The following is a 113380-nucleotide window of genomic DNA, read 5'->3' as shown; positions in this document are numbered from 1 at the left end:
AATGATGTCCCCATAGTGACGTCCCCCCATGGTGGTGTCCCCATCGTGACGTCCCCATGGTGGTGTCCCCATGGGTGGTAGCACCACCGTGGCCCCAGTAGTAGCCTCGTGATGCCCCCGTATTGTTGTCCCCATGGTGGCGTCCCCATGGCGGTGTCCCCCGTGGCGGTGGTCCCCCGTGGCGGCGTCCCCCGTGGTGGCGTCCCCCACGGTGGCGTCCCCCGCGGCGGTGTCCCCGTGGCGGTGGCCCTGGTGGTGGCAGCGGGCACCTTGCAGGGCGACGCGCTCGGCCCAGGCGACGCTGGCAGCCTGGCAGCAGTACCGGCGCGCCTGCGAGCTACGCCTGCGCCTCGACCCCCCGGCACCCGGTGAGAGGAGGGGGACACGGGGTGGGGGACAATTTGGGGGGGGGGGGCCGGGGGACACACAAACACCGGACCCCCCCCCCCCCCCACCTCCAGGTCCCCGTCTGCAACCGCAGCTTCGACATGTACGTGTGCTGGGGGGGACGCGCCCCCCAACAGCACCGCCACCGTCCCCTGCCCCTGGTACCTGCCCTGGCACCACCGAGGTAAGGGGGACACTGTGTTGGGGGGGGTTTGGGGGGACACACGGGGGACACGGCGGCGGCGGTGGCCCCCCCCCGGTGACGCGGTGGTGGTGGCGGCGGTGGGCCAGTGCAGGGCGGGGGTGGTGGGCCCGGCGCTGCGGCCCCGACGGGCAGTGGGGTGACCGGACCGGCACCGGGCGCGGCCCTGGAGGGACCACTCGCAGTGCGAGGACCTGGAGCAGGAGCAGCCGCTGCAGGTGGGGTGGCGACGGCCGGCGCGGCCGCGACATGTCACGACGCGCCGTGCCGTGTCACGACGTGCCGTGCTGTGTCACGCTGCGCCGTGCCGTTTTTATGTCACGCTGTTGCGTGTCGCGCCGTGCCGTTCTGTGTCACGCCGTGCCGTGCCGTGCGGTGACATGCCGTGCTGTGTCACACCGTGCAATGCCATGTCGTGCCATGTCACGCCGTGCCATGCCATTTTATGTCACGCCATTGCGTGTCGCGCCGTGCCGTTCTGTGTCACGCCGTGCCATGCCATGCAGTGACACGCCGGGCCATGTCACAGTGTGCCATGCTATGTCGTGTCCGTGTCATGCCGTGCCGTCCGTGCCATGTCATGCCGTGCCGTTCTGTGTCACGCCGTGCCCGTGCCATGCGGTGACACGCCGTGCTGTGTCACAGTGTGCCACGCCATGTCATGCCATGTCGTTGCCACGTCGTGCTGTGTCATGCCACGTCGTGCCGTGTCACGACGTGCCGTGCCGTGTCACGCCACGCCGTGCCGTTTTATGTCACGCCGTTGTGTCGCACTGTGCCGTGCCGTTCTGTGTCACACCGTGCCGTGCCATGCGGTGACACGCCGTGCTGTGTCACAGTGTGCCACACCATGTCGTGCCATGTCGTGCCCACGTCGTGCTGTGTCATGCCATGTTGTGCTGTGTCCACGACGTGTCGTGCCGTGTCACGCCGTGCCGTGCCATTTTTATGTGGGCGCCGTTGCGTGTCACGCCGTGCCGTGCCGTTCTGTGTCACACCGTGGCGTGCCAAGCGGTGACACGCCGTGCCATGTCCACAGTGTGTCATGCCATGGTCGTGCTGTGTCACGACGCGTCATGCCGTGTCCACACCCGTGCCGTGCCATTTTATGGTCGCGCCGTTGCGTGTCGCGCCATGCCGTGCCGTTCTGTGTCATGCCATGCCATGCCATGCGGTGACACGCCATGCCGTGTCACAGTGTGCCACGCCATGTCGTGCCATGTCATGCCACGTCGTGCTGTGTCATGCCATGGTGTGCCGTGTCACAACGTGCCGTGCCGTGTCACGCCGTGCCGTGCCATTTTATGTCGCGCCGTTGCGTGTCGCGCGCCGTGCCGTTCTGTGTCCACGCCGTGCCGTGCCATGCGGTGACACGCCGGGCCGTGTCACAGTGTGCCATGCCACATCGTGCCGTGTCATGCCACGTCGTGCCGTGTCATGCTGTGGCAATTCCGTGCTGTGCCGGTGTCACGCTGTGACCCCCTGTCCCCCCTCTCATGCCATGCTGTGCCACGTCACGCTGTGCCCATGTCATGCCGTGCCATGCTGTGCCATGCCGTGCTGTGCCACGTCACACTGTCACCACTGTCCCCCTTGTCGTGCCATGCTGTGTCACGTCACACCGTGCCATTCCCGTGCCATGCTGTGCCGTGTCACGCTGTGACCCCACTGTCCCTTGCCGTGCCGTGCTGTGCCGTGCCGTGCTGTGCCATCCTGCGCTGTGCCGTGTCACGCTGTGACCACTGTCCCTTGTCATCCCGCGCTGTGCCATGTCACGCTGTGCCGTTCCGTGCCGTGCCACGCTTCGTGCCCCATCCGGGTGTGCCACCATGTCCCCCAGCACCCCCGCAGCTCCCCGTGACATCCTTGTGGTCCCCACCGTGTCCCCCATGTCCCCCCTGCCGTCCCGGTGTCCCCCACGCTGTCCCCCCAGTGTCCCCATGTTGTCTCCCCATGTCCCCCCTGCTGTCCTGGTGTCTCCAAGCTGTCCCCCATGTCCCCAACGCCAGCCCGGTGTCCCCCACGCTGTCCCCAGTGTCCCTCTGCTGTCCTCATGTCCCCCCACGCTGTCCCCATGTCCCCCACGCCAGCCCGGTGTCCCCCACGCTGTCCCAGTGTCCCCTCTGCTGTCCTCATGTCCCCACGCTGTCCCCATGTCCCCCCACGCCGGCCCAGTGTCCCCACGCTGTCCCGGTGTCCCCCCACGCCATCGCAGTGTCCCCCACGCTGCCTCCCCACATCCCGCTGCTGTCCCCACATCCCCACGCCGTCCCTGGTGTCCCCAACGGCGTCCCGGTGTCCCCCACGCCATCCCCAGTGTCCCCAACGCCACCTCCCCCACATCCCGCCGCTGTCCCCACGTCCCCCACACCGTCCCGGTGTCCCCCACGCTGTCCCAGTGCCCCTCTGCTGTCCCCATGTCCCCACTCTGTCCTGGTGTCCCCATTGCCAACCCCGGTGTCCCCACGCTGTCCCCATGTCCGCACAATGTCCCCCACGTCCCCCACGCCGTCCCCATGTCCCCACACCGTCCTGGTGTCCCCCCGCCGCTGTCCCCCACATCCTGCCGCTGTCCCCATGTCCCCATGCCGTCGCCACGTCCCCCACGCCGTCCCCGGTGTCCCCCACGCCGTCCCTGCTGTCCCCCCCACGCCGTCCCGGTGGTCCCCACACCGTCCCGGTGTCCCCCACGCCCGTCCCCCGCGTCCCCCACAGCAGCACGCCTGGCTGCTGGAGCAGTTCCGCCTGGTCTACACCGTGGGCTACTCCCTGTCCCCTCGTCTCCCCTCCTCCTGGCGCTGCTGCTGCTGCTGCTCTTCAGGTACCGGGGGAGGGGAGGCGCTGCCAGCGGCACCCACGGGTGCTGCTGGGCACCCATGGGTGCTGCCCAGGCCCCCCTCGCCCCCCGCGCAGGCGCCTGCGTTGCACCCGCAACTACATCCACGCCAACCTCTTCCTCTCCTTCGTGCTGCGGGCGGGCGCCATCCTGACGCGGGACGCGCTGCTGCACCGCCACCTGCGCCCCGGCCTCGGCGACCCGCTGCAGCTGCTGAGCCAGCAGGTGGGGGGCACCCATGGGTGGGGGGCACCCGTGGGGGGGGGGCACCCTTGTGGTGGGGGGAGCACCCGCTGGGGGGGAGCAGCCGCTGGGGGGGAACCCGTAAGGGGCGAAAGGCAAGAGTTTGGGGTACCCGAGGTGGGTGCCGGTGCCACCACGGCGGCGCCGCCATCGCGACGTCGGTGCTCCCGGTGTCACCGCGGCGGCGGGGCCACCGGTGACATCAGTGACACCACGGTGGCGGTGGGTGCCATCGTCGTCTTGGTTCTGCTGGTGCCACCACGATGGCAGGGCCACCAGGACATTAGTGACACCACAGTGGTGGTGCCACCACGCTGGCTATGTCACCGTGGTGCCACAAGGACAATGCCACCGTGCTGCTGGTGCCACCACGATGGCAATGCCACCATGCTGCTGGTGCCACCACCCTGCCGGTGCCACCACAGTGACAATACCACCGTGCTGCTGGTGCCACCATGCTGCTGGTGCCACCACGCTGGCAATGCCACCACGCTGCTGGTGCCACCACAGTGACAATGCCACCGTGCCACCGGTGCCAGCCCGGTGTCCCCGTGGCGTCCCCCGGCAGGCGGTGGCGGGGTGCCGGCTGGCGCAGGCGCTGACCCAGTACTGCGTGGGCGCCAACTACGGGTGGCTGCTGGCCGAGGGGCTCTTCCTCCACAAGCTGCTGGTCCTGGCCACCTTCTCGGGTGACCGCTGCCTCCCCGCCTTCCTCCTCCTCGGCTGGGGTGAGCCCGTCCCCCACGCGTCGTGTGGTGTCCCCCCCCCGTGTCCCCAGTTGTCCCCAAGCCACGGTCCCCGACTCCCGTCCCCGACCCCGTCCCCGCAGGGGCCCCCGTGCTCTTCGTGGTGCCGTGGGTGGTGGTGCGCTACCTCTACGAGAACGAGGGGTGAGTCCCCTCGCGCCCCCCGTCCCCCCCCCCTCGTTTTGTCACACGGAGGGGACATCGCTGTCCCCAGGGCGGTGTCCCCAACGGGGGACACGGAGGGGAGGGGACACCGCCGAGCTCTGTCCCCGCGCACAGGTGCTGGGAGAGGAACGAGAAGGCGGCCGTGTGGTGGATCATCCGCTGCCCCATCCTGATGGCCGTGGCGGTGGGTGACACGGCACGGGGGGGGGGTGACACGGCACGGGGGGGGGGTGACACGGCACGGGGGGGGGGGGGTCACCGCCTGTCCCCGTCCCCTCCCCTCGCCGCAGGTGAACTTTGTGGTGTTCGTGCGCATCGTCCGCATCCTGGTGGCCAAAGTGCGGGCGCATCAGGTGGCCCGCGGGGACTGCAGGGTCAGGTGGGGACGCGCGGGGACACCGGGGTGTGTGTGGGGACACCGGGGTGTGAATGGGGACATGGGGACACCGGGATGTGTATGGGGACATGGGGACACTGGGATGTGTATGAGGACACCAGGATGGGGATGGGGACACCAGGATGTGCGTGGGGACACCGGGATGTGCATGGGGACACTGGGGTGTGCGTGGGGACGTGGGGACACCGGGATGTGCATGGGGACACCGGGATGTGCATGGGGACACTGGGGTGTGCGTGGGGACGTGGGGACACCAGGATGTGCGTGGGGACACCGGGATGTGCATGGGGACACTGGGGTGTGCGTGGGGACGTGGGGACACCGGGATGTGCATGGGGACACCGGGATGTGCATGGGGACATGGGGACACCGGGATGTGTATGGGGACACTGGGGGTGTGCGTGGGGACACCGAGATGTGCATGGGGACACCAGGATGTGTGTGGGGACACCGGGATGTGTATGGGGACATGGGGACACCGGGGTGTGTATGGGGACACTGGGATGTGCATGGGGACGTGGGGACACTGGGATGTGTATGGGGACACCGGGATGTGAATGGGGACACTGGGGTGTGCGTGGGGGCATGGGGACATGGGATGTGCGTGGGGACATGGGGACACCGGGGTGTGCATGGGGACACGGGGGTGTGCATGGGGACACCGGGATGTGTATGGGGACACCGGGGTGTGTATGGGGACACCGGGATGTGCGTGGGGACACTGGGATGTGCTTGGGGACACGGGGACACTGGGATGTGTACAGGGACACCTGAGCCTGTCCCCATCCCTGTAATGTCCCCATGTGTGTCCCCATGCTTGTCCCCATCCGTGTAATGTCCCCAAGTGTGCCCCCACGTGTGTCCCAAGGCCCGTCCCCATCCGTGTAATGTCCCCAGGTGTGTCCCCATGCCCTTCCCCATCCACGTAATGTCCCCAGAGGTGTCCCCAGGAGTGTCCCATGCCTGTCCCCATCCATGTAACGTCCCCAGGTGTGTCCCCATCCATGTAATGTCCCCAGGTGTGTCCCCAGGTGTCCCCATGCCTGTCCCCATCCCTGTAATGTCCCCAAGTGTGTCCCCATGCCCGTCCCCATCCACATAATGCCCACAGAAGTGTCCCCAGGTGTGTCCCCATGCCTGCCCCCATCCACGTAATGTCCCCACGTGTGTCCCCATATGTGTCCCCATGCCCTTCTCCATCCGTGTAATGTCCCCAAGTGTGTCCCCATGCCTATCCCCATCCATGTAATGTCCCCAAGTGTGCCCCCACGTGTGTCCCCATGCCTGCCCCCACCCACGTAACGACCCCAGGCGCGTTCCCTGTGCCTGTAAGGTCCCCGAGCGCGTCCCCACGCGCGTCCCCGTCCCCACGCGCGTCCCCACGCGTGTCCCCGTCCCCCCGCGTGTCCCCGCAGGCTGGCCAAGTCGACGCTGACGCTGATCCCGCTGCTGGGGGTGCACGAGGTGGCCTTCGCGCTGGTGGCGGAGGAGCAGGCGGGCGGCACCGTGCGCCTCGTGCGCCTCTTCCTGCAGCTGCTGCTCTCCTCCAGCCAGGTGGGGGGGGCCCGGGGGGGAGGCAGGGGGGGGCAATTGGGGTCGGGGGGGGGTTGGGGGGGCAATAGGGGGGGTGGGAGGGGCAGGGGGTGCAATGGGGGGGGGAATGGGGGGCGTGGGGGGGGCAGAGGGGGGCAATGGGGGGGCAGGGGGGCAATGGGGGGGTAATGGGGGGGTAATTGGGGGGCAGCGGGGTGCAATGGGGGGTGCAAAGGGGGGTGTGGGGGGGCAGAGGGGGGCTATGGGGGGGCAGGGGGGCAATTGGGGTCGGGGGGGTGGGGGGGGGCAATGGGAGGGGGTGAGGGGGACAGGGGGTGCAATGGGGGGGTAAATGGGGGGCGTGGGGGGGCAGAGGGGTGCAGTGGGGGGCAGGGGGGCAATTGGGGTCGGGGGGGGTTGGGGGGGGGCAATGGGGGGATGGGAGGGCCGGGGGGGTGCAATGGGGGGGGTGGGAGGGGTATGGGGGTGCAATGGGGGGGGTAATGGGGGGCGTGGGGGGGCAGAGGGGGGCAATGGGGGGTGCAGGGGGGCAATGGGGGGGTAATGGGGGGGTAATGGGGGGGCAGGGGGGTGCAATGGGGTCGGGGGGGAATTGGGGTCGGGGGCAATTGGGGTCGGGGGGGGCAATGGGAGGGGTGAGGGGGGCGTGGGGGGTGCAATGGGGGGGTAATTGGGGGGCATGGGGGGGTAATTGGGGGGCATGGGGGGGGCAGAGGGGTGCAATGGGGGGGTAATGGGGGAGTAATGGGGGGGCAGGGGGATGCAATGGGGGGTGCAAAGGGGGGTGGGGGGGGGAAGGGGGGCAGTGGGGGGGCAGGGGGGCAATTGGGGTCGGGGGGCGGGGGGGGAAATGGGAGGGGGTGAGGGGGACAGGGGGTGCAATGGGGGGGTAAATGGGGGGCGTGGGGGGGCAGAGGGGTGCAATGGGGGGGCAGGGGGGCAATTGGGGTCGGGGGGGTTGGGGGGGGCAATGGGAGGGTGAGAGGGGCAAGGGGTGCAATGGGGGGCATGGGGGGGTGCAATGGGGGGGCTGGGGGGCAATTAGGGTCGGGGGGGTTGGGGGGGGCAATGGGGGGTGGGAGGGGCAGGGGGTGCAATGGGGGTGGGGGGGCAGAGGGGGGCAATGGGGGGGCAGGGGGGCAATTGGGGGGAAATGGGGGGGTAATGGGGGGCAGGGGGGTGCAATGGGGGAGGCAAAGGGTGCGGGGGGGGCAATGGGGGTGCAATGGGGGTGTGTGGGGGGCAGGGGGGTGCAATAGGGGTGCAGTGGGGGGCGTGGGGGGGCAGAGGGGGGCAATGGGGGCAATGGGGGGGCAATGGAGGGTAATGGGGGGCAGGGGGGTGTAATGGGGGGGCAATGGGGAATGGGGGGTGCGGGGGGGGGCAGCGGGGGGGCAGAGGGGTACCGAGTCAGGCGGGGGGGGTGCCCCGAACCCCCCCCCCCCCCCCCAAGCCCCAGGTGCCTCCTCCCCAGGGCCTCATCGTCAGCGTCCTCTACTGCTTCGTCAACAAGGAGGTGCGTGTCACGACGCGTCGCGACATGGGGGGGGGGGGGGGGCGTATGTCGCGACATATCGCGCCGCGCCGGGAGGTGCCAGGCCGCGTCACGACTCGTGTCACGACGGCGTGATATCGCGACATGTCGGGGGGGGGGGGGAGGTCGTGACGTGTCGCCGTGCCCCCCCCTTCCAGGTGCAGGCGGAGGTGCGGCGCGGGTGGCAGCGGTGCCGCCTGGGCGCCCCCTGCCCCCCCCGGGGCCCACCGGGGGCCCCCCCGGGGTCCCCCCCGGGGTCCCCGCCGCTACGTGGCCGTGGGGGGGCCTCACCCGGTGCCCCGCGACTCCGGGGGGCACCCCCTTGCTGAGAGCTGCTGCTGAGGGTGGCGGGGGGCCCCTGACACCTTTGGGTGCTGGGGGGCCTGGGGGGGGGTCCCTGACACCTTTGGGTGCTGGGGGGGGGGTCCCTGACACCGTAAGGTGCTGGGGGAGGGGTCTGGGGGGCCCCTGACACCTTTGGGTGCTGGGGGTCTGAGGGGGCCCCTGACACCTTTGGGTGCTGGGGGGGGTCCCTGACACCTTAAGGTGCTGGGGGACAGGTCTGGGGGGGGGGTCCCTGACACCTTTGGGTGCTGGTGGAGGGATCTTGGGGGGGGGGGTCCCTGACACCTTAAGGTGCTGGGGGAGGGGTCTGGGGGATGGGGGGCCCCAGACACCTTTGGGTGCTGGGGGGGGGGAAATATGGGGGGGGTCCCTGACACCTTAAGGTGCTGGGGGAGGGGTCTGGGGGGGGGTCCCTGACTCCTTTGGGTGCCGGGGGGGTTTGGGGGGGGGTCACCGTCACCTATGGGTGCTGGGGGGGGGGGTGGGGTTGGGGTCACAGGGTACCCCGGGCTGCTTAGCCCCAGCTTTGTACCCCCAAAGAAAGGTGTGACGTAATGCAGTGGCTCGTGTGACGTCATATCTGCGCCGCCGGGGGGGTGGGGGGGGCACTGGGGGGGGGCGTTATTGGGGGGGGTTGGCACCGTCCCAAGATTATCCCCCCCAGCCGTGGACTACACTTCCCAGCATGCCCCGGCGCACATGCGCAGCAGCGCCAGGTAAACCGCTGCTCGCACCGCGCACGCGCGGACTGAGCCGCCGGGCAGGGAACTACAATTCCCATCAGCCCCCTCCCCCGCGGCGCACGCGCAGAGCGCGGCGGCCGTGCGCATGCGCGAGGCACCCCGGAAGCGGCGCGGAGAGGCGGAGCGGCCGCGCCCGGCACCTGCCCGGTGAGCGGGGGAGGGGCGGCGGGGCCGGGCGGGGCCGGGCGGGGCCCGGAGCCGGGGGCGGCGGCGGGGTAACGGCGGCGGCGGCGGCGGGGAGCGGCGGGGCCGGGGCTGCGGCCTGCGGGGCCTGCCGAGGCCCGGTTCGGCGGCGGGGCCCGGCGGCGGCAGCGGCGGCTCCGGGCCCGGGGCCCGCAGCGGAGGCTCGGGGCGAGGGCCCGGGGCCGGGCCCGGGCGGGGGCGCGCGCGGGGCGGGGGCGCGCGGGGGCCGCGGCGCGGGTTCGTCCCCGGGGCCCTGGGGAGGGCGGGGGGGAGCTGGCCCCGCCCCCTTCCTCTTGGCCACGCCCTCCTCCTCCTTGGCCACGCCCCCGCGCGGAGCTCCCGCCCGCCCGCCGCCGCGCTGCCGCCGTCCATATATGGGCATGGCCCGAGCGCGGCCCCCTGATTGGCTGCGGGCCGCGCGCAGCCCCCGTCGACAAACGGCCGGCGGTTAAAAGGGCCGCGCGGCGCGCGCCGGACGGGGCCCACCCCCCGCGCGGCCACCGCGGCCGCTTTAAGAGCCGGGCCCCCCCGCGCCCCCCCCCGCGGGCCGGAGCCGGTGGCGCCGGTGAGGGGGCGGGGCGAGAGCGCGCGGGGGGGCGGGGCCTCGGGCAGGTGCGCGGGGGGCGGGGTTTCGGGGTTGGGGGCGGGGCCCGGGGCAGGTGCGCGGGGGGCGGGGCCGCGGGGGGCGGGGCTTGTGAGGGGCGGGGCTTGGGGACACTGCCGGGGTTGGGCCCATTCATGTCCCTGGTCCAGCCCCATTCATGGCCCCGTACGTCCCACCGACCCCGTTAGTGACCCTCTTCCAGCCCCATTCATGGCCCCACACTGTCCCCACCGGCCCCATTCATGCCTCTCTTCCATCCCCATTCATGTCCCCTACATCCCAGTGACCCCATTAATGTCCCTATTCCAGCCCCATTCATGTCCCCATACTGTCGCACCGACCCCATTAACGTCCCTCTTCCAGCCCCATTCATGTCCCCACACCGTCCCACCAACAATGACCCTATTCCAGCCCCCATTCATGGCCCCACACCGTCCCACCGGCCCCATTCACATCCCTCTTCCAGCCCCATTCATGTCCCCATACCGTCCCACTGACCCCATTAATGTCCCTGTTCCAGCCCCATTCATGTCCCCGTACTGTCGCACCGACCCCATTAACGTCCCTCTTCCAGCCCCATTCATGTCCCCACACCGTCCCACCAACCCCATTAATGTCTGTCTTCTGGCCCCATTCATGTCCCCATACCATCGCACCGACCCCATTAACGTCCCTCTTCCAGCCCCATTCATGTCCCCCCTCTTCCAGCCCCATTCATGTCCCCATACCATTCCACCGACCCCATTAGTGTCCCTCTTCCAGCCCCATTCCTGTCCCCACACCGTCCCACTGACCCCATTAATGTCCCTGTTCCAGCCCCATTCATGTCCCCGTACCATCCCACCAGCTCCATTCATGTCCCCATACTGTCCCACCGACCCCATTCATGTTCCCATACCGTCCCACTGACCCCATTAACGTCCCTCTTCCAGCCCCATTCATGTCCCCACACCGTCCCACCGGCCCCATTCACGTCCCTCTTTCAGCCCCATTAACTTCCCCATCCTGACCCCACCGGCCCCACGCTGTCCCCATACCCCCCTTGCCAGCCCCGTTATTGTCCCTGTAGCGTCCCCACCAGCCCTTCCCCAGCCCTGTCCCGTTCACACCAGCCCCATTAATAACCCCATACCGTCCCTGCTGTCCCCATACTGTCCCCACCAGCCCCTTCACCGTCCCAAGCAGCCCCAGACTGGCCCCGCGCTGTCCCTGCCATCCCCATTCACGTCCCCATACTGTCCCCAGGAGCCTTACCCTGTCCCCAAGCCACCCCCGCCATCCTCATTCATGGCCCTATGCTGTCCCCGGGATTCTTGCTTTGTCCCCATACCGTCCCTGCTGGCCTCATTCATCTCCCCATACTGTCCCCAGGAGCCTTGCCCTGTCCCCATCCTTCCCTGCCAGCCCCGTATTGTCCCCCCCAGCCCCATACTGTCTCACCCCATCCCCCCCAGCCCCATATTGTCCCCACCCCGTCCCCCCCAGCCCCATACTGTCCCCTTCCTGTCCCGCCCAGCCCCATACTGTCCCCATCCTGTCCCCCCCAGCCCCATACTGTCCCCATCCTGTCCCCACCAGCCCCATACTGCCCCCCCAGCCCCATATTGTCCCCACCCCATCCCCCCCAGCCCCATACTGTCCCCTTCCTGCCCCCACCAGCCCCATACTGTCTCCACCAGCCCCATATTGTCCCCACCCCGTCCCCCCCAGCCCCATACTGTCCCCACCCCGCCCCCCCCAGCCCCATACTGTCCCCGCCAGCCCCGCGTTGTCCCGCCCCGTCCCCGCCGACCCCGCTAACGTCCCCGCATCTCTCCGCAGGCCTGGGCGCGGGCGCCGGCCAGCTCGGCGACGCGGCGGCCGTGCCATGCAGCCCTGATGGAGCCCAACGCCTTCCCCCAGCTGCAGCTCTGGTGCCCGCGACCCTTCGGCACCTACACCCAGAACAAGCCATGCCCGGTCCCCGGCCCCACCAAGAAACCCTGCCGTGCCACCGAGGAGCCCGCCGGTCCCCGCGCCCCATCCGAAAACACCCCGCCGGCCCCCGCCGCGCCGTCGGACGAGGGCCGGGTGCTGCTGGACACCTGGTACGTCATCAAGCCCGGCAACACCAAGGAGAAGGTGGCTTTTTTCGTGGCCCACCAGTGCGGCGGCCCCGGGCGCGCCAGCACCATGAAGGTGAAGGGCAACTGGGGCAGCGAGAGCTCCAAAGCCAAGCGGCGCCGGCGCTGCCACCACCCCGGCAAGAGCAAAGCGGGGGCTGACGGCGAGGCGGGCTGCGAGCCCCCCGACCTCCTCTCGGTGGCCGAGATGGTGGCGCTGGTGGAGCAGCGCACGGCGCTGGCCCTGCAGGGCTTCCCCCCGCCGCCGGCGGCGGCGTCAGCGGCGCCCGTGGTCTTCGTGGAGGCGGGCGGCGAGGCCAAGGCGCCCGCGGCGGGCGCCGACTGCAGCCGGGTGGCCGAGGCCGTGGCTCACTTCGAGTCGCGGCAGCGCGGCGGCGCGCGGCACAATGGGCTGTGCCACCCCGGCGCCGAGTGCGCCGCTACGGCCGCCGCCGCCGCCGCTGCCGCCGTGGCGCCGGCGCCCGGCGAGGTGCGCATCGCCTTCCGCATCTCCAGCGGGCGCGAAACCCGCGCCGGAGCCGCCCCGGCCGAGCCGGCGAGCGGTGGGCGCCCCAATTGCGTCTTCGTGGGGTGCGGGGCCGCCGGTGGCGCCCGCGCCAAGGACAAGATCACCTGCGACCTGTACCAGCTCATCAGCCCGTCCCGCGACGCCTTGCCCAACAACGTGGAGTTCCTCCTGGCCAGCGCCGCACCCAAAGGGGACGGCGACGGCCCCGATGTGGACATGGGGTGCGGCGAGGGGACGGCGCCTGCCGGTAAGCCGGACGCCGTCGACGGGTCCGGCGGGGAGGCGGCGTCGGCGGCAGCGGCGTCGTCGTCCCGGGACTGCGTGTCGGGCTTCCACGTGGACGTGGTGGTGACGGGGGTGGTGGACCAGTGCGTCTTCTTCGGCAAGGACAGCGCCAAGAAGATGAAGGAGGAGACGGTGAGGCTGCCGGCGCCGCAGGACGACCCGCCGCCGGGACAGCTTTTCCTCCTGCCGGGTGCCGAGGAGGCGGCCGAGGTCGGGCCGGGAGCGGCGGAGGCGGCCGAGGAAGCGGCGGCGGCGGCGGCGCCGGACCCTTCGCTGTGCCGCTTGTACCGCCACGTCTCGCACGATTTCTTGGAGATCCGCTTCAAGATCCAGCGGCTGCTGGAGCCGCGGCAGTACATGCTGCTGCTCCCCGAGCACGTGATGGTGAAGATCTTCAGCTACCTGCCCACGCAGGCCTTGGCCGCCCTCAAGTGCTCGTGCCACTACTTCAAATCCATCATCGAGACCTTCGGGGTGCAGGCCACCGACTCGCGCTGGAACCGCGACCCCCTGTACCGCGACGACCCCTGCAAGCAGTGCAAGAAGCGCTACGAGAAGGGGGACGTGTCCCTGTGCCGCTGGCACCCCAAGCCCTACCACCACGACCTGCCTTACGGCCGCTCCTACTGGATGTGCTGCCGGCGCCCCGACAAGGAGGCGCCCGGCTGCCGCGTGGGGCTGCACGACAACAACTGGGTGCACCCGGCCGCCCGCCGCGACGACGGCAGGTGAAGGGGCGACGGCGGCGACGGCAACGACGGCGGCGGCACCTCTGGGGGGACGACGGCGTTGAGGGAGGGGGACGCCGAGGCGGGAGGGGACGGGGAGGGGCGCAGGAGGGGGTGGGGAAAAGAAAATGGAAAAAGAAAAAAGGAAAAAAAATGAAAAAAAAAAAGAAGGAAAAAGGAAAGACGCGGAGGGTGTGGGGAGAGGAGTGGGGGTGTGTGGGGTGGTGGCACCGTGGGGACGTCACGTCGCTGTGGCAACGTGGGGTGGTGGGGCTTTGGGGGGGTGGCGCCGTGGGGTGGTGGCACCTTGGGGTGGTGGCACCGTGGGGACATCACGCCGGTGGTGGCATTTTGGGGTGGTGGCACCATGGGGTGGTGGCTTCATGGGGTGGTGGCACCATGGGGACATCACGTCGGTGGTGGCACCGTGGGGTGGTGGCACTTTGGGGTGGTGGCACCATGGGGACATCATGCCAGTGGTGGCACTTTGGGGTGGTGGCACTTTGGGGTGGTGGCACCATGGGGACATCACGCCGGTGGTGGCACTTTGGGGTGGTGGCACTGTGGGGTGGTGGCTTCGTGGGGTGGTGGCACCGTGGGGACATCATGTCAGTGTGGCAACGTGGGGTGGTAGGGCTTTGGGGTGGTGGCAACATGGGGTGGTGGCACCATGGGGATATCACGCCGGTGGTGGCATTTTGGGGTGGTGGCACCATGGGGTGGTGGCTTCATGGGGTGGTGGCATTGTGGGGACATCACGTCGGTGGTGGCACCGTGGGGTGGTGGCACTTTGGGGTGGTGGCACCATGGGGACATCACGCCAGTGGTGGCACTTTGGGGTGGTGGCACCGTGGGGACATCATGCTGGTGGTGGCACTTTGGGGTGGTGGCACTGGGGGGATATCACGTCGCTGTGGCACCATGGGGTGGTGGCACCGTGGGGACATCATGCCGGTGGTGGCACTTTGGGCTGGTGGCACTCTGGGGACATCACGCCAGTGGTGGCATTTTGGGCTGGTGGCTCCACGGGGTGGTGGTATAGTGGGGACATCCCACCAGTGGTGGCTCTGCGAGGTGGTGGCACTGTGGGGATATCACGCCGGTGGTGGCACTTTGGGGTGGTGGCACCGTGGGGACATCACGCTGGTGGTGGCATTTTGGGGTGGTGGCTCTGCGGGGTGGTGGCATAGTGGGGACATCCCACCAGTGGTGGCTCTGCGGGGTGGTGGCACCCTGGGGACATCATGTCGGTGGTGGCACCGTGGGGTGGTGGCACTTTGGGGTGGTGGCACCATGGGGACATCACGCCAGTGGTGGCGCTTTGGGGTGGTGGCTCCATGGGGTGGTGGCACCGAGGTGACATCCCACCAGTGGTGGCACTGGGGGGTGGTGGCACCATGGTGACATTCCACCTGTGGTGGCACTGCAGGGTGGGGTGGTGGCACCGTGGGGACATCCCACCAGTGGTGGCTCCGTGGGGTGGTGGCGCTTTGAGGTGGTGGCACTTTGGGGTGGTGGCACTGTGGAGGGGGTGGGCTGTTCCGGGTGACATCTCTGTCTGCGGTGACGGCCACATGGGGGGGTGACAGCCCCATGGAGGGTGACGACGGCCCTCTGGGGGTGACGTCCCCACCCGGGGTGATGTCCCCGTTGAGGGTGACAGCCCGTCCAGGGACATGTCCTGGCCACGGTGACATCCCCATCGATGGTGACAGCATGGTGGGAGGTCCATCCCCGTGCGGGGTGACACCCAGAGGCAGGGTGGTGTCCCGGCTGGGACGATGTCCCCACTGGGGTGACATCCCACCGGAGGTGACGTCCCCAACCGTGAAGGTGTCCCGACGCAGGGTAACGTCCTCTGGGGTGACGTCCCCAGCTGGGGTGACATCCCGGTCCAAGGGGACGTCCCACTGGGAAATGATGACCCCATCCCAGGTGACATCTCACGGGGGTGACATCCCATGGGGGCGGCATCCCATGGGGGTGACGTCCCACCAAGGTGACGTCCCACCAGGGTGACATCCAACAGGGGTGACATCCCACCAAGGTGACGTCCCACCAGGGTGACATCCAACAGGGGTGACATCCCACGGGGGTGATGTCCCACGGGGGTGATGTCCCATCAGGGTGACATCCCACGGGGGTGACATCCCACCAGGGTGACATCCCATGGGGGTGGCATCCCACAGGGGTGATGTCCCTCCAAGGTGACATCCCCTCAAAGTGACATCCCTGGGGGGTGACGTCCCACGGGGGTGACATCCCATGGGGGTGACATCCCCTCAAGGTGACATCCCTGGGGGATGGCATCCCACAGGGGTGATGTCCCACCAGGGTGACATCCCATGGAGGTGATGTCCCACCAGGGTGACATCCCCCAGGGGTGATGTCCTTCCAAGGTGACGTCCCTCCAAGGTGACATCCCATGGGGGTGACGTCCCACGGGGATGACGTCCCACCAGGGTGACATTCCACAGGGGTGATGTCCCCCCACGGTGACATCCCTCCAAGGTGACATCCCAGGGGGGTGACATCCCAGGGGGGTGACATCCCAGGGGGGTGACATCCCGTGGGGGTGACATCCCACCACGGTGACATCCCATGGGGGTGACGTCCCACGGGGATGACGTCCCACCAGGGTGACATCCCACGGGGGTGACGTCCCATCAGGGTGACATCCCCCGGCGGTGCCACCCCCCCCCCCCCCCCCCCGCAGGTGCCACGCCGACGGCGCCACCACGTGTCCCCAGCCCCGGCACCACTGCGCATGCGCCTCCCTCCTCACCCCCCCCCCCGCCATTCAGAAAAGGGGGGGCGTGGCCCCGCGCGTAAGCCCCGCCCCGCTCCATACCCGCGCCTCTCCCCTACACGAAACCACGCCCCTCCGAGAAGCCACGCCCCCCTCTTAGAAGCCACGCCCCCGCCGCGAAACCACGCCCCTGAACGAAAGCCACGCCCCCGCCACGAAGCCACGCCCCCTTTCCCAAAGACCACACCCCCCGTTCGCAAAACTACGCCCCCATTTCGAAAGACCACGCCCCCTTTCGAAGACCACGCCCCCTTCCGGAGACCACGCCCCCCCCCCTCGGGGAGGCCCCGCCCCCGCGCCATGCGGAAGGGCGCCGGAGGCTCCCGGCGGGCCCGGGCCGCGGGTTCGGGTCCCGGTCCCGGCCCGGTGGCGGTGCCGCTGCCGCTGCCGGTGCCCGGGCTCTGCCCGCGGGCCCGCGGCTGCCCCCGGCCGCTGCCGCCGCTGCTCCTGGCTCTGGCGGCGGCCGCTGCCCTCCTCTACGCGGCCTGGCCCGGCGGGGAGCGGGGCACCGGAGGCGGCCCGGTGAGCGGAGGGGGGGGGGGGGGACCGGGATTAGGGGGGGGGGGGACCGGGATTAGGGGGGGTCCCGGGATTTGGGGAGGGTCCCGGGATTTGGGGGGGGTCCCGGGATTTGGGGAGGATCCCCTGATTTGGGAGGGGGGGTCCCCTGATTTGGGGGGAGTACCCGGATTAGGGGGGGGTCCCGGGATTAGGCGGGGGTCCCGGGATTTGGGGGGGGTCCCCGGGTTAGGGGGGGGTCATGGGATTTGGGGGGGGTCCTGGGATTGGGGGGTGGAACCCAGGTCCCTGTCCCCGCGGTGCCTGCGATGTCCCCAAGCCCCCGGACCGCCCCCCCTAAGGGGTCGTAGCCCCCCTCCAAGGGCACCCCAACCCCATTGGGACCCCCACCCCGGGACCCCAAATCCCCCCCCAGACCCCTCTTGGTCCCATGGGGGTCCCCATCCTCTCCCCGGGCACCCCATGGGAGCCCCCAGACCCCCCCCATAACCTCCGAGACCCCCAGACCAACCCCCCCAACCCCCCCCCCAGGACACCCCAACCCCATGGGAGCCCCCAGACCCCCCCCATAACCTCCAAGACCCCCAGACCAACCCCTCAACCCCCCCAGGACACCCCAACCCCATGGGAGCCCCCAGACCCCCCCCATAACCTCCAAGACCCCCCAGACCAACCTCCCCCCCGCCGACGCCCCCCCCAAACCCCTCCTAGAGCCCCAGACTCCCCCCCTGCAGCCCTATGGGGTCCCCAAAACCCCTCCCAGCACCCCCACCCCTCCTCAGTCCCCCCATCCCTGACCCCCCCCCACCCCAAACAGCCCCCCCCAGGCCCCCCCTCGGAGCAGGACCTCCGGGCGCTCCTGGGGGGGCTGCGCCCCCCCCGCCTGCGCGACGCCTTCCTGCGCCCCCTCCTGCGCGAACGACCCCCGGGCAGCGCCGGGAGCCGCGCCGCCCGCCAGGTGAGCCCCCCCCCCCCCAATGTCACCTGTCCCCCCCCCCCCCCCCCCCAAAAAAAAAAGCACCGTGTCACCGTCCCCGTGTCTGTCCCCCCCCCCGCAGCACATCGCTGACCGGCTGGCGGCGCTGCCGGCCGGCTGGCACCTGGAGCTCGACGCCTTCGAGGCCGCCACGCCGCGGGGGCCGGTGGCCTTCGCCAGCTTGGTGGCCACGCTGGCCCCCGGCGCCCCCCGCCGCCTGGTGCTGGCCTGTCACTACGACACCAAGGTGCTGCCCCCTGGGCCCCCCCCGGGCCGCCTCCCCTTCCTGGGGGCCACCGACTCGGCCGTGCCCTGCGCCATGCTGCTGGAGCTGGCGGCCGCCCTCGACCGGCCCCTGCGGAGAGCTAAGGACAGGGTGGGTGCCGAGCCCCCCCCCCCACAACAGGGTGCCCTGGTGCCCCACCCCCCCCAGGTCACCCCCAGCCCCCTGGGAATAACTGAGTCTGTCCCAGAGCACCCCCCGGGACACCTGGGTCCCCCCATTAGGCACCCCCAGGATACTTGGGTCCCTCCTGGACCCCCCTGGGACACCTGGGTTACCCCCCCAGACACCCCCAGGACACCTGGGTACCCCCCCCAGACACCCCCCTGGGACACCAGGCCCCCCCCAGACCCCCTCAGGACACCTGGGTCCCCCCCAGACACCCCCCCGGGACACCTGGGTCCCCCCCCAGGACACTCCCAGGACACTTGGGTACCCCCCCCAGGACACCTGGGTCCCCCCCCGGGACACCTGGATCCCCCCCAGAGCCCACCTGGGACACCTCTGTCCCCCCCCCAACCCTCCATGGAGCCCCCTGGGTCCCTCCCGGCCTACCCGGCTCCCTCCCAGACCCCTCCCTTGGGACCCCAGGGCGCCCCCAAGGGCCCTCCCCAGGGTGACCTCGGTCCCCGCAGGGCGCGGAGGTGACGCTGCAGCTGCTCTTCCTGGACGGCGAGGAGGCCTTCGAGGAGTGGAGCGCCACCGACTCGCTCTACGGCGCCCGGCACCTGGCGGCACGCATGGCCGCCACCCGCCACGGCCCCCATGGCACCCAGATCACTGCCATGGTGAGTGTCCCCGCCACCCTGGCACCCAAGGGTGGTGGCACGGTGGTGTGGTGGCACCCAAGGGTAGTGGTGACCCAGCTGGGACAGTCCCATGGCACCCAAGGGTGGTGACAGGGTGGCGTGGTGGCACCCAAGCATGGTGGTGACCCAGTTGGAACGGTCCCATGGCACCCAAGGGTGGTGACAGCATGGTGTGGTGGCACCCAAGCGTGGTGGTGACCCAGCTGGGACAGTCCCGTGGCACCCAAGGGTGGTGGCAGCATGGTGTGGTGGCACCCAAGTGTGGTGGTGACCCAGTTGGGACGGTCCCATGGCACCCAAGGGTGGTGGCAGCATGGTGTGGTGGCACCCAAGGGTGGTGGTGACACAGCTGGGACAGTCCCGTGGCACCCAAGGGTGGTGGCAGGGTGGTGTGGTGGCACCCAAGGGTGGTGGTGACCCAGCTGGGACAGTCCCGTGGCACCCAAGGGTGGTGGCTGCATGGTGTGGTGGCACTCAAGCGTGGTGGTGACCCAGCTGGGACAGTCCCATGGCACCCAAGGGTGGTGGCAGCATGGTGTGGTGGCACCCAAGCGTGGTTGTGACCCAGTTGGGACGGTCCCATGGCACCCAAGGGTGGTGGCAGCATGGTGTGGTGGCACTCAAGCATGGTGGTGACCCAGCTGGGACAGTCCCGTGGCACCCAAGGGTGGTGGCAGGATGGTGTGGTGGCACCCAAGCGTGGTGGTGACCCAGTTGGGATGGTCCCATGGCACCCAAGGGTGGTGGCAGCATGGTGTGATGGCACTCAAGCGTGGTGGTGACCCAGCTGGGACAGTCCTGTGGCACCCAAGGGTGGTGGCACTGCCAGGTTGCCCCCCCCCCCATCACGGTGGCCCAGCTGGGATGGTCCTGGAGCATCCGGGGGTGGTGTCCCTATGGCCACGTGGTGTCCCCGTGGCCGTGCTGATGTCCCCCGCGCCGTGTCCCCAGAGCCTGCTGGTGCTGCTGGACCTGCTGGGCACCCAGCACCCCGCCATCCACAGCCACTTCCCCCGCACCCACCACTGGTTCCTGCGCCTCGTCGCCATCGGTGCGCTGCGGGGACACGGGGACGTGGGGACGTGGGGACACGGGGACGGGTGTGGGGTCAGGGCGTGGATGGGGACAGGGCATGGACGGGCCCTGCGGATGTGCAAAGGGCTGGGGACGTGGCGTGGGGACAGGAGGGGTGACAAGGGGCTGGGGACAGGGCGTGGGTGGCACCTGGGGGACGCCCGTGGGTTTGGGGACAAGCATGTGGTCGGCATGGGGTGGGGTGACGTGGGGATGGGGACAGGGTGGGTGCTGGGACCGGGGGGTGGTCACGAGGATGGGAATGGGGACACGGATGGGACGAGGAGGCTGGGATGGGGACAAAGATGGAGACAGGATGGGGACGGGGGTGTCACAGAGTGCCTTTCCCTGTGTCCCCCCCTGTGTCCCCTTTGTGTCCCCGGTGCGCAGAGAAACGACTGCGGAGCCTGGGGCTGCTGCACGCCTCCCCCCAGGACCAGCCCTTTTTCCGGCTCAGCCCAGCCCCGGGGCCCGTCGAGGACGACCACGTCCCCTTCCTGCAACGTGGTAACGTCCCCGTGTCCCCGTGTCCCCATGCTGCAGTGTCCCCAAGTCCCCACCGAGCGCCGTGTCGCCTTGCAGGGAGCGGGGACCACCGTGGCTCAGCCCCGCTGTGTCCCCCCGTGTCCCCGCAGGCGTCCCCGTGCTGCATCTCATCCCCATGCCCTTCCCCTGGGTCTGGCACACCACCGAGGACAACGAGGACAACCTCCACCTGCCCACCGTGGAGGACCTCTGCAAGATCCTCGCCGCCTTCGTGGCCGAGTTCCTGCAGCTCTGAGCCACCCGGACACCCCGACACCCTCCGGCCTGAGCCCCCCCGGGGCGTCGGGGCAGCCCCTGGCTGCGCTGGGAGCCCCCACTAATAAAATCCTCGGTGCCTGGCGTCGTGTCCTGCGCTGTCACCCACCCCTGGGGACACCCACGGGGACGCGGTTCGGAACAGGCTCGCTGGGTGCAGGTAGCTGCAGGTGGCAGGAGCGCAGAGGGGGAAACCCAGCTGGAAAAGACAACGTGGGTCTTATCGACCCCGTTTTCGGCTGGGGAAGGTCCAACCAGACCTCCAAAAGTCCCATCCGGACCCCAAAGCGCTGCCGGATGCTTCGTCGTGGAGGTCCTCCTTGTTTTAATTTGGTCAGCAGTCCCCTTGTTTTTTCTTTCCGCGACTCCCACGGTTGCTGCAGACCCACGAAAGAGCAAACCGTTACGTAAAAAGCACATCCACGTTCAAAAGACGTGTTTAAATATTAACTAAACATCGAGGGAGCACCGGAATGATCAAGAAGGCGAGCTGTTGGTTCTCATAATGTTTCTCCTTCATCTGCCTGTAGCAGTGGTGTTCTGGATTTCCACTGCAATCGGATCTCTCTTCTAAAAAACAAAACAAAACAAAACAAAACTTTTTTTTGGGTCTGTTTTGTCCCCATTTCCATCGATGCATGTCCTTGCATCTGTCCCCATCGCCCCAGTTCTTGACCTCGAAGCCATCCTCTTGCACGCGTCTACCTGGGAACACTTCACTGCACAAATGTAATTGGGTTTAAAAAGTGTTTTTTTTATTTTTTATTTTATTGTTTTTTCAAATCTTCTGGAATGTTGAAGCATCTAAGCCTGGAGGTAACGGAAGGGACCAGATTATGAGACTCAAAGCACTTAAAAGCAGTAGTTGTCTAGCTCTTTGGAAGGAAATGACCTACACAGAGGCTGTTCCAAGAAGTATTTCCTGATTTTTATTGCGTTGTTCTGCTCCCATAGCCCCCTAGTACCGTCCCCTACAGAACTCAGAGCCACCCAGCATGATCCCAGTGCCCCCAGTACCCTCCCAGAGCCTCGCTGTACGTCCTGGAGCCCACCAGGAACCTCCCAGCACCCCCAAGACCCTCCCAAATTATCCCAAGTTCCCCGAGAGCCCCCCGGTACACCTCAGAAACACCCAGGACCCTCACAGCACCCATAAAACCTACTCGAAGCCCTCCAGGACTAACCCAGACCCTCAGGAACCTCCCAGTACCCCAGAATACACCTCTGGTCATACAAGAACCCCCAGAAAGAAGGCTCTGAGACACCACGAGGGCCTCAGAAAGGGTCCTGAGAAATCTGCAGAGATGCTGAGGGAACCACTATGGAAAAAAAATACGGTTTTGGAGCTAAACAAGCACCTCAGGAGGGATTCTGAGGGGACTAGAGAGGGCCTAAGGGGTCTGAAGAGGTACCAGAAGGTTCTGGGACATAATAAAGACCTTCAGAGGGGACCCAGGTGGTATTGTGGAGTCCACAGGGCCAGGTGTGGGGTTCCATAGGGGTAGTGTGAAGGCCAGCGGGGGGCTTCGGGGCACGAGGAGGACCAAGGGAGGGGTCCTGAGGATCTGATGGTGGGTGCAAGGGGGCTGAAAGGGCAAATGGAGGCCTCTGGAGCACCTCAAAAGGCACATTGGGGTGCTGATAGAGCCAAGCAGGCCAAGTTGGCGGGTGCTAATTGGAAATTGGAGAACCCTTGAGGGAATTTGATGGCCAAAGGAGAGATTTGTGGTGAAATACGTGCAGAAAAGAAGGCGAAAGAGGGCTCTGAGTGTAACGAATGCTAACAGAGGGGAGCCAGAGAGCTCCAGGGAGGAATCTGGGTGCAACCACAGGGCACCAAGTACGGACACGGGGACACCGACGGTGGCCATTGAAGGGGCCCTGGGGTCGTGGCGCAACAGTTGAAGGCCTCCACTTGGGCACAAAAGGGAAATTATTCTGTGATTCTGTGAAATGGGGGAACTGTGGGGCATTCAGAAGCTCCTGAGGACACAGGAGTGGGAACGAGCGGGTTGCGAGGGGCTCAAGGGGCAAATGGAGAGCCCTGGGCCTTGCTGATGGCCTACACTTGTGCAGAAAACTACAACTCCCGCCATGCCTCGCGGACAACCATGGCGGCCAGGAGGACTACATCCCCCAGCATGCCGCGGGGAGGCCGAGAGCAGCGGGGAAGCAACGCGCATGCGCACGGCGGGCGCCTGGTTGGGGGGGGACTGCGTGCAGCGCCGCCTCCTGGCGGCAGGGAGCAGCGCGGCCGCTGAGCTGCGCATGCGCGTGGAGGGCAGAACCATAGAGTCGCGGAGTGGCCTGAGCAGGAAGGGACCCACGGAGGACCAGCGAGTCCTGCTCATGGCGCCCCCCCCAGGCCCACCTAAGGCCTGGTCGCCATGTCCAAGTGCTTTGTGAGCACCCACAGGTGTGGGGCCTGAGCCGCAAACGTGACTTACCCCAAATGTCCAGCTTCAGCACGGCTTCAGCCATTCCCTCACGTCCTACCACCAGTTGTCCCCTCACGGAGGCTCCGTAGGCACCAAGGAGGTCGCCCCTCAGTCGCCTCCCAGTCGCACAAACCAAGTCCCCTCAGCCGCTCCTCACACACCGTGGCCACCGGTCCTTACACCGCCTGGCGGGAGCCGGGGTGGGGGGGCACTGCATGCAGCGCCGCCTCGTGGCGGCAGGGAGCAGCGCGGCCGCTGAGCTGCGCATGCGCGTGGAGGGCAGAACCATAGAGTCGCGGAGTGGCCTGAGCAGGAAGGGACCCACGGAGGACCAGCGAGTCCTGCTCATGGCTAGCAATATTGACGAGAAATGGTCTTAAAATGTAAGCCTTGGGAGCTCCACCAGTGACTGGCCACCGAGCTGATGTCACCCCCAGTTACTACAATACTTTCAGCCCAACCCTTCAGCTAATTGTTCACCCATCCTACGGTGTCCATGCCCGGCTGTATGCTGGAGGGATACTGAGAGAGCACCAAAAGCTTTGCTAAAATCCAAAAATAACAACAAAGACTTAAAAAAAACCAAACCCACACTCACTACCTTCCCTTTGTCCACCGGGTGGGTAACCTTGTCCTAAAAAGATCGTGAGTTAGCACAGCAGGACTTTCCCTTCGTGAACCCATACTGGCTTTGTCTAATGACTGCATTGTCTGTTATTTTTTTTAATATATATGTATATATATAATTACCAGAATAATCTGCTCCCTAACTTTATATAGAGTAATTGCAGAGGGTTCATCAGTGGGCTCTGGCTTCCTGCTGCCTTCCACATTTTTCTGCTTGTATAACAGAGACATCAGGCGCTCAGAGTCACTTCCAACCTCGACCTCTTAAAATAACCTGGAGAGAATCACCAAACCTCAATTCTATTTTTTTAAGGGAGTAATAGTTAAAACAAATCCAGTTTGCTGCTGCTGTCATAGGCAAGCAAGGATGGTGCTAGCACAACTCACACCGGTTTGAAGATAAGATGGACAACCTGAGTACACACCGCAAATTGTCAAAATGCAGCATTTCCAGCTCCAGCCCCTGAATCCCTTGAGATGCTGCTCAGCAGCAGAAGAGTTTTCATACTTAGCATGTAGGTACCAAATAAAAGGGCATGACAGAAATTGCTACTGGCAGAAAATGGCAGGATGTCACCAATAAATGGATTTAATGTGCAGGTTTGCTGAGCCACTCATGATACTCGTAGCAGTCAGGTTGCAGTAATTCAGAAAAGCATGTTCAAATTCCAGCACTGAATTTTGTGAGTGGGAAAAGATATATGTATTAAATAAAACTGATATGAGTGCAGCTGCACAACCTTATCTCACTTTTACAAATATACCTGATAACAGACATCCCCCCCTCCCCTCCCCCAATTACTTCCTTCTCAATTTATGTTTGGAATTCAGAACAAAACATGGACCTCACCAAATCTGGGCATCATAGAGACCTCAAGAAAATGCCTCCTACTTAGGCAATTAGTGAGACTAACTGTATTAAAATATAGTATTTAATTTCAGTGGAGTTAAACAGCTTTCAGCTGTCCACCAGGTAACTTTTCTTGAGCATTCTTTCATAGTCAAACAGGAGAAATATTTATAGACAGTTAAAGGGACAACGTTAGGAGAAATACTTTTCTTTGCTAAATCAGATCTCAATCACCTGAAAAGATTTAAAGTCACTCAGCTCGCAAGCCTCTCCTGTCAATTGCTTTCTCGTTCCGTTTCTTGAGTTTCAATAAATAAAAAACAAGTATCCTTGTTTTCTCTTGTTTTGTTTACAGAGCTAGGTACTTTGCAAAGGATCAGCGACCAATGAGGATGGCAGAGATGACATTTTGTTTGGTCGAGGTCACCAATTCCTCTTGTGCATATTTCAAAACCTAAACTGTGGGTCCATCTCGATTTGCCAGTATTCCTTGAAACAAAAGGAACATTTCATTCCATATGATGCGTTAAAATGACTTGACCAGACACATTCACATAATTCATCTATCAGCCAGTTACATTATGCTTCATGCAGCATTACAGAAAGAAGAGACTGGTATAAAAGCCATCTGAAGATGAGGTGTCACAGTGAGATTGTGCAGCGTGCCTCAGGACACGGGAGCTTTCGTCTGCGGGTCCTCGCTCAACAAATTTACCACCAAAATAAAAAGAGAGAAAAATACCTTCAGCTTTCAGAGCGGGAGACTATGGCATGGTTTTCAGCATAGCAAAAACGTGCACAGTGGAACACACCTGATTTCAACCGGTTTGTGAAGTTTTACAATTTAGGAAGAACAAAAAGCGGGGGCTTCTTCCTGCCCAGAGGTAAATCTGACTTCCGAGAACAAGAGGAGGTTTCTCAAAGGCACAGCCTAGACAGATAACAGCTGTTACAAAGCAAACAATACGAGTCCATATTTCTGTGCCAGCGAATAATTCCAAGAGAATATGGTAAAGTACTTAAAGTACTTTCAATTTTCTTTATTTCTTTTCTTTTTAAAGAGTAGTGCTTATTTTTTTATTTTTTTTTCCATAGGGAACCTCTACTAATTTTACTTCTTTTGTGAGCAGCATGTATACAACATACCTATGGCAATAAATAATTCCGCATTGAGACTTTCTATAACACATCATTCCTTGAAGAGATGAGTAGTTTGGTGACTCTGCTGTGAGAAAAGAAGTCTGAAGATCCTGAGAGTACGTCTTTGCTGCTGGTCAGTAACCAAATGAAAAAATAGTGCATTTCACTACAGACAAACCTAATCAGAATTTAGCTATGTTGCTGCCTTGATACCAGAGGTGTATGCTATAAAAGAACCAGTAAAAAAATCTTGTAAATCACACACTTATATTTAATATATTGAAACAAAATAGTTAAGAATGCAAGAACTGTTTACAGATTAAAAAAATATTTTTTAAACCATCTGATCTTAAAAATAGACAATAGTAGTGAAGCTTAAAATACAACCACTCGCATTAAAATGTTTCAAGCAATACCACCTTGGTGTGTCCTGTCAAATGGCCATTAAGATAACGCATCGGTTGTTAAAAAGGTTGTGTTGGTTGGAGTCACTTTTTCACAATCCAAGTCTACAACAGTTTTTCCTTTGCTGGAAGATCCCGAGCACTCTTGGTGCAAACTTTCCCGCCTCTCTGCAAGTTTAGAAGTGGATCGAGCCATCGAGCCACTTTGACTTCCATTGGTTTGAGAGCAGACATTATTAACTTTAGTAGTTTTATTTTTGTGGTGATTGTTGTAGACTTTATATTTCATGAGGAGGATGAAAATGAAGACAAGAACTGAAGCCACAATGATGCCCCCAATAATGATGATCATGGTTCCTCCAAGAAACTGCGCGTGAAGGGATCGGCACTGCTTGTATTCCTCCTGGGTTGTGAACTGCACGCATCCGATCACTCTGGTTGCAGTCAAAGATGTCAATCCATCATCATAAACAGCAAGGACACAGAGGTCATACTCACGTCCTGCAACCAGATCAGTCAAGAAGAAGGATTTACTAGCAGCAGGGATCATCCTGGAAAAGAAAATAAGTACAGTAAACATCCAAGCGGATCGAACCTAAGGAGACCAATTCAAGCTATCGGTGCCTGCTGTAAGGAAACTAGCAGAGCAGAAGACAAGCATGGCAATCGGAACAAGCAGAAAAAGCTAGCATTCCCTAGGGTACTCGGTAGGGACGGAAAATACAGATTTTAGCAGTGAAAATGTCTTTACCTCGGCCATTTCAAACAAACACGGACTGGAATGCACAAGCTTGCGATGGCTGGAGGAGAAGTCAGACCTGATTTACTGTTCTGATCTGCATTATCTTCTATTTCTACAGTTTCAGCCTAAAAGGGGGCATTATGTGCCCCATGCAGAATGGAATACTGTCAACGTTTGAAAATCTATAAGGGAACATACTTAAGGGCTTAAATGGCAGAACAGGATCAACTGCAACACTCGGTAGTTAAAATGTATTCTAGTAATCTCACACCCACAGGAAGCACATTGTGAAGACGAAAGGAAAAAAGGCAAATTCAAACCTTTGGTCCACAGATTAACCTTATTCCCACCTTCCAGCAGCTCCGTGGTGCTCAGTGTCTCGTAATCAGGCAGCCAGTAAGAACAATTAGAGCACGTGCACTCGCAACTACGTGGCGTCTTCTGTACCCAAATAACAGCACAGACTGACCTCCTCCCCTTGATCCAACCCTAACATTGGGATTGTTCTGCGTAAATTCCAATTATTCATTTACCACAAAGAAGCATGAATGGGTACTAAACCAACAGATGAGAAGGATCCCAGGAGAAGAGCTGTATGCTATGTTAACACATTCCCACAGACCACGGTAATGACCATACGAATCCCAATATATCTCATCGCAGATCAGCTCTCCGTATATTTGGCTCAGATTTCTCACTGGAGTGAAGCAGTGCTGTTGCAGAGGAGTCAGTTTAAACAAAATACATTTGTTCAAAGTGAGTGGGAACGTGGCCTTCTCCTGGCCACCACGCTTTTTAAAAGACGAAGAAAAAACAGACGAATCATAAGCTCTGTTTCCGATTAAAAGAGGGAAAAAAAACCACCCAAACTATCTGCTTGTCATACATGTTTTTCCACGTAGTCATCCATTGGACTATGGACTATATGTGTTTAGACTGGAAAGAAAGAACTACACCTTCAAAGGAATGTTCTCCAGACACGTCTACTACTACTTCATGCAGAACAACCAATTTTCTGTAAGTATGAAAAAAAAATGCCCATGTACCATCATTCATAGAACCCCCCCAGAGATCTCTAGCCCAACGTCCCACTCAGAGCAGCACTACCACCAACAGACGATCAGGTCAACCACACGTCTACCTTGCCAACCCTTGAAAACCTTCCATGAGCACTCCAGGCACCATTCCAGCACTGAACTACCCTCCTAGTAGATATTTTTCCCCTTATCTCCAATCTGAATTTCCCAAACCTCAACTCTTCATTTATAACAGCAGCTTCATGACCTGCAAAGAATGTGGCCACGGGCTGGGCTTTAAGGCTAATGAGATTATTTTTCTTTTTGCAGGAAAGGCATGGTTGGAGAGGAAGCTCCACAAAGATCCATTTGTCAAATTGAAACACCCAAACGACATTAACAACTCCTAGCGTGTGCATAATGAGAAATAAATTTGAGATAAATAAGATAAATGAGAAAAAAAATCCAGCATTAATGCATGGGAAAATGTACAAACTTAGCAACTGCTGCAGACCAGCACAACAAGCCCTCAGAGTTATTCATGGCCTGACCTTCACCATCCCAAAACACACACCAATGATCAATTATCAGATAAATAGCTAATTAACATTTCAGACTTCTGTTCAGCTCTGTTTTATAGTGACCAGCCACCGCAAGAGATGGATTGGAGAACTAACTTCACAGCCTATCCTGGCCAGCAGTCCTCCCTCATCCTTAAAGCTTGCTGGGTTGTGGGCATCCCACCATGAGCACTGAGTCAGTTCAAATACCAAATTACACAGAAACTAAGCATAAGAGAAGATCTTTGCTTGTCACACTGAAGGGATGCGCCTGACGAGGCGGAGATTTTTGTTTGTCTGCCTTCACCGCTAAAAATCAGTCGTGCCCCCTAGAAAAATACCGCTGGCAACTGCATCCGATCGTGGCACAACGTCTAAAATGGCTTGACATCAACAAAACCGTCACCGAACCTCGGGGCACAACGCGCAAAAAAATTAAGGGATGTCATAGATAACGTCTGCAGAAGGCAGAGGCAGGCAGTGCCTAGAAGACCAGCTGAGCAATGAGAAGCAATCGATAGGAAACACCACGCAGAAAGCATCTTGTAGCGTTTAGGAGCCTGCCCATCTGTGAGAGGGAGGTGTAATTGCAAAAAATTATGCAAAGTACCGTTTTCCTAATGTCCGCATTATCTGGCTTATTCAGCAGCCTTTGATGCTCATTTTTCTTCCTTCAAACAACTTTCTGCAATACGTTATTGTCGGGATTATTCAGTGAAGGGCTTGGTATTGAAATTTGACTAATTACCATGGAAAGCTATGTACAGCATGTGCTGTATTACAGTGCGCTGAAGTACTTCTACAGTCATCATCATCCAAAAAGAGGAGGTTCTAAATCCTCAGCACAAACGTTGAATAAGGCCAAATATGTATTTGAATTTTATCGGCTTTTCTGGTAATGCGAGGCTATTTTCAACTACATGAAAAAGGAGAAGCGTGAAGTCCTGATAAGGCAGCAGATAAGGATTCATCAGTGGCTAAGCAGTTATGGCCAGGCATGTCTCCAGGGAAAGGCAGCTATTTTGGCATATTTAGGAAGTTTCAAGGAAATCTCTACAAATTAGGAAGGACAGCTCAGAACTGCGTGTGCAGTCAGTCAGGACTGAATCTCTGCGTGTGCTCTTGCTTATGCCTGCAGAACATTTACTTCTGCAGTGTAGTGCAGTCCTCCCTGCAGCTTATTTACCTTATGTAGTAATGCTAGAAAAGATCGAATCAGCTTGACAATTAGCACGGGCTTGAGTGTAATGGTTATAAACCTGGCAGACCTTTAGGGCCAGGCAAGGATGAGGAGGAACCACCAGAAAGCACATAGGTAGGTATGGGGAGCAAACGTGTCACCTGAGAGCTTTCTCATTCCGCTAAAACCCACGGTCCAGGGTTTACAAAGGGGCATTTTCAGAACAAACATTCCCAGTAATACTTAACTTGACCTAATAACAGTTTAAGTGGAGTGGATTATGTAGGTCCAAGCCCATCGAAGATGCTGTAGGACCCGTGACAACCCAAGAGACTGGATTTGGGGACACCGTGGGTCTCAGCAGGATAAAAGCTCATCAGTCTCTCCATTACCCATGGCTCCGTCTCCAACCTTGGAGCTCTCAGCAATCAAAGTCTGCTGAAATAATTACTTTGAACGAAAGACGTTTCACAATAGCTTTATCTCCCATGAAATTTCCAAGGGGGATGCAAAAACCTTTCCCTTGGTTATTCTTTTTGGGGCTTTTTTTTTTTTTTTGGTCTTTTTTAATTCCTCAAGAAATGTTCACATTTGTATTCCACGATAACTGCCAATTAGACTTTTATCAAAAACTCTTAATTCACATTTCAGCCTCCTGTTACCTGTAGACACTGCTGAAGCCACAATTTTAGACGCAAATCTGTCAATTTTTTTTTCCTGTAAGTGGTTTAAGAGCAACAGCATCCATCCCATAATCCACGCCAGCGTTTCCCCTGCCATCTGCAGTCAGCCAGTAACAAGTAAAGCCCTTTGGTGAAAGCTCAACTGTGAAATCTGCTCACAAAATTTTTGACAAAACACCGTTTTGTGGGATTGGAAATATTTCCTAGCAACACTGTCAACAACAACAGCAACAACAACAACAAAAAAGCAAACCCCAAACCCAAAATAAACCGAGCAGCTTGAAACAGAGATGGAGGTTTTTTGTTTGTTTAGACTCTAATTAATGGTGATATAAGAAAATGTAATACAGCTTGCAAAACTGAATTTCTTTCCTGCCATTTCAATGGTTGCATTCAGAAGGGAAGGTGCAGGGGGGGAAGGAAGGGATGAGGAAGCTGAGGTGTTGGAGGGACCCCCACCTTTTGGAAACTTTATGAACCAATTCTGTCTTTTTGAACCAATTCTGTCTTTCTGAACCAATTCTGTCAACAAGCTCCTGAGCACCCAGTTTACTCAACTGATTAAAGGGATTAAAAAGCAATCAGTGTAGAGTCTGTTTATCTTGCAGAAACATCCACAGAGATCTGAATATGATCTATGGCATCTGTGGAGGTAAAAACAACAACAACACGACTGTTCTAAGCATAATATCCTCGGCTCTTCCTGAACCCAGGCTGCTGGCTGCATCTTTCAGAAGAATTATATTTACGTGGTTGATGCTACGGGCTGGAGATGAAATGACCACGCACCGAAGGATGGAGTTATGAAGCTTTCACACAAATCATGCCAAAATTTTCGATAGAAGCAACGGCAGCAATCGATTCTCGATTGGGCTATTAAAAAACCATACTTCTGCAACAGCCGGGGTGACACAGGGAGGTTTTACCCCTCCAAAAACTTGAAATGTTTGGGAAAAACGACCTTGATTTTTCATGCTTGAATGTTCTGCTCCGTTGTGCAACAACTGCCATCCAATATCTGAATCTGCAAGGTCTGCTTATTTTATAAGCCATGGTGAAGCTCCAGCAGCGGTCAGTGCCTGGGCAGCCTCTTTAATGAAGACCACGGGGATGTGGGGAGGACAATGGAGAAACGTCCTCCATGCTGCGGGGAATCCAGCTGCGGAAGGGAAATCCTCATTAACTCAGCGCACACCAGCTGTGAGCCCAGAAGGCTTTTTTCCAATCAAGGGAAACCTGAAGAGGTTTCCAAGGAGAAATTCCCTAAAGAAGCCTGGGAACTGCCATGACAACAGCTACGTTGCAAGATAAGGAAAAAAAGCTGCCAAAACGCAACCCAAAGAGCGACAGTCACGCGATCCCTCCGATTTCCAGACACCAGTGGCTCCCGCATTTCCCAACTTCTTTTGGTCCCTCCTCTTTTCTCGAGGTTATCTAGGTGAAGAAACGCAACCATGACCATTTGACCAGGATTTCCTCAAGCCCTGATAAGCCGCTGGCACACAGGTATGACAGATAGCCTCGACAATCCCCACGTACACCAAAATCACCGCATTGTTCTCAACGCGTCTCGTACGACCCACACGCATCCACCCAGCCATGCAGGGCACGTGCAAGGTCTTCAAAATCTGGCATCGTCCTGATGCTTCTCCATTGCGCCGCACTGAACTAATTTAAGGATTTTTATTTTTTTTGAGCAGACGTAGCGTGGCTGATTCCAACTGCTTTTCACGCAACAGATGTAATCATTGCTATATCGATCTGGCAATATATCACCTTTTCCCCACGAGTGACAGCTCTGCCCTTTAAACAACAGTACTTTGTACTCCATATTAAAAGTGATCTGCCTGTCAATTTCTAATTTTTTTTTTTTCTCTCAACAGTGAAAACAAGGACGTATTATCGTCTGGTTTATGCAATATACAGTCTCTCAATTATCTATAGAGAAGCATCACTACTAAATACTGATCTTCTAATTTATAGCCTGTAGTTGCGGCTAATTAAAGTTAGATGATCACCAGCTATAAAAGAATAAATTCAATGCTTAGGAGACTATTGCCTTTGATGTTATGAGAGCCAGCTTCTAATTGACTAGGGCATCAATCAGGTTGTTATGAAGCATTAGTAATCTGCTGCTTCGATCAGTGGCGGTACAAATTGAAGTTCATCTCAGAAAGGCAGCATCATGGGTTTGAATTTGCTGGCCATTTACGGAAACACCGGCAGACAAAACGGGAGCCCCTGCAGGGGATTGGGTTCGTGTCACCGCTCCCCTGTGCTCCTTTTTGTGTTCCGATAAGCCTTGTCCTGCGACCTAAAAGGAGTTATTTTCATAAAAATGTATATGGGCTCTATCAGCAGGCAAAAGAAATGGAATTTCTGTATGTACACACAAATATGCCTCACGACAAAGCAGCAAAAATAAAAATAGCGTGGTGTCACTCTCGGATTAATTATTGCTTCACAAAGCTTGTGTAAGGTTTGGCACAATGACTGCTTTGGTAGCGAAAGGCAGTTCTGCTGCTCTCTCTTCCCCGAGGCTAGCACTGCGAACCTGGGCAGGACACTTGAGCAATGACAGTTAAACTAAAATTACAGCATTGTGAAAGTCCAAGCTGCACGGGAACTATAATCAACATCAAGACTGTAAGCTGTTTAAAGAATACAGACCCATTTATATCCCCGAGAAGAAAGTGGCTATTACGATTCTTGATTCACTCCGTACAACGGCTGCACAAGGCCACTTTCCGACCTTTCTCCTGCAAACAAAGCTCTTGCTTTCAATATTGATGCTTTCCGCAAATTGCTACCTGCACCTTAATTTACTGATTCTGGATCATTGCTACTCACCGTGCCCGATGCTTCACTCGGATGCAATTTTCTTGCTCCCTAACTAACACCTACCCTTGGTGTTGCTAACCAAACCTCACCTCTTTCCCAGGAGGCAGGTCAGTGCCATGGTCACTCCAGAGGGAATTTAAGTGACTCACCCGAGACAAGCAGAGCCAGATGCACAACTCCTAATTTTTTGGGGTCCCCTTTCCGTATTCACCACTGGGGAAAATGCTGTGGGGCTGCATGGTGGGAGCAGCAAGGGAAATTATGGTGCATTTACATGCACATAGGGTGCATACGTTATTCTCATCTAGTTGGCCGGAAATATTGGTGGCAGTCCAGAAGGAAAATTTGGGAAAACATCACCTTTACTTTCATAGCATCCTAACGCAGACACAGACAGGCGTGCACTTACCCCGAAATACCTACCCAGAGGGTGAAGGCAACAGAAAGGTGAGGAAAAATAAGGGAGTCAAAGGAGCAGCTAAAATTCGCAAGATAAAGCAGAGTTACCATAGAAACTGCTCACCCGTGGTACCACTCAACTTGACGGAAGGGACAGGTCTCTGAGGCATCCTGCACCGTTTAATGCTTTTCCCAGGTGTTGCCTGCCAGAAATAAATTACACGGCGCGAGTGCTCCACCTGTGCTGGAGGCGGAAGGCAGCTTGCCGTCCAGCTCCTCCGGCAGGGCTGAATTGCTGTGGATCCTGTACATCTCCATAGCTCTGCTGGGAATCTCCGCATCCTTTACATCCCCATCCAGCAACAGGTTGATGCCGCGGAGCAGATGTTTATATACCGGTGACATGGGCTGGGCTTAACCATACAAGAGGGGCAGCAAGCAAGCAGAGGGCTCCTGGCTTCCCAGCCACACACTGTGCATTGCTTAATTGCTTAATTGCTACTGCGCTCAGCTTAAATCGCTCTGACATTTATAGTGTGGCTTGAAGTAGGAGCAGTGCAGATAACTGCACATGCAGAATTGCCGCCCAATTACCACTCCCGTCACTTTAGCACGAAACTTCCTTTAAGGATCTCTATCTGATGATTGCTCACTGTGGGAACTGAAGAAGAACACACAAATTTTCATCTCGGAGAGGCCCATTATACTATGGTCTATTACATTACTTGAAATCGCTGCTCTGTGAGTTAAAGCATCGAGTATTTTATCCTTTGGTCATCAACCTGGGCCTCTCACTTAACGGGAATTTAGGCTGATAAAGGGACATGCAGACAGAGTATTCTTCCCCATTTCTTCCACATGGCTCTTCTTTCGGAACAAGGGCATTCAGCAGCAAGAGCATTTGATTCAGCTCTTTACAGAGTGACTAATTAACGAGCTGTCGCATGAGTTGGAGGCTTTGGGAAGTCTAAAACTCGCCGAGAGCAAATCACTGCGATTGCACAAAGGCTGCCAAGTCATCCGACCAGTGTTATGGGAAAGGATGCACAAATGTCATCAAACAACTCTTATCCTGCTGCGATGGACCCACTGCACCCCACTGCCCACCCAGCCCCGGCTGCTTCTCCCCGTGCTTGGATTTACTTTGAGATTTACTCCAAAAATTGAATCAACGCCCCTTAGAAGCCCCAGCCACCGCTGTTGAGACATCTCTGCTCTGTGTTTCCCTGCGTTTCACAACTTTGCAGATCCTTCCAGCAGCAATGTCACAAATGCGCTCGTGGCTGACAATTAAATGAGGCTTCATCTCCCAGCCAGCTCCTTGCTCTCCATCAGATACCAACAAGCACCCTCCCACCACTTCCTAAGAGGTCCTTGCTTATCCTCACCCAGTCTTCCTGCATCCTTTCCAGCCCGTAGCCATGGCAACGCCAGGATGGCATCCTTCCCCAAAGGGACTCCGAGGATGGGCATTTTAAGATGAGGCTTTTAAAAATCCCAAGCGACTGTAAAGTGAAAGTCTCTTTCAAGGACTTCAACATTTTTCATATGCAGTTCCTTTTTTTTTACTTTTTTTTAACAAGAATTTGCCTGCAAAGGTAGGCATTTGAAATATGAATCCCAGGGGAACAACTACCCTACATTCCCTTCCTTAGGGGACTGCTTACTAAAGCAGTATATTTGAACCCAGCCTTTCAGCTGTTAGATGTAATTCTCCTTTTGCTTATTCCTCTCCATACTTCAGTGCAACCAGCAGCATTACATTAGGTAAATCATCATTGCTTGGTTTAGAGAAGTTGATGAAATGCACAACTCCGGAATATTAAGTCCGTACCAAATGCTAGCTCCTGCTTTAACGTCAGTCTACCCCTCTCATCCCCCCCCAAGCTAATCACAAACAAAAGCCTACAAGCAGCAAGGCATGTAATGTGAAACTCAACCGCCCTGCCCAGTGAGCAACTATAAAAATCTGCACAACATCCACTGAAGCTGAGCACCAAATAGTTATTCCTGAGTAAATTTTACCAAATAAACTCCAGCCGATGAATCTGCACCGTTAAAAGTGAAACCCACACAAAATTCATCACCTAAAGTTTCCTGGGCAACGTCCAGTTCCCTCTGTGAGCTTTGTCCCCATGACACCATGGAAGTGGAATAGAGGAATTGTGTGATGACTTTTAGGGGCTGAAGGTTCAGCATAACATACACGAGACTTGGTATGGCCATATATATTTGCCATATGGGCAAAATGCGGCTTTGGGACATCTCTGGACATCTCACAACTTTGGGCATCTCGATTTTCCTCTCTTTCCTATATATTTCGGTAAAGTAATTACACTTAATCAGCATAAAAGGTAACTAAACTTTCCATCTCAATTTCCCTGGGTGTATTAACTGAGATAATGCTCATCAGCCTCACTCTGTCCATTAAACTGGACTCTGAAGATTAATTATGGCTGTAAAGGGTTTAGAGATCCTCAAGAGGCAGCAGAGAAGCGGGCGTATTATGAGTTTTAACAGTACAACTCCTCAACAATGGGAATTTAACGAGCAAAGGAGCAAAGTTGTCCCCTCGTTTACAGCCACCGCCTGCAATTAGCTGCCACTGCAGGGAATAATTCAACCTACGCTCTTATCACGGCTTTCTTGCTTCCACCTCCGAGAAGGAGGAGGTGCCAGGGCGCCTGTGCGGGGTTACCTGTACACGAGGATGTCATCAGAGGAGCTGTTGTACTGGATCTGGTACATGCGAATCCCGGGGAGGTGGTGCTGGGAAGGCCACTGGATGAGAGCAGAGGACGAGGTCAGCTCGGCGACCACGACCACCTTCTCTTGCTGAGCCTTCGTTTCGTTCGGAAAGCTCGACTTGGCAGATATCAGAATATCCGAGGGGCCAGGCTCTGCGTCTTTATCGCAGTTGGTGCTGTTAGCGAGGTTGGGGTACGGGGTAACGAGGAGTTCGACCGGAGCCGTCGACTCTCCTGCAGCATTTGATGCTATGCAGGTGAACGTGCCCTTCTCCATCAGAGACGTAACCAAAATATCCAGGGTACCATTCTCGTAAGAAATAGTCCTAGAGGTGTTAGAGACCAGCTTCCCGTCGGGTGCAATCCAGCGGACGTAGGGGTCCGGATCACCCACAGCTTTACACTTCAAAGAGATGCTTTGGCCCTCCGTTACGGTTAGCTTGGGGGTTCGGTGTGTTATCATTGGGGGCTCACAGACAAATTCCTCCTCTTTGATGGACCAGAAGTATTTGCCCATCAGCTCTGGTGGGGAGGCGCAGGTTTCTAGGTCGTCTTCTCTGGTGAGGCGCCTCAGCCACACCAGCTCGCAGTTGCAGTGCAAAGGGTTGCCCCCAAAGCTCAGCACCAAAGATGACAGCGGAGATCCTTTGGACTTGGCGTACACGGGGATCCTGGAGAACAACGGATCGGGAGGGATCTTCTTCAGCTTGTTGGAGGTCATATCTAGACGGGCAAGCTTGTGAAGATTGGAGAAGATTCCCTCCGGCACAAACTCGATGAGGTTATGATCCAAGCTGACCGTGTTGACGTTGGAAAGTTTGGCGATTGTTTCCCAAGGAACGTTAACAAGGTTGTTGTAGGACAGATCCAGGTCTTCGATGGTTTCAATAAAGTCATCCAACGACCCGGGAGAGATATAGCTTAGCTGATTGTTACTGAGTATTAAATGTCGAAGGTTGATCAAACCCTTGAAATGATCTTCATTGATATATGTCAGTCTGTTACTATCCAAGTGTAAAGCGTGAAGGCCTTTAAGATCAAAAAATGCATAAGGCATGATTTGACTTATTGTATTCCTCGACAGCGTCAAGTGAATGAGATTGGTCATGTTTGCAAAATCCTTTCTCCTGAGCGTCGTGATGAAGTTGTCCATCAGCCTCAGCTCTGCTGTTCTCCTGTCGATGCTGGGGGGCACGAAGAGAAGCCCCGTCTTCGTACAGAGGATGGTGAAGGACGGAGACAGGTTTTGACACATGCATCTTTTGGGGCACATCATGGCCTTCACGGCTGCGCTAATAACCAGTAGATAGACAACCAGCCTTTCCATCGTAAGAAAAATAGCAGACCTAAAGGGGGGAAAGAAAAGAAATCCATGTAAATATATTTTAATTGGGCATTAGAATTAGGTTTACACTGTCGTTGTCGTTATTCTGTGCGTGGGTCAGAACCTCATTTCGAACAGTGCATCGCTTCATTACTCTGTGGTAATGCTCGCCTCGTTTTTTTTGCCGTTATGGATTTCTAGCAGCTTTCTTTGGCTTTCCCCAGCTCATCTATGCCCTGCCTATACCAAGCAGGGAGCTCCTTGGAGAGTGCACATTTCGAGACCAGGGCTTTTTCCCAGGCGGTTGTAGAGAACTAAAACTTTTCCAGCAAATAAAGAAGGAGAAACACCTTCAAAGGCATTGCTGAAAAGCAAGCTTGTGTTCAATCGGAGAAGCAGGTATATGTGGTTTTTTTGTTTGTTTTGTTTTTTTTTCTGTGCAGCTTTAGAAACTAAATTTCATAATTACACATGGTTTTGGTCAATGAAATTATCTCTGTGCAGTCTTGTGCGTGCCAAGTTATTTCCCATTGTACCCGAAGTGCTTGGCTGCTATACCAAGGGTTGATTTTCATTTCTACTTCACCTCCAGCTGGCTGGAAAATTGCTAAGCATTAAGTGTGGTGACTCAAGAGACCATGAAGGCTCCCCATCTGCAATGTAAAGGACTCAAACTCCGTGTTTCACCCAAGTGACCTGGTACAACCCTACTCTAGAAGAACCTTGTCGTCTTTCTGCAAATAGCACACATAGTTTGACTTCACATACAAGCCCCAGCACACTAGAGATCACTAATTACAGTTAATTCCATGTGCAAACCCCCTTGTATGGTGGGTAAATGCAGAATGCTGTAAAATAATAAGCTATTGCCTTTGAGAGTGAGCCATGCAACACAAGACATAATCCTCAGTTCAACACAAAGCCGGGACAACAATAACCTGCTGTGTCACAAGGGCACAATTTGAGGTGTCAGCAGAGTCTCATGCTATGTGTGTATATATATTTTATATTTTCATGCATATATATTTTATTTATTCAGGGTTACCACGATCTAGAGCTCCTTTACAGGGAAGCAGATCTTTAAAGTACAGAATTACAGTAGCACAGTTGCAGGGTCTAGAAGTCAGATTTTCCACAGAGAAAAGAAATATTAAAACCAACTGATCACTTATAGAGTATTATCACTTAAATTAGGAGAGCATGAACATCACTTTAAACCAGGTGCTTGCTTTTTTAACCAGTGCTACAGATTCACTCACCGGAGGCTCTTCTAGTTGCAGCAGTTCTGACCAAATTTCTGCAAAATATTTTGTAAAAAACAAACCAAACCAAAACAAACAAAACCAAAAGAAATAGTTTGCAGAAAGCTGATTCACTTTATACTTATGCTGTTTCCATTTTTTTTTCCTAATAAGTATCTGCTTCATGTCTTGCTTCCTAATCATTTGTCTCAACAGTTGAGTACTGTCACTCCATCCTGCGCCCCGAACCTTTCTTGCCTCTAATGGCTCCAGCTTTTCACTCCTGCTAGGTACCAATGATTAACAGATGCGTAATTATCCAAAAAAATGGACTGCTGTGCAATATTGTAATTCCCTTGTTTTGTCATTAGCAAATATTAATGCAACTTTAATGGATTAACTGCCATCTGGGCTGTAAGAATCCAGTTCAAAACCATCTCACTTCAACCATTATTCTGTTAAAAAATAATTAAACGTTGCTAATGTGAAACCGTGGCACTAAAATTAATGATTTTTAGAGCCAACAATAAGCATAGTGCAATTACGCTTACAAACTATATGACAGTCACAAGGAAAATGCGACTTGTAAAAGAAAAGCTGCATAGAAGTGAATTACTGCTATTGCCCTGGATTCTAGTTAAAAGCAGCTTTGGTACTAGCACCTAAAAACTGCATTGGGAATATACCTGATTGCCTGATAACACAACAGTATTTTTCAAAACAGTTTAATCCACAGCATCTCAACAGAAGGCCGTAAAAGAAATAAACTTTGTGTTTATAGGACTGTGCACGGATCTAGGGCGTAAGCAAAAAACTTTTTTTCCTGAACTGTTGCTTCTTAACGCATTGTCCTGGTTTGCTTCTGCAGCTTAAAAATCATGCAAAAAATTTGTTTTAGTCATATAATTCAAAAACAATAACAATTTTGCTGGCAGATGAGTGGCAGTGCATCCACATCTCAGATTTTTTGCCGGGTTCGAGATACGCGACAGGAGATCAGTAGCAGGAAAACATTATTAAAAAAAAAAAAACACATTGGCTATCGCTTGAAGTCTAAGCGATGTCAAAAGAAAGGGATATTTAATTCCCACAATTTGCAGCTATTGGGCTATTAACTTTGCTCCGTCGGAAAGAGTTTGGATTGCCTTGGCTGTAAATGTAACACATTTTAACAGCTTTAAATTGGTACTGTGGTATGGAGATTGCTTACACTCTGCAAAACACATGCACATGCTTCAGGGCGGATAATAAATGCTGTTTTACCAGCCTCAAGGAATAATTCCCATCCTCCAAAAAATAAAAAATGAAGGGCCTAGTTTAAATAGGAACTCTAAGTCAGCTAGTGGGCTTGGTCCAAAAAAGCCCAAAGCAGTTCTGTTTCTAGCAGTGCTGCCGAGCTGCCCCACAATGAAAAAAATCCCAGCACGCTATCCTAAATGCAGCAGACCTTGGCTCCTTGCAGCGCAGAAATAGCAATATATAGGTGGTGGCTAATATCTATTTCATGCCCTCGTCACACAGAAACACGTCCCGAGTTGTTTCATCCGTAAAATATTGCTTTTCCAGCAAACAAAACCCAAAACCCATTGTACAAGACATTCCTGCAGCAGGTATCCTGGCCGAGGGGAGCAGGCTGAGCCCCTTCATCTCCCAAATACTTCCTTTTTTTACCATCCCACTGCCATGCCAACCTGCTCATCGCACAAACCAGGTGCTCACCATCTGCCTCCTTAGAAATACCATTCGAAAAATGCTTTTTTTCTTGAGGGAAGCATCATTATTACCCTTCTCTGGTCCAGCATTAACCACCGCATTGGAAAAGTCTCTAATTTACCAACAATAAATAATGTGCTTAATTTACTGTTGCTCGCTCCACCTGGCACTGGGCAAGAAGCGCTTCCAGTAAATGTTTAAAAAGCATATTGCTAATTTCCCATTTTTTCCCCAAGACCAACACACTGGGAGTGCATCTCTTGATACACTTGGGCACAGAGCAGATTTGCTGCAAACACTTATTTTGGAATACTAAGTCTGAAGCCAAATTACTGTAATTGATGTTAATACAACTTTTTTTATATAAATCTAGATCACGGCAAAATAAGAACCCCCAACTATTTAATACTAAATGACATCAACATGCAGAATGTTTATTCTTTTCCCTCACATTCTTTAGCATTCAGACAGGCCAACTATGCAAATGGACTCATTTGCATTTTCCCAATGCCCACATTTGCATGGTGATCGCCTGCTGCCTGGGGAAGTGCATTGGTCACACAAGAAAAAGTCACATTTGCTTCACCTAATGCCTCAATCATCTGTCAAGCCCATCAGCAGCTCTGAATTTTTTTTTTAATTATTTGTTATTTTTATTTTTTTTTTCCAAAATATGCTGGTTCTTGTTCCATTTCCTAAAGCCTACTGTGTACCATCTCCTGTGGAAGGAGGAGCAGGATCTAAGTGACGATTGCCACCAAAAGGTTAAACACTTTATGGATTTACTGCGTGCATACCTGCGCTCCATCACTCTTTCTCTTTCCCTGTACTAAGCTGTTTTCTCCACCAAAAATCCTGACCTGAAACCATTCAATCCCTGGTTGAGGTAGCCAGGACACCAGCGTCAATTAGAAAACCGAAGCAGCTCCTGTGGGTTTTAATGAATGGTCCAAGGTCTCCTGAAGATGAAAAGCAGAGAGTGAATTGTATATTGATGTTTTATTTAAGGACAGAACTGGTAATGCTGCTTCAGAGCTACCGCGCTCATAAACGAGCTATTCTTAGTCTTGCTGTATGTCTTTCATGGAGGCTACACTTAAGCACAGCCAATATTAGCAATTAGGAGCTTTCATTCTTTATTGGAAGACCCATTAAGGATTGCAACACATCCACCACCCCATTTCTCTTAAAGCAGTCTTAATGAAAGAGTGGAAGAAAGCAGGAGGTCAAGAGAAGGCAAAAACCCTGTTAGAAGCTCACTGCCTAATATTCAGAGGATGAGTAATTCCTCAAGCCATGAGAAGTCAGCCACTTTGTAAAACAAATGGAAAAACGGGTTTATTGTTCACCCAAGCACAGTCGGTGTCCGACGAACTGTGGGATTTCGGTAGCGCTTCAGTCTTCCACAAGCTCTTCAAGAGGACTGATTTCAGCACACCAGGTCTGGTTGGCTATTTTTCCCTTCCAGGAAATTCCCTTCCCCTTCTGAACATATTTCCTCTCGTGTGTTTGATGCTGACTTTAAAGCTGGAAGCAGTCAGAAAATGGCAGTTTTCTCTGTGGAAAAAAAGCCGGAGTTCCGCCCAATTACCCACTAACTTTGTGGATTAAAAAAGCCAACCTCCTACATGGGAAAAATGTGCCGAATTATTTTGTTTTGAGCATGGCAATGGGAAGGGATGGTGCACTGAGTGAGCGTTGCAAGGCTGTGAAACCAAATCATGGTTGTATGACAACACGCGCGTAATCCCCGGTGAGAACGGCTGCCGGATAGAGCACAAATCCCAGCACCTGGCTTTACTTCAATCACTTCATGCCGTGCAGGTAACACCACGCTAGCTAAAGGCAAACTAATGTCAAAACCCACCAAAAATGCCATAGCAAGTTCCCCCCATTCAGTACAATGTTCTGAATCAACTGCTGTGGGTTCTCCCAGTATGACCACTAAGACCATTAACTAGTGCTAACCAGGCCATGGTTGTTGTGTGTTACTTGGAAGTGCATTCATCTGAGACTTATTTTTAAGAAATGAAACATCAAGAAATGAAGTGTCCACCTACTACTACTACGAGGCGTTTGCTACGAGAAGGTGTTCAACACTGAATGTTACCGACTCTACCGCTTCCACATTTTAACCAGCCCAAAATGTTTTACAATTGATGACAGCTAATGACACTTATAACAAAGCTGGCAGACAATAATTTCATTACAAATCCCATGCCACCACCGTTCCCACCATTCAAAGTCTAACAAGCATAAAATTGCACGCTCAGTATGTATGCAGGCAGGTGTGTCATTACTCTGACAAAGAAATGATAGTATTTGTAGACAGTGCTTTAACAAAAGAACAATATTCATGTGAAAAATCACCTTTAGTTGGATATGAAGAAAGTGGGCTGCATGGAAAAACACGTCTCTTTCTACAGACTTATTTTAATCTTTCCAAAGTTCCCTTCTGCTCATCCCCGTCCTTGTGGTTAGCGGGATGAAGACGAGTTGTGAGCAGGGCATTGCAAAGCTGATCGCTCCGTCCTTCCAGCTCGTACTTAGGGATCCAAGACCAGCATAACATCAGGATTTATTTCTTTGTTTATTTGTGCTTTATGCAATTCTATTTTTATACAATTCTATTTTTATGCAAACTGCATTACACATTGGAAGCGAAGTGAGTTGCCCCTCTGCGGGACAGCCAAAATGTGATCCGTAAGAATAAGGAGGCTGCTTTAAACCGCTTTCAGCAAGCCTCTAAATCCGTTTCTTCGCTGAAAAGGAAATATAATCCTTACACTTAATCTACACGCCTGCTTGTTAGCATGTGAGGAATTAATGGGAATACTCAGAGCGGTTCAGCGTTAATGCATTCGAACAACTCACTGCTGGCACCGATGGAGCTATGCTAGAGAAAAATCAGTCTATGGGATGTAGAGGCTCTGCTGTAACCCAGCAGAGCGTGCTTTATCGGCCGACCTCTGCAACGCACTGCCGAAAGCCATTTTGTCAGCTGCTGGGAAGTCTCTTGCCGAAAATCATTGATGCTGCTGCCTTGCTCGCCCTCCCCATCGCGAGGGCACACAGATGCCTTTGCCCGACAGCTCTCGGCATTTCCAAGGTGTCTGGACCCTAGGGAATAACTCCTCTGGGCTGCACTGGGAACCCACTGGGAACCAGGGAAAAACTAAATGGGGTCCTTCCAATGGCGTGCCCACACCTCAGCATCCGAATACTTTGCAAAACCTCAGCCCTTTCTCTTAAAAAGAAACAGAAGTTTTAACGCAGTTTCCCCAAAAAGTGTTGATGCCACCCAAGGCTGCTAATTTCCTTTTCCTTAGCAAAAGAGGAGGCTGGTTAAGCAGATGAGCCCTGAGTTTGCACCACCCAACAGCTTCGTCTTCTGTTTATGGAAAAAAAAAACACCCAATAGTAGTTTTATCATAGCACCGCCACACATCCCAACTCCTTTTGGAAGCCCCACTGCTGTCACAAAGAGTCAATCCACTGCCTGCAGATACTTTGGCAAGATAGAGAACAACCAACAAAACGCAAGCAGCACATGGCAGGGCTCTTCTTTCGCAACAGAAATGCAAAACTCAGGGTTTGTTCAATGTTCCCATCACCCTACCTGCCTTCCACCCTGCTGCCGTCACCCAAAGCAATGACATTTTCACAAGGCTTGCCCAGCATGAAGCTGTTTCCAAAGAGACTTGTAAAGCCCCTCGACATCATGATTAACAACGTCTTTTTTAAATTGCAATTGCTCAGAACAATTCCGCAATGCATACAGCTTGTTCCTGGCCTGCAATTTCTTCTCCTAGCTTGGAGCAGATTCTCTCTCTCTCCCTCCTTCCCTGATTAAAGCATTAAATCAGAAAACCATGGGTGCCACGAAAGCAGAAGTTTGTAGGAATGAATCCTCGTTGAGCACGCTTGTCAGGAGACACCAGATCAGTCATCATGGCAAGAAGGAACACAGCAGCTACAAAGACCAGCAACTGATTGTGCCCTACCCAAAATGCTTAAAATTACGCTTAAAATCATGGTGTTCCCGAGTTTTTGTGATATCTGCTCGCTCACCTATTTTCTCCTTGACTGCCAAATAATTTGCCCGAAAATACAGAGGGTCAGTAAAGGGATTCCTGCAGCCATCCTGGGCTTGCCAAAATGGGACCTTTTTGGTTTTTCAAGCCCACATTCCTGCTCTTCTCTTCATGGAATGGATCATCTGGGTTAGAAAAGACCTCCAAAATCATCATGCCTTAATAACTGGGATGCTGTCCCAGAAGTGTATTTGGGATCCTGATATAAAATTCTTCTAACAAGGCTGCTACGGAGGATAAAGAGAAGCGCGTTGGATGCATCTTCTAAGATGACACAGCAGTTCAAAAACTCACCCAGATAATTAACATGCACGTCAGCCAACCAAAGTCTTACGAGAAGGTCATTACTGTGCCTCCACGTGGTGATGTGCACGAGGTTTATTCCTGATTCCCGTGTTTGTCACTGGCCAGAGTATGTCGAGAGGCTGACATGCCGCCTTTGAGCACAAAAAGCATGCAGAAAGTTAATCCCGATTGGCATTTTCATTCAAAAAAATGAAACAAAACGTGCAGCAGAGAAGGGGAACAAAAGGAAGCAGCATGTTAGCTACACTTTCACCTTTGTGGGTAAAGGATTCAGAAGCATTTAGGGGAGGAAAAAAACATCAAGCTCCTCAAAGGCTGTAGCAAACTGAGCATCAAAAACTACCACCGTTCCCTTCAGAAACAAATGCTAAATATTTAATAAGACAATAAGCTGCCACACAAGGCTTAAAAGGCTATTTTACTCCTCTTTGAATTATGAATTCCATGCAAGCGACCCCTCCACCACAAATGATGCGGTACGTGTGTATAACAATTAATTTCTGACCGCTAAGCATCCCTTGGATACAGCACTGATTTCAGCTTTGCTGTTGAGAAGCAGAAGTGAAGAGGATTATTTTTTTTTTTTTTGTGGTCTTACTACAGAGAAAGAGTTGAGTGCTCTGGTGAGACAGATGGACAGACATTTGGCAAGACCTGCAGCCTTCAACAGAAAGGGAATGCGTCTCTATAATCGTACAAGCATCTGCTACACACGAGAGGAAATCCAGCACCAGCTAGAAAATGAGCCCTCTCAGGGTCCCCGGGGAGCAGCTCCTTTGTGAAATGCTCGTAATCCTCTAAAAAAGGCTGGAGTGGAGCGTGGTGCACGTAGACGAGATCACAAGTTTGTGCCTTGTCCTTTCAAGTACCCTGCAAGTAGGACGAGGAGTCCTACAACATCATCAACAGCAAGAGAGGATCAGTGGAATGTGAGAATTTACACCATGAAGGACTGATAAAGTGTTATTCCTCAAAAAATCTGGCTCCATCTGACTCCCTAAGCAGACAAACCAACCACAAGGGTTGCCGAACCTTCAGAGCTTTGCTTACCACTAAAAGTAAAAAAAAAAAAAATGGGGGTGGGGGATTAAAGAAAAGCAAAACGAAGCCCGTGTTTCAGTATTTGTTTTTTAAAATGATTTCAAATTGGATTATCAAGCAACATAATGCCTTCTTGCTTCTGGTATGCATAACACGCACCACAGGAGCAGCCAGCGAAGGGAGATTATTTATGAGCGCCAATTACTCTGTTTTTGTCACTTATCTTGATTTCCACTGCAGAGATAGCTGTCTTCACGACTCAAGCAATAACAAACAATAAACCCCAAAAGGCTTTCATTTCAGAAATGAGAAACTCCAACTGGAACACGCTTGCTCTAACACAGAGATCTCGACCCTACGCAGGAGCTCAGGATGGATTTGAGCAGCTAATTAATCACCCACCCTCTTACAGAGGCTGTTTCTGCAGAGCTCTCCTGTACCTAAAAGCCTTTTTTTTTTTTTTTTTTTCCTTTTTCCACCAGAGAAATTCCTTAGACGACAGTGCATGGAGACAAAAGTATTTTTAGAAATAGGAAGCACGCTGCCGAACGTCTCCGGCGCGCGTTTAATCAGTGCTCAGCCAGCCTGGCTGAACGTGGCTTGCGAGTGTTTGTATCCAAATATGATGGCTTTGTTTGGTTTGGGTTTTTAAACACGCCGTTCTTCTTCTCTTAAGCTGAGGTTGAGCGCCTGTGACTAGGAACAGAGGAAGAGAGTGCCTTGGCAAAATCCACTGCTGTTTAGAGATAGCTAGATAATTAAGCCATTAATTCAAACATCTGCATTATCGCATAATTGCCTCCAGGCAACACTAAACCTCAGCTTTTTGTGGTTTTCAGAGGCTGGTTAAGGACACTTGTCCCCTTCCAAAGGTTTCTTGCAGCTGCAGTCTCCTGGTTGGTCTCATTTTCCTGATGCAGAAGGAGAAGAAACCAGAACTCAGCCCCTCAACATCTGTGCTACGCGTAACCCCCAAGGGGCTCCTTAAGTAGCAGGAATTGTACGCATCAAAATGTGACGTACACGGGTTTTTCTGGATAATATCCAGGCCCAATGAGCTTAACAGTGCTGCCTGCTCGTGCTGGCTGGGGTGAGGGCGTCCACAAGAGCTCATGAAAACAGCCACTGGCTTAGCATCACCTATAGCACGCCTGAGCTGCCTCTGCTAGACGGGGGCTGTCGGTAAGCCAGCAAGATGTTCTCACGTTGTGCATGGATAAAAGCATCAAGGGCATCTCTTTTAAGCACCTTATTTCGGTTAAATTGGAGCAGATAGTCAGCACCAGCAAAATAACCCCACACAATGTACAGAAAAAAAAAAAAAAAAGCAATAAACAATGATCTTCAACATTAAGAATTTACCTAACCCAGGAAGAAAATGAGCTGTTTTTTCAAAGTAAGAGCAAGCACGGCTATAAATATTGAATAGGGTCTAAACACTCTCATTCTCCCCCAAGACTCTACAATACGCAAATTACTATTAAAAATGGAAGATTATTTGGAAGTATTCAGTGCACAAATACTATGCAAGCACCAGAAAGCTCTATTTTCTCTCTAGCACCTGACAAGCAAAAGGGAGCCCAACTCTGCAGGCGTCGTTATTTAGTTATTTAGGAGCACACACATAACAGAGGAAGACTTTTTCCCCTCCATACAACACACAGCAGTTAGGTCATACCCATTACTTATTAAGTCGAACCCATAAGTAATTAAGGATGCTGCTGTAGGGCTCTCATGGCACCTGTAAATCCTCTCCCTTCACCATAAATATCTTATTTAACTGACAAGGTCGCGTTTTTTGTACAGGATCAACCACGCCTGACCCGTTCTGGCAAGTGGTCATCTTCATCAACACTCATGGTCTCTTGACTATGCTTCTGCATACTCATCACAGCCTTCCCCTCCTAATTAAAATCTCTTCTGCAGGCTGAGGAATGCAAGAGTTGAACTGGAAGGCCAAGCTTTTTGACCTTCCAGAAGCCTAGGACAGTTGCTTTTGAAAGCTGAAAGATTTCCAAACGCTCCTAGTTGGACATAGAGTGAGAGGATTGTTATTTCTGATACTGTTCCTGACACCGTCCTCAGCATGGCTGCTGATTAAATGCTTTGCAAAGCACTATGAGACGTTCCACCTCATGAAAAGCATTATGGAAATCCAAGCCACTTACTGCTGTGAGATAATCATCAGAAAACTCCAGCCCCTTTTTATTATATTCATGTAAAATTTTGTTACGCTGCTCCAGAGGACTCTAATTGAGCAGACGTTAGAAATTAAAGCATATCCAATGCTGTCCTAACCTTGGTGACCTCAAAACTTTATGCTTTTTCATGTTTCTAATAAAAAAAAAGCATTGGCCTTCAATGTTCTGTGCTCTTGGAGGCTACGTCCTTTCTCTAGAACCACTGCTAACCCTCTCTGCAAAACAGAAATGCATCAGAAGTCAGCAACTAATGCACAGACGCTGAGATTTATTTAACTGTTGGAAGGAAGGGGAATTGAAGCAGCACACGTTTTCCAAGGGGTCAGAAAAGATAAAACAAGCCAAGTGCAGCGAACTGCAGCATGCAGAGTCTGGTTGGGGAATACCTTTTGACAGACAAAAAAAAAAAGAAAAAAGATAACTAAATGGTTTGTTAAATTCATTTGTCCTTAACCCAACTTGCTGTGAAGTCCATAACTTCATAAATACTATAAAAAATAGACGTATTTTACTCTCTGACAGACTGTGCGACCTGCAGGTTCCGCATCTGACCGGGATCACTTGGCATGCATAAATATTGCCTCTTTCATTCATGTTCAACAGGATGCTCCAAATTCTGTAGAATTGCAGGTTTTTAATGGGACGTTCCAGAGGTTAATATACTACTGAGTTTGTTTCAATTTACCATCGGATAAAATGACTATCTATACAATTAAGTCCATTCTGGTGAATTAATTATCTCAAACCGGAGTAAGCTATTAATAATGAACTGAATTATTCATGCTTCAATTCCTTTGCAATATCTGACCTTCTGCTAATGCATGCACCCTCCCAGGTTTTGGTGGGTGTGCAGGAGAAGCACGTAAATCCCTTGCATACAAAGCCCTCGGAAATGCAATTAAAAAAATTAAAGGGGGGGATCCAAAAATCAACCCCATTAATCGTCATATCTGGCTGACGCTTAACAAGTTGAGACTTTCTTTGTGTCCCCGCTGACAAAGTGCCTTTGCAAGGCCTGGACCACCATACGCTGGACAAGATTTGCTTTTAAAGTAGTTTAAAGTTTGTTTTAACATAATTTTCTGGATTGAAAAATGTACTAATATCTTCCTGAAAGCCTACAGAGCCAAACTAAGCAACGCTGTGAGCATAGAAAACAAATAATAAGATGCAAAATAACAAAATCTAATGACTTGATGGAAAACAAAATAGGTGTAGATGACCTTTGTACAATATCAGTCTGGGGGACTGTATTCATCCTGGCTGTAGTGGCTATTGCCTTTGCTAATTGAAGCACTTAATGTGTTCCAGCTGCTATTCAGGTCAGTGCCCTGTTCTCCAAAAATTGCTTTTTTTGTGCTCTAAATGAAGATTGTTTTCTTTCACATGAACTTAATTCTGAACCAGCTATCTCTGGACACAGAAGAGATGGGAGTTTAAGGATGGAAGCGCTGCCTGCTTTTTTTTTTCAGGGAGACTTTATTGTTATTTAAATTTGTTTGGATGCCTAAATACAAGAACGCTGCTCTGAAGCCTTAGAGCTTTAGATAAAATATAAAGAAATGATATTTAGAAATACGAAAGGGCCCATCTCCTGGTGGAAAGGGGGCAGTTTAAGCTGTTCCTCCTTCAAAGCGACCTCCAAGTTGAGCATCAAATCTGCTTTTTGGGAGCCTGATGCACTTTCTTTAAGGGGTTAGAGGTCCAAGAGGTGACGGATTCTCCTTTTGGATGCAGTGCAGCATTGTGGCCATCCATCCTGAAAGTAAGAGGTCCCATTCCCTTCGGGAATTGCACTTTATCAGCAGTACAAGGAGTAAGGATACTGCAGGGGTTGGATCCCAAACAGGGCGGCTTGCTACAGGGGGCAGCCAATTTCTGCACAATTTTTGCAGAAGCTCCTCTCGAAACCAGGCAGAATTGCTAAAAGCCAGGTCTTCCTCCGAAACTACAAGGTGCAGAATAAAACAGGCCCAAACATCCACCGCAGAATACAGGACAAGGCACCCCAAGTGCCCAAGGAAATAAAATTAAATATTGATCTACCCCGCTATGCACCCCAGTGCTCATAAACCAGTGCCAAATGCTTGGCTGTTAATAGGTCCCACTCCCATTTGCAGGAAATATATATACCCTGACTGTGCGAAACGCATGAGATTGACTTTATCTCGGATTAAGCTCATTTTCCCCGAGAATGCATCAAATTGAGCATTTGGGAGATGTCGGAGGCTCTCTGGTCAGAGACTCAGCCTCCCGCCAGGTACTCGGCAGAAGCAGTACATTCTGTTCAACAGCAAAACCGGACCCAAATCCCCAAAATCCAGGAGTACTGGCCTAGTTAAAATGCCGTACCAATCCATTACATTAAATTAAACTCCAGGTTTCTGCAAAGGTGGCTGCTCACGAGCAGCTCTGCAGCAGCAGCCAGGCTGGAGATGGGAATTTCCTCATTTCACTGCAATTCCATGCAAATGAACCCATCCCCGCTCCTTCCCCATGGGCTTGGCATGACACGGCTGAACCTGATGTTGTAAAGCAGATTTTGGGGATTATTCACAGCATGCAGCTGTGTCCTTCCCATTTTCCCAGTTCTTTTTCCCTCCCTCTCCCCCTTGAAGCTATCCAAAAACCTACATCTTGCTTTAAAATAATAATAATAATAATAATAATAATAATAATAATAATAATAATAATAATATTTACAGACCCTGCCACCTTATCTCATTTCAAATATAACTGTCAATTCTGTATGAAAAATGAGTGACTTCATTAGCCTTACGCTGCCAGAGAAATGAAGATTTCTCTGGGGGAACACAGATGTGCCAGCAACATTAAGAAAAACTCATGCACCTCACCATTATGGGGTGGGGGTGGTGGAAATCCTGGGTGCCAATTAAAAGGGTCTGAACATTCGTTGTGCTCTGTGAGCTTGGTTAGCAAACAATCTAGACCTCCAGAATCTATCAATAAACCAAAAACTGTACGATGAGGTGGTTCAAAAGCAAGAAGTCTCCAAACGTCATCCCAACCCTTAGGGTCTCCAGTATGGGGTTCTGGGGGTCTTTCAATACCCAGTGACTGCAGCAGTCCTTTCTGTCTTTTTCAAGCCACTAAAACAGTCCTGAGATAAAAAAAACAGGAGGTTTGCACCCTAAAAAAACACCCAAAACAGCTTGGCATTGGGGTTTTGTGCCCCTCACCCTATGTTGTGCCATGTCTGAGTTTTGAGTTTTACCAGCAATGTCAGCTTATTGCAAGGTTAATTAGCGTCAGGATGCCACTGCTGGGGATGCTTACCCTGGAGGCATCAAGATTCACATTTTGGAACTTACTTTTGGCCACAGAAACCACATATTGCAGCTCCTCGACGCAGAACGGCTGGCATATATTTTTAGTTGCCGTGTGACTTTGACATTTCACCATTTAACAGACACGGGAAGGGTTATCGTGAGTCAACAGCTAGGTGGCAACATAAACCGCAGGCACAGGGAAGTGAGGAAATGCAGAGAAACTTCAAAAAGCCCTTAAAAAAATACTGTCAGTCTCAAAACTCCTGACAGATCTGAGCAAGGGGAAATTTCAGCTTGAGGCCTTTCTGAAGTCTGACAGACAGCTTAATTGCCTTGCTAAGGACGCCAATTAATTGCAAGAGAGGAACAGTAAGCTGGGGACAGCGGAGCAGCAGCAGAATTTAAAGCCCGAGATTTAGCAGCAAAAACAAGAGCAGGACAATAAGGAAGAGGAGGACAGACCCCTCCAAAAAATAAATGAGAAAGGAAAAGCGTGGAGTCTGTGACACCCCCTTGTTTGCCGGTTTGGGGAAGGAATAAGGTAGAAAATGAAGAATTGGGATGCCTGACGCACACCAGCTCCTCCGCCTGCGACACCCCCTTATTCACTGGTTTGGGGAAGGAATACGGTAGAAAATGAAGAATTGGGATGCCCAACTCAGACCAGCTCCTCTGCATCTACACGAGCCACCGGGCTGCTGCGGGTTTGTGGTGACGATGAGGATGGAGGAGCTGGACCACAACCATGCCATCGCATCTCGATGGCTCGTGGAGAGGCTCACTGGAATTTCAGCTTGCTACCAGCAGCTGCTCCGAAATCGTATTTGTTCATCGTTTTCTAACCTACAGAGCCCCTAATAAATCACCTTGGCTTCACAGCTCCAAAGACACAGCTCATTAAGCAGGCGAGAAACATGCAGGGCACAGCACTTCCCAACCTGCTACTGAACAAGCCAAGCAAACACGAAAACACAAGACACCTGGCAAATGAGTTTGTCTCTGAGACCACAATCCATGGGGAAAGGTCTTTCTAATCCCCCCCAACAGAACAGAGCTTGTCCTTAGGGCTTCCATAACCACGGGATGAGGTCTGCATGTTTTTGGGGCTAATCCTCCAGAAATAGGTGTCATTTTGACGTCTGCTGCTAATATCTGGTCGATGCCATCCATCTGCTGAGGTGGGATTCGCACGATGGGTTATAGATGCTGTCTCAATGCCTCTGTAGACCCAGAAACTCACTCTATCAGGAGGATTAAAAAGCAAGAAAACCGACCCCAAAACAAATCCTTTGACTGACAGCAAGGAAAGTGAAATATTTCGGATGAAGAGGTCATAACAGCTTGAGCGAAATACTCCGGCTTCGAGGCCCGCAGCAGGAAAAGATGATGGAGGAATTAAGTTGCACCAAAGGTGATTTCCTTCCCCAAAGCCATACTCAGATCCAGGAATACTTTGCACTAGTATTTCCTCCTTTGTGATCCCCAGGAAAGATTTAAGAAAGTCAAAATAAACTGGGGATCTTTTCAATCAAAATAAAGATTTGCTTCCCCAGCTCTTCTCTCAGACAGGCAGCAAGCCAAGCATACAAGAAGAAATAAGAAATAAGACAGAAAATCAGAAATCACACAGAAAATATGAAATAGGGTTTATGGTCAGTATCTAACAGAGCTTCCCCTCAATACTGGATATGCTCAATATTTAACGTTCATTTTGTGCATGAGCTCTTCAACCCTTTGTGGAAGTGAACGTTTCCCAAAGCCAGCTGATTTCATGTTTGGGGCTGCACAGCACAGGGAAATAACCTCTTCTACTGAAAATAGAAATGATTTTCTAAATTACACAAAGATTTCAAAAATCTAGTTCCCGTACCTTTGACTACTTCAGGCTAGGAGAAAATCCTGGTTCTTCTGGATTTTATGATGGTCTCAGATTTGTCCTGGCTGTTTGCAGTGTTAAGGGAGTAAAAGAGATGAAAATAATAGATCCTTCACTTTTATTTAAAAAATGCTCCCACACTGGGCTCACTATGCTCTGTCATAGAAACAGAAATATTTTGCACTCCTTATTCTCCTCTGAACTGAAGCAACTCAAGACTTACCCTGATGGCCCACCAGGCATAGACCTGCTGTATCGAGCACAGGGACAGCGAGGGCAACTCAAAGATGATTAAAAAAAAAAGAAAAAAAAAAAGAAAAGTGATCACCACATATCACCATTATGAGCTGCATCATGATTACACTGGTGAGTTAAAGTTTTTTCTTTTGCACTGTTATTATTTCCAGAATGAAGACACAAGGATGCTGCAACAGTCCTGCTATCGAGACAAAAGAATTAGTTAATCATCTTGTGAATTAGAGATCACTTTAATTACATCTGGTATATTCTCATTATCCTCCTACTACGCTACAACATTTTTTTGTTCTTATTCTTTCTTATCCTCTCTTATTCTAATCTTATGCTCTTATTCTCATTGTTTTATTATTCTTATTCCCCCCCTCCTCTATTAAGTATGGTGAGAAAATGGTCAATACATTCAAGGCAAAGAAACTGTTTTTTATGGTCCTTAATGAGATTTTGCATAGATATTAATGCCTTTGAGTGGTAAACTGCAGTCTACAGCACATAAAGCGATTTTATTTTTTATTTCTTTTTTATTCCAGACCAAAGCAGAGTGCCAAACAAGGAAGGGGGATGTCAGGCATGGTTCCTAATCCCGATTCCTGCTGCAGCCCTAAATCAGCTCGTGGCGTTGATGTTGCTGCAAGTGCTCAGGATCCTCTGCACAGTTTCTGAAATGTCATCACCAGAACTCTTCCGCTTCCAACAGACATCCAATTTATTGCAAAAAATAAAAATAAAAAAATCCATGCATTACCACTTAGTTAACAGAGGAGTTTTAAACCAGTCCTGAAAGTGCAAAACCTACATAAGGATTCCCAAAACCCAACAGCAAGACGTTCAGTGGGTTTTGATGGAATAAATCACTGTTTGCTGAACCCAAAATAAGAAATAACATCTTCTGCCTGCCTGGAATAGCACATCTGCATGCAGCACCTAAAATCAGGAAGCCTCTGAAGTGTCGCCCCAGGCTGACACCCTTCAGGACGCATTCCCCCGTCTCCAAAAGCTTCTCTGCTAAATCTGAAAGGAATCGGTGAGAATTATGCTCAGAACAATACACGCTTATTAACTCAGTCTTTGCATCTTTCTTCTGTATCTCAGACTTTTAAAAAAAATCAGGTCCTAATAGCAAACTGCTGAGCATCCAGAAGGTTAAGGACTCAAATCCTCACCAAACCCCTTTTCTCCTCCATTTTAGAGATGCACGCACCCAGGTATACGCCGAAGCCCGTTACAATCCTTGACACACTACAAAACTCCCAGCAAAGCTGGCTTTGCTCTAGTCAGGCTGATTTCTAGAGCAATGCATAAAGGACCGAGCCGAGGCACGTCACGTCTCGGGGGTTTTTCTTTCAGGGCTCAACCTCCTTCCCACCTACGCTACAGCTTGCGCATAATTTATATGAAAAATGCAGTGCTGTCTTTAAGTGACAAAAAAATCTATACTATCCAAGCTTGGTTTCCTGCTGCCTAATGGCAGCAAGAAATGGCAATTATCCCCTAAAGGTGTAATAAATGGAAAAGAGAAGAGGAGAATAATTGGTAGAGAACCAAAAAAAAAGAAACAACACGCTAAAAAATTCAGCTATATGGACCCAGAATGTGCAAAGACTTTCCTGATGTTGTGCACCTGCCCTCAACAGCACTGGCTTTGCTTCAAAGTTTTCCCAGCACACGCCTGTGACTTTACAGCAGGCGATGCAAGTGATCTGTACGATGCTACCTATTGGCAAACTCGGTTAAAATTCTGCTGAAAGTCCCTGGCTGTGAAAAAATCAGAGGTAGAGTCATCATTTAAATGCTTTTTTTTTTTTTGCCTGTGTTTACCCTGTCATTGTGCAAACAAACAAAAAAACCCCACGTATAACATAATCCAACACTAACATGAGACAAAAGACCTAAAGCCAAGTTGGATTGCATGATATTTAAGATGTCTTGGTTAGAATTCAACCTCAAGAAGCTGATTTTAAAGCATTATTTATAGAGAAATACAGGCTTTCCAGGAACTATTTACGAAGCTAGAGGCTGCTCAATGCCTTGCTGCAGAGTCCGGCTCCATCACCTGGCTCCACCACCATGAAGCCCTGGGGTAGCTTTGCAGGACTAAGCTCAACTTGCCAAAATGTCCCCTGGGGTCGCTTGTCCTCAGCCATTCCAGACGTCCTTCTTTGGGCCCTCTCCAGTTTTCCACGTCCAGCTGAGGTTGTCCAGAGATCATCTGCTCCAGCCCCTTGGCTCAAAGCAGGGTCACCAACAGCAGGGACCACATCCAATGGACTTGGAATAGCTCCACAACCTGTTCCGATCACCCTTACAATTAAAAAAAAAAAAAAAAAGGGGGTTCCTTACGTTTAAAGAATTTCATGTATTTCATTTTGCACACAACACCTCTTCTCCCGTCACCAGATAGCACCAGGAAGATCTTGATGCCGGTAAATAATCAAATTTTTTTTTGTTAACCTTGTTTTGTGTGAAAAGACGCAAAATACCTACTCCGAGGCAAGGGCAAGGATGACCCAGGCCTTGAGGGTATCCAAAGGATGATTAACTAGGAAACTATTTAATCAAGAAAACCATTTTGTAAGGAAAAATCTGACACTTACGCCCTTGAGTTTGTTACTAATCAACCTGTTGGAAACAATTGGCTGAAAAACACAGATAGGAGTGTTGTAATGTGAACCATTCGTGAACTACGCTCACGATAATCCTAAAAATCGCAGCTCTAGGCTGGGAGACCCCAGCCCAACAAGGGACCCTTCCCCTCTGAGGATGTGCAGAATGATTGCATCGTGTCAGCATTATGCTAATTACGGAGCCAATTAGAAGGGAGAGGATTGCACCGAAACCAAATTTTTTCTTGGACAACAATCCATCTGTCTTTGCATCCTCTCACCCGTTGGTTATTTCCCACCCGAGCCTTCCTTCCTCCAGGCTGAGCAGTCCCAGAGATGCTCCAGGCCCATCGTTATCTTGCTGGCTCTTCGGGGGACTCTCCCCAGTCCTTCCCATACTGGGGAGCACTGGGATCCCACTTAAGTTCCCACTCCCAGCCCCGAAATGCCACGTCCTTCCCTTCCACCACTTGCCGAGCTGCTCCAAAGACCACACGAATTATTTCCGAACAACTTGCTCAGAAGAACGCTCTCAAAAAAATGCACAATAACTTTCTGGGTCGTACAGAATAAAATCGGCCAGGATACATCGGGGGTCCGCAGAGACCGTAAGAAAGAATCGGCAGCCTAATTATTCATCCGCGTTGGCACCAGCAGATAGAAGCGAAGCATTCATCCTTTTCCTTCAAGACAGCCCCAAGTGATAGCTGAATCCATCTGAAAGAGCGCTCCCCTCCCAGGAAGGGGGCTGCACGTGGTACCAGCATTTATTTATTCCGCTTTCTTGCTGCTCAGATGGAAAAATGCCCAGGTCAGTCTGCTGCGCTGCAATAGCCTTGTTTTATCTTCGACGCCTGTCTCTTCTGTGCCTTTTGTGCATACGCAAGCAGCTCCTCGCGGCGCTATCAAAATAAGTAATAATGGTGTAGCTTGTTTGGGGAGCAAGCTGTACTAAATTATTCCGAAGGCTGATGTCTCAATGAGGAAAAATAAAGTAGCTGCGATTTTGAGATCAAGCAAGTTCAGACCTTTTCATCACGTCTTTAGACTCGCAAATTTGGCTCTCGGAAAACCAGGGGCTATTTCACCAAGTTCTCCTTCTTAAGGGAAAAACCTTTGTTTGAAGCCTGCACGGATGGAGCTGTTTATCTCCCGAATTGTTTCTGGCAGAGAAGCCATATCTGGTATTACGCAGACTTAAAAACAGTCCAATAGGCAAACACAATCCCGACGGGAATTTAAGGACCTGCACACTTACACTTAATAAGTGGCAGCACTGCTCCAGTAAATCTAGGTTATTGCTGTGGCTCTAATTGCACTGGATCTCTCCTAGACATCGTTTCTCTTCCAGCAGTACCCTGCAGAAAACAACACACACGGCGCAGCAACGGTACAGAACAACTCCCTGGGTTGGGAGTCGGAGGAGACAACAGCCCAGGTCTAACAAACCAAGCTCAATCCTGAAAGCTGCAGATGTCTGAGATGCCCAGAGAGGAGCATTCATCTGAAGCACCAAAGCAACTGCAATTATTGCATGGTTACAGGTTTAGCGGGAGCAAGATGAGATGCCGTGGGTGCTCCAGCTGTGTGGTGGGCTTCAGTTTAAGGTCAAACTGGCTAAAAACTCCAACGCAAAGCCATCAAGCTTGCAAGGTTCCTCTCCAGTGCAGACCATCCTGATTCTGTACATCTTGCTTGGAAGCAGAAAGCTCCCCATGCAACATGAATTGCTGTTAAACCTCCAAAATGCCAAGCCCCGCATTGTCTGGGAAGGAGACAGCAACCCCGTTGCTGGATCTCCAAGCACTGCCATGCAAACCACGTTTTATTTGCACCAACAAAGATTATCTGCCGGGCGATTCCCTCCGTTGAACAATGCTCATGTGTCCTCGGTGCCAAGGGAGTCATATATTAAATATCGGGCTGCAGAGGGCAGGCTGAGGTCTCTAAATGCCGTAATGGAGTAATGATCCTGGAGGCAGAGGCCAAAAGCTGGACGGATAGACACCCTCTCATCATTCCAAGTTACATCCTCAAGCAAAGCGAGGCAAACACACACGGAGCAGCAAGGTCACAATTTGCAATTCGTGACCTGTAATTACCACCGCTGAAAACAAGGGCAAGGAAAACGAGATGGCAAAGCAGCAGTCCTCGCGTGCACGGAGGGTGCTGGTGAAGCAGGAGAAGGGCAAACCCATGGCACACGACCCACGGCGAGGGGGCTGCTCTGATGTTTTTGGGTAGAGCAAAGCGACCCTCAGCTCACAGCCAACTAATTTGGTTTCACGAGTGCTGCTGTAAGATGTAAAAGCAGCATCTAGACTTCAGTCCTATGGGAGGATGGCGGAGAGCCATTGAGAGCCCCATAGTGAGTGCCCCTGTTCTCACCTCAGTGATCACCTGGAGGAGCGTGAAAAGCTTGTAGTGAAATTCTCCTGTCCTCCCAGACAGAAGAAATAGTGCATCACCACCAGATGTGGCTAAACTATAATTTAAGGAGGTACCAATTTACCCCAAAACCACCAACAGTGATGAGTGGGAGCCATCTGAGGTCTTGGCCATCACCCTCTCCCCCTTGGGATGCCTGCAATGGGGCAAGGTAGGACCAAGCTCTCTCCCAAGACCCAGAACGACCCAAAAGCACAACCGTGGCAATTGGCAGAGAAATCTGGGCAGCCCCTCGTGCGTGTGCTGAAGTAAACACCAGAAATCCAGTGAGCTAACTATATGGATAAAGGCGGTGGCAAACTGGTCCATCATCTGGACGCCTCTCGACGCACCACTGTAGGACATCACGGCTTATCCTTGTCCTGCAGACCCCAAAACCTCCAAAGTTACTTAAGATCAGCACATCCCATTTTCTAAGAAAGCAAAAAACGAGTCAGAGCACAATTCAGGAGGATGCAAGGCGTACTAGGTGTGCATCGAGGCACGTTTGGACTCTGCATGTGTCAGCATCAGCAACCACAACATCCTTCCACGTGAATAATAATACAATTTCTAACACAAAACTTTTCTTTCTTTTTTAACCTAGGCTACATTTGAGATTATCTAAAGTGTTAAATATCGTCTTGATGAATTTCAGATATTTACAACGTAGGGAGACGTGGAATGGGCATTAAACCCATGTCGTAAGGTGCCTAACTCAACACAGACTGGCTTTACACAGATACAAATGGTTTAATCTGAATTACATTCCCAGTAGATTATTTGGACTGCACTTAATCCTTGTGTGACCACTTCTGATCATAATTTAAAAGGCTGCAAATCAGGATTAGCCGACTTCGTTCATCGACAGTGGCTGCTCACATCTGAATTCCAAACAAAATAAATCATCCACTTAGGGATTTATATTGCTCTAACTCCCTCTAAGCTAATGCCAATTTGCTAAAGTCATAAAGCTGTTGGTTTAAGAAGAAAAAAAAAATAAAAAGAGAGAGATGACCACAGCAAACAGCTGTGGAAACCAGACAGGAAAGCAATGATCCTCCAGCACCTGCCGATGTGACCACCAGGACCACGGGTCCCCTCCCAGCTTTGAGATAGCCCCAAAATTCATGACAGTCCCAATGCATCCTTTGTTTTTATTTCTAAGCAAGGCTCTGCATCGCGGGGATGCGAACCGGCCTCCAAGCCGCCTCTCATCCAGCAACAGCCCTTTGGCCCCTTATTTCACAACAGCCAGCTGGGCTACTACAGAAATAAACTACTTCAACTATTCCTTTTTGCATTTCCAAGGAGTCTAAGGCATGTCTGTACTCTGCAATTAACAGGAATATCTGAAACACTTCCTTATACTGCTGAAAGACATCGCATTTTGTCCTCTCCTCTTCTACAAGAGGAAAGAAGTGCGCTTGCAAGCAAAGCCAAGCTTCTGCCAAGTTTTAGCAACTAAAGATAAGTCTCTTCAGGTCCCAGCTAATGATTCTATTTTATTTTTTTTTCCCTTACTTTACAATTCATCCTGTTCCGAGTGTTTAAGCAAACTCCTTGACACAGGAATCCTAATGCTGCATTTTTGGTCAGCAGCCATAACCACACAGGTGTCATCAGGAAGCAGATTGGAAAGGGGGAAAAAGGAAAAAAATGGGGAAAAAATAGGAAAAAATATTATCCCTCAAAAAAAAAGGGGGAAAAATAGGAAAAAAAAAATTATCCCTCAAATTCCCTAAGACATTTTACTGAGGGATGCAGATGCAAAGTAGAATCATCCCCTATAAACATATATTATGCCAGCTTTTAATAATAATACAATAAAGATGTAAAAAAAAAAAACAAACTTGCTTTGACAGTCCCCTTTTCAGGAGGATTTGATAAATTGGTGTTTTATAGGCACAATTTTAAAGCTTCATTTTAACACCATTTAAAAGGCAGCAACGATTGTATTACATAGCAGTCACAGGTGAATCAGCTTTCGTAAAAACCTTTGCAAACAGCTGAAAAGAAAGAAAATGAGGTAGAGAAATAATGACTATTATACGCAAGAAAGCAACTTTAAAGGATGCAGCATACATCAGGAAAGGCATTACCGTCCTCTTGTTAAATTCAAATACGCTTTGAGATGCAGAAAAGTTCTTTTTTTTTCCCCAAAAGCACCCAGACAAAGGCAAATAGCTCCTGATGGAGCGTATGCCATGAAGAAAATGTAAATGTAAGAGCAGACAGAGCTCATCATCGCAGCCTTTTTGGGGAGGATTATGTTCTAGTGAGTAAAGAGGAATGAAAACCGTGACACTGAGATTTACTGTACGAAACCTTTTGGATACCCCAGGGTTGCGTTCCAGCAACCTGTGCTCATCTCCTCCTCAAAGCTGGGATCTTCCAAGCTCAGGCTGGTGAGCCAAAACCACGACAGCAAAAGCACACCACCCTCCTGGGGGTGAAGGCTTTGGGGCATAAAAACGTGTTTTTTTGGGGGCAGGAAACACGTTTCTCCCGCAACGTGTGTCCCCATCACATTTCCTTCTTTTAGCCCTCGCTGCTTTCCATTCTCTCCTCGTTTAGTTGCTAATCCCAGTGCCTCACGGAGCACCCTGCCTGGATCCCAGCACCCTTCATGCCTGGGGAAATGCTTCTAGGACATCTCGTTAGCAGAACAAAAGAGCCAAAGGAGATCCCCCTGGATCTTTCCAAGCCTTGAACCCACCAGGGCAGAAGAGGAGCGACCTCCACACTTCCACCGCTGGAACCTCGGCGAGACCCCAAAGAGCAAACCTGATTTCCTTCTAATTAATAGGCTGTAGCCCATCACTTATGGCGCCTTAAATTCTGTAGACTTGTGAGCACCTCTCCAGTGCGAGATGCTGGAGGCTGAAAACATTTTTAAGTGCCTTTTGATGAACACACCGACCTCTTGCTGGTGCCTCCGGGCTTAATAATGTTATCACCTTCATAGCGTTTGGGATCATTTCCCACCAGACGGGGGAGAAAAGTGCCTGAGCAGCTCACAACCTGCCAGTCCAGGTAAACCTCTCCTGGTCCTGCTCCATGCCTCCACTAAGCATGGATAGGATTTTTTCCGCATTCCCGTGGAGCAGCGAGGAGTCCTGTTAGCTTAGGGCTGCAGGATGCTTTCTGGTGAAAGGAATATTCCTGGAAGATTATTCTCCTGTGCTAGCACATGCATTCCTGATGGAGATGTCCTCGCAGGCTCCAGGGACAGAGGAAACTTGGTCTCCAAGCCTCCACATCCTGGTGTACAACACCAGACCCACAAAACCCCACCAAAGAGCTACGCCGGAGACGCTGCATGAGAAACATTAGCAGGTTTCCTCCCCAAATGCAAAATATTTCTCTAGAAGCTGACCACGTCTGCTGAAACCTGTTATTTCCTCCCGTGGCGTGCTGTTAGGCCGTACAATCTGTTAGCTGCGTGTTGAATTGCATCCCTGGCTGCACGGTCCAGGTGCTGCCTAACTTCACCCCCTGTGCCATGGGGCAGTTTGGGGTCTGCATTGCAACCATACCAGCTGCAAGTACCGTGGGAACTAAGAACGCCAATCTTGGCCCATTTCTCCTCAAAAGAAAGGATACGTGCCCAGCTATATGCAGCTTCCATGCCTCTCTGGGAGCTCATGTAGGACAGCTGCAAATACAGCTTAAAAAAAAAAAGAAAAAAGAAAAAAGCGACAAGAAATAATAAAAAAATCAATGATGATAATGATGATGGTAATGATACTACAAATAATACAAGGGAAAGAAATATACTACTACTAATAATACAAGGGAAAAAAACAACAACAAAAAAGCACAAAGCAGAAAAATGACAAGAATTTTCATTTTTGCTCTTCACTGACAGCAAAGGGAAGGCTCCCAGCAGAAGAACCGAGGGCATCTACATTTTAAAGAGAAAGCTTCAAACGGATCAAACCAGCCATTCTTCCAGCAGGCTCTTCGAACCCAGCTCCCACCGTTCCCATCCTCGTCTCCATAAGACACGGCTTCCTAGCACTTTTCTCCAACCTGGAGGCCACTCCTGGTCATCTCTCGCTCATTTCTAGCAATTTTTTATCGTGCTGCAAAAATCAGAACCAAGCTGGCTTACTAAGTCATATGGAACACCACGAGTGATCTGATTTCTTTTGCCTGGGTAATATTTGTCGGGGAATGCCACTTTTTTTCTGATAGAACGCAGTTTGCAATTCAGATCTTAGTTACAGGGACCCAAGGAAGGGCATTTTTCATGATAAAAAGCAGAGGAAAAGAAGAAAATTCATGGCTTCAAAATAAGGATGGATTAACCTGCCATGGGGTGCGGGCTGAGCTTTGGGTACCTTCAGATAGGAGCGGTGTCACGAAGAACCGAAGCCTTGTAAAGCCTCCTCCCCCCTTTTTCTCTGATTCTGGCTTAAACAAAGAACTTTTGGAGCAATCCAGAAGTAACCCTCTGACCTGGACAGAGGTCCAGAACAAATCGTGTGCTGCTGACATCACTCATCCTAAAAGATAATGGAAAAAAAAAATTCAGGGGTAAAACTTGACCTAAAGACAAATATTCAGCCCAGTGCTGTGGCAACCTGATGCAGCAGGCTGTGCTTGATGGAGCATTAAGACAAAAACAGGCATCTTGGAAGGGTTCTCAGCATTTTGGCACAGGACTCCCGACACAAAATGCTGTGCTGTCACTCATTCTCATGCAAATATCCCTTAGGAAGAGGGAAAAAAAAAAAACACACACACAAGGGGAACCGGCTGTGCGCATCCAGCCCTGGGGCATCCTGCTATTGAAAGGAATTCAAAGGATTAAGCAGTTTTAGAGGGCAGCACCAGCCCTAAAACAAATCTTACAATTTGAGTCGCTCGTCAGGAGTTCAGCCTGACAGGAAAACAGCCACAAATTATATTTTATTATATTCGAACTTCATACCCATCCACCTGGAATATGAGACAAACTGCAGAGGTCAGGCTAACTTAGCCACCCTCAGCCTCATCTTTGATGCAATACATATATATATATATATATAAAATATGAAATTAAGAACGCATGTTTTGGTGTTAATATAATACAGAAAGCCAGCAGCCCTACCCTTGATGCAGAATATATATCTACATCTATATATATAGATATATAATATGAAACTAAGAATGCATATTTTGGCGTTAATATAATACAGAAAGCCAGCACCAAGCAGGCACAGGGACATCTCCAAGCTCCTGACCTGGTTTAGGTGCCTTGCATTTCCCCACCAATAAAGAACGGAGGGAAAATGTGCAATCACAGCAAAATGCTGGGCTCTGCAATAGTCCGAGCGCCACGCAGCAGCCCTCTGCTAGGATTTCTCTGGGTTGCTGATGGCACTGAGTGATGCTGGGGTGTTCAGAGAAAGGGATCTACTTGCAGGTGGTTTTAAGAGTCTGTAATTTCAGATAGAAATGGCTTCTAATTACAGTGGGAGAAGGAAGACCTGTGAAAACAGATACTGCTATATAATCTGGCTTCGGTTTTCAATGAAGAGAGGCTCAATTAGCATCCAAATTGCCAATGTGGCCACATTCCCCTGGTCTGTCTAGAAGGACAGACCCAACCACTCGTCCTCCATATGTTTAAAAACCATTTCATGGGCACTTCACATCCAGTGAAGAACCCCAAATCTTAGTGGTTTGCGCTGATATCAGCACTCAATCTCCTACCAGCAGCCTAAAAATGAGATAAAAAGCCAAGTTCCTCCTAAATTGCAGGTCTGGTTTGGTGAATATTTGGGATTGATGAGAGGAGTCGAGGTCTGGAAGAAGGCAGTCTTCCTCAAGGCAGCACCACCCTGGTCCCTCTGATGGGAGCTCTACCTCAGTCCACCCTACCGGCTTCATTTTTTAGTTTAAAAGAAGAAAAAAAAAAAAAGAATAACAATGCTCTGAGAACTCTCATTTAATAAAAAAAAATCAGGGAAATAAGCAGGACTCGAAGCACTCTTGCTGATTCAAGTGTGTTGGGCATGACGGGAACCCAAGCTCTTTTTGCCCTGAAAAGTTTTTTTTTTTGGTGAAATGTTTTAGCCTCGGAGCAGCTGAGCCGGACAGACGGCAGCTCGGAGCAAGGCTATTTCGGAATTCACGAGGACGTCACCCAGGGGACCCGTGCCAGGAGCCGTGCTTTGTTCCAGCTGGAAAGGAGGAGCCGCTCCGCACCTCCAGCCTCTCGTGGAGGCCAAGCGGAGGCAGCAGGAAGGGAGAGGCTTAATTCAACCAGCCTAAATAGCTCAGCGTTTTAAAAGCACAAAAAAAAAAAAAGGGGGGGGGGAATAAGGGCTCCCTCTCCCCGTGTTACCCAAGCAAAGGGCACGAAGCAGCTCCCCAGCAGGAGCCACCAGCTGCGGTTGGAGCAGTCGCAGCCCCAGCCGGTGTCACTGCGGCCGTGTAGTGACATGACCTCCTTGGTCCAGGCTTGGCTTGAATTCAGCCCAGACAAGCAAACAGACTGCAAAATATGTCACTGCCACCCATCGCTCATTATTACGCAGAAATACTAAAGCCTAGCACAGAGCACACACACACAAAAAAAAACACACGACAAACCAATGCCATTTGGCAGCTGTTATATACCATGAATCTGCAGAAAAATTTCGGGCGGAATGGGACCTGCAAAGGGCGTCTGGTCCAGCCCTAATCCATCCTTCTCTACAGCTTCCGTCGGAGTTGAAGCAAAAGGTGAAGCCTGAACCATTTTCCCAGGCAGAAAAATGAGAAAGAAGGCTTTTCTGAACATAAAGGTCAGCTGGCAAAATAATCCAAGGAGGCCAGCAACGGGAAAAGAAAGACTTCTAATTCATCACAACCACAAAAGGCCCTCTGCCAACGTGAAAACCAGCACGATCCGGCTCCATCCTGCACGTATATATATATCAATTTATAGGCAAGGCAGAAGTCACACCACCAGTTTGCTGGGATATTTCCCAGGACACGGATTCCTGCGGGAATAATCACGTTTGGTTCATTCCAAGAGGTGCACCCCTGCATTTCATTTACTGCTCGTCCACCACGCCTGTGCTTGGAATCAAGTTGCTGGCTTTGCAAAACCAGCCTCCAGAAGACGTTTTCCAATCAATACGCATTATTTCCATCACAGCCAGGGCTCCCAGCACTCGTCCCAGAAAGCAGACAGGCAAATACAGCTCCGAAATGCAAAGCATATCCAGCTCAGAGCTGATTCTGCCTCATGTTAGACACGCACGAAGGGAAAAAAAAAATAAAAAACACCACTAGCAACGTGGGCATGAGCTATTAACTCTTTTAGTAGAGCAATTTGGGAGCTTTTTTTACACGCTGCTTGTCTGCCTCCCTCCCACCTCCCATCACTTCCACTCCTCCCCACAGCCCCAGCGCTTCCCAGCTCCTGGGGTTCAAAGGCAAGTGGAGGTCAGCGTGATCTGCAGCCTCCCGGGTGCAGCACGGCAGCAGGCACCCAGCGTGGGATGCACGCGAGCACCACCACTTGCTCCAACACCGCTGAGATCCCAGCGCTCAGGAGAGCCACCACGGCTCCGACAACGGGAATCGTACAGAAAGGTACCGTAAAATATTTATTTTAGGATAGTTAGGGGGAACGAAACTCACGAGAGCACTGATGCTGTCACTTAAATTGCATTTCCTCACCTCTCCCAGAATTTAAGGGAGGGAAGAATGAAACAAGAAGACCCAATCCTAAATTTCTCTTTGCCAAAGTGCTGCCCAGTTCCAACCCAGTGCCCCCAAGTCCTTATTTCTGTGGGCATCCATCTATAAGCTGGTCACCACCAGAGATCGCAGAGGGGATGGAAGCAGCCCAGGGGGTGAAGAGTAACCTTCAGAGACATGCCAGAACACGGAAAGGAGCCCAAATTTCACCCAAGACTGCACACACCTCGGTAAAATATCATCCATTTAAAGCTACCTGCTCACCTGGCCCAGTGCTTGCTTGCCAAAAAAAAAAGGACAATGTGGAAAACACAAGGGAATGACTAAAAAGCCATTTTGGATATATTTGTTCTCCAGAAAAGGGTATGCTTGCAAGCACCTGGAAAACAAGCAGCTGCTAAAATTGGGCAAGGCAGAAATTTAACAAAAATTTCGCACTTTAAAATTCAAAGCCTCGTCTGAAGCTGGTTGGGTGCCACAGAAAATCCACGGGAAGATTAATAATTCAGCTCTGAACGAGAAAAGTCAACGCACAAGGAGCAGCGATAGGACAAGTTATTTGGTCTTGGCGCTGAGTGCCTACGACAGGGCTCAGCGGAGGCTCAGTGATCCTCGAAATTTGTCTGGAAGTGTGATTGCTACCGATCAGAAAAGAATATGCACATATTTCACAGACACTCTGCTTGACAGTGAGCTCCTGCCACTCTGGGGCCAAGTGTTGGATCAGAGAAGTGGGGATAACAAAATAAAGCAGCCAGTCTCTTCTGAGCTTATAGAGGATCCAGGATTTCCCCACCACAACAAAACTCCCTTTACTCAGTCCACATTAGTGGAAAAAATCCTTCATGCAGACGACAACGGTATTTTTTTTCCCATTTTTCAAAATGAATTCAATGCTAAACGTCATGTTGTCTGCCCTAGGCACCCAACACTTAGAAACATCCCAGTTTGGGATGGGTGAGTGCCCCTCTCACCCAGGGAGAGGGGTTTGTCTCGCAAGCACCTGCCAGGAGCAGATTTTTGGGGTTTGTTCCTTCTGTGAGACAACCAACACGTGAAGAAAGGAAAGAGGGAAACTGAACAGCAGGAGCATCACAGGGGAATCCAGCTAAAACCAAGCGGGGCTCAAGCGGCAAAAAATAAAAGACCTCTTGGTCCACGCCATGAAGTTCCCCTTAATATCAACCACAACCATCGTTATCTGAAAGTCTTGGGGCCGGGGACTAGCTGAGGCCACCACACGCTTCTCTCGTACCTGCAGATGCAATAGGAAGCATTTAGCTTTTGTCCATCCATCTCCTACATCATGCAAAGACCCGGAGCAGACAGGGAGCCCGTCTGGAGCGCCGCCCGCATCGTCCTCGTCTGAGCATCCAGCGTCCCCTCTCCGTGTCCCGACCTGGGGGGCACAGAAAGGATTGACAGGCTAAGTAAATCTCTATCCAGCCACTTACTGCCAAATAATTTCAAGCATATTAGGAGCTGCAGAGGTCCTTCTGGCTTTTGGACACCCAAAAAGCACGTGTTATGGAGAGAAACCAAATTATTTCAAGCAAATTTGGAGCTACAGAAGTCCTTCTGGCTTTTGGACACCCAAAAAGCACGTGTTATGGAGAGAAACCAAATTATTTCAAGCAAATTTGGAGCTACAGAGGTCCTTCTGGCTTTTGGACACCCAAAAAGCACGTGTTATGGAGAGAAACCAAAACCATCATGAAGACAGGGGCCGTGAGATGTCAAACAAAACTCTTTTTTGGTTTGTGCTCATTTAGGAGCACATTACTCAGGAGCATCCTGCCCCATTCATGTCACTACCAGAAATGATGGGAGCTGCTTTAACCGAGGAGAAAGTTTCACTGATGATGCCAACAGGAGCTGAATACGCTGCTCCCGCCAGGAGCCAACACCACAGGCCATAAATGTGTTGATTTAGCCTTCGAGCGAGCTGCCACGCAAAATTCCCAGCACCCAAAGGGCAGCACCCATCATCTCGCAGCCACCCAGGCCCTTTGCTGGGATTTGGGAGCATCAGGTATCAAAGCACGCAGTGGAAATCCCACGGATCAGGATCATGGACCACTTAACAACAGCTCTTTTCCTGACCTAATAAAATCCCCACGATGAAACCACATTAAATATTCAGAGTGAGAATAAAACCTGTGTGCTAAGTGGCAACACCAACTCTAACAGCATGGGACTTTTTCCCACTGCTCCTCGCTCCACGATGAGCATTCTGCTGTAACACCACCACTAAAACCGCCTCAGCAGCTCGGAAAAAAATAGCGTGGAGCTATATAGCTGGGAGCACCGGTGCAGATCCCAGGTGGGGATGAGATTTCCCCACGTGCACATCGCCAGAAGCATGCGGGCACGGGCCCTCTCGCGGCGAGCGAGGCAGAGGAAAATCCCCCAGCCTCAGCATCAAGAGAGAAAATGCTGCAACTGCCTGCAGCAACGCCGGCGATCGGCGAGTCTCCCGGGTTACCAACTTGGAAAAATCACACAGGAGGTTAAGAACATGTAATTTCTCCCGAAATTATGAGAAGGTGGGGGAAAAAAATAATAATAGCCGGTTGCTTGCGAATTATGGTCATCCAGGCACATTAAAAAATTGAGCATTAAGCACAACCAATCCTTGCTGCTGCTTTTTTTTTTTTCTTTAATAGACTGTAAAAGGTATTTTTTAGGTTTATAAATAGATCAAGCGCCCTACATGCTTCACAGGAAGAGTTTGCACTCACACACATCCAGCTGCAAAATGCAGACAGCACGCAAGGATTGCAGGTGGTTTGGGGGCTCCTTTATAGCCAGCCTTCCTCTGCTAGACCACAACCCTGCTTCCACCCCGATTTTCTGGGTAACGTGGCCCAGCGCCTCCCAGTTCCTGCCCTGCTCTGCTCGCCAGGTGGGTGAGGATGAAAAAACTCAGGCCAGCTCCACAATCAATGCAGTCTTTTTTTTTCCTCTTTTCTATTTTCTGCAGAGAATCACCTTATGGGGCTCAATGACAGCACAATCACCCCCTATAAAAATGCTTCGGTACCCAGAGCATCCTTGGGTCCCCAGGGCATCCTTTGGTACCCAGAGCATCCTTCGGTACCCAGAGCATCCTTCTCCCCTTTTTGGAGACAGAACAAGCCTGGAAGGTCGTGCCCCTTGGATGTGACCTCGAGCTGGCGGGGGGGCCTCTCTCACACCCCTCCGCACCACCCCGTCCCCTGGCTGCACAGCCGAATATTGTGTGCAGAAAGGGCATGCAGCACTCAAGATCCTAAAAAAAAAAAACACAAAAAAAGCACAGGACTGCAAACCAAGCAGGTGTGCGATGCCACCCAGGAGTGATGAAAGGAAAAAAATCCCCCCAAAAGCACTGGAAAGCCTCAGTAGCCATCATCCTCACGACTTCGAGCAGACGTATTTTTTTTTTTCTCTCTTTTTTTTTTTTTTTTCCCTCCCTCTCTGCAAAAAGCTGCATCGCGGGGCTCGGCGTGCGCCTGCAATGGGCAGGGTGGATCCCACCTCCCTTGGCGGAGACAGGGCAGGCACAGCCGACAATGACACTGCAATTTATCAACAACTAGTGGGGGGAAAAAGGGAAAAAAAAAAAAGAAAAGAAAAAGAAAGAAAAAAAAAAAGAGAAAGAAAAAAAAAAGAAGAAAAAAAATAATATAAAAAAACCTCTGAGCCCCTCCACCTCCATCATCATCCTGACCTTCCGCGGTGCTGAGCGCTCCAAAGCGGGAGGACAAAGGCGGCGGCACCGCTGCCAAACCGGAGCATCCCCCGTGAGCGACCCCCCCCCGGACCCCCCTCTTCTCCTCCTCCTCCTCCTCCTCAGCTTCATCCCCGCTCACCTCTCCCCGGGGCCGAGCACTAGCGCGGGGGCGCGCCCCGCGCCGCGCCCGCCGCTCCCCCGCCGCCCATGGCCGCGGCTCCGCTCCCCCGCGGAGGCTCCCGCACCGGCGGAGGCTCCCGCACCGGCGGAGCCGGCCCCCGCCGCTGCCGCAGGGGCCGCGCCCGCTCCGCTCCGCCCCGGCTCCGGTTCCGCTCCGCCCCGGCTCCGGTTCCGCTCCGCCCCGGCTCCGGCTCCGCTCCGGCTCCGCGCAGCGGCGGCACCGGGGGGGCGGCACCGGGAGGCGGGGACGCGGCGCGGCGCGGCCCCGGGATCCGAATTCCGGCTGAATTGCCCCAAAAGTGCAAGTTGTCTTTTTTTTTTTTCTTTTATTTCCCCGGGGAGCGGGGTTGCCCCTTAATTATAAGGTGGTTTTGTTTTATTTTATTTTATTTTATTTTATTTTATTTTATTTTATTTTATTTTATTTTATTTTATTTTATTTTATTTTATTTTATTTTATTTTATTTTATTTTATTTATTATATTTTATTTTATTTTATTTTATTTTATTTTATTATCTTATTTTATCTAATTTTATTTATTTTATTTTATTTTATTTTATTATCTTATTTTATCTAATTTTATTGATTTTATTTCATTTCATTTCATTTTATTCCCAGTAAATGGGACTCCTCGTTAATTATTGTATTTATTTATTTATTTTTCCCGGCAAACAGGCTCCCCCCTAATGGCGCGTTAAATACATATATGTATATTACACTTATATATGTATATGTATATTCCCACTAATATAATATATATACACCCACTTACATATATATATCTATACATTCCAGCTAATATATATGCCCACTAATATATATGCCCACTAATATATATGCCCACTAATATATATGCCCACTAATATATATCTATTCCCACTTATATATATATTCCACTAATATATGCATATATATTCCCACTAATATATATGCCCACTTATATACATCTATATATTCCCACTAATATTATATATATGTGTATATATAGTCCCACTAATATAATGTGTATATATATATATATATATTCCCACTAATAGGGTCTTCCCATTAATTGGCCTTTAATTATAAGGTTTTTCCAGACTGTTAATTGGCCTTTAATTCCACATCTTTGGTTTTGTTTGTTTGGTTTGGTTTGGTTTTGGTTTGGTTTTTGTTTTTGTTTGTTTGTTTGTTTGTTTGTTTTGTTTCAGTGGTAGGGATTAGTGGGGATTAACGTTAATTATCCGTTAATTATTCTTTTAGCAGACGAGGATTCCCCTTTAATTGCATGTTAATTACAACTTTGTTTTCACTGGTGGGGAATACCCGTGAATTGCCTGTTAATTACAAGTTTCCTCAGTGATTGAATTACCCGTTAATTGCCCGTTAATTACAAGGGTTTTTTTTTTTTGCAGTTATAGAATGAGACGTTAATTACAAGGAGTTTTTTTTTATTATTTTTTTCCCGGTGATTGGAATTACTTGTTAATTGGCGGTTAATCATGTGGATTATATTTTTTTTCAGCTCGTGAAAAAATACATGTATGAAAAAATAAATATGTTGGAAATAATAGGCATAAGTGGGGCTAAGCATCTTTACTTAATGTGGCATCGGGTGAGGCTCGTCCGGTCCAAGCAGGGGGACTCGAAGGGTTGGTTTAGGTCTATTTTGGCTCCTTTGGGATTTTCTGTGACCCTAAAAGGGGAACTGGAACACGCTCTTGGGCTGTGCGGCCCCCCCCATGCAAAGGTGGCTGCGCTGCTGCCGAACTGCTAAAGTGGCCTTCTTGCCATGGAAAAACTCCTTTTTTGCCATGGAAAAACTCTTCTTGCCATGGAAAAACTCCTTTTCCGTGCACAATATGCAGGTATATGTAGAAGAGGATATAGAAGAAAGAGAAAAAAAAAAAAACTTCAAAATCCTTCCTTTTCTGTTCCTTTAGCCAAAGCAGCTACAACCCTCCAAATCCTTCCTTTACCCCATGTGATTTTTAAGTGTGGTAGAGGGAAAGACTATGATTTTTTTGGGGGGTGGGGGGGTTCTTTGCTTTGAGATGATATCTATTGATACAGAGAATGCAAGGCAGCCTCTATTAAACAATTTACTACAGGAATTAAATAATAAAAAAAATTACGGCAGCAGAGCGATTGCAGCTGGGCCCAGGAAGGTTTGGGGCTGAGGATCGCTGCCGTCCTGCTCCCATCCCGTGACTCACTCCTGGATAATACCAAGCAGAGAAAAATATCTGGAGACGTGATTCACGCTCCGAAGAGGCCAGAATAGGGCAGGCTGTAATATTTACAGCGAGCAGCTTCTTCCCCGACGAAGACACATGGGTGCTGTGCACGGAGGGATGCTAATGAGTGTAATCTGTGCGTGCCCGATGCTAATGATGGCATTAGGAGAAGTCCCCAGATGTGTCCGGTGGAAAGCTGGGTCCAAGGCTTCTTCCTTCTGCAGCTCGGGAATAATGGATCTGATTAAACCGAATATTTTCTTGTTTTTACCCTTCTTGGGTGCATCCTCCCAAATTTTCCATTTGAGCATCGTGCTGCAGAGGAAGTCTTCACAATTTTGGGTCATGAAAGTAGAGCTTTGGGTGCATGCTGGTGTTCAAATCCCTTGACTTTCCCCCCAAAATTACCGAGTTCATGCCTCTGTCTCCTCCTTCTTGCAGGGACCTATGGAGATTTCCTTTGTACGCTGAGCTTGTTGTGTCCATTGCGCAGGGCTGAATGTTGAGGTCTCCCTACATCACCATTTCTCTCTTTGTTTCATGACTTTAAAACCCCAAGGTGCCAAGTGCCAGCTCTACCTTTTTGGCTTCTCCTCGTGTCCCCAGGAGACTTGTGCTCGTATTGGATGTTGTTTCCAGGCACCAAAACTAGACAATCCACCCCAAAACGATGTTGTGGATGAAAGCTGGACCAAGAAACTGCTGAGACATCACTGAATTGCCCTGGGACCACCCTGTGAGCCCCCACACGACCTATTCATGGTCTCCTTGATTTCAGGAGCTGGCCTGTGAGGATATTTGGAATTGCACAGGGATAAAGGGCAGTCTCTGCTCTGGGTTTTGGAATGCCATGAGAAGGTGTTAGGCTCTTATCGCCGCCGCGGGACCCCCGTGCCTGCCCTTACCAGCCCACCAGCTGCTTGCTAGGAGCCCCAGCAGAGAGCTGGAGCAGCCGACGGCTGTTTGGCCACAACACAACCGCGTGAATTTGGAGATTAAAAGCCAGCGCGTGTCAAATCCAGGGCCTTGGCAGCAGGCAGCGCAAACATCTGTGTGATAAGCCTCCAGGTAGGAAAAATGCCAACGGAAGGAAACAGAAGCAACTCCTAGACACAATGGAGCGCGGGTGTAAAAATGCGACTTACGAATTGCACAGACAAATTGCTATCCAAGTATGGCTTATAGCTTCTGGTTATTTTTATTTTATTTATTTATTTTAAGAAATCCTTGATTACTACAGCAATCCCTCCTAACTGTAGCTGTTGATGATCATTTTGTAAAACATACAGCCAATATTTCTGTTGAACCTGAGCTAGCTTTCTCTGGTGGTGGATTGACTTTCGAGGCAGCCCAGCAAAACCAGATAGCAGCTCTGAGGAGCTCAGCTTGCGTTTGGAGGCACTTGCATCACTGCCCCGTGGTCATTTCAGCCCAGCGGTCCCATTTTGGGACCGGTGTGATGAGGATTTGGTCCTATAGATGCTGTCTGAGCAGAGCGCCGCCAGCTATTTCCCCTCTCCAGTTGTGTGTTGTCCTAGAATAAGATCAAGAAAATATATATCTGTTAACGTCTGTAGGCTGGAGGCATTTGAAATGGGGAGGAACCACATTTCTTAAGGCTGCAATCTGAATTTATTTGCATCGCTGATGACTTCAAAATTAGAAGCAGTTATTGGTGTCTGGCTTTCTGAAGGAAAGCAAAGGCTGCAGAATTGCAAGTGCAACTCATGTATAATGGATGCGAGGCTTGTAGTCCATGGAGAAGGTGTTTTTCCTGCACAGGAGGAAGGTTGAGCAGAATGTAAATGCCTTGTTCAGCCCGAAATATTCCATTGGCATCAGTGTGGGAGAGGTATCTGATATAAACCTTAAATACCCATCAGCTTGCTTCATGCCTGTGGGGAACCAGCAAATTAGACCCTGTGGTTTAATAAACAGTCCTTTGATGGAGGAGGAACTATGCAAAATATTCTTCCTATAAGACTCGAAACCAAATTGACTCCCTGCTGTACCTGGGAGGGGAAAGCACGGCAGAGCTGCTGCTACGAGAAGGAAACTTTTCCAAGCAGCACGCCTGCAGTAAAAACCAACAGCAGGTCAGTTGGCTGGTTTATTTTCCTCCAGGCTTTTTGGAAGTGGTCTCCATTTTCCATTCCCACTTGTATCCAGCTCCCAGAGGCACGACTTGGATATTAGGAGAAATTTCTTTACTGAAAGGGTTTTGTGGCCTTGGAATTGGCTGCCCAGGGAAGTGTTGGAGTCACCATCCCTGGAGGTCTTCAAGAAAGGTGTAGATTTAGAATTTAGTGGAGTGGTTTAGTGGTGGGGTTTAGTACTGGGTTAGGGGTTGGACTAGACGGTCTAAGAGGTCTTTTCCAACCTGAGCTATGATTTTATGATTCTAGAGGTCTTTTCCAACCTGAATTACAATTCTACAACTCCTAAGCGCAGCAGTGGGAGAGCATTCGTGCCTTTAATCCTTGCAACTGAAGGCAAGGCCGAGCTGCTTTGAATTCTGCTCTATGGCCATAAAATAAAGCAGGAGGGAATTAGGTGCTTCTTCTTAGGTTAACCCCTGCTGCCTTGACAAGGATGTCGGCACCTCGTTGCTTATCCCCATCCCTGTCTAGAGGGAATTACAGACCTAGCTCAGCGCCTTGGTGCCCACATGAACTGTCACGGTGATAACCAATTGTCTGGTAACTCTCTGAAGCTCCGGCAAAAGAGTTAGCAAGGCTTTTCAGCAGAATACCGTGTTTCAGCACTTGTTGCCATGCCTCCAGGGCTGTCTCCTTGAGCTAACAAGAGACGGAGAGTGGCTTTTTGGAAATGCATTGTGACACCTCCTTCTAGAGATGGCTAGATATCCTATCTGTGTTCCTCACGCTGTGAATCATCGCAGATCAGAGCACCCTTCTCTGCTGAGGCTCCAGCAGCCTTTAAATGTTACATTCTTGCACGCCAGCGTGAGCGGGTTTTTCTGAAAAGCCAGCCCACGTCCTATTCTTGTCATCTGTCCCCTTCTCTTATTTCCCCTTGTTCCTCGTTTGTCCTTTCATACCGTGAGTCCTGGCATCTCTGCGCTATGCCACTGAGGTTGGACAAATCTGCTGCCAAGTGCTCCCTCCTCGTTTTGCTTTTGGTGGCTCTTCATGAGGCCAAGAAATACCTTTTGGTCCCCTGAACGTCTCCTTTACAACTGCACCCACATCTCCTGGCCTCGTGATGCCTCTCTGCTTTCAGATGAGGAGACTTTGTTGACCTTGATGATTTCATAGAATCATAGAATATCCCAAGTTGGAAGGGACCCATAAGGATCATCAAGTCCAACTCCTGGCACCGCACAGGTCTACCCAAAATTTTAGACCATGTGATTAAGTGCACAGTCCAATCGCTTCTTAAATTCAGACAGGCTTGGTGCAGTGACCTTGGTCATCTCTTGAACCCATCCTCTTCCTCTCCAATAATTCATTCCTGTTGGAGCTGACTGACATGAACTGACCTCTTGATGTCTCCAGACCCAAGCAGATGATTGATTGGAGCTTCCAGCCGACCTGGAGGGTCCCAAGGAGCTGCTGAAGTGAGATCTTCCTGAAGTCCTGCTGGGGTTGGCCCCTCAAAAGGCTCCCCTACTTGACTTGTTGGCCTAACGAAGCTGCCCTGTGAAGCTAACGGGGTTAAACAGTCTCCCCTAACTCCTAACGAAATATTGGCTTATATCTGGTGTTTAAAAATCCCCTGTGGACAAAACGAGACGTATATTCAAATATATTTGTGCTCACCATGGTGCTTTCTGACCTTCTCCTTCCTGGGAAGTCTACACGGCGTCCCCAAGGGGCTTAAGCATTGTGCTGGGCTCTGCAGAGCGAGGTGAGGCAACTAGCAAGGGTAGAGATGTTTGTGAGGAACGTGTCTTCCTTGGGGACCCTGAGGAGTTGACTTTGTAGTAAACATGTGTCCTGAGCTGACCTGTTCAGAAGGTCAGGATGAACACTTCTGGAGTGCTCGATTTTCTCCCCATTTTCTTGGCATCTAAATGGCAGCGTGCACTGGTGATGCTGCATGGTCACCAACGTGATCTGACTGCTTTAGATCCCCAAAACTGTCCATGTTGTTTTAACCTGATCCTTGCTTTGTTGCTAGCACTCTCTCCAACCTGCTTCATGCTATTAGGATGCTCATTTTGTTTTATTCTTGGTCTTAATTTGTCTTGTTTGTCATAAATTTACTTTGTCTCATAGGGAGATTTGTTACATACTCTCCATTCTGGTTTGAGCTTGGTATTTCTTCTTGATACTTTGCAGTCTAAGATTATTGCACGAAAAATACCAGAACTCCGCTTAGGCTTCCAAAAATAACAAAATCCAGTTTTGAGATGTAGCGATTAATGCCACCCTGCCGCACGCAGCCTCTCCTCGGAGCACAGGGGCTGCATTGCGGACCCGAGCGCGTATTTGCCTCAATAGGGGCCGTCCTTTTGTAAAGTGCCATATGCGTGCCACATTGCAGCTGGTTACCATGTCAACCTCTGAATGATCCTTTTTTTTATTATTATTGAAAGGCGAGAAGGTAGGTACACGAAGTCCATTGATCTCGCTTGCCACCACTCTTTCATTGCACCGAGCTGCTTCTTTCTGGGAATGTTCTCACATTAACAGAGAGTTGCTTTGGGTTTTATTTCTTCTCTGATGCGCTCCGCCGTGATTCTTTGTAGGGGGCTGTGGTAGTCACCAGAAGGGAAAGCAGTGTCATATGAAGACCAAATTGGCGAAATCTCTATGCATGTGGTCCTCTTTGTGCCTCTTTTAGGGAAGCTGCTGCTGGTAGTGTGTTAGTTAAATATGTTAAATACAGACCCGAGGCTTTGCAAACAGCATAAAGTGGTGAGATGAGGCTTGCCAGGGCTTCACCTACAGCTCTTAGTGGTAGGGGGGTCTCCTGAGACACCTGAGCCCACAATGGTCACCCTCGATTTGTCTTGTTGGGATGCTTTTTTTTTTTTTTTCTTGCACCTGGAAATATCAGCATGATGCCAAATATTTTGACCATGTCTTGGGTGTTCCCTCTTCTTTATGGCTCTTTGCTAGGGCGTGGAAGACTTTCTGGGGAAAGATTGGGCTTTGGTTTGTTCCAGAAATCAAATGAAGACTTTTAGGCTCATCGGAGTGATACCTGAGGTGGATGAGCAATGAACTAACCGAGCATTTAAACTGATGCCTTCGTACCAAAACTCATTTGTACGCTCTGACTTGTTTGCCTGCATCCCGAAAATGAGACTTCTTGTGGTGTCTGTGCTCAGACAGAGGTACCGGAGCTGGCTCGCCTGCTGCAGTTAATGGCAAAGCACAGCATTGTTCTGCACTGAAACCAAAAATGAAACCAATCGACCTCACAAACTGGTTAGGGCAAGCACAACCAAGCCCCCTGCTTAGTTTTTGTGGCAACCCCAGATGTTGAATATCGTAGAAGGAAAATGAACAGAAGAAGGAATGTGGAGGTGGGGATGGAGATGGGGATGCAGATGGAGATGGGGAAGACCTTCTGGGTAAGCCTAAAGATGAAAAGCTCTTTCATTTGCATTCTGGCTTTGTTCTCTGCCCAAGTTAAGATGCGTTCCCAACCAAGGAGATGCTGTTCGTCAGAACTAAGGATAAATACCCTGCATCTTTCAGCTTCCTCTTGCTGTGGTTCTTGGTTTGATTCAGCACGATTGCTGAAGCCCCAGCTCCTCTAGGTGGAAGACTTCTTGATGCTCATCACTTAATGCCTGACACTTCAAGGCTTGTTCAGTCTCAGATTGAAATCCAGAAAGAAATGCCACAACTTAAACTGTTTATTTTATTTTTTTAACTTCTCCAACTTTACAGAAATTGAGCCCATTTCCTTCGTGTGTGTGCTCAGATGCAATTTGTGGCATCCTCGTGCTCGTGTGCCGGTGTCTCTGTGGTTAGCCAGTTTGCTGGTAACAAAGCAAGCATCTGCATTCGTGTTGGCAGGGATTTCTCATTTCACAGCTGGAGCGCTGCTTGTTAACTCTCCTCTACAGCGACGAAATAATCTGGTAGCAGAGCTCACTGAACTTTTTCCTATTAAATTCCAAAAGTGCCCGACCCGGCCACTTTCACCTCTGTGGCAGCATCAAGATTAATGCCTGTATTACTGCTTATAGCCCAGCATACAGCAGTCAAGTCCGTCCGTGATAAATAACACTTTTCCATGCAATGGGACTAAGTGTTCTGACCCCTTGCTGTCGAAAGGCAATAACAAGTTGTGGGTTGACCCCAGCCAGCAGCGAAGTTTTTTTTCTGGGACTTTTTCCATCAAGTTCAGCCTTTAATTCCCTGGAAAGCTAGCTGGGTTATTTGCTGCTTGTGCTGCTTACACACTGCCTGCTCCGGTTGACTTGATGAACTACTTGCCTGAATTTTATACGACCTGTCCTTCCTAATAAAATCATACCTGGTGACTTGAGAGCCTCTTTAATAGAAACTGAGTAAGAACAGGATTGTGCTGTTTGCGGGGCTTTGCTAACAGCTGTTCCTTAACGCTCATCCAGGCTGTTGACTATGACTAAACGTGAGTCTACTCCAGAATACCTGACCTGTGCCACTAGTAACAGGTTTTATTCCCCCAGGGTATAACAAAGAAATGCAGCAGCATGTTTGCTAGCAGAGTTTGTCTCCCTAACATTAATATTAAAGGTTTCTACCCCTACTACGTCCCTCTCCAGCCCCAAACTTGCAGTGGAGGTGTTCAAAGTGGTAAGATATGCTAGCTCCTGACATCTCTCCCTGCTTGCTGGCTGCGGTGGAAGCCAGTGCGTTGTCTCTGGCAGCAAGATTTTTATTTCAAAGGGAGCAGAGAAAGCAGCAAGTACGATGTTCAGGAGTTCGGGCATGCAAGCAGCAGAAATTTCTCTGCTTTAAGGCCAAGCCGCATGTGTGCAGGACCAGGAGGGATGTTGGCAATGCACAATCACCCTATGGTGTGCTCTGTTGCACGCAGCGTTGGTGCAAGGCAGAAGCACCCAACTCACCTGCTGACCTTAACCACTGCTTTACAGCTGGTGTAAGAAATTGTGTGGGTTCCTGCATGGGCAGTGTCTCTTCTACCAGCCCGCGTGGGTTTTATTCGCCGTCTCGTGAAGTTTGTCTTGAGGATCAGGCGTGCTGCTCAAAATAAATCTAGTTCTGCACCGGAATTTTTCTTAATGCTGCCCTGAAGTGGTCAGGAAGGATTTACAGGCTCATGCATCAACCTTAGAGCAGGCAAAATTGTCTTTAAATGGGATTTTGAAGTGATAATCTTCCCCCTCAATGGAAGCGGTTTTAATTTTTCTTTCAGGAAGCAAGGTTGGGGGCCTGGTGCTGGCATATTGTGGCTTCAGTGTTTAAGTAACACTCAGGGAAAATAATTGCAAACAGAGCAATTCCAATCAAACAAGCGTTTAAGGTATTACTGCTGCGTGCAATGTGCTGCTGCTCACATTCTCAGGAGTAACGTGCCAGAATAGTTGGAGGAAATTTGTTAATTCGGCCCTGATTATTATTATTATTTTTTTGAACTTGCTTTAGGAAGGGGTTGCTGCAGGGTGGGCAGACATCCTCCAGCAAGCAGCTGGATGTTTCTGAATGCCACCTCCCATCATCAGGAGATGGGGAACGGCTCCTGGAGAGAGGAAATTAAATCCTGAAGTGAAAAGCTCTGTATGGTATTGAAAAGCTCTGGAGAGGCATGCTGGCAATTTTTGTCTTGTCTGAAGCAAGCTGCAGGTCCTGAACCTGCAAGGAACACGAGCGTGTTTTGGACTCGGGTGAATAGTTCAGCCGCCGCTTTCTGTTTATTTTTTATTGTATTTTATTTTTTTTGTCACTTGGTTATATGTTGTCTCTCACCCACTTTTCATGCTGCCTCAGTACTGAATCATCTCCTTCGCATATTAAGTTTTAACAAAGTGCTGTAAGAATGACTTCATTATCTTTTTTTTTTTTTTAATTATTAAAGCAGCTCAAAAGCTCGACGCGAATGGAACCGACAGGCAGGTGGATACTTAGGACGGGCGGAAATAATGTTCAACTAGTTCAATTTCAGGATTCCGTAACACAATATGATTTAATAACACGGTCTGTCAGCTTGCTGTACAGAGGTGGAAAAACCCCATAGCTTCCTCCCAGGAAATACAAAACAACCTACTTCGGAGGTGTAATTTTTTTTTCCTATGTGAACTTAATCCAAAAAAAAAAAAAAGGCAGAGAATTTTTGGGCGAATTTCAATTCTTTTGGAAACAGGAGGTGGTGATTTTGTGCTGAAAAAGGAGGTTTAAGGCTTTAAGGGGGTAAAGGCTTCCTCGCCACCACTGCCTCCACTTCATCCAAGCTGCCCAACAAAACCAGCAGCTGGGGAGAAGGAAAGACATTAGCTTTCATGTAAATACAAACAAAGCTTTTGTACAACGGAGGTAGCAGAGCCATGCAGAGACTGGTCTAGGGGAGGTCCTGTCGAGGCCATAAAATGGTTTTCCTGGGGCCACAGCTGAGGAGGAACAGTAGAAAATGCAGAACAACATGTACAGCTGGTGATAAGGGGAAAAGGCTGCGGTGCCAATTGTGCTTGGCGGAAACCTTCTCCCTGTCGATGATCTTATTATCCATCTGTTTGGGAATGGACATAATGGTGTTAGTCATGACTTTCTCAAATAGAAATAGAGAGGAATGAGTGGGAGTGAGAGCCTGCTGCCAGGGTGGGAGAGGATGGAGTCCCGCAGCCGGCGCAGCCGTCTGAAGCCTTGCAAGTTGAGGAAGAGCAAACAGAGGAAAGCCACCTCCACCTTGTCCCCCGTGCTCATGTTTGATAATACCAGAACTTCCCAGCATAAGGCTGGAGTGATCAGAGGGTGGCTGGGGACACCAGTCCTCAGGTCCCTCGAGGGCATCTGGGGACGGTCAGAGTAAGGCTGGTGGTCGCACACGATGAGCAACCTCTGCTAATCCATTCGTGGAATATTCCCATTAACACGGTGTAATGCCCTTGAAGGTGAACTCTAAGAGCATTTCTTGCACTGGAGAGAGAAACACTGATGGACGAGCTCCTCTCCAGTCCGGTCATTCCCCTCCGGTCTGGAAATGAGAAGACCCACTCCATTTTCTTGTTAAAATTATTTTTTGGGGGACAGGTCTTGCTGATGGGGTGATTTATGGCGAGGAAGCTGCAGGTTCCTTTTTCAGGGATGCTCTGGCTTCTGGGTGAAGTCGACTCTTTATTTTTGAGGCTCAATGCAAGGAGTGGTTATGGAGCGTTTGGAAAACAGAATGGTCTGGGCCGGATTCATCCCCACTGTGCAACAATCCCCCCAGAGGAGAAAGTACAAATACATAATACAAGTATTTTATTATATTAATATGTCTGCTGCTGCTTCATGACAAGTGCAGGCAGAGTGACCAGATCTGGGGTTTTTCTCAAGCCCAATCCCAAACACTGTGGCTCTAAAAGCGTGAAGGCTGCTGGGGTGTGAGATCAAACTCTTCCTACCACGGTTGGAAATGTCAATGGTTTCCTCCTCTGGGTGTTTCTTTCTGCAGCACAAACTGGTTGGCTTTTGGAAAATGCTGCTTTTCTTTGCATCAGCTGCAGAAGGGAAGCCCAGAGGAACAGGAGACATTTTCTGGGATAAATTGTGAGTTTTTCTTGAGTTTCTACCTAGTGAGTGTGGGGCTGCTTGGCTCTCAAGATGCAAAGATGACTTTATCCTGCTCTCACCTTTACAATGAGAAATACGCAATGATTGACTCATTTTTTATGCTGCCAGAATGATGCAAAAGGGCACAATTAATCCAAGCGGGGCTTCTTGCTTCTCTTCTTTCCTGCTCTGTTTTTCACCAGTCTTCCTCAGCAGGGTCCTTAATCGAGAGGAGACTGGGCTCACATAAATGCACGCACAACTTGACCTCAGAGAGACTTTCAGCGCTGTTTTTCGGGTGATTGGTGTGTAAGTACAGTTAACTCAAGGACTAGTGATGGGCCACGCATCCCCTAGGGGAGGCTGTTTGTTGTAGTTTGACTTTGAAAGCGACTTGATTAAGGAAATAGCTTAATAGGGAGAGAGAGAGAGACAACAGCAGAGCAAAAAGACTTTCCCCTTTTTACTTAATTATGAGCATTAGTTGGAGGAGCAATGGAAAATAGAGTGGCAAAGCTTTCCTTTCATGCGACTGTCTGATGCCCTAGAGATATTTTCTTTGCTCTTTTATCATTATAGCTAGGATCATCTTGTATTTTTAGTCTAATAGCTGCAGCTTAAGTAATTTGTATAATAGTTGGTAATAGCAGCTTATGCAAAGCAGGGAGTGTATACCTCGTGAAGGAAGAAAGTGCTGCCCTTCTCTGCGAAAATGAAATTAAAATCTCCAAAATAACCTGAGCAGGAGAAGGGGAGCCAGGCGGCAGGGTGGTCAAACCTGCAGCATTCCTGTATGCATGGGAAGAAGCGGGATACTTGCTCCATGCTGAAAGAGGTGGCTTTAAAAGAAGGGGTGTATCCTGGAAGAGGCTCGAAGTCCTCGAGGGTGAATACCTCCGATAGTGAGAACAACTCGTGGCACAGACCCAGCCGAGTCCCTTGAGCGTATAGTGAAAATCTTGAGATGTGACAATGGTGGCACCTTCTATGGCAGGGGATTGGGCTCTCAAGGGTCCCCCTGGCACCATATAGGGGGGATTTTAGGCTTGCTTGTCGGTGTGTGCTCTTTGGGGTGGCTTTCCCACATTACCCCATCATAAATTTGTCTGAAGGGGGGTGAACACCCACACCAACTGCCCCCACATCCCCTTTTTTTAACCCACTTTTGGGTATTACAGAACAACATCAGGTGCTGTGGGAATTCTCCAAGGCTGCAGGACGTCTCATGGAGACGTTGGGGTGATGGCTGGGTTGCATCCGGGCTGCAAGGTGTCCCTCCTTTGATATTAATGAAGGAAAAACACCAAGGGGTGGGGAGGTGTCTTAGGCAGCAATGAAAAAATAACGCCTTTCTCTCTCCGAGGACACAAAAGAGAGAATGCTTCAGCCTTGGTGTCAGGCGTTGACCTTTGAACCACGAAATGTGGAAAAAATGTACTTTTATTCAAGCACGTTCAAAAAAAAAAATATCACAGGAAAAAAAAAGCCAAAAAAACCACCTACATAACCGGAACAGCACTTGCAGAGCTGGTCCTTGAAGCTCAGACCCTGGAAACCTGCAGGAGTTCACCCGCATCCACTCTGCGGCATCCTGATATGAAGGCGGTGCAAGGCGGGCACATGAGCACACAAAAACATCCATTGAACAGGGAAAAAAATCCAACAGCGAGGTCAGGAGGGAAAAAAAATCTATTTCCGACTCTTTTCCTGCCTTTTAATTGCACTGTTTTGGGGACAGCTGGCATGTTTTCTCATAGCGTCCCATGCAATTGCAAGGCAGAAATTTTAATTATGGCTAACTTCAAATTGGGTATGCTCAAATTAGCGTCTTAGTGGCATCAAAAATTTAAAATAGAATTTATACAAAATCAAAATGAGCCTATGATGTGACCCGGAGCATTGAGTTTGGCTCTGATTTGAATCGTGTTCGTTATGCATTGCATAGGAAGTAATAAATATTTTTTTGCAGCCATTTCTGAGATGTAATGGCTTTGCTGAGTGATATGATACCTTTTTTTTTTTTTTTCCTGGGGTTAATTATGGTCTCAGGGTGGTTACAAAAAAAATAATGATGGGTAATGTGGGGGGGGGGGGGATGGATTTTTTTTTTAGGGTGGTAAATATCGAGCTTTTCTCTAAAGGAAATGAGTTTGGGAGAAAATTTACGGGACTTGTATGGGCCACAGCTTTAGGAGGAGACGCCTGATAAATGAGGTATGCGCAAAGCATTTCTTAATCCATCTCCTCTGGCTCGATTTGTATGCAGGAGGCACCCGCTCTGACGCTGAAGGTTATTCTATTTTTAACATCATGCCGCCGCACTTTTTTTGGTGGAGAGGTAAGTTCCATCAAGTCTCCTTTTTTTTTTTTTTCCCAAACATCAATTAAAAGCCAGGCATTAAAAAACCCGCGCACGGGAGCGATGCACATCCCAGACCGGACTCTATTCCCCGCCGTGCTTTCGGTGTCTCTGCTGATTTATGGGGAAGGTGTGGACACCAAAACCCTTCCCACAACCAAAAGCTGGCTTTGGGGCAGATCTGCGGCACCGGCGCAAGCCTGCATGAACAGAACTGGCATTTTCCTGTTTTTTTTCCTCTTTTTTTTTTTTTCGGTCCTGGCTGATGAAGATTATTTGCTGTAGTCAGCTGCTGTTCGGAGAGAGACTGCACTAGCAGCCTGGATCTTAATCCTGCTTGACAGCATAGCCCGAAGAACCAAAGTGGCCAAACCGATATAAAACTGCTGTCAATGCTCAGAAGAGCAGGGATTTTTTCTGGTGTATTTTGTGCCATTTCTGTTCCAGAAAATGGGCTTTCTGCAAAAGCACCACCAAGCATGCAAACCCGCAACTGCTACAGCCCCTTTCCTGGAGCAGCTTTGTGTTTTGTCGGGTTTTGTTTGCTTGCCGGGCACTGCCAAGGTGCAGGGCAGCACCCGTGACCCTCCGTGTCCGACAGCATCGTGTTTGCAAGCGAACCCGCTGTCCTCTGCATCGTGTTAGCTTCAAAGCAATTCAGCTGCTGAAAGCCCAAATAAATCCTGGTTTCCTTCTTTTTCTCTCTTTCTTTCCTTCCTTCCTTCCTTCCTTCCTTCCTTCCTTCCTTCCTTCCTTCCTTCCTTCCTTCCTTCCTTCCTTCCTTCCTTCCTTCCTTCCTTCCTTCCTTCCTTCCTTCCTTTCCTTCCTTCTTTCCTTCTTTCCTTCTTTCCTTCTCTCTCTCTCTTTCTCTCTTTCTCTCTTTTTCCTTCCTTCGTTCGTTCGTTCCTTCCTTCCTTCCTTCCTTCCTTCCTTAATTCATTTCAAAGAGGCAATCTCACAGTAATAGCGCAGGTATTGCTCATCACATCGATTAAGACATTTGTATCAACCAAATGTGGCTTGAGAAGGCATCTTGCTTCATTTCTGGTAGCAATATAGCATGCCCAGCCTAGACAGAGTGACAACCAGGATTAAAAGTCTGTTGGGAGGGTTTCCAAGTGTATATTGTTGATATATGTTGTATACCTATATATCTATAGATATCATATATCTGTATCTATCAATAGATACAAATATATCTGCGTGTGTGTTACATATAAATAGAATACAACTGGAGATATCTATATCTCTTTATATCTCTATATCTCTACCTATATCTAAATATATCTATATCTATACCTATATATCTCTATCTCTGTATCTCTACCTGTATCTCTCTGTCTATACATCTATACCTATATCTCTATGTCTATATATCTATATCTGTATCTCTCTATATACCCTTGCTTTGGAAAACTAATTCCCACCAAGCCCTGGTGCTTCTGAGTCGGGATGTGTCCTGCTTTCAACAGCAACACCTTTGGTTAATTCATGTAAATTTCAGAATTGGGTTTAAAATCGTAAGTTTCTGGTCTCTGTGGTGCTCGGTATTTCAAGAGCTTCTGTCGGTCTCTGCTTCCACCCTTATCCTGCAAAATAATCAACCCAGAAGAGGTGGAAAAGTGAGTGATAGATGTTCTCATTGGAAGTGATTTGGGCTGGTGTTGACTTTGTCAACAGAGAGGCCCCTGAGCTTTTCACCTTTGTTCCCCCCCCATACCAGCTTCTGAAAAATGAATTTTTCATTTAATTTCTGAATATGTATTGTCAATATTTAATAGCTGAGGGCTCTTCCTCGTTAAATAAAGATGCTGATTTTTTTTTCTTTTTTTGATTTTCCTCGCAGGTGCTAATAAAAAGATTACATTGCTGTCCACCCAATGCTGGCACCTGACCTGATGGGTTTCTCTTCAACATGCATGAGGCTGACTTGTTTTTCCTCGAGGAATTTGGAAAGGAAGAGGAAGCCGAGTTTTCCAGCACATCCATGGGATGTTTTTCTAGGAGCTGGTCCCCAGCAGGATCTGTTCCTTTCCAAGGCATCGCTTTGGCCCTTTCTGAAGGTTTCCCACCTTTCCAACAGTCCCACTCTCTTAACACCTCCCCTGGAATTATTCCTCAGCTTCACTTTGTGTGCTGGAGGCCAAGCATCCTCCAAGCCCCAGTGCATTGCAAACGATTTAAAGGGCTTAGAGCTCCTTTGCCAGGGCTTTGGTCTCAAACAATGCGCAGTAGCTGTGCATAATTTTGACTTTTCCCCATGTGACAGGGGTTTAAAGAATATTTTTCTTATCGAAGCACTTTTTTTTTTTTTTTAAGTGAAAACATCAAATAAACTAGCAGAAAATCTAATTAATTTTTCATCATGTGCAGAGTCTCTGGAATAATTACCAGGGTTGAGATTCCCCACAAGCCAATATCAGCTGTGCCATGAATATTCATGCCGGATGGAAACAGCGAGGATTGAGGGGCAGGTGTCGATTTTCATTGACTTTGGGAAGCGATTGTGGATGCTGCAGGTTAGCCGCCTGCCGTGCTGCTACGTGGTGATGGTGGTGGCCACCTCTGCAGAAGGCAAAGCCTCTGGTGACGTTTCTGGAAGGAAAAATGTTTTCCAAACCAATTTGAAATGAGAAAGGGAGCTTGAAGTGGCTGGGGATGGTGGAGGAGATGCAGTCTATGCGATGGGTAAGATAATGAGCTCAGGGTCAGTTGATGGGTGGACACACGCAGTGTGGCTCCACCAGGCTTTGACACGGAGTTCTCACTTTCCTGGAATGAAAATAAAGCCAAAAAGCTGCACTAAGCACTGGGTTTGTTTCAGTTTGGGTGGGTTAGAGCTTAAATCGCCTCAAAAAGAGCCTATTAAAGGCAACGGGCACCATGGGGTGATAAGGGGAAGTACCCAAAGGATGCACATCAAGACCAAACTGTGAGTTTCAGAGGGGTTTGCACATGGTTTTCTGTGTCAGAGGGAAATAGGCAAGCTGTAAATGGAAATCAGCTGCTGGCTCCGGAGTTGGAAATGAAATGCAAGTCCATTCAGTTTGCAAGTTTGTCTTAAAATGTATCTGGTAGCGATTCTGTTTGTTGATATCTTTAATGGGATTTAATTAAGTATGCTTACAGGACAAGGAAAGACCATATGGTCCCACTTATTATTAGCTAATTTAACTTTTCCCAAGGATAATTAAAACCAATGGATGTATTTGCCGTATTAACAATTGCAAGGACCAAGCTTTCTTCCTCCTTGCTTACTTAGCAGCAGCCTCAAGAGCAAAATTCTTCTACGGACTTTAATAGAAGTTAATACTGCATTACTGTCTGGGGGTCAGTCTTCTAGATTGACCCACGTGGTGCTTCGGTAGGAACTCAATTTTTTGAAGGTAAGCCATTTTTTGATATTGGTTCTATATGCAGAGTCAGCTTGCACCTGAAACAGGTTTCTGAGTAGGGGCTTTGCTTCGTTTCATGAAATATATCTTTGCATTTGAATTCTCACTCGTATAACATCTGTAATCAGGTTGGTCAAAGGACAGAAAGGAAAGATGCTGGAGCACAGCATCCCTTCCCAAAATACCCAGTCTCTGTTTTGGGACGCGAGCAGCAAATCCTCAGCCTCCCGTGGTGGTTTGCTTCAAAGCCCGATCCTACTCATCACTAAGAGCATGAGCTTTGCTCCTAATCTGAATTGCCGACTGGAGCTTCTAGCCATTGATTTGCAATACGGCTCCTTCCCTGCTTCTAAAGATCCTTTAATACCTGGTATTTTCTCCTCTGAGGATATGATGTGCTGTAATCAAGTCATCTCTCACTTGTCTGTGCGATAACTGGGGCCGGTGGCACTGTTCGTGTCCGAATGCTAACGGCTTTTTGTAAGCGTCGCGCACGTGCATGGCTTTTTCTGCCTTTCTGACCCCTTTTTTCTGCCTTTCTGACCCCTTTTTCCACCTCTCCGACCCTTTTTTCCACGTGCCAAAAGTGGGTGCCTCATTTGGAGGCTCCATTTCCACGTCGGCTTCACTTACATCGAGGTGTTCAATAGCACTGCCATGTTGCAGAACCCCCCCCAAAAATAACCCTGGAGATCCAATAAGCCATAAAGCTCCCTAGTAAAAAAAGGGTCAGCAGGCTTATCCCTAGAGAAACGGGGTGGCCCGTGCATTTAGAGATTTTCATGAGATGTGTGCTTCTAGCCCTAATAGCTCTGATCTTTTCAGGACTAGGCGGATAAAGAGGGAGCAAGTCCAGAGCTTGTATGACTTCTTTGGGCTTAATGCAGCTACAGGGGGTCCTGTGCTGAGCAGGCAAAGCAGATTTTCGTTGCCAAAACCATCTCCAGCCAGCACACGTGGTCCCATCACCATTGGATTTTCCTGCTTGGATGGAATCCACCATTGGATTTTCCTGCTTTTCCTGATGGCAAGGCAGGGATGGCTCTGCAGATGCTCTTCGAATGGCCACAGCCCAACCAAACACGAGAAACTCTCCCACTTGCCATCTTCTGCAGTTGTCACCTTGGGTTATGAAGGGGAAATATGAATTTTCCAGCTCCCTAGACCCTGCTGGGAAGACTTGTAGCATCATCCTGGAGGAAATCCTGCTTATCATGTCAGCTGCCAGTCATCAAGGTCCAATTCTGCCCCTGTTGTCTCTTGGGATCCAGTCCCATGTTGCTTCAACCCAAATTTCTCCTGCTGCAACACCTCGTGGCACAATCAGCTATTCCCCCTCTGCTGCCACAGCCTGCTGTAAGTAAACATGGGAGGAAAAAAAAAAAAAAACAACTCTGAATAAAGGGTTTTAGATGACTTGGGGAGAAAATGTGAGACAGGCGAGCAGCGCTTGGAATTATTGATCGATATTCCAGCAGCAGGGGTTGCTTGCTTTTGTCAAGGGCTGCAAGCCACAAGCACGCCTGTAGCTAGACCTGGAGAGGCACATCACGACCACACTGTTTGAGCAGAAATTTATTTTTCTGGCCATGCATATGCCTGGTAATATATGTTTGAGAACATGAGAGAATTCAGAAGGTGGTGCCTGGCTTCTTTGCCTCCTTGGGTCTGTTGTGGCATCAGTTGCTACCGAAACCAGAGGATCGAGTTCACGTAATGAAATGCTGCTATGACCTAAGGGGTCAATTTTCAAACATTTATGCAAGTTTTTGGTTTTGCACAGCGGGGAGCAGCAGCAGGAAGGTTTCTTCTGTGTCTCGTCATGACGTTGTGATGCCTACCCTGGGGCTTTTGTGCACAGGGCTCAAGCCTGAACAACAAGCACCGGTGTTATGCGGCACTTTTCCTCTTGTGGCTCCAGGGAGAGAGAAAATGCAAGGAAAAAAAAATAATAACAAAAAACACAGCTGTGTAGCAAGTCTTTAAGCTTGTCTGGGGTTGGCACAACGCGGTGCTGGCACAAAGGAGACCTGCTGTCCTTTTGTCTTGGTTATTGTTTAATCTTCTGGTCTGCTGGTGGGAAGAGCATCACCGCCACCGAGCCCTTGCTGCGCCGAGGGATGAGAGCCCCTCTCCGCCTTCTGTGTGCTCCCGACCGCACTGAAATCTTTTAAATGCTCCTTTAAATCCCAAGCAGCCTCCTCTTCTTTTATCACTCCTTTCTCCCAGCCCGAGGGAGACGGTTTATTAAACAGAAGAAGCAAATTGTGTTTCGCTGCAGTCACCTTCCATTTCCAAAAAAAAAAGCAAATTGTATTTCACCTGCTATTTCACCAAAAAAAAAGCAGACCGAAGGAATCCAGCCCTGCTGGGATGTAGATCTCGTGCGTTAATTGAAACGTCTCGAGGATATCGTTCAAGTTCTGTATTGCTTCCCACCTCCCCACCTTCCTTGGATCTTGAATGGGTATCCTGCCATTTAGCACGCATGTTTTGAAAGAGGTATATAGAAGTGCAAAAGGCTGTAAAATCTCTGTAAAATACCCAGATGGAAGGAAAATGTAAAGAAACAGATGGCGCTTTTATAACTTGGTGTTTTATTGAGCTATAGAGCTTTCACTAAAACATCCCTGTGGTAAGGAGAGGCTTTTCTGGATAGCCACAGATCATAAACTTTAATATTGAGATGTTTGTTTAGGGGGGTCATTCTGTGTACAAAAATAGCTTTTTGTGAATAGGACATGGCCCGGGGCCTGCATGAGATGTTTTTGCACAAAACGGCCGTGGCCCTGGAGCCACCTGCCTTTGGGGACAGTTTTCCTGGTGGATGAAAGGATTTTCCTTCTTCTTGCAGGATGCATCGATGGGCAGGAGCTGGGGGGGGGAGAACTTTGCTGGAGAGCGGTGGGCTCAGCTGTTGGACAAAACGGACCAAGAGGCAAGAGGTGGGAAGAAAAAAAGTAAGGAGAGGAAAAAAGAGCATCACTCATAGCCCTGGGGGGGGGTTATTCAAGGCAGCAGCATCGTTGTGAGCCCCACATGGTCCTGGTGGGGGTCGCAGGACCGCTCTCAGCAGGATTAAGCCAGCCCCTTCTGCTTGCTGCAGCTTATTTGTCAGCACCAGGCTTCATTTTTTTTTCTGCAGCAGCCAGGGACTTAGTCACACTTTTAATTAAAGATTTCAGGAGAAGGCAAGAAATCTGAAACATGAATGATGGCACAGACAAGTTGTTACCGCCGCTCCTACTAACTAGCAATATGTCTTTCACAAATGTCTCTTGGTGTGCCCCCTCCTGCATCCTTCATTTTATTTACTGATCTATTTTTTTTTTTTTCAAGGAAACAACCATGTTGAGCCTTCTCAGCTTCTGTTTTGTTTTTTTTTTTTCAAGAAAAAATATTTTTGGTACAAACTGCTTTATAAAGTTGCCTGTTTTATCGTAGAGGGGCAAGAGGAGACCTCAACGGTCAGGCCCTGCCTTCCTAAAGCTGTTGATGTCTTTGATAAACATGAGAACAAATGATCAGATCATTTTTTTAATTTTTTTTCTGTTGTGTTGGATTTTTTTTCTTTTTGGCTGGGCTGGGCTAGCACAGCAGGGCTAACAGCTTGCATCTGTCTGCTTTCAGCAAGAAGAAACTTGATTTTTTTTTTTTTTCTGCACTGAATCCTGAACTTCTCTCCAAACTGTGCTCTGCTCTGTTGGCTTGCTGCTGCTGTCCCTTTCTATCTGCCTGGCTGCTGCCCGAGGCAAGGAAAATCTGCTTTCATCCAAAGCTTCAAGAGAAAAAAAAAAACACATTGTCTTTGAAAAACGTTGCTCAGGTCATGAATACCTGTGAAATTCTCCTGCAGATGGGATGTAACCCTTCCATCACACCTCTCCCATTCACACCCGGGGGGATGCACACTGTCTGTCCAGAGAGAGACATCTGTGCGATGTCTACCCAAAATAGGTGTGGACACCTGAGCAGCTTAATTTTATGCTCAAATAAGGGTTTTGAGCTGTGTAAGAGCCAGCTTGGCTTGGCTGGAAATGGGTTTTGCGGTGATGGCACTCACGTGCCAGGTTCCTGTGGTGATGGAGGCAGAGTTGATTTTCCTTTTGTCACCCTCCCTGAGCACATAGAGATTTTTTTTTTGCATCGAAAATCAATTCCGTGATTCCGTGATGCCATGATTCCACAGTTTCATGATTCTTTAATTCTGTGATTCTGTGGTTCTATTACTCCATGATTCTGTGATTCCATTATTCCACGATTCAGTGATTCTGATTCCATGATCCTGTGATTCCATGGTTCTACAATTCTTTAAATTCTACAATTCCCTAAATTCTACAATTCTCTAAATCCTATGATTCTCTAAATTCTAGGATTCCATGGCTCTATGATTCCACAATTCCATGGTTCTATGATTCTGTGATTTCACGATTCCACGGTTCCATATTTCTATGATTCTGTGAGTCCACAATTCCATGATTCTATGATTCCATGGTTCTGATATTCTATGATTCTATAATTTTATGATTCCATGATTCTATGATTCCTTGACTCCACAATTCCATGATTCTGATTTTATGGTTCCGCGATTCTATGATTCTATAATTTTATTATTCCATGGTTCCACGGTTCTATGATTCTGTGATTCCATGGTTCTGTGATTCTATGATTCTAAAATTCTATTATTCCATGATTCTGTGATTCCACGGTTCTGTGATTCTATGATTCTATAATTCTATGGTTCCATGATTCTATAATTCTATTATTCCATGGTTCTCTGATTCTGTGATTCCACGATTCCTCGTTTCCATGGTTCTATGATTCCATGGTTCCATGACTCTATGATTAATTCTATTATTCCATGGTTCTACGATTCTATGCTTCCACAATCCCATGGTTCTATGATTCTCACCCAAGAAAAGCAGAGCAGCCTGTGCCAAGCCGGGTGCGCGATCTCGGCTGGGGCACGTCCCCTGGAGCCAGCAAATCTCCAAGCTGCCTCCCCGTGCTTATTCAGCACAGGGTCCTCCCAGCAAGGTGGCAGATGGTGGCACCTCCATGCCAGGCAGTGATATTTGCAGCTCAGTGGTGGCTTCGCTACGCAGAGCAGTTTGCCCAGAAGTACGTGCTTGGCTTAAGTTCATGCTTTATTTTTTTATTTATTTATTTATTTTCATTCTTGCTGGATCCTGCACTAAAATTAACACAATGCCTTCACAGCGTTAGATAAAGCCTCCAGCTAGGGTGAATCAAATTCTCAGCATCACGTTGGCTTAACTCAACCTAAGAGCAAGAAAGCTTAAACACAACCCAAACGGGCATTGCTATTTCAGTATCCCCTTTGAAGTGAGAGCGCGCTTCAGAAGAGCTCAGTTCTTCAGGAGAGGGGAAGAAGTGGACACGTGTCTGAAGCTGGGTTCTGTCTCCCTGTAGAGCTCCTAATTTCAGTTGAAACATATTATTTTTGTATTATTATTAATAATAATAATAATTTCCTTGCAGCAGGAGAGATCTATGGATGCAGCCTTGCTTTTTTGGGATGCCTTTCCCAGGACAGACCCCCCCCGGCACGGGACAGATTGAAGCACACAGTGGAACACTTACCAGGTAAGTCACCCCAATTTTGGGGGGCACAAAGCTTTATTTCCTTAACCCCAAGTGCCCAGATGAGGTGGACTCGTATTTGGTCTGCTCTTGGGCAAATCCACCTCTCCAGTATCTTGTGCGTGGTGCTGGTCACTGGGGACCAGCCGCTTTTCTGCAAGCTTTGCTGCCACCGCGGAAGTCGTCAGGGCTAATTGCAAGCTCACTTTATGCTGGCATAGCACAGGGCTGCGTGGAAATGTTTGATTCTATTCTTAATCCTCCTAAAGCCTGCAGAGGGAAGTAAAACAACCTTTACGTTGATGGGCGATGGATCTGTCAGCTCCCCGAGTAAATTCCACCGCCTTTGCTCAGAAGGCACATGCCTGTTTTCCTTTTTTCTCCCAACTATTTTCAGCTACAGAATTGCCTCCTAGGAGAAACCACTATTTATTTATTTATTTATTTATTTATTTTCATGCAGGACTTCTGGACTCTCTGCACCCACCTCTGGTCATTTCTGGTCTTTTTAATTCAAATTGAGAGCAGTTGGCTCTTTATATTTGTCCCTACAATATTTGTGCAGTTGCTGGGACTTCAGCTCAGCATTGTCCCCTACTGTGGAGGTTTTGCAGATGGAAAAAAAAGGCCTTTGGGAGCAGCCTGTTGATTTGTGCGATGATGCTTTTCCAATGTTGTCCTGCTTATGTGTGGATGAGGTCAAACATCTCATATACCAGGAAAATACCTGGCTGAAAATAAATTCTGAGCGTCGCATTTCTCTTGGTTCACCAGCAGCCTCCTTTTTACCCCTTTTTTTGGGTGTTTTTTCATTTTATTTTTTTTTCCTTTCACGGGCTGAGCTGTACAGGTACTCTTCCTAGTGGCTGCCAACTCTGAGATTATGGCATTCAAGATTTTTATTTTATTTTATTTTTTAATTGTATTTATTTGTCTTCTTTTATTTGCACTTTGATTGCCAGGTCTGTGCAGACGGCATCTTTTGTGACAGAGGCCAGGTCAATACCTGGGATCCGTTCTTTTTTTGTGGATTTCCCAATGTTTACTGGAGGTGCTTTGCGGATCTTAATCGTTGCCTTTCTCCTGTTTGCTCTGCAAATTCAGGGCTTCCTCTCTTAACCTTGCAGCAGAAAGGGAAGGAGACCCTTCAGATTTTTCAAACCTGCTTCGCCAAGTGTTTTACCTTTCTTCCTTGTTCCAGCTGGCTGCGTCTTCCAGGCTGATAAACAGGGCTATAAATTAGATCTCCTGAGTGTGTGCTTTTCGGGTGCTCTCTAACCTTTTTCTGCCTGAAAGTGCAGAGAATGCCTTTTTTTTTTTTTTTGCCACAAGCGTGAGGGTCTTGTGGGGACAACAGAAGAAAAGGGAAAAAGCACTTGGAGAGAGCGCAAATGGTAAAAAGAGGAGAAAACAGCAGAATTGCTACGGCTGCCCTGGGGAGTGGGGGAATCTGCATGAGCAGCTCCTTTTTCACCTGGACAGAGCCAGAACCGGAGCTCAAGAAGCTGGTGGGCTGGAAGACCTACGTTCAACACCATGATGGCACCACGTGAGACAGATTGCTCGTTGCGGGGGCATCCTGGAGCATAAGGAAGAAATTCAAGAAATTCACCCGTAGTGACGTTTCTGGAGACTTTATCACATTATTTCTATTGCTCGGGGCGCTAGGCAGGGTTAATCTCTGCTGGAAGCCCAGCGAGCTGTGCCGAGCATCGGGCGCTCGCGTTTCGGATGCTCAGAGCAGCCTCCACCTCCCCGCCATCCCAAGGGATGCAGCTGGGGATGCAGCTTCGATGCTGACCTACTTTTCCTCTCTTTTGCAGGTCTTACGCCAAGCCACATCTGCCGACGAGCTGCTGGGGGGGTGAGGAGGATGGTTCTGGGCTGGGGATGTAAAAAGGGGATGGGGGCATGGGGCGCTGTGGCAGCACGATGGCATTCTCCCTGCCTGATGCTGTGTTTTTCTACTCCAGCCTCTTTTTCAGCCACTTTCTCCTGGTCTCCCATTTTCCAACCATTTTTAGTTACAAAAGCAAATTCAGCCCAAGCAGCGAAGGACAAGCAGCACCTTCCCCTCCCCATTAAACACCCAAAAAGCAAAGCCCAAAGCTCCAGTGCTGGACAAGAAGCAAGAGCAGATGCTAAAGAGAGACGGTGGCAGCACCAGCCTTGCGCTGTCACCTTGTCTGGGACGTGCTTGCACCATCCAGAAAAACGAGAAGGAAAAAAACAATCCCAGGGACACGAGGGCAGCAGTGGACAAAGTGCCTTGGCAGGGATGTCTTTGGCCAGTATTTGGGGTGGCTTTAGCTGTTGTGATGCCCATAATAGACATTGATCAGGTCTGAGCATCCTGCAGTTTTTCCATACTGCTCGCAATAATTATAACATAAAGAGTAAACGACCTTCTGCAACCTCTGCTGTCGCAGGGCTTTTATTTTCTTCTGACCTTAAGGTTTGATGCTGCTAAGTGAGTGTCTGGCGTGCTCTGACTCTTAGCTGGGCTCTCGCTTTTGCCAAAACACCTGAGTTAAAGACATTCTGGGGTTTCTCTAGTCTGCTTTCTTCCATTGCCAAGCAGAGCCGTGCTCCAGACAGGGAGACAATGCGAAATCTCCAATCCTTGTAAAAAAAAAAAAAAAGATGTAAAATGAATCATTCTGCACGTGAAACTCCAGCATCATTTGGAGAAGAATTTGCACCGCCTATGACGGGAGGCCTATTCAGCCAAACCAAACTGCAGATGCAGACCCATTCATGCACTTTAAATGAACACTGTCATTTATCTTCATTAAGCGAGGAGCTGGCTGCCAGTGTCCGGACGCCGAAGGACGCTCACCCTGCCCAGCAGGACCAGGAGCTCTCGCAGCGTGGCTCTTTGTGATGCCTGCCCTGACCTTTCAGGGCAATCTCTGGCTGGCAAAGTCTTTGTGCTCTGAGATCTGATGGGGGAGAAGCCTTCGTGCAGGCAGAGCTGTGAAAGCATCAAAAAAAAAAAATCCCTGCTGCTGTGCCTTGCTCCAACTCAAGCTGGAGCGATTGAACCAGGTCCTGTAGCAATGGACGGCTTCTCAACTGATTTTTAGGAATGTTAATTGTAAGGAGAGCTTCCTCAAGAGGTTTTTTGGGGGTTATTTTTTTGTTTGGTTTTTTTTTTGGGTGGCTGTATGAGGACTCCTTACGGGCTTGCAAAGGTGGAGCTGGCCACCTGCCATGGTGTGCACAGGACAAAATAAATTAAATATATATATATTTATTTAATTTTTTAAATAAATATTAAATTACTCAAAATTTACCCAAAATAGTGGAGTAAGTTTGCAAAATGATGCACGCTGACGCGTGTGTTGGTCCACACGTGCCTCTTGTTCTTCGCTGTGGGTGCCGTCTGGCAGCAGCAGCATCCACGACACCGGGATTTTGGGATATTCAGTTGCCATGGCTCTGGAGCTGCTTATTATAGCAGCTCCTGATGGAGCAGGTAAGGGGCTTTTCGCTGCTCGCAGCTCTGCTTTTGCTTATTGCCGAGGGCTGGAGTCCTTCCATCAGGAGAATCAGTGCACGACCTGTGGCTCGCTGCTTGCTTGTTGAATGCCATGAGTTCCTTTCTCTTCCAAGGCTTCCCCCTTTTTGGAGTTCTCTCCCACCCACTCCTCTTGCCACAGCATCCCATAATTCCCATGCAAAAGCAGTCCTTAAACCCAAAATGATCTCGGCACCCTTCGATAGCTCGCTCACTCACCTAACTCACCATCCTCCCAGCTTTAATACATTTCTTCGGGAAGGGTGCTTAGAAAAATTTCTTCTGCTCTCAGTGTTAATGTATTTGTTTTAAATCTTTGCCCCCTCTGGGGAAATCCAGCAAGTTTGGTGCGTGTTTGTTCAGGACTCCAATCACACGTGGAGCACTAACTCTTGGCAAATTAATTAAACGCGTCTCCCAGTTTCTGGTGGAGTTCGAACAGCTGTTCAGTTGTATCTGCACTGTGGGGGCAGAGTGAGGAGCAGTGAGGGGCTCGAGCTGCTACGGAGAAGCTCAGCTCCATCCCAGCCAGACCCAGTATGACCAGTAAGGCCACCAGATGCACCCAAGAGGCCGTATCCACCTCGACCATCCCATGCTGGAGCCGCCGGCAGGCTGGGATGAGGAACTCCAAGCTTGGGGATGTATCTCCAGCATCATGGCTACCAAAACTGCCAGCACTTGGCACTTCTGCACACAGAAAATAGAACTTGTCCCGTTCCAGCTCAAACACAGGCCTTTAATCAATACTGTAAGAAATCCCTCAGAAACGCGTAGCGCTGGCTTTTAATCTGAATAAATATTGTCCTCAAGAGCGCACTTAAAGGAGGAATGATTCTTACAAGGCCCAGCGGAGACGCTGATATAATTTTCTGGTCTTCAGTGCCTGTTTGTCACACCATTTTCCTGGGAAGATTAAAAAGAAAAAGAGGAAAAAGCCAGCATTTTAAGTAGCGTATGAAATGAGAGACTTATTAATAGCAGGTTGTGTCAAGGCTGTTGACAGCGTGTTTTGGGTGACGATTTGCAGGCACGGAGGAGCAGCTCTAGGTCCGCTCACCTTCCTCCCGGAGCTATGGGAGGGCTCCAAGAGCTCAAGATGTTTTTTAGGAGCACCAAATGGACTTTTGAAGGAGGCTTTTTGAGGCTCTAAATGCGGCACGGCAGGCAGTCTGCTGCAGTTGGCAGGTCCAAGAACCAACCTCTCCAAACTAATTCCTCTAAGCCGTCACAAGCACTGGGGATTTGGGAGTCCTGGGTTTGCTTTCTGCTCCTGCCTCCCTTTCTAAGCTGTAAAATAAGGTTAGTAACGCATCTGGCATCCTCGTGGAGGAATCTGGGGGGATTTTTGTCCAAACATGATGTTTTGCATAACTTAATCAGGTGGTATTCATTTTTCTAGACATGTACCATGCCACACTTTCTTGTTTTCTTGTCTGTTGTGTTTCTTTTTCTTGTTGTTCCTGAGGAAATATCACAAAACACTTAGCAAAACTGTCAAGAGTCTGGGGATTCTTAAAATTGTAGACTTGCAGAATCATGGAATTGCAGAATCATGGAATTGTAGAATCATAGAATTTTAGAATAATAGAATTGTACAATCATGGAATCGTAGAATCATACAATTGTAGAATCACAGAACTGTAGAATCATAGAAATGTAGAATTGTAAAATCATAGTATTGTAGAATCGTAGAATCATAGAACTGTAGAATCTTAGAATCATAGAATTGTAGAATAGTTTGGGTTGGAAACTCCCACTAGGTCAACCACCAAAGCCCCACCAAGCCTGGCCTTGAAGAGGGATGGTGCAATTCTTGCCAGGGGCAAGGTGCTATCAAGCGAGCAGAACTCTTAGCATCAAAGGAAATGGCAGCTCGATAAGCACTGGGAGTCTTGCTTCTCCAAATTCACCCAATTCTCCAAATTGTGTCTTTGGGTGGTGCTTTGATGCTGGTAGGACAATACCAACCAGTGACACCATCTCCCAGCAGACCTCACGTGCGCAGCTTTCCAGTGCTTTCGTTTCTGCAGGCTGCAATTTTTTTTTTTTTTTTTGAAGCAAGCAGAAAGGCGTTTCGCATGAAAAGGTGTAAAATTAGATCTGCTTGCACAAGCGTAGCTCATGTCACACGTCTCCGTTGGCGGTGGTGGATGCTGAGAGTGCCGTGCGATGACAAGGGACAAGGGTGGTGCTCAGTTTTCCCTTGGAAAAAAGAAGCCTTTTTTGCCATCTTGCTGCTCCAGCCACTGAAAATAAATCAGTTTGTTGCCCTATGGCACCACTAAGTAGGTGTCAATCAGGTAACGAAAAGATCCAATCTCAGTTAATTTGCTCCAGAGCCGCAGCGCTGCTCCAGGCACCTCCTGCGGTTTCTTGTACTGGCCCTCATTGACTGATTTTTTTTTTTTTCTCAGAAGTTACCTTTCCTCCTGAAACTGGCCAGAAATAGGTATGCTACAGCTGGAGGTGGAATTGGTCCATGTGCCTGGGCACACAGGGAAGTGGCTGGAGAACGAGCCTCTTGTTCTGGTCCCAGCTGTCCTCAAGATGCTTGAGGACCATGGATGAAGGCACACCAAGGGCTGGAGCCTCTGGCATGTACCTTCTCTTAATTAAAGTGTTCTTAATTATTTTTAAATGGCTAAATATTCTATTTGTATTCTGAATATTTATATTTTAACTATTTATATTTTAACTATTTATATTGTAACTATTTATATTTTAACTATTTTTATTTTAACTATTTTATTCTAATTATTTTTATTCTAAATATTTATATTCTAAATATTTATATTCTAAATATTTATATTCTAAATATTGTGTGGAAAATCCAGATTGAAAATCAGCTTTGTGGAGCCTTGAGCCTTGCTTGAGCACTGCTCATGGTATTGGCTGCTGGGCTTGTCCCTGGCTTGCCCCTCTCCCTGCTCTTTATTGCTCATTAATACATCAACAAAACCTGTGTCGGAGCAAGGATTTACAGCCTGACCCATTTAAAATAAGCCAGCATTGCTCTTCCAAATCATCACAATGCCTCCTCGATCTGGGTCTTGTTGCAGCCCAGGGATGCTCTGCCTCCAAGGACTGAGATGGTCTCCAAGAAGCTGGATGTATTTGCAGCTCCCTTGCCTATCACAAGCCAACATTACCTCCAGCCCCAGCATTTATCACTCCTACATCTCCACATTTCCAGGCTTGCTCAGGCGCGAGCTTCGTCTCCACCAGCATGGGTGCGCAATCAGAATTTCCTGCCCAAAGACACGACGGCACAAGGGAGATTTTCTTCTGGGACACCTTAGATCTAAGCTGTGCTTTGGCTGGAAAGCCCTGGCACGGATGCGTGTTTGCAGCTTCTTCCTTGCAAAGGCGGCACAAGGAACAAACACTAAATTTTAAGCCTTTTTCGCACTTGTGATGGAATTCTGGGTGTAAAACTCAACATCCCCTCTGGAAAGCCAATGGTGCTGACGATGCTGAGCGTCGGTGTTGAGGGTGCTGTGAGCAGACAAAGCGATCTCCTTCTTGGTGGGCTTCCTTCTCCCATCCTCTTTGGACACCTCTTGGTTTGGTTGAGGTCCCTTGGGTGCACCAGCCTTGGGAACAAGATGCCAAGAGCCGTACCCTGCTTTGACATGGATTTGGGACAAATCCTGCTCCCTGCAAGCGAGGGAGGACTTGGAGCTGGGAGCATCCGTGCAACAGGGCGCTGATTTTCTCCTCCTTGTATTTGCCAAGTTCTTTCTCCCTAACCAAAAAGCAGAATGAAGCCCAACCCTTTGGGCTCAAAGCTCTGTGGCGAGCAGGATCACCATGGTGGTGACCTGGTGGCCCGTCCTCTCCATGAACTCGGATGCTTTGAGACAGGAGATGGCATCCACCACGCTCTTTCCTCCGCTTTCCCGATGCGGATGACAGCTGCAGGCAGTGCTGAGGCTCCTGTCCCCTGGGACAGCAGGAGGTGGAGGATGGCTCGGCGTTTGTTCTTGGCTCGCAAAGCTTCCCTCGGCAAGCGCGCAGCTCTCAGGGGTGCGTGCTGCTAACCTCCAGCTCATTGGGATGCGCCTGACGCCTTCCCATCCTGGCTCCTTTCTCTTTGATCTTGAAGCAATTAATTTCATCCTTCAGCATTTCATCATCCCCACTGAACTTCTTCCAAGTGGGCTAATTATATGCCGCTGAAGCCACACGAAGCACCGGACCTTCAGGACGGGGGCTGAAAAGCCGCAGAACCTGCAGGGTGCCCTGGCAAGGAGGGACCAGCAGGTAGGCAGGACCCACAGTCTTTGGTCAGGTCTTTGGGTCAAAACTCACGGTCTTTGGTCAGGACCCACAGTCTTTGGTCAGGACCCATGGGCTTTGAGCAGGACCCACAGTCTTTGGGTAGAACTCATGGTCTTTGGGCAGGACCCACGGTCTTTGGGTAGAACTCATGGTCTTTGGTCGGGTTCCACGGTCTGTGGATAGGTCCCATGGTCTTGGAGCAGGACCCATGGTCTTTGAGGAAGACCCACAGTCTTTGGACAGGACTCACGGTCTTTGGGCAAGACACAAGGTCTTTGGGTAGAAAGGGTTCAGAAAAAGGAAAAATATGGTTTTAGAGCTAAAGCTGAAACCCAGTCTGGCTGACAGAGGCCCACAAGCAAACCAAATTATCAGCCTCTGCAGAGCAGCAATTAGAAGCACTTATAATTACATCACCTGGACAAAGGGAGGAGGAGAGGTTGCCTTCCAGTGACTTGGAGCAACGGACGCAACAGAACTTTGAGCATGATGGAATTATTTCGGTGCATTCGGCCTCTTGGGGCTATTTGTCTCGTTGGGCTATTTCAGGTTGCAGGATGTGTTCAAGTAGGTATTTTGCTGTTTCCTTTTTTTGACTTAGATTAATGAGAAGCTGCCGATACGGCTCTCATGCAATAAACCCCCTGCTAGCTGCTGTTTCATCTGCAAATTGTTAGTAAAGGGAAGAAAAAAGAAATGAAGCTGAGGGCTGTATGAATACAGCCTGAATTTAAAAAACAAAACAAAACAAAAAAAAACATTATCTTTCCTCCCTCTTCTAGTGACCTGTGGGTTGTACGTGGCAGTAGCGGAGCAAGGTCCAAATTACAAAGTTATTTGGGATTTGTTAGAGGGCACGAAATTTGGTTTTAATTGGAGGAGGTAAGCACCTTGCCTTCCTTGTAAACCCCATTGCCTTCGGCTAAATTGCACAGAGTGAGTTAATAGAAAGTGTCTATAGACATTTGTCAGCAATTAAGCGATAATGTACGGCTGTGTTCCGTGTTCTTGGCGTGCGCTAAGGTAGAGTGAGTATTTGAAGCCTTTGTGTGCTAGTTTCTACTGAAATCAGCTTTTTCTAGACTGTCATTGCCTCCTTCCTCCTCCTGCATGGAGGAAAGGAGAAGGATGATGCCAAAAACCTCAGAAACGAGCGCTGTGATAGAGGAGGGGAAGGTGGCTTCACAGCCCCGGCACGGAACACTGCTTTTGGCACCCAAACGGTGTTTTTAGAAGTATTCTGAAAAATTGGAAGCGAAGCAAGGAAGAAGCACCGAAAAGGCAGGGCAGCTCACAGCAACGGCTGGAGAGAGGAGCGGGGAGGATGCCAGCTGTTTAATCAACAAAATGGGGAAAAAAAATGGGATGGCTGGAAGTCAAGGGGAAAATATTGTGTAAGAAGCTCTCTGACCTGCCGGAGGGTGGCATGAACGGAAGATAAAGCAAAGAAAACTCATTTTATATGGGAGGCTGGATTAATTAGCCTAATAGCCATGGTGCTGATGGTGGTCTGAGGTCTTTGAGAGTTTCGGTGTGAGGCTGTCTTTGGGGTGGTCTTGCAGCGTTGCCAAATTGTGGCTCACTGAGCACCCAAGTGTGGCGTTGGACACGTTGTAGGATACTTTTGGCTTTGGTTTTTGTTTTTTTTTTTTTTTTTGCATGACATGTTCTGGGACCCAACCTTTCTATTGCAAGATTTCCAGTCACATGGTGGATGTTTCTGGGGTTTTTTCATGATGCACCATATGGGATTCTTACCTCTTACCAGCATTACTCAAGGCAAAACCCTCCATCCTCTCTGATAACCCAAAAACCTGCTCAGGAAGCCAAGGAAATTCTCCTTTCCCTGCATCCAGCTAATGATTTCTTATTTCTTTGTGATCTGTTTTTGCAGTGGGCTGGAGGGAAGCATCCGCGGCCCCATGCTACTGCGCTGCCCACGTTGGATGCGGTTGCTGCTATAAGGCAGAATGCTTTGACAATATTATTTTTCTCCCTTGGAGTCAGGGGGAGGAAAAATTGTGGCTGGTTGAGCCCTCAACACGCAGTTGCTGAAGTGTTTGCGCTGTTTACATAGTGGCTAGCTCCAGATATTTTTCAAAGTTAAGGACTAATTAATTCCAGCTCTCGAATATAAGAGTAAACACAAAGGGAGTGCATATTTAATGCATTATTCCACAGCTGTAATTAAATTAAATGAAAGCAATTTTCCATCAGCTCAGGTTACAGAAAAAGGGGAAAAAAAAATCTTGGCTGAATTGCTGGAGCAATTATTCTAAGAAATTAAAACCTTTTTAGAGAAATAATGAAATGTTATTTGGTATGAGGAAAAAAAAATGCAGGATTTCGTTTTGAAACCTGACAGGTTGTTACGGATTCAAGGGCCAGCCTGCAGGAGGAACAGGAGTTTTAATTGTGGTTTTGCTTGCATTTAACGAAGCACCTGAGCAATTAACAGCTGCTGTACACAAGCATGCAAGGACTCCTGCGTTTTCTTCCCTGTCCCTGTGGCATGGAAGGGGATGGCAATGCTGAAAACTGTGCCAAGGACTGATGAAGATCTTAGGGAGATGTTTCAGAAATTTTGGGGGTCTCTTGCTAAAAATGGTGGATTTTTAACCATTATTGTCTCAGGAATGCTTCTGAAAGGATTTGACATGGCACAAAAGGAGGATGGAGAGGGCTTTTATTGAATCTTTTGCTACTGGCTTGAAAAAGCTGTGCTGCAGAAGACTTCCCATGGGTGATAAGAGTTTTATGGATGGTCCTTTTAAGCATGCAATGGATATTTTGGGGAGCAGACCTTTGGAGGAATGTAGTTTAATAGAAAGCAATATATCTCTTCCAACTTCATCCCCCCTGGAATGTATCTTCTCCAACTTCTTGCCCCATGGAATGTATCTCCTCAAGCTTCTTGCCGCATGGAATATATCTCTTGCAACTTCTAGCCCCGTGGAATATATCTCCTGCAACTTCTTGCCCCATGGAATCAAAATTCATCTCCTTGAAATTCATCCCCCCTCCCGAGGTGTGTGAAGGGGACTCGGATGCAGACAGAGAAACGTCCGAGTCGATCATCCCTTTCAGCAAGATATTTAGGAGGAAATAACACTGCGGTTTGTTGCTGTAAGCAAATTTTCCATCACGGCAACTAATTTGCTGCTCCTGTGTACGAGGAGCAAATTAAATTCTAAATAGAAAACTTAAATGGAAGCACTGCCCTGTGAATTTTCCATCCCATAAGCGATCCGGTTTGTTTCTGCGTTTTTCGTGTTCTCTTTTATCAGGGTGCATGCGAGTGATAATTCATCCGTCGCTAGCTGAGCCTGGATGCCTCGCCGTCCTTGTCGATGGAGGAGACGCTCCACGGCAGGCTGAGAAAAACACCTTGCGAAATTCTGCATGTGGTCGGATCCGTCATGCCTGGACTTGATGATCTTAGAGGGCTTTTCCAACCTAAATTATTCCATGATTCCGTGATTCCAAGGTTCCATTATTCTGTGATTCTGTAATTCCACAATTCGGTGATCCCAAGATTCCATGATTCTATGATTCCACAATTCTGTGATTCTCTAATTCCACAATTCTGTGATTCTGTGGTTTTAAGATTCCACAATTCCATGATTCTGTGATTCCACAATTCTGTGATTCTGTGGTTTTAAGATTCCATGATTCTGTAATTCCACAATTTTGTGATTCTGTGGTTTTAAGATTCCATGACTCTGTAATTCCAAGATTCTGATTCCACGATTCTGTGATTCTAAGATTCCACGATTCCATGATTCTGATTCCACGATTTTGAGACCACAATTCCGTGATTCTAAGATTCCACAATTCCATAATTCCAAGATTTCATCATTCCATGATTCTGTGATTCTAAGATTCGACAATTCCATCATTCAGTGATTCTAAGATTCCACTATTGCATGACTCTCAGATTTTATAATTCCACGATTCCGCAGTTCCATGTGGTTGGAGGGAGGTGGAAAACAGTCCCAAGGGATCTTGACATCTTAATAGCAACAACCGATATCTCTGCCCCGGCCTTTTATTTATTCCTTGGTGTTAAAGGGCTGGACCTTCCTGTCCCGTTCCCGTGCCAGCAGCTGATGCTCTAGGATTAATAATTTGGCTTACAAAGAGGGAAGAGGAATGCCTGGAGGACCAGCAGCTCCACCAGCCGTGAGGGAAGAAGGACCTGCCAGCTTCCAGGTGTTCTCCGGGAAATTTGGCTTAAACAAATTGCCTTTTTTTTTTTAATTATTCTTTTCGTCTGGCAAGCATCTTGCCAGCAGGATGCAGATGAGAGCAGGGAGTGGGTCGGCGCAGTGCCGGTGTGGCCAAAACCATCTGGCAGCAGGGAGAGGAAGATGCTGGCTGGAGCTGCAGTGCCGAGGAGCTGGCATCCCTTGCATTTTTGCTCTCTGCTGGAAGCCTTTCTGTTTGCTTGACAGTGAATCCTCAGCTCCGGTTTATCCTTCAGCAGCTTTGTCCTGTCTGGAGGAGGTGGCAGGACTTGTGAGAAGATCCACATCCGTGGGGAAAACTGCCTTTGCTAATTCAGCAGCATCGCCTGACTGCTCCCTGGGGAGAAGGAAACGGCGAAGTTTCGGGCTGAAGAGCTTTAATTTTTGCATTCTGAAGCCTCTGCAGGGGTTGCTGGTGTGGAGCAGCCCTGGAGATCTGAGATGTTGGCCAGGGGGTGTCCACCAGCCCCCGAGATGCATTTTGCACCGTGCTGGACCTGCGTGGTATTTTTTTTGAGGAGACACCATCCCCTGCTCTCCCTGCTGTGCCTGGAGGTTTTCCATGTCCATGCTGGAGACCGGAGGATGCTCTGCATCGCTTCAGAACACTCGAGCCCCGTCATCCCAATGCCCAAGCACAAACCTCAGCACGGACCACGGTCACTGCTCTGCAAACCTCTGCAGTCGAGATTTTTCTTCCCACCGCCTGCATTTTTGCACCCCTTGAGCAGCTTTTTTTTTGAGCAGATGCTGTGCTGCTTCGCCCTGAGCAGAAGCACTCTGTGTGCACACAGCACGAAACACCTCGCCGTGCCAAAAGCTGCTCCGAAGAGCTGGGTTTTGGGGAGGGAAAGCAATATTTGCGACTGCTGGCATGCTGCTCAGACCTGTAACAACTGCTCCTGCATGTCCCTTGAAGCTCTGGCAAGAAACGGGACAAAATCCCTGGATTTCCGTGCTGTAATGTGTAACCTCGTTTCCTCCCCTGCTTGCAGGGGAAGCACGTGGAAATCTGGGTCATGGTTTTGCTCTAAAGGTGCTTGCACAGCTGGGAAGAAATAGCAACACTCGTGGCTTTGCAGTGCTGCTCCTCTCTGCTCATCCGCCGTGTTCACTGCTAACAGAGCCTCTCGGCAAGCTGCGTTCTGATGACGTTGAAAAATAAATAATAATAATAAAAATTCTTTAACAGGGGCAGCTTTTTGTGAAAGCTGCTTGCATCTATTGGTATTTTGCAGCAGGCACGTCTGCACTAAAATGTCACGTTGAGGATTGCAAGGAGCTGAGGACCCATCCCCAAAGGGACCCCTCGCTCATCCCGCAGGTGTGCGGTCCCGACCTGGGCACGGATGCTATTTCGGGAGCGTGGTGGCTAAACATAGCCCGGCTCCCCGCATCGAGCAAGCTGCCAACTCCTCGATTTATGGCAGTAGCAGCAGCAGCTCCTGTTTAATGAGCGCCGCTGGGTGGATGCCAGACCGCAGCACACGTGGAAGCAGCTCCTTGGGGTGGGAAAATGAAAGGGGAGTGTTAGGGACTGGCAAGGGGGGGTTGGTTCCTTCTGCCCTATAAAGGATGCTCTGCTTTTCTCAGCAGATCTCCCTTTGTGTCGTGGGGAAGATGATGGGGAGTGGTGATCTTCTTCCCCAAGGGATGCTCTTCCTCTTGCCGCATTCGGAGGATGCTCCTTGCACAGCCACGTTGATGCTCTCCGTGCTCTTTGCTTGGACAAGAGGCAGTGGGGGACAAAGTGGAGCCCAGGAGGTTTCCTTCCAAACCACTTTGTGATTCGGAGGGTGATGGAGTGCTGGCACGGGCTGCCCAGAGAGCTGCTGGTGCCTCCTCCGTGGAGATCTGCAGAGGGTGCTGGACGTGGTGCTGGGCACCCAGGGGTGCCTCCAACCTCAACCATTCCACGACTGTGCGCTGAGGGTGAAAGAACCACGGCTGTGTTCTGCCCCCTGCTGAAATATAGCCTGGAGGCTGGACGGGAATTCATCCTCCTCCCTCCAAACCTGACCCTGGTGGACTTCATCTTGTGCTTGCTCCCCATAAAGGGATGCTCCAGAATTGGGGCTGAGAGGTGTCTCTGCCATTTTCACCCTCTCCAGAAACCAACGAGCTGCGTTCCCCAATGTTTCTTTCTGCTTCCAGACCACATTTCAATTATTGGGGATATCCCAGGTGCAAACAAGCGATGCTCCCGCTGTAAAGGATTTTGGGTGCTTTAAACAATGATCTTCATTGTCACTTCGGCTCTTCTGTAAATACCGGGACTAATGATGCATAATGGAAAATAATCCGCGGGATGCAGATGGGTCTTATAAACACGGGGATTAGGAGGGATGAGTTGGGCACTTTGGATGGCGGGTGATGGGTAACGAGATCCAAGCACTGCGGGCAACATCCAGACAAAGCTTCTTCCTTTATAGGTTTTTATTAAAGGACATATTTACTCAGTGTAGGCCCAGGGCTACGCGCAGCTGTCAAGCGAAGGAGCAGGGAGTGGATTAATGTCTTTGTAGCACGTTCCCAATTTTGTTTGTTTTCAAGATTATCCCCTGTGCTTCATCCATCCATTCATCCTCCCCGTCCATCCTACAGAAGGTTTTAGGGCCAGAAGATGAATTTAGGGCTGGGGTAGAGCCGCACACAGCAGGGCACTGAGCAAACCTTTGGAGGTGGCCTTGCTGCGAGGTGGGCACCCCCAGACGTCCCTCCCAGCTGGGATTGTTGAACAATTCTGTGAGTTTTATGTATTTCTGGTATTTCTTTTCCTTTTATTTTTTTGACTAGGGCTTGGGAGGTTTCTCCTGAAGCCACTCCAGCACCTCCAAGGAGGATCTGCCAGGCTCCACGTGCTCTCTGCTGTTGCAACCCTACTTAACCCTTCTGCAAAATTCCCTCGGTTTTCCCAAACCGATCGCTTCTTTCCCCTTGGCTCGAGCCTCGGCTCATGCCTGCAAGCGAAACCAGCTGCAAAAAGCCTGGATTTGAAGCCCGAGGACATTGCATTGTGCTCCGATTTGCACGCTGCTGCAGTGATTGCTCACGGTGCTTTAACGAGCTGGAACAACATTTCTCTTGTCTTGGGCAGCTCTCGTTGACCTCCCGCCCCCAGAAGCGGCACGTAAATAGGGTTTTTCCTTGACCCTGCTTTCTCGGGTAAGAGAGGGGAGGAACAAATCCCTCTGAGAAGCTTTTGCTGATACGTGATCCGCAGCATTACTTGGCTTCAGAGCTTTGCGTTGGTCGTAATTGCATGCGGCTGATTTTCCCCCTAACGAGCTGCGTCGTTCCCACAGCAGAGCGATTTCAGGAAGGTTTCAGCAGCACAAAAAGCAAAAGAACTTGGGCAAAAGTCCTCGCACTGCAGTTTTAATCACGCATGGCATAAGGCAGCCTGCCCCAAAAACTCTGGAGCCGCACTGAAAACATTTTTTTCCCCAAAAAAAATCACTTTTTTTTTTTAAATGCAAGGGTGAAGCGATGCTTTGCAGCCTTGAGAGCTGTCGGTGGCAGGTCCTCCATCCGCATCCTGTCTCGCCTTAATGGGGCTCCTATTTAGCTGCAAGCTGCCACGCCGTGCTGACCGGTAATAAATCACTGCTCGCCAGAGCACTCCCGCCTGCTCCATCATGTAGGGTGGCGAGGGTACGGCTGCCTCCTCAAGGCTTTTGCAGGTGAAAAAAGGGTCACTTTGCTTCCGATAGAGCAGGCGATGAAGGATCTGAAGGCAAAACAGGCTCCTGTGCAATGCTGAGTCGGGAAGGATCCTCCGGTTGGGCTGGGATTAATTAAGCAGTTGGACTTGATGATGCTTGCAGGTCCCTTACAAATGAACTATCTTTAATTGTGTGGCAGCTCGAGGGGTGGTAGGAGGAAAGCTGTGAAAGGAGACGGTGCACAGCCACTTCCAAGCAAACCACGCTCGCTGGAGGTTGCGTTAACTCGTCTGTTAACTGTGCAAAGCAGTGGTGGGACACGGCGTGTGACAGCAAGCCTTAAAACCTCCCAGGAAGACGGCCCTAAATTGCACATTGCAAGAGCGGCAGCTGTCTGCCCCTAAAATAATCATCAGAGGTTCTTTTTCTGGAGGCTGAGTGGTACAAGAATGGCTTTAGATGGATCTCATCCTCTCTCTCCTGCAGTCCTGGGCCACCGCTCACGTCTCACTTGCAAGTCCCCTGCTATCCGGAGGGCACTGTCCTCACGGTCGCTACTGAAACTTGACATTTTTCTGGTCATTGCCGTCTGCAGCAGAGGCGTAATTGAACTGTCTGTCCCGTGCTATTTATCTCCCTTCACCTCCCAGATGAATTGGCCAAATCATTCAAGATATAGAATAACAAACAGCGGAGAGAGCGGTGATGGCTTTGGCAGCATCGATGTGCTAAAGTGGGCAGATTCATCACGGGCTCGCGCCTGCCAGCATCTTCTCCAGGGAAAATCAATGAGGGGATGGTGATGAACGCACCGGCACCTTGGCGGGATGCTGGAGAAAAATCACTGGCTGGAGAAATGATGAGCACAATGCCACCCAAATGTGGAGCCTGAGACATGGTGTCAACACGTGGGGCTGGAGTTGGGTACGAGCGATGGGAGACGTCAAAGTTGGGTATGAGCCAACGAGTGATGGGAGATGTCAATGTTGGGTACAAACCGATGAGTGATGGGAGATTCCATCATTGGGTACGAACTGATAAGCGATGGGAGATGCCAACATTGGGTATGAACAATGAGCGATGGAAGATGCCGATGTTGGGTACAAACCGATGAGCAAGGATAGGAAATGCCAACGCTGGGCACAAGCAATGGGAGATGACAACGCTGGGTACGAGCGATGTGCGATGGGAGACACCAATGTGCAACGCGCCTTTAGCCCAATCCCCGGCAGAAATTTCAATGATTCCTGGTGGTTTTTGGTGCTGAATCCCTTCCAGGTGCTGGGGAACCATCCCACCAGCAAGTGGAGTAGTGTCTTCCTGTCTTCAGTAGCCGATACTCAAATCGTTCATCTCCTCCGTGGATATCTGGTGGTGCTTGAGGACGAGGGTTGTGCTTGCATGAGCTGGGGTTGCTACAGAACAGCTCGGGACGGGGCAAGGAAGGACCACAGATGGATTTCAGCACAGTGTTTGTGCAGGTTTCTAGTGACCCTGCTCAGGACAGCCACCAAAAATGATGCGGGAACGTCAGTTTTTGTTGTCTCATGGCGACACTTCATGCCATAGCAGCTCTGCTTTTACCCAGCTCTTCAAGCTTTATCTTTTTTTTATTATTATTATTACTATTATTATTATTATTATTATTGTTATCACCTCTTTGTCACCCTGCTCATGGTGCATCCGGTTTGTGCTTCCAACAGCTGGATCTTCTTCCACTTCTATCCACCCCACTAAGAGAGATCTGCTGTCAGAACCTGCTGTCTCTCAGATTCCCCTTTTTTTTTCCCCCAGAAATGCACCAGCAAGCCCACGGTATCTTTTTTATCGCTTGCTCCTCTGAAATCTGAGTTAATAACTGGAGCAGCACAGTAAATCTCTGGTTCCGCACAGGTTGAAAACCGTAATTAAGCCGTCCTTCGAGCTGTCCGTCAAGCGCTCTGTGCACGAGGAGGGAAATTTTAATCGAATTATCTGTGTAATCTCGTTTCAGCCTCTCCTTCCCCCGTGCTCGCTTGCTGCAGGTTTAATCTGATCGCATCTGCTGTATGCTTTGAGCTTGTGCATCACCACCAGAAAGGCATTTTGGGGAGAAAAATACCCTGCTAATAGAGTCTTGTGCTGGGAGAGGGCTTTCTGTGAAGAAATGCCGGGGAAAACCCAGGGTTTTCTCAGAATCACAGAGGTTGCAGTTGTATGGCCTTGAAGCAGAAATTATTTCTAGCATTTTCCCACCTTTCCTTCCTCCGTTTTTTTTTGAGTTATTTTCTTCTTTCCCAGCCAGCTCCTCCCACTGCCCTCAGAACCGATGGGCAACATCACGGAGCACGACACCGGGCTCTGAAGATGGAGTCCTGGCTCTCCTTGGGAATGGAAACCGGAGCAGATGCTGCAGAGAACCATTTGGTTTGGCCCCGTGATGCCAACTTGCACGCACAGCGATTTATTGCATATGTGCACAGACGAGCGTGGAGCTAATTAACCGCTGATTGCAGTTGGGAAGGTTGGTGGGTAGAGGTGGATGCTTGCACACACAGCAAAATCAGCGCTGGTAAATCGAGCTCGATGGATGCTCTCCATCCCCATCCCTCAGGATTTCCACCCAAAGGGACGTGGAGCCTCATGGGGCTTCTCCATCCAGGGCTGCTACAGCACAGTGCAGCTTCCTTTACGCTTAAAAGGTCTTTTTATGGACAAATATGGCAGTGAAACAGGATAAAGTGGTGTGGGTTTTATTTATTTATTTTTCAGAACAGTTGTTAATGATGAAAGAGCAGCGAGATTTGTGCCGATTCTTGATTTTTAAAAGTGCTCTCCTACCAGCGGTGATGATGTCTGGCTCTTTTCATTTTTTCTGATAGGTGAGCAAATGGAGTTCCTTAAAAAAAAAACAAAACAAGAGTATTTTTATTGCATTTTGTCAATGCAAAGTCTCGTATTTTTAGTCCTTTATGCCGAATTAATCCGAATTAGTCGGTGCGTGCAGACAAGCCCCTGGGCTGCAGCCATTCCCCTGCTCTCACACATCTGGGCAGAGCTAATGAGGCTGGACGTCCCTGCTCCTAAAAGCACTCTCACACTCTCTTATTGTCAAGTTAATAAAATACCCTGCTCTTGACATCCTTCCCTTGCTAAATAGTCTACGGGGGACTGCAAAACCTGCACTCCCCCCTCAAAAAAAAAAAAAAAACAACTCACTTCATCCCGTTCCCCATCTCTTCTCCTTTCAGATGACAGCTGCCTGGCGTCGAAGCCGCGGAGCTGCTCGAAAAGAAAATGGTTTTGGCAGCAAGGGGCCGAGCCGCGGTGTTCGAGCAGGGATTTCGCAGAGCTCCCATCATTTTGGGGCTCGGGCTAACGAGCAGCAACGCTGCCAGCAGGGGCTCCCTGGTCCTGCAGGGAGGGTTACGAGGCGAGGGGTTTGCAGGGGAAAAAAGAGGGTTTGGGGATAAAACGAGTGTTCTGTTTGTTTAAAAAAAAAAAAAAAAAGCAAAAGCAGCCGGAACATCCCACAAGGATGGTGCTGGGAAGAGGAACGGGGCGGTGGTGGCATCTCCAAAAAAAAAAATCAATTTTGGAGCAAGGAGCATCCCAAAAAACCTCCATTTGCCCTCCTCTGGGCAAGCTCAACCCAGCCCAACCCCTAAATTCATTTCCCGTCCCCTAAATTCACCTCCCGTCCCGTAATTCCAGCGCACAAAGGCACAGACGAAGACCACAAGTTTCCTCCTGAGCGCACCCTCCGCAGATGATTTCCATCCCTTCGCCACTCTTAAAGTGTTTAAATTTCAGAGAAATCCCTTAAAAAAAAAAAAAAAGGCCAACACCACCCCTGCTTCCAGGAAGCCAGAGCTCAGCCGGGAGGTTTCCGCCTTGGCCTCGACGTTCAGTTCCCCTTCGACCTCGCTAACGACGGGGCTTAATTATCCCCAAACAATGGCAATTTGGGTTCAATTGGAGGTTAATGCGATTGCCTTGACCT

At 50.2% G+C, this 113380-nt stretch overlaps 4 protein-coding genes and 2 long non-coding RNA genes across 9 annotated transcripts; 5 read left to right on the top strand and 1 right to left on the bottom strand.

Annotated features, from left to right (window-relative positions):
• Nucleotides 1–147: 147 nt before the first annotated feature.
• On the top strand, nucleotides 148–8446 carry LOC308184627 (gastric inhibitory polypeptide receptor-like; the record flags this gene model as incomplete). The annotated part of the gene is made up of 12 exons (XM_080571840.1): nucleotides 148–368; nucleotides 462–571; nucleotides 679–807; nucleotides 3305–3410; nucleotides 3503–3650; nucleotides 4237–4396; nucleotides 4498–4558; nucleotides 4694–4763; nucleotides 4870–4958; nucleotides 6392–6530; nucleotides 7984–8046; nucleotides 8223–8446. The coding sequence occupies 12 exons, from the start codon at nucleotides 148–150 to the stop codon at nucleotides 8391–8393; spliced, it is 1467 nt and encodes a 488-aa protein (XP_080427966.1). The 3' UTR covers nucleotides 8394–8446.
• Nucleotides 8447–9079: 633 nt separating this feature from the next.
• Nucleotides 9080–13760, top strand: FBXO46 (F-box protein 46). 2 transcript variants are annotated; one of them, XM_080571822.1, is made up of 2 exons: nucleotides 9080–9299; nucleotides 11761–13760. In XM_080571822.1, the coding sequence occupies exon 2, from the start codon at nucleotides 11818–11820 to the stop codon at nucleotides 13585–13587; it is 1770 nt and encodes a 589-aa protein (XP_080427948.1). In that variant the 5' UTR covers nucleotides 9080–9299; nucleotides 11761–11817; the 3' UTR covers nucleotides 13588–13760. The 2 variants fall into 2 exon arrangements, with proteins under 2 accessions (XP_080427948.1, XP_080427949.1); XM_080571823.1 differs by lacking the exon at nucleotides 9080–9299 and adding an exon at nucleotides 9622–9900.
• A 2904-nt stretch (nucleotides 13761–16664) lies between these two features.
• Nucleotides 16665–20938, top strand: LOC308184617 (glutaminyl-peptide cyclotransferase-like protein). 2 transcript variants are annotated; one of them, XM_080571818.1, is made up of 7 exons: nucleotides 16668–16914; nucleotides 17729–17869; nucleotides 17970–18263; nucleotides 18806–18958; nucleotides 19931–20030; nucleotides 20444–20560; nucleotides 20689–20938. In XM_080571818.1, exons 1-7 carry the CDS (start codon nucleotides 16693–16695, stop codon nucleotides 20832–20834), a joined length of 1173 nt encoding a protein of 390 aa, XP_080427944.1. In that variant the 5' UTR covers nucleotides 16668–16692; the 3' UTR covers nucleotides 20835–20938. The 2 variants fall into 2 exon arrangements, with proteins under 2 accessions (XP_080427945.1, XP_080427944.1); XM_080571819.1 differs by lacking the exon at nucleotides 19931–20030 and having other exon boundaries at nucleotides 16665–16914.
• Nucleotides 20939–24719: 3781 nt separating this feature from the next.
• On the bottom strand, nucleotides 24720–70565 carry LOC308184613 (leucine-rich repeat and fibronectin type III domain-containing protein 1-like protein). Of its 2 annotated transcripts, XM_080571816.1 has the most exons (4): nucleotides 70390–70565; nucleotides 67791–67934; nucleotides 36433–37827; nucleotides 24721–26864 (listed from the first exon to the last, which is right to left on the bottom strand). In XM_080571816.1, the coding sequence occupies exons 2-4, from the start codon at nucleotides 67829–67831 to the stop codon at nucleotides 26354–26356; spliced, it is 1947 nt and encodes a 648-aa protein (XP_080427942.1). In that variant the 5' UTR covers nucleotides 67832–67934; nucleotides 70390–70565; the 3' UTR covers nucleotides 24721–26353. The 2 variants fall into 2 exon arrangements, with proteins under 2 accessions (XP_080427943.1, XP_080427942.1); XM_080571817.1 differs by lacking the exons at nucleotides 67791–67934; nucleotides 70390–70565 and adding an exon at nucleotides 39065–39083 and having other exon boundaries at nucleotides 24720–26864.
• Nucleotides 70566–70648: 83 nt separating this feature from the next.
• On the top strand, nucleotides 70649–87903 carry LOC308184614. Its single transcript, XR_013942720.1, has 3 exons — nucleotides 70649–70731; nucleotides 84591–84662; nucleotides 86530–87903. It is a non-coding gene; the product is annotated as an uncharacterized lncRNA (long non-coding RNA).
• A 46-nt stretch (nucleotides 87904–87949) lies between these two features.
• Nucleotides 87950–97593, top strand: LOC308184615. The gene is made up of 3 exons (XR_013942721.1): nucleotides 87950–92537; nucleotides 93581–93685; nucleotides 95506–97593. It is a non-coding gene; the product is annotated as an uncharacterized lncRNA (long non-coding RNA).
• Nucleotides 97594–113380: the final 15787 nt, after the last annotated feature.

The sequence above is a fragment of the Anser brachyrhynchus genome (assembly GCF_964034855.1).
Source record: "Anser brachyrhynchus genome assembly, chromosome: 39".
Classification (NCBI taxonomy): domain Eukaryota; kingdom Metazoa; phylum Chordata; class Aves; order Anseriformes; family Anatidae; genus Anser; species Anser brachyrhynchus.
The sequence above is the reverse complement of the archived record's forward strand: the minus strand, read 5'-3'. Positions and strand labels throughout refer to the sequence as shown.

Excerpts from the sequence above, each read along its gene's own strand:
- LOC308184613 (XM_080571816.1), bottom strand. The coding sequence starts at position 67,831 with ATGGATGGACAAAAGCTAAATGCTTCCTATTGCATCTGCAG. Across the intron at positions 37,828-67,790 it reads GCTTCCTATTGCATCTGCAG|GTCTGCTATTTTTCTTACGA; the intron begins GTACGAGAGAAG and ends TCCCCCCTTTAG. Across the intron at positions 26,865-36,432 it reads GATGACATCCTCGTGTACAG|GATGATCCCTGCTGCTAGTA; the intron begins GTAACCCCGCAC and ends TTTCTTTTCCAG.
- FBXO46 (XM_080571822.1), top strand. The coding sequence starts at position 11,818 with ATGGAGCCCAACGCCTTCCCCCAGCTGCAGCTCTGGTGCCCGCGACCC.
- LOC308184617 (XM_080571818.1), top strand. The coding sequence starts at position 16,693 with ATGCGGAAGGGCGCCGGAGGCTCCCGGCGGGCCCGGGCCGCGGGTTCG. Across the intron at positions 16,915-17,728 it reads GGGGCACCGGAGGCGGCCCG|CCCCCCCCAGGCCCCCCCTC; the intron begins GTGAGCGGAGGG and ends CACCCCAAACAG. Across the intron at positions 20,561-20,688 it reads CGTCCCCTTCCTGCAACGTG|GCGTCCCCGTGCTGCATCTC; the intron begins GTAACGTCCCCG and ends GTGTCCCCGCAG.